The following is a 144,179-nucleotide window of genomic DNA, read 5'->3' as shown; positions in this document are numbered from 1 at the left end:
CCATCTGGATAGTTCAAATGTAATGGACTGAAAGAAAACTTGAACTAAAAGCCAGAAAATTTGTATTCCAGCCCTCTCTCTGCCACTAATATCCTCTGTGACCTTGTTAAGGTGATATAGGCTCAATGTTCTTCAGTTTTCTCATTCTTCAAATGAGAATAATAATGCCAGTCTAGCTTACCTCCAGACCATTGTGGGGATTAAATAAATGAATGTTCACGAATTTATTGTGAAAAGTACAAAGAGCTACCCAAATATTAGGGATCACAATGGGCCATAGCCCTCATCAATAATCTCTGGGACAGCCTCTAGGGAGTATGAATGCTGGCAGAAAGCATGCAAAGCGGCTGTTTCCTTTTGCAAGGTCACTGCTATGCTATAGGCATTGACAAGCCTGAAGAACACGGAGGTCGAACACTAGGAAAATCCTTCATGCAACACAAGATTGTTGTCAGCAGAACTGAGCAGAATGCCAAGTCACAGACGGCTCCCTACAAGCATGGTTAACTTCCTGATCACATTTTGAAGCAATTTAGAAAAGTCATCACAAACCATAGACTCCTGGAAGTTTAGACTTGAAGGAGAACCTCAGAGGTCATAATTCCAAATGCTTCCTTTTCCAGTTGAGGAAACTGAGGTCCAGATCCACACAGCTAATTTCAAATCCACATTTCTTTCTGCTGTGCCAAGTATTTCCTTATGATATGAATCAGGAATGAGAAATTCTCAAAATCCCAAAACACCTCATTTAAGTAGAGTTACTACTGCACAGAGGCCTTCAACCTGGACCCCAGAGCGAGTGGAACCTCCATAGGGTTTGTAAATTGGGAAGAAAAGTGGGCAGATATGGAAGCCCCGTAGACAGCATAATTTGCAAAATTAGCCTGGCACTTGAGTCACTTCAGATGAAAGTCACCACAGAAATACCCAACTTCTCATGAAATAACTAAAAGAAATAAAGCGTTTCACATTATATTATAGCTCGAAAGGTTTCGATTAAATTTCAAAGCTGCCCTGTTTAGTTAAAAGAGTTCAGGCTGTTCTAAAATGACTGACTCCAGAGTTTTAACTTTTCTGTGGTAATTTTAATATGACCCTATAAATTTTTTCCTCCAGGCTGGAAACAGGGTTTTGTCACAGAAGAGGTGCCACGAGAATGAGGGAGCCCCTAGCATATGTGTCTTGTGACTCAGTAAGGAGGTGGAGCCCTCTTTTTCTTTATTCATTAGAACACTATGATCTTGTTAGAATCTAAGAGAGTTGTGTTCACCCAAACAAATGTAGCTCACAGAGGGCATGCTCATAAACACATGTGAACACACAGCTACTGTAAGCTTGGAGCTGAGCCCCTCTTCCTGCCTGCAGAGCAAACACTTGGAACAGCTCCTCACCTGTATCAGGCCCGGTAAATAGTTAGAAATGATGCCCCAAGCTTTCATAAATGAGGTACCCTTAGATACCTTCTGTTATAGTTTGAATTGTATCCTCCAAAAAGATATGTTGAAATCCTAACCCTCAGTACCTTATAATGTAAGCTTATTTGGAAACAGGGTCTTTGCAGAGGTAATTAGTTAAGATGAGATTAAACTGGAGTAAAGTGGGCCCTTAATCCAATATGCCTGGTGTCCTAATAAGAAGAGAAGAGACGCAGACACAGAGACACATAAGGAAAACGCCATGTGACAGCAGAGGCAGAGGTTGGAGTGTTCTAACTATAAGCCGATCAACATTGAAGATCGCCAGCAACACCAGAAGCTAAGAGAAAGGATGGAACAGACGCTCCGCTAGAGCCTTCGGAGAGAGCATGGCCCTGCTGGTCCCTTGATCTCGGACTTCTAGACTGCAGGACTGTGAAGAAATAAATTCCTGTTGTTTTAAGCCACTCAGTTTGTGGTGCTTTGTTACTGCAGCCCTAGGAAACTAATACACCTTCCGACTCCAAGAAGGACAAAAGCCAGACCCGGGACAATGAAAGGCAAAGGGAAAGGAGTGCACTCAGCCAGCGTCCAGGGCCTCCCTTGCCTGGCAGGCTGGGCTCTTAAACTCAGGTTTGAAAAATGGCCTCTCCTGTCATGAGGCTGTGGAGAAAGAGCGAAGCAGGAAGGCCACCTTTATTGCTGACCTGGCATCATAAAAATAATTAGCAGATTGCCACAAGGTGCAATCCAGAAGGTGATTCAGACGTCACTGCCGTTCAGCCTGAGAGAGCAGCACAGAGCTGCGGCCAGCCTGCCAACACATCACTTTCTGAGGACACGGCTGTGTTTATGAGCAGACGTTACTCTGAATTGTTCTCCACAGCACACAACATCTTTTCTGCACCGGGTACATCCATACTTGGCTCACAGAGACACTCTCAGGTGTGGAATGAAGGTCACATTGGTTCGAGTAAGCCGATGTGACAGCTCCAATCGTGTTCCAAAGCCGAAGGGCAGCCGGGGGTGCTGCCTGGGACCAGGAAGCTTGGTCATGCAGCTTCCCAGAAACAGGCCGTCTTCCCGGAAGTTCAGTGGGCAGGACACAGGAACCTCAAAGTCAGTAACTGTAGAGCTTGCAGGCCTGTAAGTATCTAGAAAAGGAAAAGTTAAGTGCTTTGCTCTAGACGTGTTTAGTAAGATTTTCTCAAAATTGATCTCCAGCTCCTCATCAAGTTCTACTAATCGAAGGCTCTCATTCCTTAATTTAAATCCAAGTATGCTTCATTTTATGTATATATGTAAGGGATCATCTCAGGGCTATCACTTTAATTTTTGTTTTCTATTTTTCACTGAAAAGATAAACATTGACCTTGAACATGGAAACCACAGAGCCAGACGGGCAGGGTAAACGGTGGTTCTTGCCATCATTTGTTGACCTCCTTGACATTCCAGACACCATGCTGAACACTTCAGTTGTATTATGTCTTTTAATCCTTGCCCAAGCCCATGAGTCAGATCCTATGATTATTCCTGAATTACAAATGAGGAAATTGAGGCTCAAGTGATTTACATGAGTTATCTACCCAAAGTCCTACAAGTTAGAGCAAAGGTGCCATTCAGGCAGAGGTCTTGTTGCCATCAAAGTCTGTGCTACTGTGATACAGCCTCATCTTTGCATTGGAAAAAAAATCCCAAAAACTGAGTCCAATTTTTGATTCCAGCATCATGAGTGAGTCTCCATGGACCTCAGGGACATTCTCTTTCTGCTTTTCCCAGGCAGGTAAGGATTGGTAAACTGTAAAGTGCTATCCTCAAACAGTGAACAGGTTTCTCTTGCTCTGTCTCTGGCAATGCTTGACATGTGCTCAGCAGGCACTTTCTCCACTTCAGGAGGATTTTGAGCAAAGCCAGTTGTGTGGATGATCCACATAAGGCAGGCAGCATGTGCAAGCAATTGGTTTTTAAGACATGATTGGTAGCAAGGGGAGGAGGCACAGAATGAAGTGAATTCTCTACACGGTGTGGGAATAGGAGAAGAGCAAAGGAAGTCTCCAAAGTTAGTAATTAAATCAATACAGTCAGGGTACAAAACCATCCTTTTTCTCCCTTGTGAGAGTCTCTGATGCACAGGGGGAAAAATCAACTGAGCTTTGAGCAAAAAGCAATTCATCTAGGATTGTTGGAGATCTCCCCCCTCCACTTTGGGACATATAAAATGTCTTACTCACCTGCTTTTAAATAAAAAATGGGGAACTTCATCCAATAAGTTCCACAAAAGATTAAACAAATTATGGTATAGCCATATATTGAAATAGTATGACCTCAGTAAATCATATTTTCAGAAATATTTAATGCCATGAGACAATGCTAATAAGAGAAGGTTATGCATAAAAAACAGGATTCCAATGTGCCTTTACAATAGAATCCCATTTCTTTAAAAAATATGTAATTTCTGTTGATTTGAGTAGATAAGAGATTGAAAGGGAATATACTCAAATTGTTAATTGTGCTTATCTCTGGGTGAAGTAATAGTTGACTTCTATTTTTTCCTCACAGTTTTCTGTATTTTTAAACATATTTTACAAGGGCCATATAATATTTTATAGCAAGAAAAAATAATCAATATTTTTAAATACTTTTGGCAAATACTAAATAAGAATAAATCTGAAACACAAGAGCCAGGTTTCTGTTCCAACTCTACTTCAAATCTCTTCCCCAGCCTATGCTCCAGTTTCTTCATCTACAAAACACAGAGATTGCTCTTAATATCTAGGGTTCAGTGCTTCCGTTATACATTGTGGCCAATTAGTGAATGTAGGAGAGCAGGAGAAGTTTGGAAGAAATTGAAGAGAGTAGGAGATATAGAGCAGTCAGATAGAGAAGAAGATAGAATGAGGGAGAAGAAAGAGAAAGCCAAGAAGAAAGGGATACAGACAAAGGAGGTGTGAACTCAGATTTTTGAGAAGAACGTTGATTTTAAGTCATGGCCTACTGTTCATCAGGCCCTGCATTTAAAACTCGCAGTCCTTTGAAACTTTGATTATTCACAGATCTTCCTCTGCTTTAATTATTAAACCTCTAAACATCTTGCCTAACGATCTCACCACCAGGATAGAAATTAATCTCTATGCTAAAACAGGAGTGACTAGAGGAATGTGATGAAATCAAACTGAAATCTGGATCTAGTACCTCAGGCTAGAAATGACTCACCCTTGAAATAAAGCAATTATTTGTGTTATCTGCCCACTTCACCTTTAGCCTTTGGTTTATGTGGAAAACAATTCAGTTAAAGATGGTACTGATTAACTCCATTCCACCAAAACACTCACAGGTCCTTTCTCTCCAGACCCCCAGGCACTAGTGAATTGGGGACAAAACTTCCTCCTGTCTCAGGGCTACCAGGGACTCAACTTTTCCAGGAACACATTGTGGGAAACAGTCATTTTCACTCTGCTAGTAAAATTGAGATCTCCTTTTTCTGACTCTATGTTCTTCAGAGCATCCAGCTGTTCGAAACACAGAACACATTCAATAAATACCTTAACTCTAGGATGATCATAATGTTTCAAGCATAGAGAATTCATGGAAAATCAGAGGCTGTCAAAATCAGCAAACAAGGTCTGGCAGATCTTTACTTATGAGTCATAAAATGCCTGGACCATTATATTATCGAAAGAAATTCTCCAATTCCTTACAACTACACACCACTTTAGAGTCTAGAATCATTCAAAATCCTGGGGTAGGCAGGAAAGCATTGATTTTCTGAACTTACAGAGGACTCACAGATTTTAATATTATGTTCAGGGAGACTTAGGTTGAATTCCCTCCTGATAAGATTTTGCTCATTTCTGCAGGAGGCATTGAGTGAAGTGGTTGAGAAAGCAGATTCTGGAGCCAGATGGCTTGGGTTCAAATTCTGACTCTGGCACGTACTAATTACTTAACCTCTCTGTGCCTCAGTTTTCTCAACTGTTAAATAGAGGATGATTATGGTACCATATAGGGTCATCATGAAAATCAAATAATTAAGCTCCTTACCTAGTCCATGGCACAGTGCCTGAAATTGTTTTAAGGAAATGGAGTAATCACCAACCCCTATTTGATTATAGATGTGCTTATAATTTACCCCTCCACCTAATTCCTAGAAATTTGAGGCAACTCACAATAAAGACAAGAACCCTTTGCAAGCCAGACAGCATGTTTATTATGCACGCCAGAAATTATCTGAGCCCAAATACCTTTCAGCAGGAAAATGGACAAATTGCAGTATATTTATACAATAGAACACTACTCAGCAATGAAATTAAAAACAAAAAAGAACTGCTAGATGCAATAATGGGACTGAAATCACATAGACGTGGCATTGTACAAAGGAAGCCAGATGCAAAAGAGTGCATATGTCTGACTCAATTAAATGAAGTTCAAAACCAGGTAAACTTAATCAATGATGACTGAAGTCACAATTGTGGAGACTAATGTGACCAACCATCCTGGTTTACCTGGGACTTGCCCAGTTTTAGCACTGAAAGTTCCATATCCCAGAAACCCCTCAGTTCCAGGCAAACTGTGACAATTGGTCACCCTAATGATTACCACATAAGAGGAGGTTACAGACTAGGAAGAATCACAGGGGAAACAGACAGAAATGGAAAACTTGACTTGGGAGGTGGTAACTGGCCGTGTACATGTAAAAATCATCACGCTGAGCACCAAAGATCAGAGTACTTGATGCACTTTACAGTATGTTTATGCTATTTGTCATTTAAAAACAAACAAAAAAAGGATCTGGACCTAGAAACAGTGGGCAGTTGAAGAAATGACATGGCCAGGAGTGGAGGAGATGCTACCCAAAGCAGGTATTTCCCTGCCAGGCTCCCTATGGATCCCTTTATCCACTCGCTTGTCTGTCCTTCCCTCACATCTGACCCCCAGACCCCAAGCCCTGGCACCACATCTGTCCTCAAGGAAAAGAGAGTCATTAAAGGAGCCAGAATTCAGCAATCCATGGGCTTTTTATTCATGGTCCAAACTAGTTGTGCACCCCAACAGCAGCAACCCACTCACAAAATCCATGGGGCTATACCCCATCCAGTCAGGGAATCTAGAGCCACTTCCTAAACTAGTCAATACTCACTTGCTCTGCTCCTATTCTCTCAAGCCAGGTTCATCTCTGGAAATTTCTAGAAGAAATAGAACTTGATCTCCAGACCCAGTGTACCTAAACATTCCCAACACTGCCATAGTCACTACTCTTACCACTAGAGAAATTTTCTGTGGGCCTTGAGAATCCAGCCCCAATCCTTCTTCTTCCTTCAAAGAATTAGGCCAGAAGTGGTTAGTAAATATTTGGTATACACACCTCCAATCCGCCCTACCATACCCTCAACAGACATCACTAATCAATGCTGATTCTTCTCTTTAGGTATGGATGACGTCTTGGAATCCTCATTAGCCTATGGATCCATGTGTGATTCATGGATGAGAGAAAAGTAAACCTATTTGTTATCTCTATGCTGGATTCCAAGTTCACAAAGGGACTTAAAATTAGCTTTGTACTTGGCCAGAGAAGCCAAATGTATAGATGGCGCCCATACTCGGTCCAGTCTATCTGCTACTCGGAAATGGTCTGGGCCTCCCAGCTGCATTAAATGAATTTGGTCACTCCTCCAAACAATACATCTGGTTTTAGGAGGTTTGTGATCCTGAGGTCCTGACAACTCCAGGTCTGATCTGCCCCACTACCTACTGCATGATAATTTGCCACTAGGACAGTGGCAGAATATTTCTTCTTCTCCTTTTTTGCTTTTTTCATTATTTATATTATTTTATTGGTGGACTAATATCAATAAAATGCACCTATCTTGGATGTTCAATTGAAGGAGTTTTGTCAATTATACACCCCCATGTAACTACCACCCAAGACAAGACACAAACATTTTCCATCCCCTCTAAAGTTCCCTTGCTGGTAGAACATTTCTCATCATGATGAAAAGCCAGCAAAAAGTTATCCGCTTCCTTTATGTGGATGGGGTCAGATTCCTAGCTGGCTTGTTAAATTGCACTCTTGCAAGGGACTACTCCAACACCAGCTATAACCTCAAACAGCGCCTTGTAATTTTCTATCTAAAACAAAGAAAACTCCATTTCATTTCTGTCCCTGAACTATTGAGTTTTATCTCCCCAGGCTTTGTTGACCTTCTAAAGGTTTTTTATATGTTTTCTTATATCCTGGTTCCTCCACTTATCTTATTTATTGAACTACCAGTTTTTCAGAATAGACTGTGTAGGCCCTTTTATAGCATTGCACAGCAATCTTATATATTAGGTATCTGGTGTGAGGGCTGTAAACTCAGGAGATTGTGGTAGGTATAGTGCTTGGGACCTGCTGTAATATTTTTTGTGTCTCGCTCCCCATAATATCACACATTATTAGAGTCTATGACTTAAAATCCATCTGGTCTCAACCTGTGGGATGTGATATGCTCCACATCACCTTTCCATACTACTCCAAATCTTTATCAAATTCATCAATCCCGGAGAAAGGAGAAGTGTTTGTTAGAAATGCAGCAGAGTTATGAACTGGCTCCCACTATTAATAAGGCAGTCATTTTGCCAGATGATGAATGAGGTGCCAGGTTCTGTTGTTCTAGGTATTTGTCAGTCTCTGTGCCCAAGCAAGTTAAAAATAAAACATTTTCAGTTATTTCCATGTACTAGCCAGCAGTGACCTCGAAAGCATAAATGTGAAAGACATCCCACCTGATTCATCCAAAAGGAGACAGACACAGGCCAAAGTGTAAAGGAAAGAGCCATGAGGTCCTGTCCCTGTTGCTTCTCCATCCCGCTCCAGTGGCATTGATCAGACCCTCATTGCTTGTTGTCTGGATTATTTCAACAGCCTCCTAACTGGTCCCCTACCACCGGCCTCTCCTTGCCTCCATCCTCTGTACCAGTGACAATGTGATCTATCTCAATCATTCTCTGATCAAATAGCTCCCTAGGTAATTCTGCAATGGATTCCCCATGCCTGTGGAATGATGCCCTCACTCCCACATGCTGTTCAGGGATCTCCATAGAGTAGCTTACCCCTCCCCTGCCTCTTCCGTACCACTCCTGCTTATACACCCAGCTGTTCCCTTCTGCCGTTCTAAGAAGCAGGCCATGCTCAGGACAACTCACGTTCTCCAGACTCCCTTACACTTGCAGCTGCTTTTCCTTCTGCCCAAAATTTGTTTCTCTCTCTCTCCTCCTGGTTAATTCTGAGTCATCATGAATTAGCTTAGATATCATGTCCTTCAAAACTCTTCCCAAACACTTCTGAATAGATTCTGTCTCCTCTGCACCCCTGTTACCCTCTGTCATAGCCTCTTCAGTGCTTCTGCCTTCCCAACTGCAAGGGACACAACTAACATCAAACACAATAAGAGTGGGACTCCCTGGAGTTGTGCAACATGGCAGCACTAAGCCTTTTCACCTGAATCAACTGTTTACCTGTCTGTCTCCCACCCCTCTTCATATCCCCCATAACAACTTCCACTTATCGCCATGACCATAGCTCTTTATCAGGGGCTCTCTCCTCTGCCTTTGAGTCCCCAGGCTCTCTTCTGGATCTGCCCATTCTCTCAAACCTGTTGACTCCATCAAACTAACCCCTTTTGCAGATCCTGTGCTTGGGCATTCAAAAGTGCTCATTTTTCCAATAGTTCTCAAGGTTGACTTCGCCTTCGCCTGGGTCAGTATCATTGATTTCCACTGGGGCCATATCTGACAAGGATAGGCAGCACCATTCCCCACACAGCCCCAATTCCCAAAACTCCACCCTGGCCAGAGTCCCAGGCCTCCATTCACCGACGAGAAGAATTCAGCCACACAGCAAGCACTGAGGAAGAGTTTGGGACCCCTTGCCACTTTAGTCTCTTGCAGACAGGGGTCATGTCTTTGATTTCTTTAAAACTTTTCACTCTCCCCAAATTGGTTTAAATCATAAGGTGTTCATAGTAAATATTCATTTAATGCTTGTTAGGTGAATGCATTTATAAAGTAATGAATAATTTGGATCTCAGAAACATTATTTACCTTTAGTTGAGAGACGTGTTCTTAAAATAATAAACAAAAATTAAACCAAAAATCTATTTTGAACATAAAGAATCTATGGGCTATTTTGTTAATTTTATTATTAAAAATTTTCTGCAAACTTGAGAAGAGCTGCTTACCAAAAACCTGGAAGAACGAATCACATAAATGCGCATTTTGGTACTTACAATCAATAGACAAATTTTTGACAGGGAACACCCTCCACAGTGGATCAGATTGTAATTTTCCTTAGGTTGAGTGTTGCAGATTCTCAGTTTATTCCCAGAGACACAAAGAGAGTATAGTCTCCCCAAATCACATTCTAAAGCAGGTGGACCATGTGAGAGGGGAGGATGGGAACAGTGGGCTAGAAGGAGGCTTGGATTTTATTTCCCGAACGTAGAAGAACACCGTTCTCTGCTCTCGACCTTGGTCCTGCAGCAACCTTGAGACCTGCGCTTACTGGGACAGCCCAGAGCCCTAGAGAATCAATCTGCCTGACTAAATTTTTCTTCATTTAAAAAAAATCAACTTTCTTTTTTGAAACCCTTAATGGCCAAGTGAAATAATTTGTCTCTTGCTTTGGAGTTCACACTCTCCAGGTAATTATAGGTGGTGAGATGTCTGCCCGGGGATCTTTGTTTGGTCAAGTTTCAGATCATATTCCATTCTTAATCTTTTATCATAAATCAGTTCTTCTGGCCCTTTAATCACTCTTGTAGCTGTGTTCTAAACTGCTTCCAGGGCAATAAATCAATTAGGAAATGTTTGTAAAGTGCTTTAAAAGATAAAACGTGTGGATAAGTGCAGCACATTACAGAAACAGGGCAGTTCACTGAAGAGTGAATCTGGTGTTCGAAGTGTGGCCTTTGTGTACAGGGGGCTTGTTTCTAATAAATTTCACAGTAATCTTACAGAGGTAGATTGATTCATTTCCCCTTTGATATTTCTCTTATTTCTTAGAAGCAAAACCGAATCATATTTCTTTGAGATATTTGTTTGGATTGAAGGATAAGGACAGCCCTATTTAGCCCTGAGCTAACATCCATGCCAATCCTCCTCTTTTTGCTGAGGAAGACCGGCTCTGAGCTAACATCTATTGCCAGTCCTCCTCCTTTTTTCCCCCAAAGCCCCAGTAGATAGTTGTATGTCATAGTTGCACATCCTTCTAGTTGCTGTATGTGGGATGCCACCTCAGCATGGCCAGAGAAGCAGTGTGTCAGTACGCGCCCGGGATCCGAACCCAGGCCACCAGCAGCGGAGCGCACGCACTCAACCGCTAGGCCACGGGGCCGGCCCCCAGGACAGCCCTATTTTTACAGCAGGAGAGATCGCAGTTGGATACGAAAACTTTCTGATGGCTAAAGAAGAAAACAAAGACACTATCAACAAAAGGAGACTGTGGAGATTCCATCAACAGAGCTCTTTGGGAAAATAAACATACAAGCCAAAAGAGAAGATTCTTGAATTAAGACCAGGGATAGCACATACGCTTCAAGTTAAGCTGAATTCTGATCAGTAGGTAGTGGCTGCATGTAAAAATGGTTTTTAAAAAATGTGGAGACCATGACCAGGCTCAGTGGAAAGTATCATGATCAGTTACCAATGCGTTCCCTGAGTATGGGGGGGCAGATGGAGGCATGCATGTTACCTGTCTGCCATTAGACGTTAGACAACCTGAAGGCAAGACTTATAGGTGATGGTCTGACACAAGACAGGCATTCTCCTGCTCTAAAACATTCCAGATTTTGATTCAGACAACCTCACAGTATGCTCTACATTCCATAGAGACATGTGGCCTGTCGGTCAACACAAACTGCTTACCTACTCTGTATAGAAATCTATGCTGAGCTCTGAGAGGTAGTGAGAACAAGCATTCCATTTGTATCATACCATAAGTTTACAAACATTTACATCTATGCTTTCTTATTTTACATTCATTTTATTTTTCAACAAGTATGTATTTTGCCTGCTAGGTCCCAGGTAATGTACTATAAGATGGATGTAATTGGTAAATTAAAAATAAAATGTAGTCCCTGCCTCTGTGGAGTTTATATTGTCATGGAGGCTAGGAGGGAAGAAGAGGTAGATATGGACTCCATTTTGAAGATAAGAAAACTGAGGCTCAAATAACTCATCTGTGAAAAACAAAATGACACGTGGAGGGACCAGGACTCCAGCTAAAGGCTCCCAGTATAATTTCTCTCTCTGTTTCTTGCTGTTTCTCCTTCTAAATGGGCTTCTACTTCATTATTTCCCATAGGCCCTAATCACAGACCTCGCGGCCTTCTGGTTCCACTGCTCAGATGATCCTGAGAACCACTTAGCTCCTGGACAATGCTGACCTGGGGCTCCATCTGACGCCATGAGGGCTTCCCCGGTGATGCCCTCAATCCCACAAGCTCCTGATGGCTCCTTCAGAGAATGGTGCCCTGGGTCTGAAGTGGAGAAGAGGGCTTCACAAGTCAGACCTCAGACAGTAGATATGATCCCATGTGGAGAAGAAAGGAAAAGGCATTTGCCATGGATGGGGTAGAAGAGAAAGAGGAAATAGCATGAGCTACCAGTGAAGGTAGAAAATCATAAAACAACTATGTGACTTCAGGGAAAAATGAGTAGACAGGTTTGGTTAATCCAAAGAGAAAACAAAATATTTATTTAGTGCCTATGCGCCATAGGCACTGAAAAATTATTTCATTTAATCCTCACAACAATTGAATAAGAAAGGAAGGCACTTACCCTTCTCTCATTACAGGTAGGTTAACTAATATTCATCCCTGTTAAGTAATTTGCCCAGGGTCACAGGCTGGTAAGTGGTAGAGCCGTGATTTGTACCCATATCCAGAATTCCCTTTGCTCAAAGCATGCATGGTGAGGTGTTCAGGGTACTCAATGCACAGGAAGGTGAGATTTGTGAAACCAGACATGCAAATTGGGGTGGAGAGAAGAAAGATAGACTATCTTTGCCAATTTGACAATGCTCTTGCCTAATATGTGATGTGTCCTGGGGAAGAGAGGAGACAACTCTTATCAACAAAGCCAAGCCTTCTGTCTGCCACAAAAAAAGAAGCTTTGACTGTTTCCACTTTGAAGAATGTTAAAAACCTAGAGATAGATTCCCCATAGGTCCTCTATTTTCTCCTGCCTCCTTTTCTCTATGGCCATTTCTCTCCCCGCCCCTTTGCCTCTTGCTGAAGATACAGCTAGTTGGCTTCTCAATATTGACCCCCTCTCCCTCATCCTTCCTACAAAACCCTAACTTCACTCATTCACATCGACCCTCCCCTGTAAGGCAATGTGCATCAGAGGAGGCAGGATATACCCCCAACTTTAGCAGGTAACCACTGCTTAATCTAAGCCAGTAATGGTGGTCCAATTCCCCTTACCAACATGGACTGAGGCATCGGCATATGATGCAACTGGGCCAATGAGAATGAGGAGGAGTCTGCTAAGAAGATTCTGGAAGAGGATTCTTCCACTCTTAAGGTGATACAAGGAAGAAATGGCTTCTACTCTCTCCAGATATTTTTCTATCTATGTGATGCCTCGAACTGTGGCAGCCATATTGCAAATATGAGGGGACCAGGCTAAAGACAGACCATCTTTGCCAGTTTAGCGATGTTGCTCTCACCTACTCTTGTTTGGTGTTGTGTTTGGTGTATGGTGATGTGACATATTGAGAGGAAGATGGTTCACTCTGCTGATTCACTTTGCATGACGGAGAGTTTCTTTGGAGGTTTTCACAAATAAGAGATTCTGAAAATGGAGTATGGGCCTTGGGTTAATGGCACAGAAGGAAAACATTATAAGAACAATCACTTTAGTTATTAAATGGGTGTCATATAGGGTCCTTCGAGAGGAAGGAAAAAATAATGGAATTTTTAAAAATTTTTGGTTGTTGAAGTATGCTTCTTGAATATGACACCACTCAGAAACTAAACTACAATGATTATAGTTTCGGTAGCATGAAAATGTGCCTAAAGGAAATGAGTCACAACACAGGAGACAGCTGTTATTTGCACGTTTGCTGATTTTGTGCAAACTCTTCACTGTAGAAGAGGGGTCGGCAAACTGCAGCCCTGGGGCCAAATCCAGCCTGCTGCCTGTTTTTGTAAATAAAGTTTTGTTGGAACACAGCCAAATCCACTTGTTTACATATTGTCTGTGGCTGCCTTTGTGCTAAAATGTGAGAGTGGAGTAATTGCAGCAGAGACTGCATGGCTCACAAAGGTGAAAATACTTTCTATCTGGCCCTTTACTGAAAGTGTGCTACCCATGATTCAGAAGGAAGAGAACCGAACTGACAGACTGACTAAACAAATGATATTTATATATCATTTACAAGTGAGATTTGGTGGCTGACTCCCTTCTTACAGCAAGTTCAGAATAAATAGCCTTTGCTTTTCTTATTTGGTTGATCTCCGTTTATTTCCACAGAACTTGGAATCAACGGATCTGAGTCCTAATCTTGGATCTGCCACTCATTCTATATGTGGCATTGAACAATTCAACTCACCTGTTTAAAAAAAATTAAAAAGGCGGGGTCCCTGCCCATAGTAACTCACAGGCTACATATCCTTTAAGGGTGAGATTATTGCCATAGTATATATATCATATACAAATACATATACATATACGGCCAGACCACATATAAAAATGACCCACATGAACCCACATGAAAAATATGAATTTTGACCCACAATCTACAAGAAGTAACCCAAAAAGCCAGTCCACTACCTACAGTCACCAGCTCAGGAATCCAACCTGCTACAAGTCAGACTTGTAAGAAGTCAGACCACTATCTCTAGCAACCAGTCCAGGAATCCAAACAATAACTTCTATATCCATTGGCCCAAAACAGCCAGGACTTGATTAACAACTGACAGCTTTCCTAATTTTTCTCCTCATTTCCAACAAAGGACCATCTGGAGAAAGCTAAATACGCACCTGAACCAATCACATAGGATGCTACATCTAGGTATCCCACCTCCAATCCCGGCACACCTGAAGCCTCCCCTTTTTCCACAATAAAGTTTTCCCAACCCTCTGCCTGCTTTTGAGTCTCTGCAAAACAGAAGTGATGGTGACTGACTCCCTTCCTATAGCAAGGCCTGAAAAAACAGCCTTTGCTTTTCTCCTTTGATTGATCTCCATTTATTTCCACAGAACTTGGAGTGAAAGAATCTGAGTCCTAATCCTGGATCTGCCACTCATTCCATAAGAGACATTGAATAACTCACTTCACCTGTTAAAAAAAAAAATTAAAGAGGAAGGGTCTTTGCCCTCAGTAACTCACAAGCTACATGCCCTTTAAGGGTGAGATTATTGGCATACTAGAAGGATGTGAAAAGGACAGAGGCAGGTCTGAGATAGGAATGACAGATTGTATCTGGGTCATATATCTACTTATTGCTTGGTGTTGATTAATTGATAATCATTGTCATCTTTGGCCTCTATTAATATAGTCTTCAGGAAAATATCTTTCCCCTAAATTCATAAATTTCTTCCTTTCCAAGAAAAACTATAAGCCACTCATTTCAAGCAAATACGTCATTTGTTTGAAAACCCAATTTCACAAATGGCGCATCTGTTAAAGTAACATTTTCATGGATCTTGATTCAAACCTTGATTCAAACCCTCTTTTCTAAGGTTTCCATTAGTGGAATCATTTGAGTTTGTCCAAAGCACGGTCTAGCTTGCTTCACGGATGCTTATAAATTTCTGCAAATTATACACTTCTAAATATTCGGGATGTCTTTAATCTTTTGTAGAACACCTAATTTATGGTGTGCAAAACAAAACACTAATTGTACAGAACTTTCACTGAGATATCATTGAATGCCTTAAGTAGTACTGTCATAGTTTTATCATCCATGAGCATTCTACAAATGTCCTTATATAAGACCTAAAAATGTTGGTCGTTAAAATAGCCATTTAAAGCCACAGTTTCCATTAGTTAAAAAAGCAATGTATGAATATTTGTTTGGATTTTTCAGCTTTAATCCAAATGTTATGTGACGTATAAGGAAAGCCCATATGGTAAAATCCATAATATTCCAGATTCTCCTTCTACATGAAAGTTGAAAAGTACTTAGACAGTGTTAGGGGTCCTGGTTTCCAGTCTGGAATCTACCCCTGAATATCTGAGTAAACTCCACAAAGCAAGATAAGCAACATCACATCTTTGGATCCCTAATTCCTCTCTTGTAGACAATCACTAAAGTGCATTTGAAAACTAAAAAGCAATCATCAATGAGCTCCATGAATTTTAAGAAGTACTAATGGAAAATGACATTTTCCAGGTGCTCAACCTGATGGCTGCCATCCTGGAGGAGGCCTAACCTCGTGAAATTTCAACAGTTTTCATCTCAAGGAGCATTGAATTCAGAGTGGAATCTAGGAAGACTTCTATCCCAGTGGTGTTCCCAGACCATATAATACTTTGTTAGCATTGTCAGCAAAGGCTAGGATGTTTGAAAAGGTCAGTGAGGGGAAGGTCTTGACTAAGCCATTCATAAAGCAAAGGCTGAGCTAAATTCTGGGGATTTGGGGTAAGTAAGACACAGCCCCTCCAGATGCCCACAGCAAATAAAGAGAGAAATGGTTTGCAAATGAATAAAGTCCGTTCACTTGGCCTTGATCTCGTTGTATGACCCATTTGGAAAAGAAATGGGTGATTGTTGTTATTAGCAGAGGTAGTATGGTAGTTACCAGCAATAAGTCTAGAATCATGCTTCCTGGGTTCAAATCCCCACTTTGCCACTTACTAACTGTGTGATATTGAGTGTTATCTAAATGCCCTCTGCCTCAGGTTCTTGCTTATCTGTAAAGCATGGATAATAGTAATACCTAATTCATGGAGTTTTCTAAGGATTAATTAGTCAATATATTTAAAGCACTTCATGTGGTGCCTAGCAGATTGTAAGCACTCTTTAAGTATTGGTAATTATTCCCATTTTATTGAGCATTGTCTAAACAGTGTATGTGCATGATGTCATTTAATCCTCACTAAAGTAGGTCCTATTATCCCCATTTTATAAAGAAAGTGAGGCTTAAACAGCTTAGGTGAGACCATGATTCAAGCTGGTCAGTCAGACTCTAGCGTTAGCACTAAAATGTACACAGTACAATGTTTGGGGGTGATGAAGATGATGTATACCCCTGCTTTAACCATAACAGGTTAGAGTCCACAGTAACGTACATCTTTTTTTTTTTTTTTTTTTTTTTTTTAAAGATTTTATTTATTTATTTTTCCCCCAAAGCCCCAGTAGATAGTTGTATGTCGTAGTTGCACATCCATTCTAGTTGCTGTATATGGGACGCGGCCTCAGCATGGCCGGAGAAGCGGTGCGTCGGTGCTTGCCCGGGATCCGAACCCGGGCCGCCAGCAGCGGAGCGCGAGCACTCAACCGCTAAGCCACGGGGCCGGCCCAGTAACGTACATCTTAAGGTATGGTTATTAAAGAACTATAGTTTCAAAATACAAGTGTTGCAAATATTTTCATTTCCCACAAGAGGGCCAACAAACACTGTGAGGTTCATCTAATGTACAGCAATTTAAATTAATAATGATGAAACAAAGCAAGCTACCATTTATATTTAACAAGTAAGAATAGCAGCATGTGAAAAACACAACCAGCAGATCACCTGATGATACATAATAACTAATGGTCCTTCCAGAATATAGTGGGAGTACCAGCAGCCTGGATGCAGCTGTCCACAGGAGCTTTGTGAGACTGCCTGATTTCTTGCTGAGCACCAATTCCAGCCTCCACAAACTCCAGTACTGGCTAATTTCAATTTCTAAATGCTAAAATTTAATATCCCTTAATGACACACTTAAAAGGTAGAAGTACATGGCATTCAGTTGTGGAAAGGAAAGGAGGGAGGGAGGGAGGGAGGAAGGGAGGGAGGGAGGGAGGGAGGGAGGAAGAAAAGGAAGAAGGAAGGAGATTCTGAGACCATAATTCCCAACCTGCTTTAAAATTTTTCTTCCCTACAAGTCCCCAGACACATTCTGCACCTCCATTCTTCTCTCTGAGTCATATTTATTATCATCCAAAGCAATTATTTTCATGAATGTGTCTCCCTTCCCATCTGTATTAGTTTCCTAGGGCTGCCTTAACAAAGTTCCACAAACCTGGTGGCTTAAAATGACAGAAATGTATTGTTTCACAGTTCTGGGGGCTAGAAGTTCAAAATCAAGATGTCCACAAAATGGCTCCTTCTGCAGGCTCTGAGGGACAATCTGTTCCATGCCTCTCTCCTACCTTCTGGTTGCTGGCAATCTTTGGTGTTCTCTGGCTTGTAGAGGCATCACTCCAATCTCTTTCATCTTCACATAGCTGTCTTTTCCCTCTGTGTCATTCTTTGACTTCACATGGCCTTCTAAGGACACCAGTCATTGGATTTAAGACTACCCTAACTCAGTATGGCCTTATCATAACTAATTACGTCTGCAAAGATCTTATTTCCAAATACAGTCACATTCGCAGGTACTGGGGTTAAGACTTCAAGATATCTTTTGGGGGGGACACAATTCAACCCACAACACATTCATATTCACTTTAGATCCCTATGTTTTAGTCAGCTGGACTTCATAGCAAATAACCTGTTCTTCATCCTCAGGGATGGAGCCAGCCCAAGAAACCATCATTTCCTTCTTTGCTCGGGATGCCAATCACATTATTCAACCCCATCTACACAGCCAGCCTTGCCCCTCCCAAACCTGCCTCTTCATTCCAAGATCAAAATACCTATCTGTAGAAACAATGAAATCCCACCTGTGTTCTCAAGTTCTCTACCTTTCTGGAGCCCCTTCCCTGATGGTGCTGTTCTTCCACACGTAATTAGGAGAAGCTGATAGTAAGGTGCAGCAGGCCCTTGGCCACACCCCTTATAAGCCCGTCATGGAGACAGCCATGTTCCATTCGGCCATTTTGAGTGGTAAGAGTGAAGACTCTTATCAGACAGACCTGGTTATAGATAAATCCTGGCTCTGCCCTTTACCAGCTGTGTGACCATAAACAAGATACCAAACCTCTTTTTGCCTCAGATTTTACATCTGAAAAATGAAGTTACTAATAGTACTAGTCATGGAATTATTATGAACATTAAAAATGATTACAGGGGGCCAGCCTAGTGGCGTGGTGGTTAAGTTCGCACGCTCTGCTTAGTTGGCCGGGGTTCGCAGGTTCCGATCCTGGGCACGGACAGATGCACCGCTTGTCAAGCCATGCTGTAGTGGTGTCCCATATAAAGTAGAAGAAGATGGGCAGGGATGTTAGCCCAGGGCCAATCTTCCTCAGCAAAAAAGAGGAGGATTTGCAACAGATGTTAGCTCAAGGCTAATCTTCCTCACCAAAAGAAAAGACTACATAAAATGTTTAACTTGATGTCTGTTATGGGCTGAAATGTGTCCCTCCAAAATTCATATGTGGAAGCACTCTCCTCCGGTACCTCAGTATGTGACTGTATCAGGAGACGGGGTCCTTAATGAAGTGGTTAAGTTAAAATGAGCCTATTAGGGTGGGACCTAATCCAATCTGACTGGTGTCCTTATAAGAAGAAATTTGGAGACACAGAGAGACACCAAGAATGCATGCACACACAGAAGACCATGTGAGGACATAGCGAGAAGGAAGGCATCTGCAAACCAGGACCTTGATCTTGGACATATAGCCTCCAGAACTGCGAAAAACTAATTTCTGTTGTTTAAGCCACTCAGTCTACAGTATTTTGGGTTTTTTTTTGCTTCCCGCTTTATTGAGGTAAAATTGACAAATAAAAATTGTACATATTTAAAGTGTACAATATGATGTTTTGATATATGTATACATTGTGAAACGATTATCACAATCAAGCCAATTAACATATCCATCACCTCACATAGTTATCATTTTTGTGTGTGTGGTGAGAATACTTAAGATCTACTCTCTTAGCAAACTTCATGTATACAATACAGTATTATTAACTATAGTCACTATACTGTACATTAGGTCTCCAGAACTTATTCATCCTGCATAACTGAAACTTCATAATCTTTGACCAACATCTCCCCATTCCCTCTACCCCCCACCCCTGGCAACCACCATTCTACTCTTCTGCTTCTATAAGTTTGACATTTTAGATTCCACATATCAGTGAGATCATGTAATATTTGTCTTTCTGTGTCTGGCTTATATCACTTAGCATAATGTCCTCCAGATTCATCCATAATGTCACTAATGGCAATATTTTCCTCTTTTTTGAGGCTGAATAATATTCCATTGTATATATGTACATTCTCTTTATTCATTCATCCATCAACAGACACTTAGATTGTTTCCATATCTTGGCTCTTGTAAATAATACTGCAATGAACGTGAAGGGACCGATATCTCCTCAAGATACTCATTTCATTTCCTCTTGATATATACAGCTAGAAGTGAGATTGCTGGATTATATGGTAGCTCTATTTTTAATTTTTTTGAGAAACCTCCATATTTTTTTCCTTAGTGGCTGTACCAACTTACATTCCCACCAACAGTGTACAAGAGTTCCAATTTCTCCACATTCTTGCCAGCATTTATTACCTTTTGTCTTTTTGATAATGGCCATTGTAAGAAATGTGAGGTGATATCTCATTGTGGTTTTGATTTGCATTTCCCTGATGACTAGTGATGTTAACCACCTTTTCATACACATGTTGGCCATTTGTATGTCTTCTTTGGAGAAATGTCTATTCAGATCCTTCGTCCATTTTCTAATCAGGCTATTTGGTTTTTTGCTATTGAGTTGTTTGAGTTCCTTATATATTTTGGATATTAACCCCTTATCAGATGTATGGTTTGTTGTGCTAGCCTTCCTCCTCTATCTATCAAAATCCAAATGTCTCTCAAAGCTTGGCTAAAATTCTACCTCCTTGACGAAAGCTTCCACTGAGAATCATCTGCCCTTTATCTGCCACATCCCAAGACCTGGAAACAGAGTCTGGATCCCCCTCAATTTGCCTTCTCTGTGTTGTTGAGCACAGGGTCCTACAAATAAATTATTTTTGGAATGAAGCAAAGTCAATATAAAGCTGCAGCCTGGAGTAGAGATGGGTGAGTGTCAAGACATTGTCTGCTTAGGAAATAGTTTATGTTTGAAAATTTGGCAAAATACAAAACAGGAAACCCTTACAACTTGAATTCCAAATCCAATTTCATTCATAGGGATGGAATTCTACCAACCTCTCCAAGAAACATATATCTTTCAGGTACAATGAGAAAAATCCAGTACCTCAGATTCCCAGCCTCTCTTGAGTGGAGAGAAAATGAATGGGTTCTAGAGAGAATCCATAGAGGGAGTCACAGCCCCAATCATCTCTGCAAGGCTGAAGACCCAAGCCCGAAGTGGCTTTGAACAGTAATTCAAATGAAAAACTGAAGAAATTCTACATGTTGCCAGAGACAAGTTGCAAAAGTCTAAAATTCAGTGTGCACTGCCCACAATACCCACCGAGGCACTGGGGACCCAAGCGTGAGGCAGGTAGGCGATGTGCATCATGGACGAGTGATAGACCCCATAACTCTATGGCGTGCAGTTAAATCTCAGCCCCACTGTTTACTGTCAGGGTGACTTTGAACAAGTTGCTTAACCTTTCTGGGCCTCAGTTTCCCTTATCCAAAAATGGGATCATATAAGTTAACATTAATTGAGTTCCTACCATGTGCTAGACACTGTGCCAAATCCTTTCCCTACAGTTGCAACAGGATGAAATGAGTTAATGTATATAAAGCTCTTGGCTTAGAATCCAGCACAAGGTAAACATTTATAGCAATAAACTGTTGTTCTTATTGTTAAGAAAGACATTATTCCTAAAGTCTATGGTCATATGGATTAACAGATTTTTCATTTGTCAGAAAGTTCAAACTTTATCCCTCACCAGCTGTATGACCTTGGCTAAACTTCTGAAGCATATCAGCCTTCCTTTCTCTGATCTTCCAAACATGCATAACAATCTCTGTTCCACAAGGTCGTTGGGAAATCCAGGTGGGATCTTGGAGGTGAAAGGCTGAGAAATTTATTGTACTGTGTGTATGGATGAGATTACTCTGATTACTGCCCCCACCACTGGGTTATTTTTTGCCCCCATTCCCACAGTCAATGGCCATGACTTAATGTTTAAAGGAAGAGAAGAAATATACCCAGCCTCCCAATGGTCTAAGTGCAGGTGGCACGCTGTTATTCCACCTATGTCATCCCAGAGGCCTCAGCCTTGTATCCTTCGAACTCAGAGGACACGAATAAACCACACCCTAGAAAGGTCAACGGAGCAGTAAGTGAGCAAATGCATTTAGCCAATCTGTCTATCCCCTCCGGTCACTGTCACTCCACTCTGATTGCAAGGAGGGCCAGTCTAGTTAGAAGTAGTCGCAATGACAATGAGTGGCATGGTAGCCTTCACCAATGTGCAGTGAGGGGGCAGGGGGGAGTAAATAGAAAGGGAATCATGGATTTTAGAGATATACAGGAAATTTACACTTTTGGCCCCTGCTTAACTGTCATCTCCCATGAAGTCTTTCTCAACCATGCTGTCTAAAATATTCCACCTCCTCACATTACTTTCCAGCTCTGTACATCAATTTTCCTTTATAGACAGAAGCCAGCCCAGTGGCATAGTGGTTAAGTTTGCATGCTCCGCTTTGGCGGCCCAGGGTTCACAGGTTCAGATCCTGGGCACAGACCTACGCACTGCTTATCGAGCCATGCTGTGGCAGGCATCCCACACATAAATTAGAGGAAGATGCGCATGGATGTTAGCCCAGCAATTTTAGCCCAGCACCAATCTTCCTAGGCAAAAAGAGGAGGATTGGCAATTGATGTTAGCCCAGGGCTTATCATCCTCACCAAAGAAAAAAGAAAGTGAAAGATAGGGGGCTGGCCCGCGGCATAGCGGTTAAGTGCACGTGCTCTGCTGCTGGCAGCCTGAGTTCGGATCCCAGGAATGCACCAATGCACCGCTTGTCAGGCCATGCTATGGCAGCGTCCCACATAAAGTGGAGGAAGATGGGCACAGATGTTAGCTCAGGGCCGCTCTTCCTCAGCAAAAAAGAGGAGGATTGGCATGGGTGTTAGCTCAGGGCTGATCTTCCTCACAAAAAAAAAAAAAGTGAAAGATAATAATTATACCTCTTTTAGGGTGGTGATAAGGATTAAACGCATCATATGGGTAAATGTTTACAATAGGTGTGGCACATAGTAAGTATTTAATAAATGTTAGCTTTTATCAATATTATTACTACTACTGTTTTTATAATCACTATCCCATTCAAGCACAGATGACATCCTGAAAGCATTACCTTGTTTATCTAATTATTTACATAGTTGTTATCTAACTTCCTCACTAGATCTTAACCTCTAGAAGGAGCAGTTATCTCCCTACTAAGTGCTTAATAAATATCAGTTGGTTGAATGAATGAATGGTTTAACGAGTGAATGAGTGAAAAGGCAACCACCACACTCACTAGATTCATCTCTTGTATCCCAACAACATATTTGTAGGACACAATTTCTTATCTAAATATTAGGCATGAAGAAATAGTGACACTGAAAAAACTGAGTGGTTTGTCTACACAAAGGAATGTGAGTGATCAGTGGGCTAGCTTTATGCCAAGCCACACGCAAGACCCATTGATTGATTTATCCCCTTGTGGTCAGTCATTCCACCCATACATAAGTTGCTGCCCAGGACCACGGACTGAGCTCCCAGCCCCATCCACAAGGGGGAGCCGTCTTTGATCCTGGACTAAATCCCGCTTTTGTCATCTCGTGTACCCACAGGAAAGCAAGACTCAGAGCCGACCTCACAGTGAGGAGGAGGCAGGGGGCCATGGCCTCCCCCAGAGCAGGTCCTGAATTGCCTGAAGCATGGTTGAGTCTTTTCTCCCTGTGACATCTGATTTCCGCGTAGATGACTGTCATAGCCGGAATTAAATTGTCCTCAAGACAAGGACATCTGGGTTCGGTTTTGTCAGCCTGCTAGTGCAGCTTTGCAGCATTTTTGTTCCGGTGGGGAGCGGGGGTGTTGATAAGCATCACCACAATCAGGACTTGTCGTCCATGACTTACCATCCATTTCCTAATCAGTCATCACATTTTGTTCACGCTCAGAGCTGACCTGTTCTATTTAAGGCCACATTCCACAGCAAAAAGCTACTGCTGCAATTATTGGGGGAAACAAGCCAGCTCTTGTCATTGCTGCTGCAGCAAACAGAAGAAATTTAGATTTTAGGGATTTTTCCCCCCTTGTTATCTAGTTTTCATTTTGCTCAAAGATTGCCCCTCCTCTTCCCTCTTTCCCTCCATGGTGCCAAGACAACCCGAATTACTTAAAGCAGCTCTATATCTAGGCTATTACCCTGCCCTGCTCTCCCCATTCCAGTACACACACACACACACACACACACACACGCACGCGCGTGCGCGCGCAGATTATTAACCACAAAACCCTTTGCGACCTTGGGCCGGTCACGTCCCTCTAAGCCTCCATTTCATCAACTGTGAAATGAGAAGGTTGGACCAGATAATCCCTTTCTGTTCTAAAATTGCACAATTCTAATTTTCCCATGTTTCTCGAATGATGGAGTTAAAGTCATAAATTGTCTGAGATGGGAGACACATTTAGAAATAATCCACTACAACATCCCATATTTCAGTCATCTTAGTGCCACTTCATCATTTTTACCACATCTACACACCACCAATCCTATTATTTACTGAACTATTTTTCTTTAAGTGGACTTTTTTACTTAAATGCGTGTATTTAAAAGGGACACCTTATCACTACCTTAAACAGAAAACCATAATCATTTGCCATAGATAGAATTATAACTAAAAGAAAATAAAACAACCTAAGAAAATTCTAGCTGGGTACTATTGCCTGCCCAAGGACTCCAGCCTGCTGTTTGCCCCTCTCTGTTGAAACGGCAGCAGAGCAAGTGTTAAAAGGTGCTAAAGTCATGCTTGCACTGAAGGAGATTTTCTCCTCGCTCGACTTGCACTGAAAACGGCCACAGCTCTCTCCTGAAGTGCACTGACGTTATTTAACACAGAGGCTGGACACCACCCAAGATCACTCCCAGTACTTCACTTTGGGTAAACTGTCTTCACTACTGTCCTTTGTCCACTAGTGTAATTAGTCCATCCAATGCTCCAAAGTGTCCATTTCTGCATCATCACCATCACTTTCACCTGTGGGCATTGCCAGGCAGCTGGGATGAGAAACAGGGACACTCAGAAACACACACAGGCATGAAATGCTCCAAAACAACTTGGAAACAGTGCAGTGCCTTTCTGGCACCTCCCCAAGTCCACTGCTTGAGGAATCTCCAACCTTGGGCAATTCAGTGCTGCTGCCTTTTCTAAAGGAATCGCTGCCCGTATACAACAAAGACAAGCGTCACTGAACATTGGGAGCTCTTGAGGTGGCCTTCCTTCCTCCCTTTCTTCCTTTTATAGACACTGTGTGGAGTAGGGAGAGGATGGTGGACACTTGTGAGGGAGCAGGTACAGAGCCTGGGGGAGGGTGGGACAGAAACAGAGCCTGGGGGGAGGCATTGCCTTCTGCTTATTTAGCATGGTGTAGGGAAAAAATATTTAAATGTTTCAGCTTTGGATGTAGTCTGGCTTCCAATTCCAATTCTATCATTTTGCAGCAACATAAACTTGGGCAAGTTGCTCATCTCTTCTGAGCTTTCATCTCTTCCTTTGCAAAATGGCTCTGATGATACACACTTCTCCGTGTTGCTGTGAAGATGTAAGGAGTTACGGTGCCAGCCAGGCACACAGATAAACACTCACGCAACACTCAGTCTCCTCCTCTTTTAGCTCTTTTTTACGTTGACACCATTCATGGAGGTCCAAAATCCACCCTCTTTTTATTTGTTTGATTGTTTGTTTTGCTTTCCAAAGCCTGAGCCTCATTTGCAAAGTAAAAAAGAAAAAGAGAGAGAGAGCTGTGAATTTACATAATTTAAGGGGTTTTTTTTCTATGACTTGATTATGGAAAGTGACGTATGGGAGCTGAATGGAATGATAAGAAGAGGGCAGAGAGAAGAGAGAAGAAAGACTTTACACCAGCAAACACAACAATCAGCCCCTTTTGAATAATCATTAAGCAGCCTGCTGGAAACTTTAAGTGCCCAAAAGATTTTTGGGAGGAGTCACAACACGAATCCAGAAAATGTGGTGCATTTTGTGCATAGATTTGAATTAGAGAATTCTTCGTTGGTTTTGCATATGAAGTTGGGGAGGTGGAGGAAGATGCAAAGAAAAACAGAGAAACACTTCCCCCTGCTGCCTGGACGGTCAATACGCAGCAGAGACATAAAAAAATTATGATCAGATAAACGTACTCAAGCCTCAAATGTTTGCACAGGATTCACTATGTGTAGATATTTGAATTTTGTGGGATACATTTTCCATCTGAAGCTTCCTGCGAAGGTTGTAAAGATGATCATGGAACAGAGGCTTGCTCTTCAATGATTATGTTCTTCACTGGGCAATTCGTTACTTCTCTCTTTGTTTGAGCAGGAAATGCATTGATATGATTTTAAAATCAAAACAATGCAAAACTTGTAAATTGAAAAATCTCACCCCTTGTTTCTGCCCTCCTTACTCATACTTAGATGCTTTTATTAGATTTTCATGTAAATACAAGTAAATGTGACTATAATCTTTTTTCCTTTTTTCTCATACTAATGTTAGCTAATTAACATTGTTCTGCATATTGCTTTTGTCACTTAACACCATATCTCAGAGATCTTTCCATTTCAGGACGGGGTAAGCTTCCTTGTTCTTTCTTTATGAGCATTTTAAATGTGAAAGGACACATCACCAGTTAGGAAGCCATATAAGTTGGTTAAATTATTGCAAAATGTGAATGATTTAAATTTTTTGATGTAGAAATAACCTTCTTCAGCCCACATTACCCACAGACAAACACTGTCCATGACCCTTTGTCATAAACTTCTCTCCTGCCTATATTTTTATTCTGGTGTTTCTGATGATTAGAATCTCTCGCCTTGATATCAACTGCCTTCCATGCCAGAACAGAGCTTTGTCATCACTGAACTTTAGAAGCTGGTGCTCAGAATTAAAAGGGCTTAATGCCATCAAGATTTCTATTTAAAAAAACCCAAGGTGAAAGAAAAAGCCTTTTGCTTTAACTGAAATGTTCTTTTAAAGGGCAAAATGGAAAATACAAACACCACAGCCTTTTTGCTGGTTGGATACCACAGCCATCAGCACCTCCTGAAAATGGCAGGGCTGCCAGCTCTTGATGGAAGCCAGGTTTGGCTTATCGTATTTGAAAGAGGTAGAAAACAACATTTTCCAGTGCAGATAGCAAGCCAGTGAGACTGTCAAGGTCAAAGAAAAACACAATTATCCACAGCAAACACTGACTGTACAATTAAATTATACCAGTCAGGAAAACATTTGATCTTCTGCAACTGGCTTTTCCAGAAAAGTCACCCTCAAATCATTCTGAGCCATTCATTGGCATCCGCTGACCAATTTCCTTGTTGCACAGCATCCTGCAACATGTCTGTAGTAAATGCATCAGTGCCCACCCACAACCCCTTGGCTCAATCTAGAGGTCACCCGCAGCTTCAGTGGGAGTTCCCATGAACACAGCTGTCTTACCATCAAGGACCTGCTTCTCTACCTGAGGGCTTCTTCTGGCTACAGAGGTATGCCCTGGACAGTCCAGGAATGCAGGGCAGGACAGAAGTGCCAGGAAGTTAAGATCCCCAAGAGCAACCCTCAACCAGTGAGGATGGGAATTGGTGGATAAATATACAGCCCCCTTGCCCCTTGCTGGGGCAATGCTGAAGTGTGTGGCACCTGGACTCTCAGAAGGACACCAGGCAATTGAAACCCAGGTGTTCACAATAGTGACCCACTCATTAACACATTCCTTACTGGCTTTTTTCCCTTCTCTACCTTCTTACCTTTTACCTAGGATCACCTCCTATGATAGTCTTGGTCCAATCAGGAGACAGAAACCACACAATAACTTAAACAGGAAGTTTAATATAAACAATCATTATGATAAAGAGTAACTTTAAGATGTAAGGAAACTCTATAAGGCACCCTGTCTTAGGGTGAGTCCCACAGAAGGACAAACTTGGGAGGGATCCAGAATCTTTGGGAAGGTGTGGTTCCACCTACTGGATAGCAGAGAAGTCTGCTGCTTTGGCCAGGCTGGAGCTGGTCCAGAGGTGCTGCAAACCCAAAAGGCCACCGTCTAGAGTGCATGTGAGAGAGCAGACAACCAGCAACTGACCTTGAATGTGAGGTCCGGGAGCCGACAGGGATAGCAGTCCTTCGGAGAGCGTGGTCTGCGCTACATGCTCTGGTTTCCATGTTGAGGGGCCTACACAAAAGTTATCACAATGCTGAGGCTGCAGTGTTGCAGAAGGACCATGTTTTGGCCCGTGGCTGGGGCTGAATGTCCTTATACCCATAGCTGAGCCTGATCTGGCACAGAAATGGCAGGAGACCTTCTTCCTCCTGCAATATCCCTCTAGCGCCCTCTACTGAGAAAGCTAAACATCATGCTCACATTAAAGGAGAAATACTTAAAGAAATTCCTTTATCACAGAGCGTATATTGAAGGGTACATCAGAGCTGAGAGGCAATAAATTGACAACAAATAAATACTCCTCCCAAATAAACAGCTTGCACCCAAATCCTTGTCTCAGGGTCTGCTTTTGAAAGGACCCAAATCAAGAAAATGTCTATCAGACTTGTTTTCAATCTTGGCTCTGTGTGACCTAGAGGAAGGGCCTAAATAGCTCCGAGTCTCCACTTTCTCATCTGTAAAATAGGGGTAATAATAAACAATACTCGCCTCACAGGGCATTGAGAGAATGAAAAAACAGACCCTTCACAACGCACCTGGTACAAAATAAGTGCTCAAAAATGTCATCATCTCTTTTCCTTCTTTTCAAACCAAATTGCAGCCCCAAGGTTTCTTCTTAGTGTCAGAGTGCTCTGAGCTACTCAGACCAAGACATTTTGTCCTTGAATGTGGCCTAGAACAGCTTTTGGACACTTTTCCCTGGAAAGGGACTCTTTGAAGCTTTGGAAACAAAGGATAAAGATAAACTAGTGCTTCTCCGCAGAGAAAAGTTCAAACGGAAAATTTCTCCAGCAAAATGATACACATTGACACGTAAATAAATCAGCTTTAAAGGGGTGTAATAATAGCTACCGTTTACTGAGATCTCACTATGTCCCAGGAATTTATAGTCATAATCTCCCTTAATCCTCACAACAAGTCTTTAAAATAAATGCTATTCGTAATCTCAATTTTGCAAATGATGAAATAGAGGCTCAGAAAGATGAAGCAATTTGCCTAAGCTCAGAGCCAGGATTTGAACCCAAGTCTACTTGACTTGAAACCCCAGCTCCAACTGCTATGGTGGACAGAATCCCGATTTAGACTAAGGAGTCAGGAGATTGTGGCCCACGCTTAACCTCGAAATCCCCGTATGATTCAGGGGGAAGTTCTTCCTGTCATAAAATGGGGGAGTTGAGTTAGAACTGTGGTTCTCATGGGGGTGGTACCATCCCCAAGAATTTTAGAAATTTGTGGGGATGATCGCCTGTGATAAGAGGGCATTGACTGGCATTTCATGGTTAAGGATCAAGAAGAGTAAACACCCTATATGATGTTTGGGACAGTCTTGTCCAATGAAGAATATGCTTCATGCTACATATATCCCACAGAACATTCCTGTAGTTGAAAAAGTTATCTGACTCTAGACCTCAATTCCATTTTACATATAAAAAGAAAGCATTCTTATACAGTTTTAATAGACAATTAATTTTCCAGAATGAATTAAGGGAAGATTTTACTTTCTTTTATTAGAAATTTTACCAAGAGTTGGTTGCCATTTGGAAAATCGTATCACCAACAAAAATGCCACTCATGGTAGGAGTTAGCAGACCATCTCACTTCCCTCACTCTGCCCTGCATCTGTACTCAATATATGTACAGTTGCCAGTATCTGTGTATTTCATTGTCTCTTCCAACATAGCAGTCCCCAGGCATTTGTATATTGAAATACTCATTACCTTACTAAATTACTTTCTTTTTATTTTTACTTTGTAGAATAGTTAGAACACCATATTGATTACAAAGAAAATACATGTGTAGACAGATTGTATTATCTGTGAACTTCATTTCAAGATATTTAAGGAGGCATTATAAAATATTTGTTTTAAACAGGGGAGTCTGAGCACAAGGAGAGAGGTTCTGACCTCTCTGTTCACTGAAACATGACTGCCCCAATACAAAGCCAAGAACCAAGATGCACAACATGCAAATATTTTCATCTACTCAAAAATGACTCCTTAGCACTGACTTCAGCCAAGAACTGCTGTGGGTTCTGAGAATACAGTAGAGATCGAGAAGACCTGAGACCCTGGCTTTGTGCAGCTCTCACTGGAAAAAGCAAAGGCTCATATCTACTGAAGTTAAATATTCACCTATCCTACAGCCCAAGAATTCCACTATTAGGTATATGTTCAAGAGAATAAGGGTATGTACACCCAAAGGCATTATAAGAATGTTGATATGTGCTTTATTCATAACAGCCAAAAACTGCAAACAACCTAAATGTCCCTCAAGAAGAGAATTAATAAATAAATTGTGGTGTATTCATACAATGGAGTACTACACAGCAATAAAAAAGAAAACTACTAATACAACAATATGGATGAATCTCACAGACATTTTGTTGAACAAAAAAGCAAGACACAAAAGTGAAATTAGTATATAATTCCATTTATATTAAGTTGAAGAACAGTCAAAATTAATCCATGATGATAAGTACCAGAATATTAGTAATGTCTTAGTGGAGAAGTTATTGACTGGGAAAAGCACAGAAGGAAGCTTTCAGACAGATGATAAAGTTCTGTGTCCTGGTCTGACTGATGGTTACACAAGTGTGTTTAAATTACCCAGGTACAATTAAAAGTTCATCAACCTGAACACTTAAGATTAGTGCACTTTGACAAACCTTAAGGTAGCAAAATTTTACCTCAATTTTTTAAAAAATAACTCTAGGGGCTGGCCCCGTGGCCTAATGGCTAAGTTCAACATGCTCCACTTCGGTGGCCCGGGTTCACGGGTTTGGATCCTGGGTGCAGACCTACACCTCTTGTCAGCCATGCTGTGGCAGCGACCCACATACAAAATGAGGAAGATTGGCACAGATGTTAGCTCAGGGTGAATCTTCCTCAGCAAAAATATATATATATACATTTAAAAAAATAAAAAATGACTCTATTTAAACACCCCAATTAAAAGAGTTAGGGGCCGGCCCCATGGCTTAGCGGTTAAGTGCGCACACTCCGCTACTGGTGGCCCGGGTTTGGATCCCGGGCGCTTACCGATGCACCACTTCTCTGGCCGTGTCCCACACGCAGCAACTAGAAGGTGTGCAACTATGACATACAACTATCTACTGGGGCTTCGGGGGGAAAAAAAAGGAGGAGGATTGGCAATAGATGTTAGCTCAGAGCCAGTCTTCCTCAGCAAAAAAAAAGAGGATTAGCACGGATGTTAGCTCAGGGCTGATCTTCCTCACAAAAAAAAAAAAAGAGTAATTGCAAACAAAAGGCCTCTGGGATGAGACAGATCTGGTTCAAATCTCATTTCCACTACTTCCTACTTTGTAAGCCCTCGAGAAAATTACTTAGCTTGTCTGAGCCTCCATTTCCTAATTTATAAAATATGAATAATAATTCATTCCCCTCCAGTTGGCCGAGAGGATTCCAAACATAACATATGTAAAAGCACCTACCACTGTCTTTATGCTCAATAGCTACTTGTTTATTCTCCAGGAATTTCACACTCTGTTAGCTTTGACTTCCCCAAAGCAGGACTTGTGTCAATGATGGCAAATGTGGGATGTTCGTGTCCCCCACTGCCCCCTCCCGAGCCTGAGGACATGGCTAATCAACTAGATGCCCTTCCCTTCTGACCCTTAAAATCCTTCTTTACACAGTTTTCCCTGAAGCTGCACACTTCATGAGAGCTGGCACGTGAAATAAAACCTACGTGCCTTCCTGACCTATGTCATATTCATCTTTGCCTTGTCTGCAGTATCCAGTACAAAGACGTGTTGAGCTTGTGAAAATGAAAAAACAACTGATATTTAGCATCTAAAACTCGACATGCTCAGGCTAGGCTTTTATATATATATATGGTATGTCTTAAATCCTCACAAAAATTCTATGAAAGAAGCATAATTCTTGTTGAGTAATCAAAGAAAGTGAGACTCAAGCTCATTTAAGTAAGGAACACCAGCCCACAGTTCATAAGTGGCTAAACTGGATTCAAATCCAGGTCTATCTGCCCCAACACCCAAGTTCTGTCCACCATGGCATGCCATGCTTCATGAACTATGGACACCCAGTGCACGTCTAACATTAGAAAATAGACAATTATGGATGAATCACCCAGAATCCAGAGCAAGGAAAGTAGACGTGCATTATCCCATTAGGAGTGAGTTAACAAGAGAATATAGGAAATAATTTCATGCCAAGAAGTAAGTAAAAATAAGTGAGTTCTGATGGTTAAAAGGAGCAAGATAGAATCAACAGTCTGCAAGACTAACAGTTTATTGGCTGCTAATTCTGCAGATTTGCTTTTTCAAACTCAAGCACATTAGGCATTCTGCTAACGGTGGAGAGAGCGCCTTGGCTAATCGCAAATGAAATGCATATCCGCACTCTTTGCAGAGCCCTGTTTTTCTTGCTTTCATTTTGATCGCTTTCCTGCTGACTTCATGTACCATCAGAGACCAGAGGTGGGAAAACAGAGCTGCCCCTGACAAAACCAAGCTCTCTGCTGGGAGGACCGAGAGGACACAGAGAATGCAGACCCCGTGCATGTCAGGGTCGTTGTTTTGAATCTGGAACTACACATCATAATGTCTTCTTTCCTGGGGAGGGGGAGGAAACAGGAGAAAAGATGAAGAGGGGGAAGAATACTAGAATGTCAGAGCCAGGAGGGCCTGCAGAGGCCATTTTGTCCATTTTCCCAAACGTCAATCATGTTTGCCATAGTCCTATATCATACGTACCGTTGTTTGCTTATTCTCCTCCTTTAAATAAGCCCACTTATTTGACTACAGTTAGCCACATCCTAAGCAATAGATGTATGAAAACATACACTGGATGTGCTAGGTATACTTTTTCCTATGAGATATTAAAATAAATATGGTAACTATGAAAATTAAAATGTTCATCCAAAACCACAATGAGCTATCACCTCATACCTGTTAGAATGGCTGTTATCAAAAAGACAACAAATAACAAGTGTCGGCGAGGATGTGGAGAAAAGAGAATCCTTGTGCACTGTTGGTGGGAATGTAAACTGGTGCAGCCACTATGGAAAACAGTATGGAAGTTCCTCAAAAAATTAAAAATAGAACTACCATATGACCCAGCATTCCACTTCTGGGTATTTATCCAAAGGGAAGGAAAAAACTAACTTAAAAAGATATCTGCACCCCCATGTTGATTGCAGCATTATTTACAATAGCCAAGACGTGGAAACAACTTAAGTGTCCATCAAGGGATGAATGGATAAAGAAAATGTGATATACATACACAATGGAATATTATTCAGCCATAGAAAAGAATGAAATCTTACCATTTGTAAAACATGGATGGAACTTGAGGGCATTATGTTAAGTGAAATAAGTCAGACAGAGAAAGATAAATACTATATGATCTCACTTATATGTGGAATCTAAAAAAAAAAAAAAAAAAACTGAACTCACAGAGAACAGATTGGTGATTACCAAAGGTGGGGGCGGGGGGTAATGGGTTAAAGGAGGTCAAAAGGTACAAACTTCCAGTTATAAAATTAAAAAGTCCTGGGGATGTACTGTACAGCATGGTGACTATAGTTAATAATACTGTATCGTATATATGAAAGTTGCTAAGAGAATAGATCTTAAAAGTTCTCACACAAGAAAAAAAGATTGTAAATATTTGTGGTGAAAGATGTTAACTAGTCTTATCGGGGTAATCATTTCAAAATATATACATATATCAAATCATTAGGCTTTACATCTTAAACTAATATAATATTATGTATCAAGTATATCTCAATAAAAATATGTTCATCCATGTATCACATAAAATCAGCTTGTATCCCTCTAGTGAGACAAGCGTCACACATTGAGAAATGCTGATAAAGATTATTGGGTTCTAGCCCTTTTTTTCCTTAGCAGCAGAAATTTAGTGATAATAGGGGCTTTTAAGGAACTCCAATCTATTCAGTAGACAGTGCAAAGCTGCTGTGACAAAAGTTAATTAGGGCAGCCGGGAAATCTTAGCATCTGCATTGCCACCATCCTGCTCCAAGCCCCCAGAAGCCCCTTGGAGAACATCTAAAGCTCAGCAAGCAGCATTTTGAACACTACTCTGGATCTGGTCTCTCGTTGTCCAGAGGAGGAAACTAAGGCACAGAGAAGAGAATTGATGACAAAAAGTTGTACATGGAGTTATTACAGAAACAGATCTTGAACTCATGGCATCTGGTATACATCTGGAGATCTTTGCCCTATCCGGTACCCTGGGAACCTTCAACTGTGCGCCAAAGGTGTAGTACATGGTCTCCCTTCACCTCTCTTTCTCTCCACATCTTCTGGTTTGGAGCAACCTTAGAGATGAGAGAAGAAGCAATCTGTGGCCAGAAAGGAAGGCAGCAAGGTGGGATTTGGACATCTATGGCTAGGGTGCTGCTGGTCTGAAAACTCTTTGGACTGAGACTATAAGACTAATACATGGGAACCTCAGGGAAACAGACACAACTCAAATGTGCCTGGACCATTTGGACCCCCTTGTTCTTCTTTAAGGAACATTTCAGCTGGTTGAACCGCGTAGAAACACGCCCACAAACCCAAATCCTACTCCAGAAGCTTTGAAGAATAATGTGAGACAGCTTCCACAGCTCTGTCTCATTCCTCGTGCACAGCTCCTCTCCCACCCCATTCCTGTCCAGCCACGTCCCTCCAGTGTTCCTTCTCGGGATCATTCTCTCTAGGGGTGTCCAGCATCTTTTCCCATGTAGAGTACTCCAGCTTCTGCAGATCTCCTCCCCACTCATCGTGCTGCTCCACACAACACAGGCAGCACAGCCCACCCTGCTGGTGATGGAGTCTTCCTCTTCCAAAGGCTGGAGATGGGATCATAGATAATAAAATTTGAACAATTTTTTCTGCCCGCCAGATTTTAGCTTAATGTAAGAAAACATTTTCCAACAGCCAGAACTTCCCAAAGAAGGTGAGTTGGAAATGATATGCCTCCACCACCAGGAGATCTCTTGAGGAGGTATCCTTGGGAGATTCTGGCCTCAGAGAGTAATTGCCCTGGATGCCCACTAATGCCCCCTTCCAACTCTGCAGTGCTCTAGTCTTTAGAGCTCTTGTGGCCTTTGGGTGCCAGCAAGGAGGATTATGGAATTTAAGGCAGTTCTGGGGAGCATCTTTTCTTTCTTTTTTCTTTTTTTTTGTGAGGAAGATCAGCCCTGAGCTAACATCTATGCCAATCCTCCTCTTTTTGCTGAGGAAGACCCGCCCTGAGCTAACATCTATTGCCAATCCTCCTCCTTTTTTTCCCCTTTTTCTCCCCAAAGTCCCATAGATAGTTGTATGTCATAGTCTCACATTCTTCTAGTTGCTGTATGTGGGACGCCACCTCAGCACGGCTGGACAAGTGGTGCACGCCCAGGATCTGAACCCCGGGCCGCCAGTAGCGGAGCGTGCACACTTAACCACTAAGCCACGGGGCCGGCCCCTGGGGAGCATCTTTGATTGAGAAGCACCTTTGACTCTAGCGCAGGGTCAGCAAACTTTTTCTGTAAATAGTCAGTTGGTACAAATTTTAGGTTTTGTATATCATGTGTTTTCTGTTGTAATTACTCAGTTCTGCCACAGTATCATGAAAGTAGCCATAGATAATAAGTAAACAAATAAGTGTGGTAATGTTCCAATAAAACTTTATTTACAAAACAGGTGGCAATTGAGTCTTAAATTATTTCAAAATAAGAAGTTAAAAACAAAAACTGGCAGCAGGCTATATCTGACCTGCTAGCTATAGTTGGCCAATGCTTGCTCTAGAGGAAATGGTCAACCTGAATATCTCCCTCTCCCTTCCTGCTTCATCCAGTCAACCTCTGAGCCCAGTCAGCACCACCTCCTGAATATATCTCCTGGCCATCCATCAGAGAGACAAGCCAACCCCCTTAGGTAATCAAATCCACATCATCCATAGCTAGCAACCAAGAGAGGATGCCAAAACGGACCTTCCCTTTGAGGGACATGTACACATTTCTTAAAACATCAGTGTCTTAGCCTTTCAACTGTGGTAGGTTTGGGGGTGCTAATTACAAGCCTCCTCCCTTCCAGATTGCTAACTAATAGAGAGCAGACCCAAGAAGCTACATGAGAATCAAGACAGAGTACTTCACTTTCCTAAAGGGCCAGGCAAGGACCCAATGGCTCCAATATTTAGGGCTTTGGGTTGACTATGTTGGAGAACATGCTCAAACCAGACTTTCCCCGATTTTCTCCTAACCCCCTGAAGACCTTTGGATCTATCCAGAGGAAAACCAAAGAACCAACCCAAAGGCCACCTGACCAAGAGTTTTCTCTTACATTTCCCTCATAAGCAGAGTAGGAGAGAGAGACAGCAAGTAACACTGGGCCCACAGCCCTGCATTTCAGTGACCAGGCCGCATCTCTAGTTAATGTGACTTATTGGCGATACAGTGAGAACCTGGGATCACTGGGTTGTACTGGTCAGAGGTCAGGGCCACTACATTGAATACTGTATGGCAGGAAGAGGAGGGGAGATAACTTGGCCATGGGGTACTCACTGTCCAAAGGGGCAACTCTGATTAGATGTTGATTAGCATAACTAATTAGTAACAGTGACAATAATAAGACAATACAAATTGATCTTTCCACATCTTTTCTCACTTATTATTTGCAACTATCCTGGGAGGTTGCCATTCATATCAACCTCGTTTATATGAAATGAGCTGCCCAGAGGAGACTGAATCCTAAAATTGGTGGAAACTAAGAAAACTACCATCTTGGGTATTTTTTGTGGTTTCTGTGCTCATCGTAAAAACTTGAACTTAACTTTGGAGCAAGTTGTCCCTTTGCCCTGGAAATAACCATTCCATTTATCCCTTTGAGTTACATATATGCAAAGTGAGTACATTCCTACCCACTGATTTGGGGAAAGGGACTTTTTTTTTTCTTAACATAGAATTTTGGATTTTTTAAAAAATTATTTAATTAAGGTCATATTGGCTTATAACATTGCATAAATTTCAGGTGTACATTATTATATTTCAGTTTTTGTATAGTCTGCATCATGTTCACTACCAATAGTCTAGTTTTTATATTTCTCAAAAAATTAAAAATAGAAACACCATATGATCCAGCTATTCCACTACTGGGTATCTATCCAAAGAACATGAAATCAATAATTCAAAAAGATATATGCACCCCTATGTTCATCGCAGCATTATTCACAATAGCCAAGATTTGGAAGCAACTCAAGTGCCCATCAATGGATGAATGGATAAAGAAGATGTGGTATATACATATAATGGAATACTACTCCACCATTAAAAAAAGACAGAATTGGGGCTGGCCCCGTGGCTTAGTGGTTAAGTGCGTGCGCTCGGCTGCTGGCAGCCCAGATTCGGATCACGGGTACGCACTGCCGCACCGCTTGTCAAGCCATGCTGTGGCGGTGTCCCATATAAAGTGGAGGAAGATGAGCACGGATGTTAGCCCAGGGCCAGTCTTCCTCAGCAAAAAGAGGAGGATTGGCATGGATGTTAGCTCAAGGCTGATCTTCCTAACAAAAATAAAAAGACAAAATCGTACCATTTGCAACAACATGGATGGACCTTGAGGGTATTATGCTAAACAAAATAAGTCAGACAGAGAAAGATAAATACCATATGATTTTACTCATATGTGGAAGATAAACAAGCACATAGATAAGGAAAACAGATTGGTGATTACTAGAGGGGAAGTAGGTGGGAGGTCAAAAGAGTAAAGGGGCACATATGTATGGGAAAGGGATTAAGTGGAGATAAGACTTGAAAAGATCCTGGGTTTAGAAAAGCCTGATAAGTAAATTGATGATGGATCATCTCTCATACATCTTTCTACATATATGAATCTACACAGTGGGCCAAGCAGGCTTCTGGGAGAAAAGGGGCTAGTATTTATCTACTTACTACATTTATTAAAACACATCTGATGGGCAAGGGTGGACCCACCTGAGACCAAATGGTGGGAAGAAAAAGAAGAATCTCCAATTTGTCAAGAGGGAGACGTGTGGACTGGGCAACCCAGGCATAAGTTGTTGGAGCAGAGTGCTGATTCTGGGCAGTGAGCAGATGAGGCTGTAAATCATGATACTGCTCACTGGGTGCTAGGATGTGCCTTAGGAAATATAGTTGCACTTATGTGAAGTGGAAGAGCTGACCTGTGATGGCCCAGTGCCCTGGCAGTCCAGGCCCATTGGAGAGAAGAGTACCCTTAACCGAGGATAACTGAAGAGAAGGACCATCGTCCTCTGTTCTGAGGAACCACTGCACAGGCTGGCATTTCTTCTGACCACAGGGACTGCCCAGCATCAGCAGGGGGAGAAGGATCCCAGGTTTGTTCTTCTTACCTGCAGAGCACCAATGTGGGTTCTTGGGCATCCTGTGAAAGGCCCCTGGAGACAACGGGTGGGGGTTGGGGAGACTGCACTGCCTGCTAATCTGAGCAGGCGGAGGATTGCGGTAACAACGTGGCTGTTAGCAAAGGAGACTCATTTTATATTTATATGAGCTGTTGAGTCAAGAGACTTCCAGGTTATGAGCATGTTAGCCAGCTGAGGCTTAGAGAGGATTGAGAAGAGGATCTCAGCAGTTCTTAGCCCTCACTGCACATAGAATTGCCCAGGGAGCTTCTAAAACAGACTGATGCTTGGGGTAAAATCCAATCCAAGTGAATGAATCTTTTGGAGCGGAGCCAAGGAATCAACTGTTTTTGTTTTTTTGTGAGGAAAATCACCTCTGAGCTAACATTCAAGCCAATCCTCCTCTTTCTGCTGAGGAAGACTGTCCCTGGGCTAACATCCATGCCCATCTTCCTCCACTTTATATGGGACGCCGCCACAGCATGGCCTGACAAGCGTCAATGGCGTCCGGGATCTGAACTCGGGCCACCAGCAGCCAAGCACGCACACTTACCCGCTACAGCACGGAGCGGGCCCCTCAACTATTTTTGAATAAGCGCCCTAGGTGAATCTAACACGTACGTAGCCAGGTTGTGAAGTACAGGACTAACTCAAGATAGATAGATAGATAGATAGATAGATAGATAGATAGATAGATAGATAGATAGATAGATGCCCCATTTTATGGATCAGGAAGCTGAGGGCCAGAAAGTCAAATAAGCAGGGGCCGGCCCGGTGGCACAGCAGTTAAGTTCATGCGTTCTGCTTTGGTGGCCCAGGGTGCGCCGGTTCGGATCCTGGGCGCAGACATAGTCACTGCTTATCAAGCCATGCTGACGCACGTCCCACATGGAAGAACTAGAAGGACCTACAACTATGTACTGGGGGCTTTGGGGAGAAAAAAGAAAAAAAGAGGATATTGGCAACAGATTGGCTCAGGGCCAATCTTCCTCAAAAAAGAAAGAAAGAAAGAAGGAAATTCAAATGAGTAGCCCAAGGTCATTCAGCTGACAAGTAGCAGAATCATATGTCAAATCTAGGTCTGTCTGATTGCTGACCCCATATTAACTTTATCTTGTTGCCCTGAGGATTCTGGAGAATGAGGAAAAAGGAACCAAGACAGACAAAAGAGAACAGAAGAAAACCCCAAAGACTTCAGCTTCCTACCTGTTAAAAACATCCTTTCAGTGAACAAAAGGGAGATTTTGCACAAAGACAGAAAATATTCCTTCTGCGTGTCAATGAAAAGCCATCCAGGCCAAATCAACATAGTTCAAGAAAGGTTTCTTTCCCCCCACTTCTTTCTAGATGAAAAGGTTATCAAGCTCGATGCACTTGAGGTATCACTGGAGGCAAGCACTGAATGAAAGGGAGAAAGTGTGTGGCTGATGTGGCTTGAAATACAAGGGAATCATACCTGTGTGGGGGCTCCGAGCCACATGGAGCACAGGCAGAGAGACAGCACCACCTTGTGGGTGAAATGGTGCAAGCCAGGCTGGTTCCAGGGCTTAGGACATCACCACAGATGTGAGGCCTCCAGGAACTGCCATGAGTGTCTATGAATATCTAGTAAATAATAATATAATTTCAATTTCGATTAGGGCTATTATTTATTGAAAGTTTACAGTGCACCAGTTCCTAAGCAAAGCTTTTCATGGGCACCCTCCCCCGACCACACACACACACACACACACACACACACAAACTATGAGGTTGGCAATATTCTCCTCACTATAGTCATGAGAAAGCAGGCCTAGGGACGTGGATAACTGACCAGCCCAAGTCACAGAGCAAGTAGTAATGGAACCGGGATTCAACCCTAGGGGGAAAAATGATAGTGAACCTCATTTGCCACTAGGAATATGGGGTCTGTTTGACTACAGATCTCTTGCCAGAGTATGTGATGGGTAAAAATACAGGCAGGAAATGGAATGCCTGCCAAAAACCCATCCTGGCAACCGTCCCATTGTCTTTGCATGTCCTCATCTTATCCCATAACTAGGCAGAAAGATGGGTGAACCTGAGGGGCCCCACAGCAGTGTACTGCTCAGTGTCTACAAACTGGCTCAATGGGGGAAATAGACCCCGATTTTTGGCATCTGCCAATTTCCGTGGTGTAAATATTCCCACATGGCCAATTTCAAGCTACCAACTTGGCATTGACTACTTAACAAATTTCCTGAAATTTTAACATGAGCTTGTGTACATGCACATGTACATGAGGCTCCAGCACACCTGTGGAATCTATTCCGTTCTAAGAAAATAATGTTTGGTAGTGAGAAGTAGGGATTTCCCCCATCCTCCAAAATAATCCAGAGTGTTTTAGCATGCCTCAATGTTCTCACTCACGTTTTTTCTCACTACGGGTAATGGGTAATTTACTTCAGCTCGGCAGATCCACATAATCTGGTTGTGTGATTGGCATGAGTCATATACGCTAATGAATTAAAGCTCCAGGCTTGACAGACTGAAGATTCAAGTAAGTGACATCCTAGACCAGAAGAATAGATTTCATGGGCCTTGACAAACTGGAGAAAAGGTCCATCCTAGTTAGGTTTGGGTTCAATTAGTGAAAGAATAAATTAGAACTCTTAAAAATCAAAAAGCAAAGTGGGAGTGGGGATGAGCTACACATAAATATCTTGGGGGCAGAAAAGGGAGGTTATAATGAATCACAGAATACCAATCTTTCAAAATCAACATAAAATAAAGCAGATAATAATGGGATTGCAGTAGAAGAAAGAGGAGTTTGATCACTGGGAATTATGCTTTCCCTTGGTTTCAGATTTGCTTTGCTTCTTCTTGGAACACTGGGTTGGGTTTGGTCTTCCTGGGGGGAAGTACAGTGGAGTGCTTAAATGCACAGGCTTTGAGCACAAATCTGTGGCACTGATGAAGTTACTTAACATTTCTAAGCCTCAGTTTCCTTGACTGTAGACTGGTGATATTAATGATATTGTCAAAACAGTTTCTCAGATCAATTGAGTGCAAACATTTATCCCCATTTTTTTTTTTAAAGATTTTATTTATTTATTTTTCCCCCCAAAGCCCCAGTAGATAGTTGTGTGTCACAGCTGCACATCCTTCTAGTTGCTGCATGTGGGATGCGGCCTCAGCATGGCCGGAGAAGCAGCGCGCCGGTGGGAGCCCGGGATCCGAACCCGGGTCGCCAGCAGTGGAGCGCGCTCACTTAACCACCAAGCCACGGGGCCAGCCCTATCCACATTTTATTTCAAGTTTGTTGGCAAGGGAAAAGACTTCAAAAAAAAAAACTAGTTCAAAGATTTTGTTTGGGGAGGAAAGCAAACATGACTTGAACACCACTCAACTAGAGTTTTAAAAGAGGAATGTCTAGTTTAAAGATTATTAGCATAGCATAAGGCTTAAAGAGCATTGTACTTTGAATATCTGATTAAAGGTTATCGGGCACATCTAAAGAACAAGAGTTAGCAGAGGAGTCAATCAGCTTCCCAGAAGGACTCTAAACTGCATTAAAGTCCATCAGAAAAATACTCCAGTGGTTTATTAGGAATGCTAGATCCTTCTCCAAGGGGCTGAAAATCACATCAGCCCACAAATTCTGCCCCAGATCAGGTTTGGATGATTTCCTTTCATAGTACCATCACGTAGGACTGGTGTGAGGATTAAACAAAACAGTAACAGCTACTAACATACACTGAGTGTTTTATCCTGTGCCAACACCAGTAGTGAGCACTTTACATCCGTTATGAAATCATGTCTTTCACCAGTTTAAAATTCTGTGGGGGCTTTTTGTTGCACATTAGACAAAACACTTTTCCTATCCTTGTTGTCAAAGCCCCACATGATCTGATTCCATCTGCTCCTATTATACCCCTTGCCCTCTATCTCCAGCTGTAATGACCTGATTTCTGTTCCTCAAACACATCAAGCTGATTCCTGCCCCAGGACCTTAGCACTAGAGGTTCTTTCTGCCAGGGCTGCTCCTCTTCGTTTTCTCATGGCTGGATGCACCATGACATTCAGATTTGAGAAAGACATTCCCTAACCTGCAAGTTGCTACCCAGTCGCCCTCTATCATATCAATCTACTTAACCTTCTGCAGAGTACTTATCTCTGCCTGATATTTTATTCATGCATTTGTTTGTTGACCAGCTAATTCCACTAGAATGGAAGCACTGGTAGGGCAAGGGTTTTTCTCTCTTGCTCACCTGCTTTCTTTCTCATGCCTAGAACATTTCCTGGCACATAGTAGAAGCCCAAAACATATTTGTGGAATGAGTGAATTATTTCAATCTTCCCCTGAATCCTATGGTAGGTCTAGTATTCTTTCTATTTCACAAATAAGAAAACAAGGTTGTTTTATAATAAGAAAGGTTGAGCAATTTGCCCATGGTTGTAAAGCTAGAAAAGAGCAAATCTGAAATGCAAAGCCAACTGTGGCTCCAAAGCCCCCAATCTCCACCTCTTCATCATCATGCTTGTGAAGCTGGGTACCTGAGGGTTACTGTAAATATTCAATAAGAACATGATTACCTTTCAACCTTGTTCCCAACAAAGACATAGATGAAAAGAAGTTAATCTTGGCCACTTGCTGTTTTCTTGTTTAACCTGAGGGGTGACTCCAGGGTCACAAGGATTTATAAGCCTGCTTTTCAGAAGAAAAAGAATGCCTTCAAGGAAGTTATGATCACCAGATAACCAGCCCCCAGCTGCCCATTGGTGCCCAGAAGTCAGATTGCCAAAGGGCCTATCTGGAGTGAAAGAAACATGGATTTCTCCCTTCATTTCTCCAAAACTCCTCCTGCCAAGCCCCTTAACTCTATAAAACCCCCTGCTTTCTTCTCTGGTGAAGGTGCATTTGAGAGAACCTATCCTCCCGCCTTCTCATTTTAGCCAGTTCAAATAGACCTTTCTCCATCTCCAAGCACCGATATCTCAGTGATTGGCTTACTGTGCACTGGGCACACGAACTCGAGATTAAGAGGTTCGGTGTCACCTGTAAAAATAAGCTTCTTCACCTACCCTTCCTCTTTTATATATTACATTTAGTCTAGGAAATGGAAATAAATCTTTCTTTGCTTTAGACTTAATTTGTATTAGTTTCTCTGAAATTCATTAGTCAAAGGTCTATCTACAGTTTCATGTAAATCAAAATTAGGAAAAATGCCCACTTCAGGAGTGAATATGCTTATAATTGTATTGAAGGAGATCAAAATTTGTCATCCCAAAATATGCCTCTTTGGCATGAGGATTTTAGGCTGGTTATTTTTAAGAAACAGCAGACACAGGAGAAGCTCTGAAAACTGAGTAGAAGTTACTCTTTTGGAAGAGACATTTACATTTATAAGGGAAATCTCCGTTTGTAAGGGTGTCTCCCTCTCTGTACCAGGAAGAGAAGGATGACTCTAAATCTCTAGAAACTCTTCTCAATGAAGAAGGCAGAGATTTAGATCTGCATAATAACCATACCCTCCTTTCTGTGCTTTGTCTGATAACCTCCTATAACTGGTTCCCCTCCCCCCAACATCTTTGGTCTTTAGCTGGAGATGGCATTTAAGGTGATGGCTTAGGCCACTTGGATGAGTTATTCAGTTTTCCTGGGTCTCTCCCTTGTATAAAGGAGCTATACATGTTGTTGATGCAAAATAGCCAACAGCATTCCATATATAAGAGAGATAAGGTGACATTTACTTGAGCCAGGCTGGGGACTACAATCTGGGAAGGCAGTCTCCACAAAAGAAGAAAGATTCCCAAGAAGCATGGTTTTCAGTACAGTTTTATACCTTTTTAGAACAAAGAACATACATTAAACACATCCAGGATACATATTCATCAAAGTTTCAAAGAGGTATTCAGTTGCAAATTAGCAGATCAACGTGACCCTGATGTCCAGGAAAGAGAACTTATCTTCAGGAGTGCTAATACAGGCAGGCATTACAGCACTAGCGGGCATAGGAGGGGAAGTAAGCATTCTTATCTCAAAAGAGTGCATTTTTTCACTTTGAGATAATGTCTAATGCATTCTTTACTTTAACAGTTAAAGCAGATGTACAATGGATGTTTGATAGGCCATAAATCAGGTTTCTTTAGTTTAAGCCAAATCAGTTTTGAACCAGAATAGCTACCCAATGTACCTCAGTATATGAAATTCTCTTGTCAATGTTATTAAACTTTTGTTTGTTTTTCTCTTATTAATCTGTCTTTTCTTTTTTTCTTTTTTTTTGTGAGGAGGACTAGCCCTGAGCTAACATCTGATGCCAATCCTCCCCCCTTTTTTTTTCTTGAGGAAGATTGGCCCTGGGTTAACATCTGTGCCTATCTTCCTCTACTTTATATGGGACACCGCCACAGCATGGCTTAACAAACCGTGTGTCGGTGCACGCCCAGGATCCGAACCTGTGATCCCAGGGCTGCTGCAGCGGAGCGTGTGCACTTAACCACTGCGCCACAGGGCTGGCCCCTAATCTATCTTTTCTTACAGGGGGTGTCTTAGCCAAGAACCAAAAGGGTAGAGGGAAAATTATTTTTCCATCCCTACAGAATGAATATATCTTTTCTATGACTGACCTTGAAAATTAACCTACTTACAACTTACAAATACCTTCTACACCCTCGGCCCATCCAGTGCCCATCATCTCTTTCAAAACCAGGTTCAAGGCCACCTTCCTGCAGAGTGCTTTATCGGTTAACTCAGCCCATCCCAGCCAGCCTTCTGCATGTGTACACATTCATTTTCTTCCACTTTTCCCTCATTGCTACATTATATAACTACTCTTATTTTATTTCATATATGTATTGTGTGAGCATAACAAGTATGTTTTGTCTTTATGATTATCATGTTGTGTCCCTGTGACTAGGGCCCATGCCCATTGGGCTTCCTATTGTAGGCAAATCTATTTAGGACCGACAATACCTGGTACATAAGACCAATGCCTATAACAGTTGCCTAATAACAGAAAATGGGAATATATAAGTAAAAGTTCATTGTCTTCTCTCTTCCTTCTGTATTGAAAGTTCTGAATTTGGGGAACAACACAGATGTTTTCTTTATTGCAAAACTCACTGTTTAACCACCATTGTAATTTGTTCAACATATTTACCACATCAAAGTATGTATTTCTAATAACCTAAAATAGCAGAAATTCAAATTTATGTTCAATCAGAAAGAATCTTGGCTGTTACTAAGCCTTTTATTATTTTTTTAAATGGCTAACTGAATCTCATCTTTTAATTATGGTTTCTTACTATTGTCACAGAAAAAGAGTGGTGGAAAACATTTAAACACAAGCTCCTTACTTAAGTCCAGAAAAGTACAATTGTCTGTTTAGTAGTCATTGTCTAAAACAATTACCGATAAGTATTTTTATTCAACTTTCTTTGAGGAAACAAAGATATCTTCTCTTTTCGACTAACTCTGATATCTGTTGAGGCATATGGTTCAACTCCATGGAAATAATTCTTGAGTCAAATCTTTCTAGCAAGTAAGTTCTTGCTTTTAAAGAGTTGTTCCCACCCAATCCATGGCCTCCCTGGAGTAACTGAGACACTAATATGAAAAGAACAAGCCATCTGGCTAGAAGAATATCAGATTTGTATCGATGTTTTGATGTAAGCCAGCATCAATTAGTAGGAAGTGTCAAGCCAAGGTTCAGTTTGTTTACAGAGGGGTAAACATTGACAAATGTTGATATTCATTAGGCTCCTGTGCACACCCCACCATTTTTCACAATCCCTTCCCATTTTAGTACCCTCCTATCATCATAACAAGGCACATTCCATATTGAACAATAGGACTTAGGATGTTTCTTGGACTGTGTTTCACGTAATCAAACGATGGGTAGAGACAAGCAAAAGTAGGTCTCAGGAACATGTAGAACACACAGGGCTTTTGCTGTCTGTCTCTCATCTATGCTTCTCTCTATGGGTTGGCAGATTTTTTTTCTCTCTCAGACTGGCACTATCCACATGGCAGAGGATCTGATGGTTTACTACTCCCTCCAGACATCTGCTTACAGTGTAGACACCAGAGAGGGACACCAATTACCTTCAAAAATCCCAAGGACGGTTCTAATCGGTGCAACTTGGATCAGGGGCTTATCTCTAGACTATTGTTGTCAATAAACTTCTTTTTTTCACCACATTTTCTACAAGGAACTTGAGTTACCAGTGTAATCATTGCCATTTGAACTTAAAATACGGTCAATAAAATTCAGTGTTACCTGAGATAAGCCAGCTGGCCACCCAGACTGGTCTCCACAGCAATACTTCAATTTGTTCACCACAGTGTGAGGCCCTGCCTTCAGTCTCACAAGGTCAGAAGAACATCAGTACACAAAGAATGGATCTGAATCCCAAGTGGTTTCACACTTAGCCAAGTTTTTAGAGCCTTCTGCAAAAAAAAAAAGATTCATAGGAAGAGATATAACCACCAAGTGGAGAGCTTCCTATATTTGCTGAACAACACTTTTTCTTCCTATAGGCAAACCCAAATGTGAAGCCAAATATGATCCAAAGGTTGTCTAATGATCACAGATCAGAAGAGGAATGAATTAGATGATTTTAATGGCTGGCGCCTAATAGCAAATGCATGCTCTCCATAGAGACCATCCCAATTCTAGATACTTTGGATCCCTCCCTTTGGTAAATGCTATGCTAGCCATTTCCCCTCTGAAAAGATTCCCTATTCAGAGGTAGATTATTCTCATTACTTAGGTATACAATTTCTTGGTTATAATCACTATTTTCTCATCCCGCTCAGAATTTCTACCCAGAAGACTGGATTGAATTTAGGGTATTCAGACAGCACCACATCATTTCCATAGATCTTCTTTTCATTTCTACTTTTCCTAATTTCATTCTGGGAAGTGTGACTCTTAGTTTTCAGGGTACCATGTACCATCTAGAACATTCAGGAAACACACACACATTAAGGCTGTTTTTTAAATAAAAATAATGTTCTTGAAGATTAACTCTTCTAAATGCAAAGCTCCTTTTCATCTTTATAAGCCTATAAAGGAATATCTTTTATTTCCAGCCATCTGCTATGGTGCCATCCCAATTGTCAAAATAGCCAGCAACTCAGTAACATTAAGAGACACTGGCTACTTAACTTCATAATAAATCTTACTTTTGTAAATCTGATTGCTATCGCTACTAGAAGTTTAAATCTTTTTTTAAATTTTTAAAATTTTCCCCCAGTCTGATCAAGATTTTATTGATATAACATTAGTTTAAAGTGTACAACATAATGATTTTTTCCCAACTTTTTTCCAGTTTTATTGCAAAATAATTAACATACATCATTGTATAAGTTTGAGGTATAGAACATGATAGTTTGATTTACATATATTATGAAATGATTACCGCAATAGGTTCAGCTAACATCTATCTTCTCATATAGATATAATAAAAAGAAAAGAAGGAAAAAAGGGAAAAAATTTCTCCTTGTGATGAGAACTCTTAAGATTTACTCTCTTAACAACTATCCTATGTATCGTACATCAGTGTTAACTATAGTCATCATGTTGTACATTACATCCCTAGTACTCATTTACCTTATAACTGGAAGTTTGTACCTTTTTTTTTTTTTCTTTTGTGAGGGAGATCAGCCCTGAGCTAACATCCGTGCTAATCCTCCTCTTTTTGCTGAGGAAGACCGGCTCTGAGCTAACATCTATTGCCAATCCTCCTCCTTTTTTTTTCCCCAAAGCCCCAGTAGATAGTTGTATGTCATAGTTGCACATCCTGCTAGTTGCTGTATGTGGGACGCAGCCTCAACATGGCCAGAGAAGCGGTGCGTCGGGGCGCACCCGGGATCCGAACCCAGGCCGCCAGCAGCGGAGTGCGCGCACTTAACCACTAAGCCACGGGGCTGGCCCAAAGTGACAATTCTTTTAAGTTTTTTCAGGAGAAAAAGCCATCCCCCTTCTTACATTAACATTTTATCATGCTCTGCCCACCACCGTTTCCACCCTCATCAGCTATTTTATACTGCAGTAGAAATAGACGAATAGCTGTGACCATGGAGTTTGCTTTGGAAAGGCAAATAATACATCTTCTCCTCTCCCCTTCCTCTTACAGAAACTGTTAATGGGGTGCTTTGAACCTCGCCTAACAATGTGTTCTGTTATCACTGAAAAAGTGAACTTGCAAGGTTTCTACTTGGCTTTGGGAGAGAAAGTCATTTAGAAAATAACATTCACTAGTCTTTTGATTATGAAAGGCAAGGCCTAAGGCCTGGTTTGGAATGGAGATGCCCTGGAGTGGAGATGCCCTGGGGATGTGAGGGAAAGGAAACAAACAACTCTGCCTAAAAAGCCCCTGGGCTCCCTGGGGATAGGAGATCATCGTATCTAAACCGATGCTTAACTTTCACTGGATCAGCCACCAGAAACAAGGTCTGCATTGGATAGGGGTGAATAGGGGGCAGGCTGGACTGTAGAAAAGAGAGGAAATCAGGAGCCAGGTACTTGGGAGGAGTCTGGTGCCCGAGGATACAGATGGCTGCCAGTAATGACCGCCATAATACCCGACCATTGTTCCACTCATTCCTAAAGGGTTTATAAAGTTTGTTTAACCATCGCCTTAGCGTCAGACTTGGGAAACCAAATGAGAGCTCAATCATGTTCAGGGAGAAAATTTTTGATCCTTGTTGGGAGACTCTGAATTCAGACATACACACAGTGGGTAGCGGAGAACTGGCAGTTTTTTTTGAAGAGCTCATCTCATTCACACCCTCACTATTATCAAATATTATATTACTCTCTCTAAAGAAACAGTCAGAGGACATAACAAAGCAAAGAAGTCATTGGTAGGAAATGATGACTGTGTAAAACAGCTTTTTTTTTTTTTTTTTTTAAGATTTAAACGTATGCCATTATCCCCTCAGGTATTCACAATATTCATCCCCAGGACCTGTCTTCAAGTGGAAAGAAAATCACCTCAGAACAGCCAAAGCAGTAGAGATCAGTGACCCTGATTCTTTTCAATGTAACTAGAATGTTTTCCAAGGCTATACAATTGTTCAAGTTACACTGTATCCACTGTATCCAGAGTAATTTGACCCCATGGATACAAATATTGCTATTTCTTTTAGATTCCGTGTGTTATTCTTTTTTTTTTTTATGCTTGGTAAGCTTTTATTCATCATTGTAATATTATACAAAATACTAAATATATATTAATAATAACATTTACTGAAACCTAATGGAAAAAAATTCCATTCATGACTGAAGCAAATGATATATTGTGCTTTGGAAATACATTTAAGAATAAACGTGCATATCCTACTAGAAGAAAATGTCATAATAAAATATGAATAATGGGGCAAAATAAAATATCTACAGGTGACAGGAATCAGTGTTCAAAGATGGCAGGTATTACAAAATGATTCTATAATTTTTTTTAAATGTGCCTGAGTGTCCTATATTTTTTTATTTTTTTTAATTTTCAGGTGTACATCATTACACTTCTATTTCTGCATAGATTACACCATGTTCACCACCCAAATACTAATTACAATTCATCACCACACTGTTATTCAATGAGGCAGTTACTATACATTTTATAAAATCAATTGTGAATTATCTAAGTTATAAGCAATTTTCACCTTATTATATTTCAGAAAATATTTAGAATTGTCTATATGCTACCCACAAAACACAAAACTATTTTCTAGTCACTGAACCAATTCATTTTTAGCAACAAATACCTTATTGTTTCATTTTTTTTTTAATTTGATCATTATGCTTAATTAAATTTGTGGAGTTTTGCTGAATTTTTATGGATGATTCTTCTTTATTTATTCCCCAAAAACCAGATAAATTTGATACATTTGTATACACCAAAGAATTACCATGCTACACACAATAAATAACTTATAGAATTTAGCAACATATTGTATTGCATTGTTGGTAATCAGGTAAATGGAAACATGTCATAGCCTCATCTTGTGTTCATAACTAATTTTGAAAATGGATAAAACAATTATATCTTACACCATTTTAATCTTGATGGCTTTTAGTAATACGTCTTTTAAGTTTCACTCCATGACTGTCTCTCTGCAGTCTTCATTATACTCCTCAAAACGCATGACACTTTATTTGAATTGAAACAATGAAGTCAAACTGTTTCTGATGGAAAGTAAATCTGATTTGGCTAGTTTGATGGTGAAAATGGGCTCTGTTAACTAGGTTATATGACAAACATTTTCCATACTTGACAAACAGTTTCAACTTGAATGAGCTGTACCATTAGCTGAAAAGTTTTGACAAAAACGAATTGAACCACCTAATAACAACAAAAATGCATTTTATTCAAAACCATTTATGAAAATGAACAATGTTTAGATTTTTCCCAAACTATTGAGTATGTCAGGTCAAACAGGGTACATCTCATTGGAAAAAACAACAACAACAACAACAAAAAAAAACAGGTCTAATTCAGTCATTTGATGTCTTGATAAAGCCTGTTTGGTATATTTCCCAGAAACTGAAAAAATGAAAATAAAGGACTAGGTTAACAAACCCTTTGACAAGTTAGGTAGTTTTCAATCCTTTGCTCTCCACAAAATTGAAGGAGGGCCTAATTGAATAATCAGCTTACAGATCATCAAATCTAATTTTTTGAGATCAAGAATTGAGTGGCATTACTACATTAAAACTCTGTTCCCAAGTACAGCACTTGTTTATAAGAACACAATTACTCAGGGCATAGTTATAAAAACTAGAAACAGGAATAGAATTGATGCTCAACTCTTCTTGTTCTAGCAATAAGACATATTCATTCAGAGACATATGAATTTTAAAAAGCAATAATATCCATTCCACCAAGAGATGCATTTTCCAGTAAGTTCTACATTCTATTTAATAATTATGAAAATTTGTAATATTTATTTTGCTTTGATCGTGTACTAGTGACATTTTAAAGATAACTCAGTCCAGAATCAGGTGATTTGCTATGTAACCTTCAGCAATATCTTTAATCTCTCTGGGCCTCAGTTTCCTGCTTTGCAAATCGGGGACAGTAGTAGGCCCTAGGTGCAGTGTTGTTCCAATGACTGAATGCGTTAATGCACGTAAAAGCTCTTAACGCCACGCCTGGCACATAGTGTGCGCTGTATGTGTGACCTGTTATTATTGTGGGAGATCAAGATTTGGCCACCCTGAAATATATCTCTTTACCTTGATTGTTTTCTCTGAGGGACATTTGACCTCCCCCAGTAACTGCCTAAAGAATTTGACATAATAACTCCTTCCTGGAACAGATTTTCTATCTGACGGCTGTAATATAATGTAAAATAGATGTTACAATAGAAAAGGCACCAACAAGCCCATCTTATCAGAAGTTCTGTCTCTCTGGCCACATTCTCTGGATGGCCCTGTGAGGAGTTGCCAGACAAACATTTACATTTATAAGGGAAATCTCCATTTGTAAAGGTATCTCCCTCTCTGTATTGGGAAGAGAGGGGATGACCTCATTTCTAGAAACTTATCAATGTGGAAGCTGAGGCCTTAAATCTGCATGATAACCTTACTCTTGTTTACTGTGCTTTAGTGGTCATCTCCTGTAACTGACTCCCCCGGCCCCCAAAATCCTCTTTTGTCTTTAGCAGAAGATGGTATTTAAGATGAGAATTTCTGCTATTGTGTTGAGAAACGCAGTGTCCCTGGTTTCTCCCATGTTTACATGTTATTAAAATTGGTATTATTTTCTCCTGCTAACCTGTCTTGTTAATTATTTGGCCAGCCATAAGCACCTAAGGGAAAGGGCAGATGGGGATTCTCCCTCTTCCCCCAACATTATCAAATAGAAAAACCCTTACAACTAAAAACCCATGGGTTTGTGTTCACCGGCAGGAAGAAGGTGCTGGAGGGATGGGGTTCTAGTCAGCAGGCACACTTGGAGAGTAATAACAGATGCCTAAGGAAAAACAGGATGGGGCTGGGAGAAGAGATACAGGAAGCCCCCGAAGCTCCCTGCTTGGAAGAAATCTGGGCAGGATCATAGCCTGAGAACCAAAAGGGTTGGGAGAGCTTAGGATAAGCAGTTCCACGCACGGTTCGCATTCTCAAATCTATGGGTCTCGACTGCTGGGGGAAACAGGAGAGAGCGCGTCAGGCCTAAATGCCACCGTGGATGGAACGGGGCCAGCGCCTCCCTCCCCCGCCGGGGCCTGCTCCGAGCAGGCGCCCAGTCGGCCCTCCCGCCAGGGCAGTCGCGCGGGTCGAACGCCCCACCGCCTTGGACTCCAGGCCCCCGCCCCGGCCCAGACCCCGCGGCCCACGGCGCGCTCCGCCTCCTCCCCGTCGCTTCCGACGCAGCCCGGCCGCGCGAGGGCGCCCGCGCCCGGCGGCGGCCGGAAATGGCCCCTCGCGGCTCCCGTCGCCGGACCTTCGTTGCTATTGTCACCTCCTTTTCCTCCCTTCCCCCAGTTCCCTTTCACTTCCGGGGTTGCTCTGGATCCGCTGGTTCCGTAACAACATCCCGTTGGCTTCCCTCAGGCGGCGGGACCTGTGCAGCCGCCGCCTCCCAGGAGCGCCCGCCCGCGCCCTCCCCGGCCCAGGCCGCCATGGCCACCAACCCGCAGCCGCAGCCGCCTCCTCCGGCGCCGCCGCCCCCCCCGCCGCAGCCGCAGCCGCCGCCGCCACCACCGGGCCCCGGGGCTGGTCCCGGCGCGGGCGGGGCAGGCGGCGCGGGGGCCGGCGGCGGGGACCCGCAGCTCGTGGCCATGATCGTGAACCACCTCAAGAGCCAGGGGCTCTTCGACCAGTTCCGCAGGGACTGCCTGGCCGACGTGGACACCAAGGTTCGGGCGCGCGGGGCTGCGGGTGTGCGGGGGAAGGGGAGGACCCCTAGGGCCGCCTGCTCGGGCGGTCTCCCGCGCCCGTCGATGGGCCGGCTGCGCCTCGACTTCCCGGCCGGGGCCCCTCTCCAGCGCGCCTCTCCCCGAGTCCCCCGTGCAGCCGCTTCCTCTTCGCGCTGCTGCTCTGTGCCCGGCGCTGTGCAAGGCGCGGTGCGTTCATTCATTCGCCTGTGCGGCCGTTCGCTTAACCGACTAGTGGTGAGCACCTACTACGCTGCCGAGGCGCTGGGAACCTACCGCTGAGCAGGACCAAGTCGTTGTTCCCATGGAGACTCGTTTGGAAACACCAACGCTAACGGTGCTTTCATCTCTGATTAGTTTTCTTCCCGGTTTAGTTTGTATCCAAGTTATTTTTGCCTCCTCTCTTGAAGATTTCTGGGCGGTAAGGGTCATGTCTTTATTCTTTGGAGGAATTATTAAGTGATAATTGAGTCAGATTTGCAATGTGCATTTCTGGACATTGTGGGGGTGCAAAGGTAGGGAGGCAGAGCTGGACAGTGGCAAGATGGGTTGGGGAGATCCGGGACTTTTGTTTCTACCAATGACCGCTTGGTTTAGGTAGCTTAGGCCAAGTCACTCCTCTAAAGTGAGAAGGGAGGGAGAGGTGAGGAGTAGAGACAACTGAGCCTTGCCGTGGGGGAAAGGATGGAGGAGAGGTGATAGCAGATATTGAAGTGGAGAAAGGACAGGACATGAAATGGAAGAAGAGTGAGTTGAGAGAGTAAGGGAGAGAGGGGAAAGGTCAGCAAAGTGGTTCCCTTCACAAAACGAGTTAGGGACTGGGAAGGGAAAGGGACTTTGTACCAAATGTCAGAGTGAGAGGGATGTTGGCAGAAACAGGTAAACTTAGCTGGTTTGGCAAAGAATGAGCAGAGGACACCAGGAAGGAGCCATCAGGTGAATTGGATGGAAAACCAGTAGGGTCTGGAATTCTGGAAGCAAGTGAAGCAGGAAGCTTCAGGTGGAAACAGTTGGAAAATTGGGGGTGTTTTTGGTTTAGATCTGGTTGGATCCATGGAATTGGAGTTTTGATGGGGTGAGAGTTTCCTTGTAGCATGTTCGGCTGTTCTGAGGAGACTTGTTTCTTTGGGAAAGGGTTGTTTGCAACATGCGCCGATTCTTCCCTGTGACTGTGTTCACCAGGCTTTGAGGTGAACTGCACAAAATCCCGCTGTCTCCTCTGGGAAAGCCCTCCTGACAATCTGGGGACATCTTCCCTTTTAAGGACTCTAGCCCACCATGTAGAACAGAAGTAAAATTTGCCTTTTCAGCATGTTGGAGTTTTTGCACACGGAGAATTCATTTTACATGGGGATGTTGATCTATGTAGGAAGTATATAGTTTTCTCACTTTGCTTTAGAGAATATGCACAGCTACCTTTTTGAAAATAACTTTTTGAAAATAAAGAGGCTTGTTGCCTCTTTCTTTTTTTTTTAATGGAAGATTAGATTAGATGTGGCCAGGTAAATATTACCCAGATACACCTGCTTATTTGTATCGGGCAAGTAAAGATTTCATTTTGCTGTTCTCAGAAACCTACAGATCTCTGTTATCACTGTATATGCAAATTGAAAATTTAAATATACTGATGGGGGTGCTGCAGTATCTAAGGCTCAACTTTTTCTTCATCCCCATCCCCACTATATGTTGTTGTTGTGTGCCAGATCCTCTCAAGGTGGAGCCTTCGAACCTTTCTTGGGGGGAAGGAGGGAAGCACAATTGCTTTGACAATCTGATGAAAGCTAGGACCTTCTCCCAAGAAGAATGCACATATACACGTTAAAATGCTGTTTTTATAATTCAAAAATGGTCAACTATAGGCAATTTCATGTGATTCAACCTTATAGTTTCAGGGAATTCAGGGACCGCAGAATAAAGATTCCTTGTTTTAATGTTTGAGGCTAGAGAAGAACAGAACTGAAAGGATACTCCCACCCTGACAGAAGGGGGTGCCTGGGTATGGTTGAGGTTGAAGTTCTCTCCTCACTCTTCATGTGTGCTCGCTCGCTCGCTCGCTCTCTCTCTCTCTCTCTGTCTCTCTGTCTCCGTCTCTCTCTCTGTCTCTCTGTCTCTCTCTCGTCTTTCTACCTCTGCACCTGTTGTTTCTGATTTTCTTGCTTCTTTCCCCGTTGACTATCTCCTTTTTCCTCCCCCTTCTCCTCCTGCTTTTCTTCCTCTTAGCTAGCAATTATGTAGATTTCAGTTTAAAATATTTGCTTTTGTTGAGTAGTGTTTTATACTCCTTTTCCTTATCTAAAAAAAAAGAGTAAGTTTGAGAGTCTCAAGAAACATAGAAAAACCAAAGTTTTTTTTCATATAAGCTTAACATTCCTATCATTGTGATGAGTGGGCCAGAGTAGAAATAAGATTTCCTATTCGTGCACAGGAGCATCACTTTAATGGAATCCTTGGGTGTCAGCTCTTAAGAACACCTTACAGTTTAGACCTTTTGTGGTATGGTGCTTTTGATAATTGAACCCTGAAGACTGACTTGCTTTATGTCAAACTCTGACCTGTAGTATATAGTATACAGGGTTGTGGCAGTAACTGGATTGTCAGTTATGTGCATATTTAAGAAATGAGACATTTAATACCTATCAGGTGCTTTCCAAGAACAAAACTATCATCCAGTCCAGTGTGTTTAAAGCAAGATGAGACGCACCAAAGTCTTCCACCACTCCAGGAGACATAGAACCCCCGAACTGTTATGGGGTCATTGATGGTCCATAACCAACCAAGAGAGATCCTATGGTAGCAGACCAATTCAGCCTTTCTACCCAAAGAGTTGGAACCTTGGGCAGCCCCAAGATCCACCTAATGCTGAGGCTCCTTTGCTCTAGACTACCAGTTCCCAGATGCGTGGAGCAAGCCGAGAGGTTACAAAGCTATTCTGATGCCTTTGCACTGATTAGCAACCGGAGAGTGAGGAGGGAAGATGAAGAGAGGCCCATTATTCTGTCCTAGGCAGGGAGCTCACCTTCCAAGTAAATATGGCACCTCTCTCCTCATGTAATAAAGGCCAATTTTTGGATACTTTCTCAGTTAAAAATGGCTCCTAGTCACTGTAATTATTGTCCTTTTTTCTCATTTTAGATTCAAAAGGAATATCAAAGACAGAGGTATATAACTTTATTCACCCAACAAATATGTATTCTGTACCAGGCACTGTTTTAGGTGCCAGGGAAACAGCAGTGAACAAAAAGTCCCTGGTGTTGTGGCACTTGCATCCCAGCAGAGAAAAAGAGACAATAAATAATGTGTGATACGACCCTTGGAAGAAATAAAGCAGGATGAGGGTGGAAAGGATTGCTGACTTGTTTTGAGTAAGTTGTTCAGGAAAGATTTCAATAAGATGATATTTGAGGCATCACTGAAGGAACTGAAGGAGCCAGGCAACTCTCTGGGGCTGAGCATTCCCAGTAGAGACCACAGCAAGTGCAGAAGGCCTAAAACAGAGCCAGCTAAGGGACAAAGTGATAGAAGGTGAGATAGGAGTGCCCCTCCTTCCCTCCCTTCACAGATCTGGCAGGCCTTGGAAGCCGTTTAAGAGTTTGGCTTTTACTTGAGCTGAGAAGCCATTGGCAGGTGTTGAGCGTAAGAAGGACATGATCTGACTTCCATTTTAGATGCATTGACCATGTGTAATTATTAGTAGTGTCCCCTTCTCGCTCAGTCATGATCTGGTTTGGACAATAAAATTATCTGATTACTCTAATTTTAGAAGCGTTACACTTGCTGCTCTATGGAAAATAGACTTCAAGTGGGCAAGGGTAGGAACGTGGAGATCAGATACTGAATCTAGACAGGAGAGGAGAATGCCTTGGACCTGAGTGGTAGCAGTAAAGGTGATGGGAAGTAGTCAGATTCTGGATGTATTTTGATGCTGGTGCTGGCAGAATTTGATAATGGTTTGGATATGGGGTGGAAGAGAAAGGGAGAGTCAAGGATGATTCCAAGGCTTTTGACCAGAGCACTAGAAAAGGAAGAAGAGATATGTAGATAGCTAACGGAATCCAAAATATTTCTCTAGTCACTAGGCTTTTTACTGAAAGGAGAACTTGGAAACAAGGAAAATTATCTGTTGTGGTTCAAATTGGAGCTTGTTGTGGGTTGACTAGAGTGCTAAATGCATTGTGGTGTTTAAGCCTAATGTTTCTGAGATTTGGGAATCCTGGAAAGAAGGATTATGTTTTAGAATCATTGGGGAGAAAGAATTAGTTTTCGTTCACATTGATTTTGGATAAATGGAGAGGAACATGAGAAATGATCGTGAGACTGATTCTTACAGGATAGAAAATAGGGATCAGCAAAAGTCTGGACGTTGGAAGAAATGAGCAGGCATCACACGCTGTGTTGGAGATAGTTACCCAGTCATCTTATCTAACGACTACTTTTTAATTGTTTATCTGCCAAGCAGTGTGATAAGCTTTGTGAAAAGAAAGATTAAGGGAGTGAGAGGAGCAGGTTTACACTTCAGTGGGGAGATAAATATTCCCCCCTCCCCAAAATACAATACAATCTAAGAATTGCTTGAATGATACTATGTATAGAAGACAGTAGGCACATGGGAGAAGGGCTACGTAAGCCTACCTGTGGTGTCCGGATGACATCACAGATGAGAGTGAGCTCTGAAATGAGAAGTTTGCCAAATGCACAAATAGAGGGAATGGTAGGTGCAGAAGATAAAGGCGTGAGAACTTACCACTGGAGTATAAGCTTTGAAGGGTAGAGGGAGCAAATGGCAAAACATGAGGCTGTACAGTTTTGCTTAAAATCATTCAGGGACACTCAAACTCATCTAGGTTAAAAACCATGTAAAAGAAAGATATAAAGAATGTGAGTGGTGGAGGACAACCTCTAGGAATGGAGCGTGCAGTCCTGATTAGGTAGTCAAACATTCCTTCAAGGCAGTGTCCTTTTAAGTAGAGATGACATAATATGTGTCCTCTCTCCTCGTCCTTTTCCTCAAGGGTTCTCAGCCTTAGCACAGTTGACATTTTGGGCTGGATAGTTCTTTGTTGTAGCGGGGTGCCCTGTGCATTATAGAATAGGATGTTCAGCAGCATCCCTGCCCTCTACCCACTAGACGCCTGTAGCAACTCCTCTCAGTTGTAACAACCAAAAATTTCTCCAGACGGTGCCAGATGTCTCCTGGGGTGGAGGGGCAAAATGCTCCCAGTTGAGAACCACTGTTTTACATCAAATTTAATGCTGAGTTCCAGTGGTTGTCCCTTCATAATTTCTCTTAAATCCATGGCTTTCAGCCCGTTTCTCCACCCAAGGCAGAGCTTCCTCACGCTAGTTATAGGATACTTTCCTAAGTATATTTTGTGTCTCTTTCCTTTTTCACTATAGGAAGAGTAATCATCAGAAAGCTCAGCTATCACATATCACTCTGCTCATATGTACAGTGGGTTCCCATTTTCCCCGCCCCCACAATTCCAGACTTCTTATACAGGTACCCAGATCCTTCCAGACCCTGGCCCCAAGCTATGTCTCTAACCTTATTTCCCTGCTTTTTTGTATTCTCTTGAACCAAGTTGGACTTAACAATTTGGGGGCCCCCAAATGCTGCTGACCCCACATTTTCTCATCTACTTGTTCTTTGCTTATGTTGTTGGCTATACCTGCAAGGCCTGCCTTTCCAAATCCCAGCTGCATTGTGAAACCTTGAAGGTCCAAATCAAATGCTGCATTCTCAGTGCAGGGTACTTCCTCTGCTGATTTCCCTTTCTGTGCTCCAAATCATCTAACAGTAACATTTATTGGTGTCTTATTTTTTTAGTCATTTGTCTACAAATAAGAGGTGTGTCTCTCTCCTTTGCGTTCTTCACATTCTCCAAACATCCTGTCTTAGCCAAAATCAGCAGTGTTTGAATGACTAAATTATCCAGTAGCAGGATTGTCATAAACTGTGAAACTTTGTTGCCACATTGATACTATAATCTAAGAAATGTTAACACTGTTAAAAATACTCAAATTCCTGAGACTATCAATATTGATACTGTATAACATTGAAGATTTTTAGCATTTATGTCTCTTTTTTTCTTTCTAGCCTGCCTATCAGAATTTGAGACAACGTGTTGACAACTTTGTTGCAAACCACTTAGCAACTCATACATGGAGTCCCCACCTCAATAAGAACCAGCTAAGAAACAATATTAGACAGCAAGTGCTCAAGTAAGTCTCAGAATTACAGAGTTCCTAGATGTGCTTGAAAATGTCATGGCCTTCTTTGCCTGAAAGCAGAGATATTATGCAGATCTTGATTCACCTAATGATAATTTGTCAAGTTTGGTATGGCTACTTCATATTAGGATGCAGTGTAATTTTAGACTAGGCTCTAATTGCTTCACATTTCCTCCATAAATTTTATCAATTTGATTTCTCCTGAACACCTTTGAAAATATTGAAGGAATGACAATGTGACTTAAAAAAAACTCTAGGTAAAATATTAATAGATGGTAAATGCCAGAATAGTCCATACTGTTACATTCATAACTATCTTAGCCATAAAAGAGCAGGCTTTATTCTTCTTATTTTAAAAATAAAGACATTAAAGATTACTGAAATTGAAATATTTTCCCCTGATTTGAGGTCGTGGCTTCTAACTTCTAATACAGTCCCCCACCCCTCCTCTTTCTTTTGCATTTTACTCTGACTTGAATTCTGCTTTTTAGTGAAGATATAGCCAAGAAAAAAAAGAAAAAAAGTGTGTTTGGACCTGTCAGAGCTGTTTTTGGGTGAACATAAGATAAAGAGAATGAGAAGAACTGAAATGTTTAGTGGGACCTAAAAAAATTCATATTTATTCCAAAAAAAAGGAGATTTACAATATTGTCTTGTTCTTGAATATAAATATTTGCCAAGACAAGAAGACTCAGACCTTCTATCCCTGTTTCACCCCCCAAAAAAGGTGACTGAGTTATTTAAATAGCGTCTAGTCTTCCTGCTTTGACAAATATTTACGTTCAAGCACATTTTTTAGAATGAAATGTGGCTTTTAAACAGTTAAACAAATCTATTTTATACCTGCTGCCTCTGAATTCCCTCTTGTCCCATGGGAACCTTGAGCAAGCCTGCTTAGTGTGCTACTCCATTGATAGTCTGACCCACAGGAAGCCCCACAAATAAAACTTCACACCCTGACTCAAAGACCCATTTAGCCACAGGTAATAGTAGAAACCAGGAGCCTGGGGGCTCAGACTGTGTCTCCTTGTGAATAAGAGGAGAGGGAAATTTAACAATAGCCTTGTTGTCTACATTTTAAAGGATGTTTGAGGAACTTTTAAAGAGTCCAGGTGAGATCAAAAGATGCCATTAGTGGACTACATAATAATACTGGTAGGGACAAGTCAAAGCCTTTCCTGAAAAAGAAGACACTGCAAAGGTCTGTTGGGTGACAGGCCTGGAGGGTTACCCATTTCCAGGCCTTCAGGAGAACAATAACCAAAATAGTAGGGGGTTGAGGGGATAGGGTGTGGGAGGCAAGTTTACTGACACTATCACCAAGTGGGCCCTGCACACTTATACAGAGCTCTACTGATTACAGCATGCTTTTCACTCAATAATTTGCATAGCTCACCTCCCTTTTCACAAATGATTACAGTGCTTGAAAAGCATGTTTGGGGTTTGAGAGGTCTTGCATGCTTTTTCTTCATATGTTGAGAGACTAAGTGGAAGGCAAATTTCCTGGAATTGCATTTGCTCCTTAGCATACAAGACGTGTAAAGTAGGGAAACAGTCATTTATTCTCTTCTTTGAAGGGAACTAAACTCAATCTTGCGTGTGTAAAATCAAGCACTTAAAATTCTTGTTGTACCGATATAAGACATTGTTTTCTCAGAATCATGTTTGGTGAGGGGTTGCTGTACACATCAGTAACAGGATCTTGTGACTGTCAGCGATTAATACTGGAGCAGGAGTCAGCCCGGTATTGTAATGGTTAAGTTCACATGCTCCGCTTCAGTGGCCCAGGGTTCGCGGGTTCGGATCCCAGGCGTGGACCTGCACACCGCTCATTAAGCCATGCTGTGACGCCATCTCACATACAAAACAGAGGAGGATTGGCACAGGTGTTAGCTCAGCCACAGTCTTCCTCAGCAAAAAGAGGAAGATTGGCAACAGCTGTTAGCTCAGGGCCACTCTTCCTCAACAACAACAACAAAATACTGGAGCAGTCTGTCTGTAGATGATGAGGAGTCTCCTCTAGAGACATTTTGTAACAGGGGAAACAGCTGTCTATTGGATAATTTAGTCATTGATCTCCCTGGGACATTTGTAAATTTTCTTCTAGCTCTGTTATTTATTTTTAAATGAACTATTTTCTTTTTTTATTTATTTATTTATTTATTTTTTCCCCCCAAAGTCCCAGTAGATAGCTGTATGTCATAGTTGCATAGCCTTCTAGTTGCTGTATGTGGGACACGGCCTCAGCATGGCCAGAGAAGCGGTGCGTCAGTGTGCGCCCGGGATCCGAACCCGGGCTGCCAGCAGCGGAGCGCACGCACTTAACCACTAAGCCACGGGGCCGGCCCTAAATGAACTATTTTCTTATTGAAATTCCATTAGTAAAGTTATATGTTACCAATAACAACATTTTAAAGCTACCTTAAAGAAGGACGCTATTTAGTTGTGTCTAAATAGTGGTATAGAGATGGACTAGCCCCTATAAATAGAATTTCAAAGTTTTTCTTACATATACTTTGAGAAATACTGAATTGACTCTGTTAGGTTGAACCATCTACAATTGCCGTTTTGAGTCTGCTGACTCAATAGGGGAAAAAAATCTTATTCTATTTATGCTCATTTGTACAACAGAATCTAAAAATGCCAGATAGCTCAGAAATAATGATCTTAACTGAACAGGATTTAAAAGGAAGACAAAGAAGTAGCTTTAACCAGGACAGTGCCAGCTGCTGGCACTTTGGCTTTGCCCTTCAACCTAGAGCAGTGGTTTCTCCCTATGGTGAGGCACCAGTGGCCACACTCACTAGAGTGCACCCACTAAGGGCAGGGTGGTCGTTAGCATTGGCCTCCATTTTTATTTAAGATCAGAGCTGACCTCTGTGTGAGAGAGGCCTGGAGTAGACAAGGGTCCAGAATATAGGCAAACAGAGAGAGACAGAAGCCGTAATTTGGGGTGGATGGGGTTTATTTTTTATTTTATGCCTTTGTGCTTGTGCCTTAAATCAAAACATTTTTCCAATTGCTTGTCCTTGTTTCCTTTCCACCTGCTATATTTTAAAGACACCTCTAAGAGTAACAATGTTTTCAGAATTAGTATTGTTTTTTATCTTAGAACTTTAAAAAGCAGGTTACCTACTTCATGCACTGTTGACTCATTTTTCTCTATGGCCCACATAAGTAGAATTGTAGTATCACAAGGCTGCAAGGTGCCTCGGGAAATGAAAATCAAAGCCATCCTCCACTCCAGGCAGAGCCGCACTCAAAAATAGCCTTGTCAGTGTAGAAGAGACCCCTCCCCCATTCTACAGAAAGAGCCTGAAGCTAGAAGCTGGAAAGGACTAGCACCCACTCTTCCAACACTGTCCAGGGAACTTTGACCCCTAAAGTTCTTTCTTAGGAAGAAACAAGGTCTAAGTACATTTCTTAAAATAAGTGCATGTCCTCTTGTTTTGCTCAGACACCTTTGTGATTTTCTGCACATTTCTGACTTTGTTGCCCTCTTTGCTTATCTGTCTCTTATATATGATATTTCTGTAAGCTCTTTCTTCCCCTTCTCTTCTATGGAAGGAAGACTCAGCTCAAATGTCTTCTTTGTGAAGCATTCTCAGGTTACCTTGGACATACCTAATAATTCCTGTGCTCCTCTTCCTGTGGTATCTGGTGTGTCCTGGTGCCCGTCCTCTTGTGTTTCTGTTGTTTGTGTCTATCTCTCCACCACAACAGGGACCCCATCTGATTGTAGCTGCCTAGAGGCCAGCATGGTGCCTATTCTGTAGAAGACACTCATAACATAATTGTGGAATGAGTAAATCATCTAGTTTTTATAGCAGGAAGATAATAAAAAGAAAACCAGAAGTCTTAAGTTTTATTTTTGTTTTCCTGAAGTTTTCTTTCTTTCTTTTTTCGTGTGTGTAAGTTTGATGAAATTATGCTTTGTGTATGTTCTTTGGGTTTGCTGGAGACTCTAGTACTTTTAAAAGGCTTACATTTTTCTGTTCTAGAAAAAAAAAGTTGCAGAATCCATAGATTTATTTGATACCCAGAACTCGGTTCTAGTGATCATTTATTCCTCTTGGCCACAAGCAGGGGTAGGCTGAGATAAGCCTCTTCGATAAGCCTGGGCTCTAGCTAGTGGACTCTGTCTATTTCTAAGGGTGTGTCATATTGTTTTTTGTTTTCTGCTTTAGTATTTCCACTAGGGACCCAGTGTTGGGAAGTTTACAGACTTTTTTGCATTGTGGTATATCTAAAGCCACTATAGTGTGAAACTTATTTTCCATTATTTATTCATTGTACATATCCAGATGCATGGATTGGGGCAATTTAAGGTTGAACATATATATAATAGATACAGTTTTACTTAAAAGTGATTAATGCAAATAATATGAAATTATTTTTTTAACTTTCTGTAAATCATCCTATGTTTCAGATCAGGAATGTTGGAGTCTGGTATCGACCGAATCATTTCTCAGGTTGTAGATCCAAAGATAAACCACACGTTCAGACCTCAGGTGGAGAAAGCTGTGCATGAGTTTTTAGCCACGCTGAATCACAAAGAGGAAGCAAGTGGCAGCATAGCTCCAGATGATGAGAAACCAGACTCTTCCGTCATTATACAAGGTGCTTTGCTTTTACTCTTGGTCAGTTCTGTTGCTTTTCTTCTTGAACTGAGTGTTAAGTTAGGGGTATTTGGTCCTTTAAAATATTTCTCTATTTGGTTACTCTAGTGAAATTGTGTTTATTTTAAATATCACCCAGATTCCTCATCTGGCATAAGATTCCTTTTTTTTTTTACAATAATACAAAATAATAGGCATTTTAGTAGTGTATTAAGGGTGTGTGTGTGTTTTAACAGAGGAAATAATTAAAATAATTAGAGAATATTTTCTTTTTCTGGGAACTAGACTATTCTCATATTTGTATGGTGCCTTTCCTAAGATACCGTATTAGATAGGTAGAGAATTTAGAGTGTGCTAGGTACGAGCACTGGTACCTGAGAAGTCTAAAGGAGTATAAATGATCGGCACAGCACATGCATCCATACAGACAGCAGTGGCATATAGTATTGATTCATCCAAGGGGTTTACCTTCTGCATAAATTTGTTCTAAAATTTGTCTTTCCCTCAAAGGTGTCCCTACTCCTGGGCCCAGTGCTAATGTAGCCAATGATGCCATGTCAATCCTAGAAACCATAACTTCTCTTAACCAAGAAGCTAGTGCTGCCAGGGCTTCGACAGAAACGTCAAATGCCAAGACCAGTGAGAGAGTATCCAAAAAACTCCCATCTCAGCCAAGCACTGACACCAGTACTGAGAAAGAGAGAACTTCAGAGGACATGGCTGATAAAGAAAAATCTACATCTGACTCTGCAGGGGACGGACAGGAAATGGCCCCGAAGTCCGAAGAATTTAATGATCTCCCTTGTCCAGTGGAAGAAATTAAAAATCACATGAAAGAGAGTAGTAGTTCAATTCTGCTAAATAAGGATGTTCAACAGGAAAACAGTGACCAAAAAAATAAATCAACAGACAAAGGTGAAAAGAAACCAGACAGCAACGAAAAAGGAGAAAGAAAGAAAGAAAAGAAGGAAAAGACTGAAAAGAAATTTGATCACTCAAAAAGGAGTGAAGATACACAAAAAGTAAAAGATGAAAAACAACCAAAGGAAAAAGAAGTAGAGTGTTCAAAACTTCCTTCAGAAAAGAACAGTAGTAAAGCTAAAACCATCGAAGGGGCAAAAGAAGGTACATAAAAACTTGCAGAAATCTCCAATGATTTAAAGAACAAAAAGTGTCCATTGGTGGGGGAGGAGGGTATCAAATTTGCTTCAGATTTTCATGAATTTGATACCTATATTTCAAAAGCCTGACAACATATATCCCCTTTGCTGAAAAATGAGGAATAAACATTTGTATATTTCTTTTCTATACTAATGGACCAATTCACGAAAATGAACAGAGAAACTCTAAACCTTATTGAAGTTTTGTAATTTATTCATATAAATTATTTCAACAACTTAATTCATAGTTGTGTATCTTAATCTTTAAAATAAAATATTAGATAGGAGATAGTTACTTGCTTAAAATTTTCTTTTGTTTATGTCATTTACATCATAAATTAATCGTTTAGTTATTTTTACAGTATACTAGTTGGTCTTTACATTTTCTGGAAACAGCTCTACCTTATTTGACATTGCTTATTAATGATGAGAGATTTTTCTTTCGAAAGTTGAAGTTTTTTGACGCGTATTTAAATCAGAAAATTTTAAATGTAATTTAGGAATTGAGTGCTGAGTACGTTCTTGTAACAAGATGATTTATCTTCTGTGTTTCATTTTCTTCTTGGAGATTGCTCTTTGATAGATTCTGATGTGGATGGACTAACAGACATCACAGTTAGCTCTGTCCATACCAGTGACCTTTCATCTTTTGAAGAAGACACTGAGGAAGAAGTTGTAATGTCTGATAGCATGGAAGAAGGAGAGATTACATCAGATGGTAAAGCATTTTACTTAATAATGCCTCTGTGAAGCTTCCCATCGAGCATTATTTGTGTATTCAGATGGCTGTATCGTGAAAGACAGTTTGGTATAGTGGCAAGAGCATGGGACTTTGTAGTTGGAAGATTTGTATCTGAGTCCCAGCTCCGAGGTTGTCTGTCTGAACAAGCTTGGTAAGTTACTAAACTTCAGCAAGCATTGGTTATCTCTTAACTCCATCCCCTTGGATTATAATATTTAGATGAGTTAATGTGTATGAAGATGGTGTGGATGTGTGTGGGTGACGTTTGGGGGAGCACAGTCCACAAGACTGCCTTCACTTCTGATATCATTTGCGAGTTCGGGGTCCCCAAACTTAACCTTAGGTTTGGTAATTTGCTAGAAAGACTCACAGAACTCAGTGAAAGCTGTTAAACTCGTGGTTATAGTTTATTACAGCTAAGGGACACAGATTAAAATCAGCCAAGGGAAGAGGCACATAAGCCAGAATCCAAGAAAGTTCCAAACATGGAGCTTCCAGTTGTCCTTTCCTGGTGGAGTCCAGTGGACTGCATTACTTTCCCAGCATCAACATCTGACAACACATATTGCCAACCAGGGAAGCTCACCAGAGCCTTGATGTCCGAAGCTTTCACTGGGGTTCCATCACGTAGACATATTTGACTGCCTGTGTGTCTGGTCTCAGTCTCCAGCCCCTCTGAAGGTCAAGCAGATACCCCATGACCTTACGCCCCCTATGACCCACTCTAAATCACAGGCAATTTGGCTTGACCCAAGACCCTTAGGCAAACAAAAACACTCCTGTCAGCTATGGCATTCCAAAGGCTTAGAGATTCCCTCCCAGAAGCCAAGGGTAAGGACTAGCCCTCTCTTTACTATACACTTTGTTTTTCAGCTAACCTTTATTAAGCACTTACTATGTTCCAGGCTCTATGCTAAGTTAGTACACTATTCTGTGTAATACTTCTGTTATCCTCACAGCAACCCTGAGAAGTGGGTCCAGGTGAAGAAACAAAGTCACCAAGAGAAGGTGTCCTGTCCTAGGTCAAGTAGCTAGTGAGCTCAGGTGTCAATTTCAGACCTGAGTCTGGGCTTCTAACCAGCACCTCATACTGTTCTTTACCATATGATTAAATTCTGTTTATGACCTTTTTTAAAATTCAAAATGTTGAATATTATTTGCAATTGCCTGTGGGTAGCATCTTCTGAATTGGCCACTGGCTTTTGGATAGAATACCTAGAGAGAAAATCATAGAGGAGAAAAAGTAGAAGCTTTTAATACCACAAGTGTATTTTTCAGTCTTTCATTTTTCATTTTCTTAGTACACATTAAAAAACTAAACTACCAACCCAAAAAAGCAACAGCATCTCTTGCCACTTTTCCTATCTATCCTCGTGAGGTCAGTTCTGTATTCTGTAGGAAGAATGCTCCTCATCCTGTGAACACTCCACTTTCTCTAGCCTAACTAAAATTCTAATTCTAGATGCTTCTGGGGGTCTTTTCAAGTTTTTTCCTGGACAAGGCTAGATTTTATATGTATGGGATCCAAAAAGTAAGAAGATGGCTATTTTGAGAGTACTAAATGGTAGGAAATGAAAACCTTGTTTACCAAGTTTTCTTCTTTACTTCTTGCTGTGTCATGGGGAAACATACCCGCCTTCCTAAGGTAGAGAGGTTTTAGTGTATACTTGGTGTAGGGCCAGTTATTGATTCTTGCCTCTTCCATAAATGAGAGACTCACAGGTGGTCCTAAAAATCTCAAGTTTAGTTTAAAGTATGGCTTCAAGTGAATTTCTTCAATTTAACAGTAGTAAAGCATTCATACCAAGTCCACTGACGTACAAATGAGAATCAACTATTTGTCAAGAAAACATAAATAACTCTACAGTCTAATTTTTCTCTGCTTTCCTTATGTGTGAGAAGCTAATTGTTGAGAAATGTAAATCAAGATACAGATTATAGCCTTTAGAAATATCAATTATTGAATTTTCATATACTAGTATTTCCCCTGTTGAACCTTCAGATACACTTGAACTACATTGATACTACTTTTGCTGCTTGATATTGATTAAGCATAATGTTTATTTTATTGCTAATTCACAGAAGCACTCCTCTATTGACTTTCTTCCAGATGAAGAGAACAAGCAGAACAAAACAAAAACTCAAACCAGTGATCCCAGTGAAGGAAAAGCAAAAAGTGTACGGCATTCTTATGTTCACAAACCATATCTTTACTCGAAGTATTACAGTGATTCTGATGACGAACTTACTGTGGAACAACGGCGTCAGTCTATTGTAAGTCAGATTTGACAAGGTTGACAAACTTGACTAGTCTGTGTGCAAGGTACTGGGGAGCATATGAAACAGGGACGTACAGGTTCTGCCTTCAGGAACCTTGTCATTTAACTAGGCAGAATAGACATACATGGGTGACAGGGATGTTCATGTCATCATTATTAACTGTAGTGAAAAACAGGTAACAACCTAAGTGTTTCACAGTGTGGAATTGCTTGAATCAAATATGGATCAAGCCATAGAAAGATAGGATGTGAAACATAATATGTGAAACATAATACTAAGAGGGAAGTGCAGTCCATGTATTTCCTGGATTTGAAAATACTTCTAATTATAAGATGTGTCATTGAATTATTAACAGCTTTTTAGAGAAAAAAAATTGCTACCTCGTGGTATGTGTACATCGGTTTTCAGATGATTTACAATTTCAGTGTCATTTAAAATATGAAAAGTTATGCATTTTAGAATGAGGAAATATCATTACATAGAAAAAATGATTTGAAGGAAGTACACCAATGCTAATAGTGGCACATCTCTTGAAAAGTTTACTTGATCAGGAGTTACGCCTATGCTTAGGATTTTTGGCACTTTGAGACTTTGAGTTCTGGGCCGGAAGGGGGTGGTGTGAGTAACACACAATGACTGGATTCTCCCTGGCTTCACAATAGGGCAGGAAAAAGTCCCATATCCAAAACCTGGGTCCTAAGAGTATAACCAGCAGGTCACATTTATTATAGGACTAGCCTGTCACTTGAATCTGCATTTCAACTTCCTCCTAAAAGAATAATCGAAAAATTATGGAGAACCTACCTGTGTACACTTGATGCTCACAGATATTTTCATAGCTATCCTTGTAATTGAAGTAACCAATTTATTAAGCCACTATTTCCCAAAATGATACATTTCCCGTTCTTTATAGCATTCTGAAAGAGTAATGAAAAATTTTCATGTCTGTCTCTTTTTTCTCCTAGTAGCTTCCAGATTATGTAGTGTATGTGCACTTTTGCAGAGCCCATTAAATTGTAAGAGCATTTGAAGGGAAAACATTTTTTTTTTCAGGATGTTTTTGCTTTTGCCTGGTAATCTGTCAGGATAATTGTGAATATTTTGTGGTTTTAGGCTAAAGAAAAAGAAGAGAGGCTTTTAAGAAGGCAAATTAATAGAGAGAAACTTGAAGAAAAACGAAAACAGAAAGCGGAAAAGACAAAGTCTTCAAAAGATAAGATTCAAGGTATAGGAGATGTTAATTTGAATCTATTAAACGATCTTATATATTCCATTATTTTCTAGATATTCATATTACTTATGAGATGTGATTATGAAACAAAATGATCTAAGTTACATCTTGGGAAAGCTGTTATATTAAAAAAAAATTATTTTCCAGTGTGGAAGATTTCCTTACTTTTTAATCTGATGTGTTTCGTCACTTTTTTTATTATATTGCTGTATCTAAATTAAATATTCTATTGGGTACCAGCTTACACATCTCACATGTTAGTAATTTATTTACTAGTGATTGTGGAATGAATTATCACTGGAAAATGGATTGCTAACATGTGAGTAATCATGCCTTGCTGGTGATATTAATGGAGTTAATCTATGCTTTATGTTAACTAAAATCTCAAACGTTTATCTAGAGTATTTCATTGAACAAAATTAAACTTCCTCTAGGTACTGATCCTGTGTAATATACAAATACATACACAAATATAAGTATTTGAAATTAAAAAGGATAGGATTTCTTCATCTAAAATATTATTTTTATTCCAGCACAACTTCAGAATATTAAAACTATTTTGCATTTTTACAGTGATTAGAAAATCTTAATGAAAAATAAATAAATATTATGTTGTTTATAAAACTCTGTTCTGAAACACAGTTTATTGATTGTTTCCTTCCTAGGCAAAAATAGTGTGGACTTGGAAGAATCATCAACAAAGGCTTTGGAACCTAAAGCCCCCAGAATTAAAGAAGTCCTTAAAGAACGGAAGGTTTTAGAGAAAAAAGTAGCCTTAAGCAAAAAAAGAAAAAAAGATTCAAGGTACATATTTCATCTGGCCACATTCCCATTGTAACATTCTCCGGGCACGTTTTCAGAAGAAAGGCATTGAAAATGACAGTTGGGGCTGGCCCGGTGGCTTAGCAGTTAATTGTGCACGCTCCACTACTGGCGGCCCGGGTTCGGATCCCGGGTGCACACCGATGCATCGCTTCTCCGGCCATGCTGAGGCCGCGTCCCACATACAGCAACTAGAAGGATGTGCAACTATGACATACAACTATCTACTGGGGCTTTGGGGGAAAAAAGGAGGAGGACTGGCAATAGATATTAGCTCAGAGCTGGTCTTCCTCAGCAAAAAGAGGAGGATTAGCATGGATGTTAGCTCAGGGCTGATCTTCCTCACAAAAAAAAAAAAGAAAGAAAGAAAATGACAGTAAAGAGCCATACCTTGAATATGTATGTTATTGCATGTTTATGAAAGACCTTAGAGTTGCGTTGTTGATATCATAATTCATTGTGTTAATATCTATAATATTTCAAAGTAGTGGATTGTAATCTTTTTTGGGGGGGCATCCCAGACCTTTTTGATAATCTGATGGAAACTTTGGACTCTCTCTCCAGAAAAATACACATATATAAACACGCAGTTGTCCTAGAGTTTCAGAGAGTTTATGGACCCTCTAGAAGTACTCAGGAAGTATCCCCATCTGGACATTCAAAAACCACCTATCTACAGTGATTGCATCCATTTTCTAGTCTTTCCAGGCAATTCTCTTCACCAGTATTCCAAGCTTCTCCCCTTAAACCAGAGATCTGAACCAAATTCTTTTTTAACACTTCATTATCATAGTTAATTCTACAAGAATTAGAAAACTGAAGAGAGTGAGAGTGGCTATGAAGTCATATGAGCCGTGGGCTACAATTTCGCTATTCCATGAAGATGCAGTTATGTACATTTATCACAGACTTCAAGATAGCTAAATCGATAATTTGGAGAACTCAGTGAGAGGAATTAGCTCTCAGTTTTCTTATTTTAACTCATTTCTATTGATCTGAATAAATAAGACTGCCCTGTTTACTCAAAAGATGGTGAGACTTTCAAAATGTAATCATAGCCCGTTAAATATTTATCTTCAAGCAACAAATCAGGAATTTTTGTTTCAAGTATACTTCCTTTAGCACTGAGAATAGTCCATGTCACATTTGGAATTGTGAGCTCCTCTGTTGACTAGGAATAGGATTTAAATTGAAATGAAACAAGTCTCCATTTGTAGATCAAGTGTTTATAGTAAAGGAAAGCTGAGCTTTTTTTTTTTAACCTTCCTGAGAAATTTTTACATTTGATTCAAACAAAGTTCATATTTGACTTTTTCTCTCACTTAGGAATGTTGAAGAGAATTCTAAAAAGAAACAGCTATCTGAAGAAGATTCCAAAGAAACCCTCAAAACAAGTGAGGTGTGTCCTAATTCATAAACCCCATTTTAAATGCTCTTTTGTCAGATATAGGCCATTCAGGCCTTTGGAGTAAAACTTGGAATGCAGTTTCATCTTCTCCATGTTAAGTAAAAAATCCTTACCTTACATTCTTGAACCCCCATCCTGTTATGGCCTGAATTCCTCATTTTGATGAGTTGATGCGTGTGATCATTTTATCCAGATAATAGCTACTATTCTACTTTTCCTCTCTCCCCATCCCACCCACCCCATTTCTTATATTGGCAATAACAAAATTGCCAGTAGTAATAATGAAACAGAAAAGGGAGAGAAAACCTAAAATCCTTTTGCCATAGAAATCACCAGTTTCATTCTCTTTTGTTTCTCATCCATACATGTAGGTAATTTTGTAGAGTGGATGTAATCTTGCAAAATGTTTTTAACATTCCCTCTTACTCATTTCATGTTACTTTGTAAGCTTCCTAATTATTATATTTAATGATTTCCTGGTATTATATTGAATAGATGTACTATAATTTAAGCATTTCCTTATAGTTGAGCACTTAGATTGTTTCCAAGATTTGATCAATTTAAATAGTAAAAATATGTGCAATGAGTACATTTTTTCCCCTTTTTGGATTATTTTCTTGGGATAAACTTTTGCTTTCATTTGGTTTAAATCCTTATTTCTACTGCCATATTTATAATTCTATAGCTGAAACTTCCAAAGGAAAACTAATAATTAATTGATTATTTATTCATACCCAGTGAATATTCTTGATTTCTTTATTCATAAATTATAGGCATATTTATAAGTATATCCAGATATTTTAATGGCATATTTTTAAATATTTTTTATTTTGTGATAAATTTCTTTGAAAAATCATCTCAAAATTTTATTCACATTAATTGGTTAGAACTTACTGTAAAATTAGGTTGATGAAATCTCTGTTAGTTCTTTGTTTGAGGAATATAGTTTTAAAGTATTTTTTAAGACATTGCTATATCTTGGTTCCTATGTTAGTAGAAGTATGTTAATCTGTGTGTTAAATTGGAAGGAGATGCAGTGGTAAGCTGACTAGAGACTTAGAGGTCTTTTTGAGAAATTCAGCCCATTATTTGAATAAGAATAATTATAGCTAATAGTCCATGAGTCTTTACTAAAGTGTGTTTAGTCAGCATCCACTCATTAACATTAATAACCTGCCAAGTGCCATACTGTGGGGTAGGGAGGAAAGTTGACATGCTTTGGTCTGTCAGTACCTTCCTTTGAATACACAAACATATACGTACATTATATGTGCTGTGGTTACTGTTACTGTGAGTTATTGTGTGCATTTGAAACTTCCTAAGTAGAATGCCCTACAAGTAACCTAAATTCATGAGGTTTCTATAAATAATTTGGTTTTCAAAATTAAAATATAGGAAAAGTTTATTTCAATATAAAATTTTTAAGTTGTCTGTATCATTATTATGCTTTTGGACTGAAAAGAACATTGGATTGTCATTCATTCAGTTTATATTTATTAATGACTACTGAGCATTTGTGTGCTTTAGCAATTTAGAGTTAAAGAGGGCCTCCTAAATGCATGGACAAATCTCAGGAGAAATAACTAGTCTCTATAAAGATGCCTGTAGTGTAGTAGGAAGAGGACTAGACTCAGAATGAGATCATCTGAACTCATTGCCTAGGTGTCAAGTTACTGACTCATGCTAAGCTTCAGTTTCCTCCTGCGTAAAATAAGATTAATAATACCTACCACAGGCTGCTGGCAAAGATTGACTATGGTGTAACATATATGACAGCACTCGACATATTGAATGCACCCAAATGTTAAATTTGAAGATAAAAATTGATTCTTTATTTTGTAACTTTTGTTTCTTACAGCATTGTGAAAAGGAAAAGGTGTCTTCTTCAAAGGATTTGAAGCATGTTCATGCAAAAAGTGAACCAAGTAAACCTGCCCGGAGACTTTCAGAGTCTTTGCATTCAGCTGAAGAGAACAAAAATGAGCCCAAAATAGAAAGAGAACATAGAAGACGGACCTCTACCCCTGTTGTGGTGGAAGGGACACAAGAAGAGACTGACATGCGAGATGGAAAAAGACAAGTAGAACGCTCAGAAGGTGGCACAGAAGAACCCCAGAAACAGAAAAGCACACTTAAAAATGAAAAGCATCTAAAGAAAGATGATTCTGAAGCACCACATGTGAAAAACCTACCTAAGAAAGAGGCGAAATCCTCCAAGGAGAAGCCTGAAAAAGAGAAAACTCTGTCAGAAGACAAATTGTCTATGAAACATAAATATAAAGGAGACAGTATGCATAAAACAGGTGATGAAACTGAACTTCACCCTTCTGAGAAAGGTTTAAGGGTAGATGAAAGTATTCAAAAGCAAAGTCAACAAACAAAGCTTTCTTCAGATGATAAAGCTGAACGGAAAAGTAAACATAGGAATGAAAGGAAATTATCAATTTTAGGCAAAGATGGAAAGCCAGTTTCTGAATATATTATAAAAACAGATGAGAATGTTCGTAAAGAAAACAACAAAAAAGAGAGACACATGTCAGCTGAAAAAACTAAGGCAGAGCACAAGTCAAGAAGATCGAGTGATTCTAAAATTCAGAAAGATTCTCTGAGTTCCAAGCAACATGGTATCACATTACAGAGGAGAAGTGAAAGTTATTCAGAGGATAAGTGTGATACTGACTCGACTAATTTCGATGGTAATTCAAAACCAGAAGAGGTCTTTCACAAGGAGAGGCGAAGAACAAAGAGCTTGTTAGAAGAGAAACTTATGTTAAAGTCAAAGTCAAAAAGTCAAGGCAAACAGTTAAAAGTAGTTGAAACAGAATTACAAGAAAGTGTCACAAAACAGGTGACCACTCCAAAACCAGATAAGGAGAAGAACACAGAAGAAAGTGACCCAGATAGACAGCGAAAGTCTAAAGCTGAGGACAAACCTGAGGAAACTGGTCTTGAGCCTGTATTAGAGGGTGCTGCTTCGGCACATAGTACCCAGAAGGATTCTAGTCACAGAGCTAAGTTACCATTAGCAAAGGAGAAATATAAGAGTGATAAAGATTCAAGCTCCTCCAGACTTGAGAGAAAGTTATCAGATGGGCACAAAAGCAGAAGCTTAAAGCATAGTAGTAAGGATGTGAAAAAGAAGGAAGAAAACAAATCAGATGACAAGGATGGTAAAGAAGTTGATAGTAATCATGAAAAGGCCAGAGGGAATAGTTCGGTCCTGGAAAAGAAATTAAGTAGAAGGTTGTGTGAAAATCGAAGAGGAAGCTTATCCCAAGAAATGACCAAAGGAGAAGAAAAATTAGCAGCGAACACCTTGGGCACTCCCAGTAGCTCCTCCCTTCAGAGACCAAAAAAAAGTGATGATGCCACCTTGATCCCTGAACAAGAGCCAATGGAAATTGATTCTGAGCCAGCTGTTGAAAATTTGTTTGAAGTATCTAAAACCCAGGACAGCAGCAATAATAGTTCTCAGCAAGACATTGACTCTGAAAATGTTATGAAACAAAAAACTACTGCCACAGTTCTAAAGGATGAGTTAAGAACTTCCACAGTAGAATCAAAAACAGCAACTCAAGCCTGTAAATTGGGACATGGAACAGGAGTCATTAGTAATTCTGAAAAGCACACTGACCATAAAACCGCACTGACTAAGAAAGTGCAGATCCAAAGTGCTGTGTCCAAACCGAATCCCGGGGAGAAAGAACCCACTCAAGTAACTTGTGAAATGAATGTAGACTCTGAAACTAGTCATAGAATGTTAACTCATGCCCTTTCAGAAAATGACAAGGCACAAAAGAATTTGAGAAACACAACCAAACCCACTGAAGAACATATTGCTCGAGGAGATGCTGCTCTTAAACATTCCACGGATTTAGACCCCTCACCACCCTTAAGTTCAGTGACTGTTGTGCCTGAGAAACAATCTCATGATTCAGATGTAATTCCTTTAGTTGACAAAAGAACTGTTTTAGAAGGTGGCACAGCTAGCACGTCACCTGTGAACCACTCTGATAACCCTAATCAAAGGTTGACTGTTAGGGAATCAGAAATCCCTGGGACAAGTAACAGCGAAGAAGGTGGTACAGTTTCCACAGTAGATACACCAGCAAAAGCAAGCATAGATAGCAAAAGACACATTCCAGAAGGCTACCAGGCTGCGGTACAGCAGAGTAAACAAGGGAAAGTAAACATGCCTCTTGGTAGCAAGTTCATGGACATGGTTCTGGAAAATGAGAATGTTAACAAAGAAGGTGGCTTGACAGACTTGGCCAAGAAAGAAAGTGACTTAAGTACAGAGCCCAGTTCAAAGCAGACGTTTAGAGCTGCAGTAGAAAATGGCAAAAATGATGGCACTGCTGTTGACCATGTGGTAGATATGAGTACAGAAAAAGATGCTGAAACTGTTGAACTTAGCCATAGTAGAGGCCCAGGTAAAATAGAAAACATGTCAATTGATGTTGAAAGAAGGAATGAAAACAGTGAGGTAGACACCAGTGCTGGAAGTAATGCTGCATCGTCTATTTTACACCAAAGGAATGGAAAAACTGAGAATGTGACAGCTGGGTCTGATAAAGCAGAAAAGAATTCTATTGCCACTAGCACTGAAGAGAAGGACAATGATGTTATCTTAAACCCAGTAAAGGCAGGGGATGCCACAACCACTTCCTCAGAAACAGGAGAGGGTGAGGTGGCTGTGCCTTGCACAAGCATTGAGGCAGATGAAGGCTTCATAACAGGTGCCTGCTCCAGGAACAATCCTCTTCACATTGGGGCAGGAGCTAGCGAATGCACTGTTTTTGCTGCAGCTGAAGAAGGTGGGGGCGTTGTCACAGAGGGATTTGCTGAAAGTGAAACTTTCCTTACAAGCACCAAGGAAGGAGAAAGTGGAGAGTGTACTATGGCTGAATCTGAAGAAACAGCAGCAGACCTAGTGACCGCTCACACTGTTAAAGTTGAAGACAATGTCAATAGTGTTGTGACAGAAGAGAAAGATGATGCTGTAACCAGTGCAGGCTCTGAAGAAAAATATGATGATGGTTCTTCACATAGAGACTCAGAAATAGTTGAAGGAACTGTTACTTTTATGGGTGAAGTTGAAAGTGATGGAGCAGTAACGAGTGCTGGGACAGAAATAAGAGAGGGATCCTTAAGCAGTGAAGAGGCAGATGGATTCCAGAGAAATATGATGAGAATGGGCCCCATAAAAGAAACCGAGGGGACTGTGACATGTACAGGAGCAGAAGAGAGAAGGGATAACTTTGTTATGTGCTCAGTAACTGGTGCAGGGCCACAGGTGGAGCACATGGTTACAGGTGCAGCTGTGGTCCTGGTAGATAATAACACACCACCTGGAACAAGTGCTGCGCAAGAAGGAGATGGTTCCGTGAACGATGGTACAGAAGGTGAAAGTGCAGTCACCAGCACAGGGATAACAGAAGAAGTTGGAGAGGGGCCAGCAAGTTGCACAGGTTCAGAAGTGAGCAGCGAAGGCTTTGCTATAAGTTCGGAATCAGAAGAAAATGGAGAGAGTGCAATGGACAGCACAGTAGCCAAAGAAGTCACTAATGTACCATTAGTCGCTGCTGGTCCATGTGATGATGAAGGCATTGTAACCAGCACAGGTGCAAAAGAGGAGGATGACGAAGGTGAGGGTGTTGTGACTAGTACTGGAAGAGGAAATGAAGTTGGGCACGCTTCAACTTGCACAGGGATAGAAGAAGAAAGTGAAGGGGTATCAGTCTGTGAAAGTGCAGAAGAAGGGGACAGTCAGATTGGTACTGCAGTAGGGCATGTGGAAGCTGAGGTCGGAGTGGCCATCACAAATGCAAATGAAAGTAATGTTGATAGCATGAGTGGTGTGGAGAAGGAAATTAAAGATACGGAGATCTGCTCCAGTGCAAAAGGGATTGTAGAAAGCAGTGTGACCAGTGCAGTGTCAGGAAAGGGTGAAGCGGCACCAGTGCCTGAAGGTTGCAAGGGTCCCATGACTAGTGTGGCTTCAGATCAAAGTGACAGTCAGCCCACCAGAAAAGAAAAAGTTGAAGATACTATTTCCACTGGCCTTGTGGGGGGCAGTTATGAGGTACTTGTATCTGGTGCAGTCCCAGAATATGAAGTTCATCACACATCACCGAGTGAGAAAGAGGATGAAGGTATCATCACCTCCGTGGAAAATGAAGAATGTGATGGCCTCATGGCTACTACAGCCAGTGACAGTATTACCAACCAAACTTGTTTAGCTGGGGGCAAAAGTCAAGGCAAAGGCTTGCTGATTTCCACCAGTACAACAAATGATTACACCACTCAGTTAAACACGATTGTAGACGTGGAAGAAGGTCATTCAAGTGCTCTGAGAACTGAAGAAAATATGGAAGACACCAGAGTAAACATGGAAGAATTCGAGGCCCCCATGCCTAGTGCAGTTTCAAGAGATGAGAACCAGCTCTCTGCTACAAGAACTGAAGAGAAAGATGAGTGTGCCATGATTTCCACAAGCATAGGGGAAGAATTTGAAGTGCCTATTTCCAGTGCAACAACCATCAAATGTGCTGAAAGTCAGCAGCCAATTGCAACAGTTGAAGAAAGAGCTAAAGGTCCAATCTTGGTAAGCACTGACGACTTCGAGGGGCCCATGCCCAGTGCGCCCACAGAAGTTGAAAGTCCTCTTGCCTCAACCAGCAAGGAGGAGAAAGATGAATGTGCTCTCATTTCCACCAGCATAGCAGAAGAATGCGAGGCCTCTATTTCTGGTGTAGCTGTGGAGAGTGAAAATGAGCGATCTGTTACAGTCATGGAAGAAAAAGACGGGAGTGCTATCATCTCAACAAGCTCAGTAGAAGACTGTGAGGGCCCAGTGTCCAGTGCCATCCCTCAGGAGGAAATCCATCCCTCAGTCACACCAGCAGAAGAGATAAGTGACACCACCATGATTTCCACAAGCACTTCTGAAGGATGGGAAGCAGTCATGATGGGTGCTGTCCCACCCGATGAAGATCAGCCCACTGTTGCAAGAATGGAGGACTTGGGTGATGCTGCCATCATCTCCACCAGCACGGCTGAATGTGTGCTAATTGTCACTGGCCTAGAGAGACATGAAGAGAATGAGCTGACTGCAAACAACCCAGAAGGAAAAGATGACCTGTCAGCCACAAAGGCGAGCAAGTGTGAGGTCCCTATGCCCAGCCGAATTGCTGAGAACAACTGTCAGCGTCCTGGGCCATTCACAGAAGAAAAAGAAGTAGGCCCTGTCATGGCTGTGAGCTCCCAGGAAGCACGAGACAGTGCGTCAGTCAGCGTGCTCTCTGCTGGGGTAGGCCAGCCAGGTGCTGTGTGTGCACAAGAGAAAGAGAGGCATGGCAATGACTGTCCTGGCAAAGTGCCTCTTGCAGGAAGAGGACAAAATGAGAGCACCTTGCACCTCATAAATGCAGAAGGGAAGAGTGTATGGTTGAGCTCTGCTGAGAGGGGAGATAAAAGCCCTGAGGCAGGGACAGCAGGGAACAGTACCCCGGGGAGCTGTTCAGCAGAGAGGGTCGTGGAGAGAAGTGCTGACTCACCTGTCCATCTGAGAGGACCTGAGCAAACATCTGGACAGACGGCTGAGGACTCCTCCATCAGTATTCACTGTTTGACAGCAGTAAATACCGATGCTATAGAAGCTGATGATATGCCACAAGTCAGAGACGCTGCAGCGGAGCAGTCCGCTCTTCCTCCTGACCAGGGGGGAACTGAGGGCAACTTTAAAACCACCGCCACTGACTGTATTAATGGCCAAGAATCAGAAATTGCTCCTTCTCACACAACAGTCCTTCCAGCTGCATTTTCGGCTCCTAAATGTGAGCAGGACTTGACGGTGAAGATTGATCACAGAGGCAAATGGACTGTTCAAGCATCCGCTGAGAAAACGGGAGATGGTAATGGCATGACAAAATCCTTCCAGGAGGAAGGAGACCTGGAGGTCACTGTTTCTTCCGAAGAAAATTTGTGTAACAAAGGTGAGAATCTCTCTAATTGCAAATTTTAGCATTTTACAAAGGTGATTGTATGTAGAGTACATTTAAGATAATCTCAAATGATGGTTTTGGTTCCAGAATGTCACAAAATAACTCTCATCAAACTTGAAGGTCGAGCTTCTCTAAAAGAAACTTGTGTTTAAAAGCTTAAAACCTTAGACCCATTTCTCCTGTGCAATGAGAGAAGAGGCAGGAGGCCAAGGGACGGAAAGTCAGCTAGCCACGTGTCATCTGCACGACTGTTGCAAATTACTAAACCTCTGACCTTAAATTTTCTTGTCAATCAAATTGAAGAATACCTTGCAACAACTCTGAAATGAGTATTTTTTTTTATCACCGTCATTTTACAAATGAGGAAATAGATTCAGAGAGTTTAAATAACTTACATAGTACTTGGGTGCCTCTTAGAAAAAAATTATTTCTGAGGCTCAGTTTTCTGTTGTATAAAATGAGAGTAATAGTACAAAAACAAACATCATTCCAACCTACCTCTGACTTAGTATAGATTTGCAGTATGTGTCACTTCGGTCCAACTGGCTACTGCTAATCAAGGGAGCACACTATTATTTTTTTTAACTGAGTTTATTGTTCAGGTAAAACGGGTTAGTTTCTGGTTAAGAATTTGTTTGAAAGAGAAAAGAAATGTGTTCCCTCCTGACAGATTGCAGAGAGTGCTAGTCTTTTTAGAAATAGTTGGTAACTTTCAAAGGTATAAGCTTTGAGCTCAGTCATTCCTTAAACCTTCCAATTTTGGACACTTCATACCAGCTACTACTATGCTAGACTCTGGGGATACAAAGATAAACAGTCAAGATGGGAAGATAATGTGGATCCAGCCATGCGTTATGAGTAGGCAGTGACACTGTAGTGTGACAGGTGCTTGGTGTGGGGTTAAGCACAGGATGCCGTGAGAACTCAAAGGGAGCACCTGGGCTAGGCTTGAGGGCGTCAGGGACGGTGACTTCTTTCCCACTCCGGCTGTATAAAATGTAGCATCCTGGACTTTAAACCAGAACAGACCTTAGATATCATCTAATGTAGCCTCAGGAAGCTGAGACTAGTAGATTTAGTCTTGTATGTCATGGGGACTTAAATAGGAGACATTTAAGAAATGTTCCAAGGGTTGAAATAAGTAACTTTAAAATTTTTCATTGAATTTAGCCTGGGGTAAATTGAGTGCTCCAGAAGTTTTTATGACTTAATCATTGCTACAATCTGTTACTCCTTCCTCCGCCTTTTTTCTTCTGAAGGTGCAAAAATAGAAGGGCTGTTAGCGAGGGAAAGCCTGCAGCCTCTTGAAAGGAAGGATTTTCTTTGGAGGTTTATGTGTGGGCAGGTGAGGGAAGCTGGAAGACACAAGTCACAGAAGGACAAGGGAGAGAGAAAGAAAGGACCAAAACAAGGGATGGAATTAAGTCTCCACCAGAGAAAATTCCTTTTTCTTTTTGTCTGCCTCACAGTTCTTTAACTTTTTGTTCAACTTTGCTGTGTCAACGTGAAGCAAGTAAAGTGAGTCTGTTCATAAACCACCGTCTTTATTGAGAATATACCTCAGTGGCCCAGAATATTTTCTATTAGGGACAAACAATGCAGATCACTGTAGAAAAATACTTGGAAATGTCACCATAAATAATATTTTATTATTCTTTTTGGGCAGCCATCTTAACAGCAAGAAACAGCTTCACTCCCCCAAAAATGAGTAAATGACCACTGCCTTTCATCCCAGATATTTCATACATATTCCTTTTTATTATTTTCTACTGACGGCAAAATGAAACAGCAGAGGAAGGGGGCATGGCGTACTAGATGACAGCATTCTGTTACCTTGTGATTCAGGATGTATTTTGCAAGCAAATTCTTAAATTGGTTTCATGGTTTGAATTTCATTAGGCAATGAAGAGTCTTCATCGAGTGTTTTGGGAGCATTGGAACTGAAAGCCAACTTGAAAACTGAGGTATGGCTGATAATTCAGTTATGCTGAACTGTAAGTGGTACCATTAAGTACCATTTTACCATATATATACTCTTAAGCAGTATATAGCTCCTGTTCTCCTACTTAAGGCAGTTAAGTATTGTTAGTGTCACACGCTTTGGGGGGAAAAGCTAAGAACCTCCTTAATCTCAATTAATAGTGCCATCCTCAATTCCGTTTACTCAAACCAGAAACCTGAGTCATCCTCAGTTTCTCCCTGTCACCCCACGTTTAATCCATTGCCAATTCTTATGGTTTCCATTTCCAAAATGTAACACAAATCCACCTATTTTTGTTTCTACAGCTGCCATCCTAGTCTAAACCACTACTTCAGTAGTGTCCCCATTGGACTTCCTTCCTCTCCAGCCCCTCCCTTCTCCAGTCTGTGACTCACACAGCTCAAGAGTTATCTTTAAAAACATAAATTAGGTCATGTCGTTACTCTGTCTGAAATTTCCGATGGCATACCATCATACTTAGAAGAAAATCTAATTTGTTTTTATCATGGCCTTTGTGCTTTACACAATTTAGTCTCCATGCCCCCTTTCCAGCCTGATCTCGTGGCACCCTTCAAATCTTCGTAACAAGATAGCAGTCAACATGTGGGCTATGAGTAGTGCAGAGGAGCCTCAAGTCACCAGCAGGAGCAATGGGTGGGCACCCGAGAGGGCTTGCAAGGAGAACATTTGAGTGGAATTTTGCAAGTAGAAGTTTACCAGAGGAACAAGAAAAGAAAGAGCCTTCCAGGCAAAGAAGTGTATTCTAGACACAGAGCTCAGGGTTGATGGTGAGTCCCGGGCACTGTAGTGGTTCAAGGTGAGCTATGGTGAGACTTCAGCATGGTGAGGGAGTGGGACCTGGTCAGGAAGGGCCTTGTGTGTTGTGCTAAGTTTGGGTTTTCCTGTAGAGCAGTAGGAGAGCTACTGATGGATGAAATACGAGATTAGATAGATTTTTCATTTTTTTGTTTTTAAAAGTTGACGTATTCATTTTTAAGTTTTGCACAGACTTGAAAGTAGACTTTTATATTGTTATAAGATGCTGGGTGTTTTTGTTTAATTCATTTGAGTTTAGTCTTGCCTCTTTCTTGTAAAAACCTCAGTTAACTCGCTTTTTATTGGTGCTTTGGACTTTTTAGACATTTGTACCAACAGAGGAAGAGAAAAACCATGAAATTGTAGCACCATGTGGTCCATGTGGGAGAAAGCCAAGTGGACTAGGTAAGTTCCTTCTAACAGTTGTTCACATTATTTTTTCCTTGCATGTGGTTTTACCTTTCATTGCAGCTTAAAATCAGTAGCTGATTAATAATAAAACAGTGACAGGCAATATGAATTTGCTTCTCACTTTTTAAATAGGTTAGGGAGAACTCTTTACTATTTCATTTTTAACATATACTTTTTGTTATGAAGTGTCAATCAATTTCATGTAAGGTAATTATTTAAATCTATTATCTCCAAATAATTGTATCATAAAGAAAGTTGCTTTAGAGCAAATGCTTGTTCTGTCCCAAAAATGTGTCTCTGTGCACCTTCCTGCCCTTTCAGGTGCTATCGAAGCTCATTTCCAAAAGGCTAGTCTGCAGCCCATGCGCCCACTTCTTTAAACCTCTTCCGCTCTTGGCCCTGGGACTCTGGCTGTTGCCCAGTGATTGCGCTGAAGCTGCTCCCAGCGTGCAGAGCTTCTTCTCAGTGTCTCTGTGCAGCAGTTTTCAGACCGCTGCAGATTTTTTAAGGGAGAGCCTCAGTATCAGAAAGGATTAGGGCAGCAGCTCTCAAACGCTTTGGTTTGAGGACCACTTTATGCTCTTAAAAATTATTGAGGATCCCAAAGAGCTTTTGTTATAGGGGTTGTACCTGTTGACATTTACGAAATTAGAAATTAAAACTGAGAAAGTTATAAAATATGTATTAATTCAATATAGTTAACTCACTTTAGTATAAGTGACATTTTTTTATGAAAAATAGCTAGATTTTCCAAAGCAACAAAATTTAGTAAGAAAAGTGACACTATTTTACATTTTTGCAAATCTCTTTGTCTAGCTTAATAGAGGAAACAGCTGGTTTCTCATATCTGTTTCTATTTTCAGTCTGTTGCTATTTGTTGTCTTGGTTGAAATATATGAAGAAAATCCAACATCCCACATACATGGTTGGATTTTAATAGCCTTTTCAGGTAATTGTGGGTACATCATATGACTCTGGAAAACTCCATTGTGTACTCAAGAGTTTAAAAGGTGAATAATATCTTAGTATTATTATAACAGTAGTTTCGACCTTGTGGACCTCTTAATGGGAGGGCTCAGGAACTCCCAGGGGGTCCCTAGACCACACTTTGAGAACCACTGGGTTAGGAAAGTGGAAATGAGAATTGTGACAATAGAAAATTATTTCTGGTTTGTATTCCAGTCACTATTGTATGTTTTCTTCTGATGCGCACATTAACTAGGAAAAAAAGCAGTAGGAACTTTAGAGTATGTGACCAAATTTAAGCCAGTTCTTTTTTTGACAACGTTGAAATGTCTGTGCAAGTCAGGTGGATTTTTGGTTGCAAGTAACAGAAAACCCTTCAAATATTTGCCTAAAGGGAATTTATTAGCTCACTGATTTATCAGTTCAGGCTGCTATAACAGAATACTATAGACTGAGTGGCTTAAACAACAAGTATTTATTTCTCACGGTTCAAGAGACTAGAAGTCCGAGTTCAGGGTGCCAGCCTTGTCGGGTTCTTGGTGACGGCTCTCTTCCTGGTTATGGCCTCACGTGGTCTTCCTTCGTGCATGTGTGCACAGAGAGAGAGATCTCACGTCTCCTCTTTTTATAAGGACACTAATCCCATCACAGGGACTCCACCCACGTGACCTCATCTAAACCTGATCACCTCCCAAAGGCCTCATGTCCAAATACCATCTCACTGGGGGTTAGGGTTTCAATATATGGTGGGACAGTATATTAAATTTTGGGGGGATACAAACATCCAGTCCATAGCATTCACAAAACTGAAAAGTTCGAACAAAGCATGATCCACGAGCATGATGATGTCCTCAAAAACACATCTTGCAAAGGCCCAGTTTCTTATCTTCTCCCTCATCTCCTAACAGAGGTAAGTGCTTTCTCGTTCGTGGCCTCTAAAAGAATATCTTTGTCCTGTCATTCCCGGCCAAAATCCTGAGATTTATTCTGTTTCAGTTTAGGTAGCTGTGTTCACCTTAGACTAATTACTGTGACCAGATGAATATAACTTGCTGGTTGACTTAAATTAAGTCACGTGCTCTGTTTGGCAGGCAAGAGTAGAATTGGTGTCTCTGGAACCACGTTGTGCCACAGACCACAATCTGGGCTCTGCAGAAGGTGCTAGGAGAGCAGTCTGCTGTAGTCAACTCGTCTCTTAAATTATTCCCCTGACAAATGTTAGTAAGCCAGGTACTGGTGAGCAGTAGGGAAATGAAGATGGAGCATGCAGTCCCTGCCCTCAGGGAGTTCGCTGAGATGGACATACAAATGAGGAAGGTGCTACCTGTAATAAAAATACATTCATGTCTGTTGGGGTCAGCTTTGCTGGGCCCTTGGGCCTTGGGGAAGGCCTGTGTTTAAGCTGAACCAATTTCTCTCCTTTAACTGTAGAAAGTAAGATATATAGAAGTGCATAATAAAGTTTCCCACTCCTCATGAGTGCCTACCTTAAATACAGTTAGGTATGTAAACAAAAATGAAATCATAATATTTATCTTGTTCTGTAATTCCGTTTTTTACTCAGCCATATATTGTGGGCATCCTTCATTGTCAATGTATATAGATCAACTTCATTTTTGTTTTAATAGCTCAATAGTAGCTATAATCCATTCTCCCGTTTGTTAGATCTTCTAGTGGTCTCCAGTTTTTGTAGTTTTTACTATTATAAGGCTGCAGTGAACTTCCATATGCATGTAACTACGTGTTTCCCCAAGTATTTCCATAAAAGTGAATTGAAAGATCAAAGAATATATGTTTTGAATTTTGATAAGCACTTATCACTCCCCTAATTTGGAGCCAGATATTGAAGGTTGTGCATTAGGTGGACAAGGCAAAGAGAAAGGCAGTGTGTAAGGAGCAGTGTATATAAATCCTTAGCTAGGACTATCTGGAGCATTCAGGGCAGGGACCTTCCCAGGCAAAACCATCTGAAAGGGCAATCTTCAAAGTGTGTGACCTCACGAGCCTTATAAGCAGAAGAAGGCAATCCTGGAAGACCACCCCAAGACCTGGCAAGCCATTCATGCTGACATGTTAAAACCCTAACGCTGACTAATCTGTCCAGAACTTGAACACACGTGTTAGTTAAAATCTGTATGTATGTGTTATAGTACAAATAATTAGCATCTGATTTGTTAATTTTGTCAAGAAGGTAACATTTTTGGATTCTAAAGTCCTTTGTTCCCACAGTTATATTTCAGATTACTTTACTGTGTTTAGGTGTGGTTCAATAAGAGATCTACTTACGTAAAAGGAAGTTGTTTAAAAGAAAAATGTGTGCTCTGTCATTGTTGAGTAGAAACAGTAGACCTTGTACTTCAAGTTTCCAAAGAATATAAATACACCATCGCTGTTTGAGGGGATAGGATCTAACTTTTCATTTGATGGCATTATTTTTAAATGAACCAGCGTTACACTGCAGCTCAATAGTTACAGTACAGATCACCAACATAGTTAAACCACTTTAGTGATTTAATGTACCACTGCCATTATTGTAAAAATGCAGGCAATATTAATTTCTGTTGTTTTTCTGGTAGTATGACAGACCATAGATTGCAGAAAATAACTGGTCAGAATTTTATAATTCACAGAGGCTGCTAGGCCAACATTTGTCCTACTTAACAACCCTAAAAATCTCTAAATTTGTTTCTCTGTGGTTCAGAAACAATATTCAATTTCCCTATTTCTCATTTTTGTTTTTGAACAGCTGAGCTACAGAGGGAGCCTTCATTAGTGAATGAATCACTAAATGTACGTCACTGTGATGGTTTGGGTTTTGTCATTGTGTTGGGGTTGTTTTGGTTTGGTGTTTGGAGAGCGGTTGGGGAGGGGACAGTTGGGGGAGCCATCTGTTCGTTTCTCTGGGAGGCAGGAGGCAGTTTATAGCATGCTCTCCACTTGAATTCAGCATACTGACCAGAGCTTTTACTTGTTCTTTTCCACATTCAACTATATCCACTCATGTCATAAAATTTAGTTGTTTTCCTCAGAAAAAAGAATCTCTGAATTCAGCAGCACTGTATTCTAGTGGCCCTTTAGGCCAATGTCATGAAACAAAACTAAGGAAATAGAAGGCAGCCCAGATCCTTCAGACTAGGAAATTCAACTTGGTCATGCTAATGAAATCCTTCAAAGAACTATGAGCTTTCTGTTTTTATGTCTTAACTTATCATGGTGCTGTAGACAAAACAGATTTTATTTTGAGAACTAAAGTTCACTTGATGTTTTTGGAAAGCTTTTCTGACGATCCTAAACTATAACTGCCATATATACATTTTTTTTTCACATGTGACTTTCATAATCCCTTTTGTACTTGAAAGAAATTTTTTTTTTTTAATTTCTGAATGCATTTGTAAGAGACCTAATATCATACCAGGAGTGAGCATTTTGTAAAATACTTGCAAATTGCAGACAGCCACATTCTTTCTAGTGTCCCTAGACGACTCAAGAGTGCTTTGCTTACTACCAGACAGCTGGCATCAGAGGGCTCACCTCACCGTGTTGAAACCTCCATTTTGTAGCTAGAAACTCACACAGTTTGAAGAGTAAGAAGGAAGAGAAAAGCCCACTTGGTTTGGTCCAGGTTTACCCTCCAGAAGTTAAAAGGATTCTAAATGAGGCTGAAACCTCCAGTGCCAGCCGAGGCGATTGCACGGTCCCCCGGCACATGCTCCATCCTACCTCAGTTCCTCAAATCCCCAGCAGCTGCCTTTTCTCCATCCGAGCATAACCGTCCTTCCCAAATATGCATGAAATTCTGTACCTAGAATTTAGAATGTTGTAGGATATTCTGAGACTTCCCCTCAGTAAAAAAAAAAAAAAAAAGTACAATTAAGAAGATTTGCCAAAGGGAAATCTTATGACAGAATCCTTCAGCATTTTTAAGTAAAGAAAAAAGAAAATCATGAGGGATTATTGCATGGGAAGAGAATTCACAGAATTCAGAAAATTTTTCTCTCATTTCTTGCTCTTTTGCCATAACCATTTTAAAGATAAGGGGAATAAACACAGTGGGATGCTAATTTATTAAACCAAAACTTCGAAAGGAAGATGCTCTATGCACTTGACCTTCCAGGTGAAATTAAAAAGAACAGGTATTCTAGTTCCTTTCAGCATTCTCAGAACCAGATTATGTAAATTGCCACCTTTATTTTTTTTCTGCCTTCAAGTCTTTGATTATCCATAAATCACCTTTTCTATTGTATGTTTAGGCCGAAAATTCAGGCTCAAGAACAAATGAAGAAATTCATAGCAGATCTCATGACAAAGAAGGTAAGTTAATGAATTTCATAGTAGTAATTTGAATATTAATTATAATTATATTTGTTGAATACCTTCTATGTGCCAGGCCCTATGCTAATTACTTGGCAGATTTTTTTCTCATTTAATCCATATAATCCAGTCAGGTAAGTGTTAACAGCATCACATCTGTAGTTGAGGAACTGAGACTTAGAGAGATCCAGTGGCTTGTTCAAGGCCACGCAGCTTATAAGTGGTGCTTCGCTTTAAATAGCTACTAGAACTTGGCCAATAACCTCACAGTGGACTCAATTCAATGTGAATAGAAAATGTATAGTCCCCTGTGGTTTGTGCCATAGGAGAAGTTCTGTGCTAAGTACTTAACTGTGTTAACTTCTGACAGGCAATCGCAATTTGGTAACAGATCAGAGATGTCACATTTATGTGGGTCTTCTTCCAGAGGTCAGACCTTATTCCACACAACGTGGAGGCTGCAAACTCCAGAAGGACAACTCTCTTCTCAAACAGAACATAGAATTTTGTTGGTTTCTACTGAGTTTGTTGATTCCCTATTCCAAGAATGGGGAAAGAGGTCTTAATCCCCTATACAGTTATTTTTATAATGTGTTATACCATATTTCAAACCAAAGTAAAGCAGCAATCATAATAAACACCCATGTACCCATCACCTAGTTTTGTTATATCTTAATTGTAGTGTATATGCTGCATATGCTTTTTTTAAAATGTTACAGATATAGTTGAATCCACATTATATTCCTCCCCAATCCCAATCTCTGTCCCTTTTATCCCACTCCAAAGGGAACCACTATTCTGCATTTACTATATGTCCATAAACAATATGTAGTATTATGTTGCATGCTTTAGGGAAAGGCTGTCACATTATAGAACTGTCTCCACCTTATTTGTTCATTCAGCATTGTGTTCTGAAATTTTGTCATGTTGATATGTATAACTCTAGTTTCTTTATTTCAATTGCTGTTTATATTTTTATATTCCATTGTGTAACTATACCAGTTATTTTCTTTGCTTCTTTTGTTGGTGGACTTTTAGGTTTTTTGCAAATTTTTCCAATTACAAAGAGTGCTACCATGCGTGATCTTATATCTATTTCCCAGTGCATGTGTAGTATACCTAGAACTCTAGGTGTGGAATTGCTGGGTTGATAGGCACCTCTTCAACTTTACTTGCATTTCATTAAGCTTTTTTATGATGGCTATTTTGAATTCTCTGTCATTGAGGTGATACATTTCTGTGCTTTCCGGGTTGACTTCTGGGTGCTTGTTATTTTCCTTTTGGTCTGGAGATTTAATATATTTTTGCATAACACCTGTCGGTGTTGGCTTACTTTTCCTCATAGTGAAAATATATGGTCGTGGTTTCCTCATGCTGCCTCTGGGTGGGGGTCAAGGACTGTGTATTCTGGCCTGCCTCAATCCGTGGGCACTCTCATCAGCCCCTGGCTGATCCGAGGGGCAGCTGAGTGGAGGCTGCTGGGTAAAGCGTGGGAACAGCTGAGACCGGAGTGCAGCTAGGCCGAAGCAGCTGGGGCTCCAGTGCAGGTGGGTTGAAGCAGCTGCAGCTGAAGTGCCGCTGGGCCAAAGAAGCAGAAGCTGGAGCTCCGCTGAGTTAAAGAAGCTGGAACTGGTGTGTGCTGGGCCAAAGAAGCTGGAACTGGTGTGTGCTGGGCCAAAGAAGCTGGAACTGGAGTGCGGTGGGCCGAAGAAGGAGGAGGTAGAGTGCTGCTGGGCCAAAGAAGCTGGAACTGGAGCGCTGCTGGGCCGAAGAAGGAGGAGCTGGAGCACCGCTGGGCAGAAGAAGGAGGAGCTGGAGCACTGCTGGGCCAAAGAAGCTGGAGCTTGGAGTGCTGCTGGGCCAAAGAAGCTGGAATTGGAGTGCGCTGGGCTGAAGAAGGAGGAGCTGGAGTGCCACTGGGCAGAAGAAGCTGGAAATGGAGTGCAATGGGCCAAAGTTGCTGGCACCAAGTCAGCTGGAGCCTGAGCACAAGCCAAACCGAAGCAGCTGGAGCTGGGGTAGGGGGAGTGTGGTCGAGCCGAAGGAGCTTTGCCCGGGGCACAGTCGAGCCAAAGGAGCTGGGGCCGTGGCTTGGTCCAGCCGGAGCGGCTGGGGCTGTGGTGTGGTGGGGCCTGAGCTGCCGCTGCCTCATGTAGGGGCGCAGGCTCACCCCACTGCAGGTCAGGACCAGGCACCTGGGGGCTGCTGCCTGTGGGGGTGGGGCACAGTCACGCTGCCCCTGCTGGTGGGGCCCTGGCGCCTGGGGGCCGCTGCCTCTGGGGACGGGAGTGAGCTGGAGCACCGCTGTGCTGAAGCGCTGGTCGGGCAGGCAGGGTCAGGGAGGGGCGCTTACTTTCACCTCCTCTGTCTCAGAGGTTTCTCACCTCGCTGTCGCTCTCTGCTCTCCTGAGGGGCTAACTTGTTGAAAGTACCCTCGCAGCAGTTCCGTTCCCTCCATAGGGGGATCCCCACGGGAGAGGTCTTGGAGAGTGCCCATTTTCACACAGTGAGCCCCCCCCAACCCCAAGAGCCGAGTGGTCTCAGTCTCTGGGTCGCAGTCCTTGGGGAAGGAAGGGAGCTCCTCTTACCTCCTTCCACTTCCTCTGGGGATTCCAGCACCTCAGTCCTTGGGTGTACAGCTGCCTGGGTGCTTCAGACATCCCCTGTGTAGTAGGATTAGCTTCTGTTGGATGTGAATGTCCTTTTTTGTTGTGTCTTAGAGGGGGAGAGTTCAATGGGGGAAGCTCACTCTGCCATGATGCTCTTCAACTTTACTGAATGTGCCAAATTGTCCCCAAGTGGCATACCAATTGTCGCTCCATGCCTTCTCCCATTATTTGGTATTGTTGGACTTTTGGTATTGAATGTTTGCTAATCTGGTGACTATGAAACGATATCTACTTGTTTTCCTTGGACACTTCTTCATACTGTACTGCTGCATGACTGGGGGAGATGGCTTTGAAGTCTGCTGTGTAAAGTCCGGTGATCATCCCCCTCCTTGAGTCCCATTTACTCACATCTAGAAATGGAAATCATGGAACTTACCTAACATAGCTGTGAAGATGCTGTCACAATCATTAGTGAAGCGTTCTTCCCTCTTTTCCTTCTCCCTGCCACACATACCCCTAAAATAAGTATTAGAATGAATACATACTTAAAGGATTTTTTTCTTTTTTCTGTTTATTACTCAGAGATATCCAATGGTAGAAAAGACAACACAGAAGCCATAAGAGGTTATAGTGTTGAAGCAAATCTTAAAGAGGTGAGTTTTCCTAAGAAACTCCTCAGGTATTTCATGTTTTATACCTAGTGCTTTCACCTGTGCACAAAAGCTTTACTTCTTTGTATATATTAAAAATTAAAGGGATGTATTAAGAGTTCTCCATATCACTTTTATCTGTTTGTGCTCTTGTAACATTTAGGTAATTTGGCAGGTCCTAGGATTATTTGTACATGTCCTTGTACAGTGAAGAATACTTTTCATATACTGCATTTAATGGCACTTTAATGGGCCACTAAGAGAGGAGGAAAACACTACTAATTAATTTTAACGTGCCATTGATTGTAAGACATAGCTTGACTTCAGAGATGGTAAAAGGAGAAATATTTTTTTTATGTATTTTAGAATTGTGGAAATACAGTAGGTAACCAGAAACAGATTTGGGTATTCTGTATGGATTTATATTCAATCCAAAAAAAAGAACTCACGCTTACAAAAGGAGTCTAATCCAAATCTGAATGCCAAAAGTGTTATTCTAGATTTCTTCTTCTTTTTTTTTTTTTGTGAGGAAGATCAGCCTTGAGCTAACACCCATGCCAGTCCTCTTTTTTGCTGAGGAAGACTGGCCCTGGGCTAACATCTGTGTCCATCTTCCTCCACTTTATATGGGATATGCCACCACAGCATGGCCTTACAAGTAGTACATCGGTGAGCGCCCAGGATCCGAACCCGGGCCGCCAGCAGCGGAGTGCGTGCACTTAACTGCTACGCCATGGGGCCAGCCCCTAGATTTCTTCTAATTTATATAAAAACTTATTCCAAAGACTAGAAGCTAATATAACATGCCCTCATTCCAGTTGACTTGCATCCAAATTCTATTGCTTTTAACATAGTCATTCTTAATTCCAGGTTGAAGAGGAAGAAAGGCACATGCCTAAAAGAAAAAGAAAGAAGCATTACCCCTCTTCAGAAGATGAACTGGGTATTTAGAATATATGTGTTCCTGTTTTAGACATCTTTGAAAATCGTATTATTTTCACATCCAAAATAGTGGGCCAATAACATAGAAAATTCTTGAGGGTAGTATTTGTTTACTTTACAACTCTTGAGTCTAGTTTGTTTCCAGACTGGCTTAACATCTTCAGCATCTTTTCTGGACTTGATCTAGAAATTAGATTGTTCCTTGGGGAAGACCCAACCCCTGGAACTCACACAAACCCAGGCTCTCTCTGTAACCTGGGCCTGGGACCTAGCCAGGTACCACAAATTTCCTTATTTTATATCGTGAACAGATGCCCTGCAGAGCTAGCAAAGCACTATAGTAAAGGTACATGTAATAGCCCCTTTGTGCTTCATATTGTGGATTTTCTCATGATCTATACTAGTGCCGTCCAGTAGAATTTGCTGTCGTGATGGAAATGTTTTGTCTAGTATAGTAGCAACCAGCCGTGTGTGACTGTTGAGCACTTGAATGTGGTCAGTGTGAATGAAAGACTGAATTTTTAATTGTATTTAATTTTAATTAATTTAAATTTTGATAGCCTCATGTGGGTAGTGGCTACCATATTGGACAGTGCAGAGACTTTTATACTTTACTACCTGATACAAAGTACAAATTCAATAAATATGTGAGAAAGAATGGAGAGTTAAATACTTTCCTTTTATGGTTAAGAACGTGATTATTTTATAATTATTGAGTTCATACTCTAGGCACTATGCATGGTACTTTATACACATTCACAATAACTGTGTGAGTTGGGTATTATTGCCATTTTATAAATAAAGAGATTAAGATTCTGATAGACTGTGGCTTTATCTCCACCAGGTAAATCTGATTCCCAAGCCCACGATCCTAATCGTTAAGCTATATCTCTTAGCTGGTGACCCATTCAGTAACTTTTTTGTGTGTGTGTGAGGAAGATCAGCCCTGAGCTAACATCCATGCCAATCCTCCTCTTTTTGCTGAGGAAGACCGGCTCTGAGCTAACATCTATTGCCAATCCTCCTCGTTTTTTTTTTCCCCAAAGCCCCAGTAGATAGTTGTATGTCATAGTTGCACATCCTTCTAGTTGCTATACGTGAGATGTGGCCTCAGCATGGCCGGAGAAGCAGTGTGTCGGTGCGCGCCCAGGATCCGAACCCCAGGCCACCAGTAGCGGAGTGCGCACACTTAACCGCTAAGCCATGGGGCTGGCCCCTCAGTAACTTAAAAGTATCTGTGGGAACTCTGTATGCCCTGAGCCCTTTCCCTGGAACCTGCTGCTTTGTTGTTGTCATTTGGGCATTTGTGGATTCTTTATTTTATTTTTTATTTTTTGGCTTTGTAGGGCCAAGGCCCGTGTTCCATGCTCAAATCACATGACATTATAAATACTTTTAGAATAACTTTGACTTCACTGTGTCACAAGCCTAAGAGAGAAGTCTTAAACTGTCTTAAAATAGAACTATGCATTTCATTTTTCATTTAGCTTTTATTCCTTTATGATTCTGTCCAAACTGATTTACAGATGATAATCCAGATGTCCTCGATTCCAAAATAGAAACAGCACCAAGGCTGTGTTCTGAAACTGAACTGCAAGACACAAAGGTATTTTTTCCACATATTAATTTTAAGTTGTAGGGGTAACCTAATTACATCACTGTGAATACTTGTATATTTTTTGTTCCAGTATCCCTTTTACTTTATTTATCTCTAATAATAATCACTTTATTATAAAAGGTGTATATTTTTTAGACTTTCTCAAAAAAACACAGATGTTGCACTTTATAATCTTAAACTATAAGCTTATATTAATAGTACAGTTTAGATATGATCATTGCTTAGGTTTTTGTTCAGTCATATTATTGACTTCTTTAGGTTTCTAGGTGCTTTCTTCCAGAGTGTAATATGCTTTATTACAGGTATACTTGCACCAAAACAGTGAAATATAGTGATACATACTATTTTAAAATTTTAGTATTCTGCCATCTCTCTGTCTTACCTCCTGCCCCTAAAATATAGGTAGTCCAAGGATGGGCCTCACTCATTGCCTTTTTCCCCTATGGTCTTGTTTTCGTCTTATGACTCAGGGAAGCAGTTCACAAATTTTTATTTCAACCCCTGCCCTCTCTTTTGTTCTAGGCCCAGATTTCTCCATTTCCTGGTAGATAACTCTTCTTGGGTATTCTTCCATTTCTGAGACTCAGTACTTCTCATTGTCTGTTCCAAACTAGCTCCATTTCCTCATTCTGTCTCTTTCCCTAATTTATTTTTTTCCACCTTGTTCCAAGTGTATTTAAGTCAGCTTATAAAAGTATATGCAGCTGACTTCCAGCTCACTAAAACCAGTTTAAAGTCTCTTTTCTCCCCCAATAACTGATGAACTAAATAAAAAGGAGTAAAAGAATTTTAACAACCAAAGAGGTAAAGTCACATATCGTCATGAATTTCAATTGGTCATGGCCAAGGAAAGAAACAGGTTTTTAAGCCCATCCCTCCCCCTGCTAGGTTCAGAACAAGAATGCTGAGACAGTACTCCTAAATTCAGAGAGAAGCAGATTGAAGGGTATCTTTAATGTTAAATTTAAGTAAACTCTAAATGTAACCATTTTTATTTAAAAATCGCATATATAGATTTTCAGTATTATAAAGCAGTACTCTAATTTTAAGTTTAATTTATATATTTTTGTTTATATATTACGTTAGTATTATAGTATAAACATTTTGGTACTTTGTCCTCAAAACTTTTTTGCAACTAAGGATGAATAATGTAACCACTGAGAGATCATTGCTCTAAATCAGCCCAGCTGGGTACCCAGAATTCTCTTTGGCACCTTCTACTTTATCCCTTCCCCCCAATCGCTCCCCTCCACCACCCAACAAAAAATCTGTTGCAAATTCCTATCCATTCTTTCTTTGGAGTTTGTCTCAAAAAGATAAAGTCCAGGATGAGGGAGGAGAAGAGTGATTTTGCTTTTGCAGGGAAGAAAGTAATGGCTTTGTTGCTTTATAGTTGAACCTTATCTCATGCTTTTCTGCCTTGAGAATTTGTATCTTTTTGTATAGTCTCACTAGCAGCAAAAATAGTTACTTTTTAAAATGTTCCCAATAAACTGCTAAAAGATCGCTAGGAAATTGTGTTTGAAATGGAAAGGAAAACTTTGAGGAGGATAAATGGAGGCAGGGTTAAGTTTGAAAAAGAAGCTTCTTGACTTGTTCAACTTCTCTATAGGAAGAGAACTCTGGCGATTTGGAACAATTATCTAAAACAAGTTCTAAGACAAACAGCACTGCTTCAAGGGCCATAGAAGAAAAAGGTGAGTAATACATCTACTTAGATGAATTGTTTTGAGAGGAGACCAGTCCTTCAAAGCAGTTAGCATCTCTCACCAGGCCTCGCCAGCTGAAACTGCAGCCTGCTCCTTTGCCTCCCTTTATAATACAGTACACTCACACTGGATATTAATAGGACTTCGAGTCGTGTTTAATTTGGATCCGCTTCTACCCAAAGCGTGCCTCTTGTCAGTTAACCAGACTCCAGCTTATTGACAGGTGGCATAGGCTGAGAATGGAATGTGTGTGCACGTGTGACTGGGACTGTGTAGGCTACCTTGATAGGTGTCATGGTGATGAGGAGTGAACTCAGCTCTGCCATTTCTGCAGATGAATATAGCAGCAGTGAAGCTACTGGCGAAAAGACAGAGCAGAATGATGATGACAACGTAAAATCCCAGGAGGTGAGAAATGTTTTCCGTATTTATTTGTTCAGATTTATTTAAGTACTAAAAACAAATAAAATGTGTTAAGTGCTGTTACCTAAAGTTTTTCTTAAGTATTTTTGAAGTAGTTCTTTTTTTCTGGTTCAGTGGGACACCATTTCATACAGTGCATTTTATCAGTGTCATTTTGATTAATTTTGTTCTCTTCATCTTTGTTTTATCCAAACATTTGTATGAGACCTACTTCTGTCATGGCCACATAGGCTCTGCCCAGAGTTGTCCCACAGCGTCAATGTCAGGTTCCTGACCTGGCAGCTTAGCCCAGCCAAGCCAGGCCCCAGTCCAGATCAGAGAATGGGGCTGCTGACCTGGAGTCTGGACAGGGCGGAATGGGAGCGGCAGCCGCAGGCTGTGCAGCAGGCCTGCAGCGAGTGCCACATGGGGCCTGGTTTGATGAGGCAGAGGCAGGGATTCCTGGGAGGCTGCAGGAGCAGGCAGACTTCCAGCCCTGCCTGCTCCAGGCCCATTCAGATTTGCACAGAGCCCAATGGGGCACAGAATGGCAGTGGCCTGAGACAGAGGCCCATAAATCAAGGGAAGCAGCCAGTATACCAGCCAGATGTTAACCATTGCCAAGTCTGCCAGTCTTGATACAACTTTTTAGTAGTTCTTTTCCTTTTCTCATACTTCTATATGAGAAATTCAGTGGCCTTTTTTTTTTTAATAACATTTGGTCACAAGTGACTTGGACTAAAGCCAAATTTAAATGGACACACATATTTATTACAGAAGTAAAAGCTAACACTTACTAAGCACTCACTTCCATTACCTCATTATCTCATAATCCTCACGACTCCGTGAATTCCTACTACAGTTATAAATATTTATCAGGTGAGGGAACTGCCCTGAGAGAAATGAAGCACTAAGCCCAAGGTCATGTATTTTTTTAAGTGACAAAGCTGGGATTTGAGACCTCTTAGGAGAGAACTCTAAATCTCACTTTTGAGAAAATGAACTATTTATATGATAGAGAATAAAATTATTTTTTATTACTTATTTTTCCCTTTCCTCCTTAGGAAGATCATCCAGTAGTTATTAAAAGGAAAAGAGGAAGACCTCGTAAACACCCTGTAGAAACAGCATTAAAAACAAGTAGGTATTTGGTGTGTTTTCAGTTCACACACAAGAAATTTTCAAGCTAATTTTCTAAGTGACATTTATTTTTGCATTTTTTAGAAGAAGACTGCAGAACGGATACTGGCATTATCACTGTAAGTAATTGCAAAAAATGAGAACTCTTCAGATATTTGCTCTTGACCTGGAAAGGGTATGCTGCAGTATCTAGTATTTTGAACTACTTTATTTTTTAAAAGCATTTGAAAAGCTTTAAAAGACTTTCTTAAATAAACCATTGAATAACCATTTAAATAATATCTTGACTACTAATATCTTCATATAAACATAATTATATTAGTTGTTCTTCAGGCTGATTCCATCCTCACTTGTGAGTTTGATTATATAAAAATTATCTAGGGACTTACCCTCCTGTGGTCATCCTTGATTAAAATGTAGAAATTATCTGTTTTATATGAATTTAGATCATGGCTTCTTTATGAAAATCTCCAGTGTGTCTCACCATCTTACTACTTTCTATGGAATTCCTTTTGTAATAAAATGTACACTGATTTCAATGCAGGAAAATCCTCATTAATGCTTTCTCTGTTACCCCAAAGTATATACCCAATGAAATCATTGTAGCAAGATTTCATTGCATGAATTTCAGTGACAGCATTATTAGGAAGACAAACATGTCCACTGACCTAATAAGAGCAAATGGGATTCACGCCTCAGCTCTGCCACTTACTCCCAGATCTCTGACACTGGGCCAATCCTGTGACCCTCTTGAGACTCAGTTTCCTTGGATATAAAGTACTATGACAATGCTTGCAGTGCTTATATCATAGAATTATTATAAGACAACAAAACCAAAAAGCCACATTTGAGTGCAGTTACCAACATGTAAGATGGTAAGAGCCACATGTGAGTGCAGTTACCAACATGTAAGATGGTTTGCCAGGGTTGGCGAATATTAACAGTGGGCTGTGCCATGTCACCTCCAGTGCTTGTCTCCCAGTGTGGCAGCAGGTGGGCGGGGAAGAGTCTTGTGGCAGCCCCAGTTCTCCTTAGGGAAAGACAGTGTGTTCAGAAGCATGGGCATCCCTATTTACTTGCTATACTTAGTCACCTGCAGAAAATAGGTTCCTAATATTCTGCCTACGTAATAGAAGTCCTAAACCTTCTTTACATTATTGATTGACTTTCTATGTGATGAGGACAAATTGCTGACTTCAGTTTTTTGTTGGTTTTAATTTAGGTGGAACAATCTCCACCTGGTGGCAAACTGAAAGTAATGCAAGCAGGTGTGTACCTAGAGCATTGCTCTGTGTATGACCTAAGGAAGGGGCACGGGAGACTGGCTGTTGGGAAAGGTTTTAGAGTTTCATTGTTTCTCAATAAGTGAGTAGCCTCCTTGGTAAAAACAGTTGTCCTTATAGCTACGAGAGACTATGCTATTGGCTTTTCCTGTAATCTGAGCCATTCTTAGTTTTAAAGTCTGGGAAGCCTTCAGAGGGGAGGGTGTAGGCAGCCAAAAGCAAAATAGGGAAGGCCCTGGCTGTCCAAACCATAATTTACTGGATATGTCTAAGGAAAAAATAGATCAGCCTGGGGACTGGGCACTCTTATCAGCAAGACAGGAATTCAACTTAGGAGCCTATTGTTCTCAAAAGAAGAATTTTGAAAGCAGCCTGTGCCGCTTACAGAGCCGGGATGCAAGAGAGAAAACTGTTTCAAGTATTTTTGTCCTCATTCCAAGGAGAAAAAAATATTCCAAAATGTTGATAATGGTTAGTTCTGAGTGGTAGGATGATGAGAACATTCCATGTTATTTGTTACTATTACCAGTAATTTCTAGAAATTGTACAATGTGTATATATTGATTTCATGGTTTAAAATTTTTTACATAAAAGCAGGAAGAGCCATTGCTGGGTTTTAAAGGGTTGATGTAGGCAAAAAACATGAATGTTAATAGCTATTTTGGATCAAATAAATAGTATGGTCAGATCAGGAAAGTCCATATACTGATAGCAAGGTAAAGCAAATATGTAATTTAAATTTTTTTCAACATTTAACTATATGTGATCTTGTGATTATACTTGACTTTTTCTTGTCTCTTGAAAAATTAAGGTTTGTGTTTTTTTTTAAAAGGGGAGGAGATTCTGCTTGTTTGTTTTTAACCAGTTTTTATTCATAATTTTATAATATTTTAAATCCAAACAAGAAATCTTTATAACCTGAATGCCCTTTAAAGACTCTAATTTAAGCTATGTGATTATGTTTGGGTGTTGTTGTTTGGCAGTAGTTTTCTGAATCTGGGTAATGATGACCAGTTTAAGACAGGAATTATTGTCGGCCTTTTTCTTAGTTTAACTCTTCCATCTCCCTGAGTATATTAAACTTGCAGAAAAGGGCAACTACACAGTCGTCATCACTAATAAGAAGTACCTTTGGGTTGTTGAGTATCTAACAAGCATCCCAGAATTTTAGCTTCAAATAGTGCATTGAACTAAACTTCATTCTTCTTACCAAGATACATTCTCAGAAAATTGTAACATCTACATAAAGCAGATTCATAAAGAATAGGCTTACACAGCCTAACACAGACTTATAATGTGTACTTTTTTAATTACCATCATGTCAGTATTTGGGGTCAAAAGAATTCCAGCTATCACCCTACTTGTTAGTTATGTGACTCTGAACAAATTACTTAAATCAAGTTACTCAAGCCTCGTTTTCCTAACTATAAAATGAGATTGTAGTATTTATAGAGCTACACTGATATTTCAATAAAGTCTGTAATCCTGACTTGCAGTCCCTGTGCATCTTGGGGTGTCCCCTTTGTCTTCCCTCTCTGGGTTCAGAGCATTTGAGCTGAAAAGGACCATATAGGTGGTCTAACCCAACTCCTTATCTTACAGATGAAAAACCTGAGGCTCAGGGAATTTAAGTAATTTCCCCAGGTCACATAGCTTATTAGTGACAAAGCCAAAATGCAAACTTCATTGTCCTGATTTGCATTCTGATGTGCTCTTTGCTAGGTATTCCAACTGGAGCTTTGCTTGGCTAATACAAAATAATGATAAATTATGTAACAGTGCATTAATTACCACTGGTACAGTCCTAGATAGTAAGCCAGACCGTTGAAATTTAATTTTACACTAATAAAGTATTAATGCAGAGATTTCCCTTTTCTTAAAGATGAGTCCAATAAAGAAACAGCTAACCTGCAAGAGAAAAGTATGAGCAATGTAAGTGTTAATTTTCTTATTAGGATATGTCCTTTAGAAATAAACTTATTAAATGCTTGATTGACTGCCCTTTCCACTTTAATTTTATTGCTTCTAGGATGATAGTGACGAAAAAACAGTAGCGAGTGTGCGTCGGAGAGGAAGGAAGCCCAAGCGTTCACTCACTTTATCAGATGATGCTGGTATGTTCCTAGCAGATTCTTAATTGCAGAGTCTCATTTCAGAATCACCTTTTTAAGAGTTTTTCTTTGGATGAGGAAAAATGGGGTAGAGCTAGTATTAATATTACATAAATATGTGTGAAATGGTTCTAATCCTGTGTCAGAAATGGTACATCCCAGATGCTTTTCTGAGTACATGTGAATTTTTCATGAATGCTGGCTGTGAACTGCCTAAGTAAACTCTCCCAAATGTGTTTGAGATTAAGTTAAACAGTTGTGAATTGCAAGTGCTGAAACAAAAAGGAAGTGGAAAACTACTTCTTCTGCCTCCAAATCCCTAATATCCTATGTTCTAAACTCCATGCCTCTGTCCTTCTGAAATGTCTTTGGGAATTGTACAATCCAGATGTTACCCTTCTATTTGAACAGAATCCTCAGAGCCAGAAAGAAAACGCCAGAAATCAGTTTCTGAAGCAACTGAGGACAAGAAGGATCAGGAGTCTGATGAGGAAGAGGAAGAGGAGGAAGAGGATGAGCCCTCAGGAGCCACCACAAGGTCCACCACTAGATCAGAGGCTCAGAGGTAATGGGGGGCAACAGAGAGCTTCCAAAGACCTTCACCAGCTTCTGCACCAGAAAACAACATTGAGTTCCACGGGGTTCTCTTTTCATTGACTCACTCCTGCCACACTGCAAGCTGTCTCCTTTCATTTTATCTTCAGAGAGCACATGCTCTCGGCCCTCTGACATTTTGGTTCTTCTTGGAGAACCCGGTTTCCTTCTAAAACCATTTTTGAGGATCACTTCAGCATCTTTGCCAGGTTTTAGATACCTGTTTGGTGGAACCCATTCAATGCCTTTGCAAATATTTAGTCAGCCTCAGTAGATGTCTCGAATATTGTGCTGAGCACCATGGGACAAAACAGACATGCATATAACACAGTCCCTACGTGTAGCATGCTTAACTCTGCTGAGAGACAGGAAGCAGGTGCACCCAGCCCTGTTGTCAGATGCAGCTAACCAATGCTGTGTAATCGATTGATCACATGAAATTGCCCATGTGTGACCATTTTTGAATTACATAACTGGTAATTTTCATATGTTTCCCAAAGTATGTTCTCTCAAACCCTGGTATAGCTAGAAGTCTCTGGAAAAGGGTATGATGGTCAAATGAGTTTTGGGGGTACCAGTGAATTCTCTCCCCTTTGTAAGTCACAGTGTACATTAAAATATTAGGGGCTTGGCATAGTTCTAACAGCAAGAAACCTGTTTAACTTTGTCTAAACAAACATTATTTGCTGATTATACGCCCCCACCCTCTCACCTGTGTCATTACACCTGTTGATATAAATCAGTATTCCCCATAACACATTTTGAGAAATGTTGCGTCACTGTACAGTTTAATAATAACTTTTTCTAAAGCAAGAATATTTTCCATTTTTAATGTGATTTGCAAGCTATTAATCTTGATATCCTCTTCTATAATTTCATCACGCAAGATTAATCACAAAGTTCAGGAACATCTGTTTCAAGTGTATCACTTATTAACACCTTTTACCGTAGTATAGTAGTAATAGTGTCTGGTGTTTATATAAAGACTTAAAATCAACCTGTTTCTAATTCCTCCAAACTTGCACATTATTAGCCATTTCATGCCCTGGTTTGATTTCTCGAAGTAGCAGATTTTAGAGCCAAAAGACTTTAGGAAGTCACATGGCTAAAGGTAAGGTGGTGGTCTCATATTTGTTTTTTAGGTGGGGCAGCTCAGATAAATAGAAGAGAAGTCACAGAATCAAGATTCCTGCTGAGAGGAGAGGGTAAGGGTGCTGGAGCCCAGCACCCCTGCATTCGGGTACAGAACACCCTACCAGCACCACCGCCTCCCTCTTAAACAGTCATGGAAAGATCATCCAGTACAGTAGGGCCCACCTCAGAGAAAGTTCCATAGGCCTTCTAGCCGTTTTCGAGTGAGTGTCTAAAAGTAGCTATCAGATTTGCCTTTTAAAATTCGTTCTTCAAAAATAAATCTTATTTGACTCATAGTTCTATAATCACCTGGATTATCAATGCTCTTCCTTAATGTACTTTAGGAAATATGGATTTACAATGGATTCTTTTCTCTTTAGTTTAGATTCCTTGGCATTGGTTAATTGGTTTCAGGATTCTGACATCTTCATAATTTCACAGGTTCTCAGGGTGGGATGGCTTCTCAGTGGGTTGGTACTGCTAACCCATCAGTGCCTCAGTCACTGTGCCAGCGGCTCCTCTGACATGGTCTTGCTGCTTTTGCGTGTACATGAGTGACAGGGCCACCTCCTTGGCATTCTCTTCCTTCTGTTCAGTAGAAGCTGGCTTCCCTGTCGTTTCTCCTCTTGGTTCTAGTTCCGCTCCTGGAGCCTCTGTACAACTTTCCCTTAAACATTCGAGGGCAGCTTCCAGGTCTTCTCTTGTGTTGAGCACCCTCATCATCCCTGTTTTCTCCTCAATTTATCCATCTCCTCTTTAAGAAGCAAATGTTCTATACCTAGTGTAGGCTAATGAATCCGGACAAGGACTGTCCCACCTTATATTGTAGACAGTGGCTTCAACATGCATCCACATCGCTGAGTTCCCTCCCCTTGACCTGCACCCCAGCTCAGCAAAGCCTTCTTAGTGTTTTTGCTGGTGAGTCAGATCTTTCCTCACCTAATACTTGTGCATTTGACTATCCGGACCCAGTTATAAGGCCTTAACATTTAGCTCTGTGAATTGTACTTTCATTAATCTTGGCCCCTTATTCTCTGCTGAGCTCTTTTGGGATCTTTATCTTGTCGGCCAATATAGTTTCTATTTTTCACAGATTCATCTTTCCCTAAATCAAAATAAAATATCCCGCACAGTAAGAGCAAGGCTAGAGTCATGCAAAGAATTAGCCGTGGATGACATCAAGATCGACCTATTAGCAATGGTCCAGAAAACCAACCATTTTCCTGCTTTTGGTCCCCATTCTCTGACTTGCCTGTGAGGAGCCTCGTCCTTTCTGAAGAGTCCCAGGGACTGGAGTGTTCAGTGCTACCACTGCCCAGTGTTTCTATAATCTGTTTCAGAAAGCATCATAGCGAGCCATCTACACGTGCAACATCCAAACCTGGCAGCCCAGAAACAGTTTCTCCTAGAAATCGCCAAAAATTAGCAAAAGAGAAGTTATCTACCAGCGAGAAAGTTAGTAAATCTCCCCCATTAGGAAGGTAAGTCCCTACTTACAATTCAAACCATTTTTAACCCCCAGAGACCATTTTTGGTATAGTAATGCTTTCTTCCCAAGTTCCTTTAAGATTTTTGTCATGCCAAATAACTGTCTTTGGGGATCATTGGTTTCCCAAATGGAAACCTACCCCACAAGGAAGAGGAAAGGCTGCAAAAGGAGTCTCGGTGGCCTTGCCTGTCTGGCCTCACCCCATGGCCCTCCTGCACACCCGGGAGCCTTACATGCTGACTCCCATCCACCAGGACTGAAGGCAAGGCGTGTTTCTTCTTGAGTGTCACAGATCTGAATGCTTGGTTAAACAGAGTGGCACGGTCGAGCTACTCTGGGTAACAGCCCAGAGTCGTGTCTGTTTTAGCCAGAGCATGGAGAGGCGATGATGTAACAGAGTAGAGCACCCCCTTCAGGCACAGCCACTCCCAGCTCGCACCATCACGCAGCCTGGTTCACCCTACTGCTCCCACAGGTGGTGCTGAGCACCACTCCCTTGCCTTTGCTTGTGCTGGTTCTTTCTGGAAGAGTGCCCTCGCCACCAGCCCCCCAGTAAGCCAGGTCCTTGTGTCCTTCACACCCACCTTCTTCAGGATGCCTCCCTGCCTGCTTCAGCCCATTCTCACCTCTCCTTCCTGTTGCTCTTGCAGTCAGGGCTGTGCAGTTGTGAGTGGCATATGCCATTGCTTTAGATGTATTATTTTTTTCTCTCCCTTTGAGCTATAAGCTTCTTCCTTGAAATCAGGGACTTGTCTTACTTTCTGTACAGTAAGGCATCGAAAGATAAAGGACTCTTCACAGTAGACAGAAGCTGTTTTAACCTCACATCACATTTGATCTTCACAGCACACTTGTAATGTACGTATGCATTATTGTCCCAGTGTTATAGAAAGGGAACAAGCTAAAGTGCCAGACACCTTTCACGTAGTTTCTCCCATTTAATCCTCGTTAAGTGAAATATTTATTCTTATTTTATATGTGAGGGGAAGAATCTCAGAAAGGTCTGACCATAGTTCTCAGAACTGAATGCGCAGACCAATCACTTAACTCTTGTTAAGATGCAGGCTCTGATTCAGCGTCTGGGACGGGGCCTGAGAGTCTGCACTTCTCAGATGATGCCGATGCCACTGGTCACAGACCGTGCTCTGGGTGGAAAGAAAGGGCCTGGGTGACCAACCAAGCTCACACAGCTAGGGGGAAGCACTCTGACTCAAAGCTTCTGTTCTCTGCTACGTGGCTTCTAGCATAGTGCTGGCACACACCAAGTGTTCAGTGAATAGGCATTCATTCACTGGCTGATGATTTCGCTGGACACGGTTTGAAATGAGTTATTAACACTGCTTTTTAGCCATTCTCAACACATGTGTACGTAATATTATGCTGAAACTACATCATATACAACATTTGACTCAATTTGAGTTTGCTTACTTTTGCTGTCAAAGGAACAATAAGCACAACATGTCTTCATATCAGTCAAGTGCCATTTCTCCATCTCTTGCAATTTTAGTTTTCCAAGTCTTTTCCTTCATTGATATAACATTTACTGCTTGCTTACATGTGTCACGCTTTGTACCAGGCACTGGAGGTAGGAAAAAGAATAAAACTCAGCAGCCGCCTTGGAAAAACATCCTGTCTAATGGGGGAGACATATGTGTATATGACTTTGAAACTTTTTTGACAGCAACCCACGATAGGAATATATCTTGCATATAACCAGTGCTCACATTCCCATTCCTATAACTGAAACAAAATTTTCATGAGCTGAACATAATAGATGTGATACCAGTGATATTTTCTGTTGTGTTCTATTACTACTTTGTTTTAAAATGTGACTGTAACCTGCAGGTTGAAAACACAGCAGATAAATTACCATGGTAAGTGCTATGGGATTTCGGAAGAGCAGCCCACTCTGTGATGAGAAAGGAAGGCTTCTCAAAAGGAGTTGCTTTTGAACTGGGGCTTAAAAATGAGGCGGTTTGCCAGATCGGAGGTGTGGAGTGATTTCAAAAAAAAAATCACATGCCAAAGCATGAAAATGTGAGAGAATGTCATATGTTCACGAGGGGCAGGACTGGAGCCAGGATGGGGCAGAAGTCGAGGGCAGATTATAAAGGGCTTTGTATATTATGCTCTGGATGACTTTATTCTGAAAGCATCAGAGAGCCAAGAGATAGAGATATGTATATAATATGTATTGGTTAGAATGCTCTTCTAAAAGTCCTGTGCCTTTTCTGACGTTGCCAGCTCTTTGCTATACTATTGTGCTGTGAAACGTGATGGTGCACTTGCTCAAACTTAGGATGCAATCTTGCTGTGTTCCTGCCAGTTGTTTCTACTTGGGACAATGTGTGGGGGCCTGGCTGTTGATTATTTCACAGATAGAAGAGCAGGGGCCCAGAGAAGAAAGTTGATTTGATCAGGTCAACACCTAGAGTGTGAGAGAGCCGGAACCCAAGCACGGGCTTCCAAACTCCCTCTCCAGCACCCTGTTCGTGTGTGAGGCTGTCAGCAGATAACCAGTTATCGCAAGCTCTTCTAGAGTCTCCTTTTCCTATATAAACGTGACTAGGGTCTTTTCTTCTTGCCTCTCAGGTTCAAAAATCTTCCATTTTTTAAAGAACTCCCAGATTATTTGAAGCAGCTTCTTTTAACTCTCACCACTGCCTTGACTTTTGTTTACTGCAGATCCAAGGCACAGCTCTCCCCTCCAACCAAGCGCAAGAGAGAAGTCAGCCCTCCTGGGGCACGCACGAGAGGCCAGCAGAGAGTGGAGGAAGCGCCTGTGAAGAAGGCAAAGCGATAATCCTAACCGCAGCTGCCCCTGGCTTGTCCGAGAACACAGTGGAGAGAAGATGGACTAGCCTTGGGGGCCATAGGCTTTTTTTTTTAACCAGGGAAAGGACATGCATGTGCTCTAAGTTCCTAGGTGCAAGCTTTTTCTTGTTATGTTTTAAACAGCTTTATAAACTATTGTTCATAGAAGATGTTATGTACATTTATTTCAGATAAAGGAAAATAAGTTTACTTTGTATCTGAACTCAAACAAAGTAGTTGTATATTTTAACATTCAAAATTGGGATTTCCCAATGTGACACATCACTAATGCAAACCCCTCCGGCCCATCAGACGCCAGGCTGCCCACTGGGAATCTGTGTACAGTATATAAACATGTAAAAATAGGTTGTATTTTACTCTATGTATGATGCTAATCAATGAACACTTTATTTATTTTACAGAGAAAACTTATCTGTGAACTTTACTATATATCTGTTTATTTTATTTTATTATTTTTTTTAAATAAAAAAAAGGGTTTTAAATGCTATGCAGTCATTAGTAGAAATGTTTTAGGACTCTTCCTGCCCTGTAACTATCTGAATATGATCTGGCAGGAAATGCAGAATCTTCTCGCATGTATCCAAGTAAAGTAGTTTAGCTCAAGAGAGGATCTCCATTGCTTTTCTGTTCACAGGTGTGACTCTTTTTTAAGAATGGACTTGTTTTTAGATTATACTCGCATCTATGACTTTACTACCAGCCCCGCTGGCGTAAGAGGTTCTGGTTCAGGAAAGTCCCATTCCGTCACTGCAGCAGAAGCCCGCCCCCCCCCCCCGCCCCCCGTGTTCATGCCTCTCGTCTGTGCTATTCAAGGCTTCTACCCTATTCTTTCCATATTGTCTTTTTCAGCAAAGAGAAATGCATTGAGATTAGTTCAGTTCTATCAAGCTTCAGGATTTTATGTTGTTTTATACACAGTTATTTCAGGATAGAAACTGGCTTTACTGCCAGATTCTTTTTTAAACATATTTTAACTCCCATATGAGCAAACTGTCCAACCTAAGTTTTTCATAAGATTAAACTTTTCTCAAGATCAAATTTGTCTCTAGCAATGATGTGATGAGTTGCCAAATAATTGAGATTATTTTAAAATGTTTTGTTCATATTCTTGTTTTGTAATTAAAATTTACATTCAGTGTGTGTGAATTTTTTTTCTTTTTGGACTCTTAATGTAAGGTGGATATTTCTGTCATTTTACATGGTTTCTTACTGAGATTTTATATATAAATTATAAAATGTTTCCCAAAACTTGAGTGGTAAGAATTTTTTTTTCTAAACTTTAAAATTTCTCCCTGTGAAAACCATTTCTTCTCTTTAAATAGATGGTCTTAGATATACAGGCATACCTTGGAGATATTGCGGGTTCAGTTACAGACCACTACAATAAAGCAAATACTACAATAAAGCAAGTCACATGAATTTTTTGGTTTCCCAGTTCATATGAAAGTTATGTTTACGCTATACTGTAGTCTATTAAGTGTGCAGTAGCATTACGTCTAAAAAAACAATGTTGTACATACCTTAATTTAAAAATACTTTATTGCTAAAAATTGCTAACCATCATCTGAGCCTTCAGTGAGTTGTAATGTTTTTGCCTCAATGTTGATGGCTGCCTACTGTTCAAGGTGGTGGTTGCTGAAGGTTCGAGTGGCTGTGGCACTTTCTTAAAATAAGACAACAGTGAAGTTTGCCGCATTGACTGACCCTTTCGGGAATGATTTCTCTGTAGCATGCGATGCTGTTGATAGCATTTTACCCACAGTAGAACTTCTTTCAGAATTGGAGTTAGTCCTCTCAAACCCTGCTGTTGCTTTGTCAACTAAGTTTATGTAACATTCTAAATCCTTTGTTGTCATTTCAGTAATCTTCACAGCATCTTCACCAGGAGTAGATTCCATCTCAAGAAACCACTTTCTTTTCTCATCCATAAGAAGCAACTCATCTGTTGAAGTATTATCATGAGATTGCAGCAATTCAGTCACATCTTCAGGCTCCACTTCTAATTCTCTTGCTATTTCCACCACATCTGCAGTCACTTCGTCCACTAAAGTCTTGAACCCCTGAAAGTCATCCGTGAGGGTTGGAGTCAACTTCTTCCAAACTCCTGTTAATGTTGATATTTTGACTTCTTCCCATGAATCACGAATGTTCTTAATGGCATCTAGAATGGTGAATTCTTTCCAGTAGTTTTTCAATTTACTTTGCCCAGATCTATTACAGAAATCTCTTATCTATGGCAGCTATAGCCTTACAAAACATATTTCTTAAATTAAGACTTGAAAGTCAAAATTACTACGTGATCTGTGGACTGCAGAATGGATGTTGTGTTAGCAGTCATGATAACAACATTAATCTTGTTACACATCCCCATCAGAGCTCTTGGGTGACTGGGAGCATTGTCAATGAGCAGTAATATTTTGGAAGGAATCTTATTTTCTAAGCAATAGGTCTCAATAGTGGGCTTAAAATATTCAGTAAACATGTTGTAAACAGATGTGCTGTCATCCAGGCTTTGTTCCATTTATACAGCGTAGGCAGAGTAGATTTAGCACAATTTTTAAGGGCCCTAGGAATTTTGGAATGGTAAATTATAATTGGCTTCAACTTAAAGTCACCAGCTGCATTAGCCTCTAATGAGAGTTGGCTTGTTTGAAGCTTTGAAGCCAAGCATTGACTTCTCTAACTGTAAAAGTCCTAGGTGACATCTTCTTTCAGTATAAGACTGATCTATCTACACTGTTTAGTGTAGCCACCTTCATTAGTTATCCTAGCTAGATCTTCTGGAGAACTTGCTGCAGCTTCTCCATCAGCACTTGCTGCTTCCCCTTGCACTTTCCTGTTATGGAGACGGCTTCTTTCCTTAAGCTTCATGAACGAGCCTCTGCTAGCTTCAAACTCTTCTTCTGCAGCTTCCTCACCTCTCAGCCTTCATAGAATTGAAGAGAGTTAGGGCCTTGCTCTGGATTAGGCTTTGGCTTAAGGGAATGTCCTGGCTGGTTTGATCTTCTCTCAAGACAACTAAAACTTTCTCCATTTCAGTAATGAGGCTGTTTCGCTTTCTTATCATTCATGTGTTCACTGGAGTAGCACTTCTAATTTCCTTCAAGAACTCTTCCTTTGCACTCACAACTTGGCTGTTTGGTGCAAGAAGCCTAGCTATTCTTGGCCTATCTTGGCTTTCAACCTGCCTTCCTCACTAAGCTTAACTGTTTCTAGCTTTTGATTTAAACAGAGAGGTGTGACTCTTCCTTTCACTTGAACACTTAGAGGCCATTGTAGGGTTATTAATTAGCCTAATTTGAATATTGTTTTTTCTCGGGGCATAGGGAGGCCCAGGATTGGGACAGAGACGGGAATGGCCAGTTGGTGGAGCAATCAGAACACACAATATTTATCAATTAAATTCGCCATCTTATATGGGCATGGTTCGTGGCACCCCAAAACAATTATAATAGTAATGTCAAAGACCACTGATCACCCTAACAAATGTAATAATAATGAAAAAGTTTTTCATTATTATTTGCGAGAATTAATTCATTATTAATATTGCGAGAATTACCAAAATGTGACACACAGACACGAAGTGAGCAAATGCTGTTGGAAAAATGGCGCCTATAGACTTGCTCAACACAGGGTTGCCACAAACCTCCAATTTGTAAAAAACAATATCTGGGAAGCACAATAAAGTGAGGCAAAATAATATGAGGTATGCCTGATTTGTTCCATTTTCACATTCAAATATGAGTCAATGATGGTCTCTCTCTCCATAGAATTGAACGTTAGATCTGGAGGGGACCTTGGAGAAAAGGAACATGCGAGTTCCTCATTTGCATTTATATGTATGAGTTTAACCAAAGCTCAAAAATCTAAAGTGATTTGTCTTCAAGTTAGTCAAGTGATTTGTCTTCAAGGGTAGAAGCCAGACTAGGTTCCAAGGCTCCAAGTTTCTTGACTAACGATCTTTACACTGACAGTTTTAGATTGGCTCAGGAGAAGTGCATACCTGAAAATGTCTTCTCCACGGGAAACCAATGTTATTCGGGTTAGTAATTCCTGCTCTGGGCACAACCTTATAGGGACTAAGTAGTTGGGTTGTGAGGAAATGCTGCCTCTTAATAAAGTTGGAACTAAATACTAAACTGCATAAGGAATTTCCTGGTGGGGAAGTCAGCTGGACCTCTTGACTTTTAGGGATTCTGAAACCCAGGTAGGGAGGAGATGTCACCCCATGGGGCCCTGGAAATGCATGGGAGCAGTTCTTGGTCATCACGATGATTTGGTACTACTAGTATTTAGTAGAAGGAAAGAGGGCGGGAATGCTAAACGTCCTACAATGCACAGGGCAGTCCCTGACTCCGCAGAAATGTCTAGCCTGAAATGCTAGTAGCTTCCCTCTATGAACCCACTGAGAAACACTTGCAGACCATCTCCAAATATGCCATTTCCCTGGTCTCGGCCTAGTTACCACTGCCACCACCTCACTGCTCCTCGATGAACAATCTGAACAATGGCGCATCTGCTTTCCCCATTGTGGAGCTGAGACGAGGTTAGGACAACCCAGCAAGACTTCCTCAAGGAGCAGAGTGTCCCTTGACTGAAAGTGATGTGGCAAATTCTTCTTCAGTTGAAGCTGGTAATCCGTGACAACAGTCCTTCTCTCTCCACTGCAGGCCTCTTTCCTCAGGGTTCTGCCACTTGACCCCCACCACCTAGACTTCTTAAAGACTAGAACCTACCTATGATGGCTTCCCATAACCACCCCAATTAGGAATGGCCATTAGGTGGCACTCCTCTTCCCCGACAAGATCTCACAGTGTTTGTTGGTAGCAAAGTTAAGACTCAATTGTCTTCTAACCCCCAGGGCAGGGTTCTGTCTGCTGAACCCCATGGGAGGGAGGCATTGATATTTCTACCTCAACAGCAGGCTCACTGACCTCAGGACCACAATATAGCGGAGGTTTTCCTCAAACATCTCTGCAACCGATCAAAAATAACTGATTTGAAATCAGGGGAGACAATTCAAACTTGAAGAAATGCTGAAAAAGGTTGCTTTCTTATTTTTTGTTTTGTTTTGATTTTCATTTGTTTTTTATTCATTGTTCGTCCTATGTCCAAAAGCACCTTACATTTCCTGAAATTACTGCTTAGCTATCTTTGTGTGACTAAATGAAGAACAAGATGTTTTTCATGACACATTGACAGAGACATTGTTCTCAGGGGAAGAAAATAGTTTCACAGCCAGCATGTTCCACTGAAGCTGCTGTGCTGGGAAAACACAACTTCATGCCCAACAACAGGGATGCAAGTATGAACCCAGGTCTCAAGGGGTGACAACACATGAAGCAAATAGCTGTGCTGCACTGAGATTGGTGTCCAGTTGCAGGACACAGCAGGGGGAGAAAATTACCATCCTGAGAGAAGCCGGACCAAGGACTAACTCCTGGCAGACAAGAGAAAGAGTTTATGTTTAAAAAGTGTAAAATGGAGTTTCAAGCAAGGTTAGAACCTAGAGAAGAGAGCATTTTGGAGGCTCAGGATCAGGGAGGACTTCAGGCAATGATGTATGCCATTACCACCACCAAGGCAACCTTTCAGAAACTTCCTGGAGGACTCCCTACAAATAACAATAACTATTTATTATTATTATAGCTCTACACCACATGAAACACTCACCATTTCCAAGAGATGCTTCCTCACACTGCAGCCCTTCTTGGAAATTCACTGGGCACATTAGCACACATGAATTTCCAAAAAATCCTGGAAGAAAATCTGCTTAACTCTGTTTAACCCAGAATTTTCCAAGCTTATTAAACCTTAGAATCCCTGCTTCCTCCCCCCCAACACACACACATATGTGCACACACAGAAACTTAATCTAACATCCATGGAAACTGATGGTGCACAAAACTTTGAAAACTATTCACTCAGTTTCCTAACAGCCCTGTGAAGGAGTACTAGACTCTCCATTTTACCGTTGGGAGAACTGAAGCTCAGAGTGGTGACATAATTCACTTAGGAACACACGTATTTCACATTGCTAGGACTGGAACCAAGATCTCATGAGTCCTGTTTAGGGGTTTTCTCCATTTCAACACCGAGGTTCCCAAGGGTGGCCTTGCTAGTGTTGCAGTGGCAGGATCCATGTGCCCTGTGCTTATAAGTGGGCTCAGTCGCTCTCCATGTTCTCTTAGTTGTAGGCTTCCTTTTTTTAACAAATGTTATAAAATCTCAATTTTTCTCATTTTATTCATTTATTTTTTGTGAGGAAGATCAGCCCTGAGCTAACATCCATGCTAATCCTCCTCTTTTTGCTGAGGAAGGCCGGCTCTGAGCTAACATCTATTGCCAATCCTCCTCCTTTTTTTTTTCCCCAAAGCCCCAGTAGATAGTTTGTGTCATAGTTGCACATCCTTCTAGTTGCTGTATGTGGGACACGGCCTCAGCATGGCCAGAGAAGCAGTGCGTTGGTGCGCACCCGGGATCCGAACCCAGGCCGCCAGTAGTGGAGCGCGCACACTTAACCACTAAGCCACGGGGCTGGCCCTCAATTTTTCTAAGTAATAATATTTTTGTTCTACAAGTAATATCTTGATTTTAGAAAAATAGCAGGTAAGCAAAGAGAAAAAAAATCACATGTAATCCCACAAGTCAAATATATTATCACTTTGATGCATAATTCTTCCGAACTTTTTTCTATTTAAATATATGCAAAACTCAGTATTACATTTCACCAAATCTAAGACGCTATAGACTATAAAAAGCGTCATCATTACTTATATGTACTATTAAGAAAAAAAATAAAATTATGAATAAAATTAATGATAGTCTTACCAGGAGCATGAATCCGTCATAATCATCTTGTTGTTTTGAAAGGTCTGTCCTCAATTCCAAGGGATTTGATGACTCTGCTCACCTTTAGCTGTGAGACTGGGCACGTATTAGATAATCGTTTGCACACACCTCAGGAACAGAATGCAACAGTGTTACCTACTTGTGGATAACTTCCTTTCTTAGGTCTCAGCACTGGGTTGCAGCTGTGCAAGAAAATATAAAATCACAGGTATTTCTCCAACACTGAATATCTGCCCCACTGATATAAAATGTATTTCTTGCTGCCAGGTTTCTGTGACTTTCTGAGTACACAGTAACTCTGTTTTGATGCCAAATCATAGTGCAATCTTTTAAAAGATATTTTAAATAGTGTTTAAAATCAAAGCACATAGAACCACTGCTGCACATCATTAGGTTAAGTGACAACAATACGAATAGTTATGAACAAGTTCACCCATGACAAAGACTACTATAGTATAATGCTACTTGTTCAGTAGCAATTTTAAGATACTTGCAAATTTCAGAGATATTAAAATGTGAGGGGAAAAAGTGTGCCTTTGACTTAATGAAATATGTAGATAGATTTTTTATAAAAATGAGATTTTACATATCTGCCTTTTTATGCCCTTTTAAAAAGCATTATGTGACTTTATGGAATATTTCTTATAATAAAAGAGATAGAGAGTATATGTGTATATATATATATAATATATGTACATACATATGATATAAAGAATTGTTTTTAAAAATCCCATTTACCCACCGTTCAGCTTGAGACATAGAATAATACTAACACCTTTGAAGCTTCCAGCATGCCCCCAAGGTTACCACCATTCTAAATACAAGTTTATTTGACTATATATGTATACATCCCTAAGCAATAAGTTTTGAATGTTTTGCACTTTATATCAATAGAAGCATATTTTAAGAATCATCTGAAACTTGCTTTCTTCTTCTACACCGTGTTTTGAAATTCATCTATAGTGATGTATGTAGCTCCAGTTAGTTCATTTTTGCTGCTGTATAGTATTCCATTGAAAGACTATATCACAATACACTAAGCCATTTATTTGCCTGTTACTGGTCTTTGTGCTCTTCCCAGGTTAAACAATGATGCTGTGAATATTCTATGGACATTCTGTGGATAGACCTTCCCAAACTTATTAATACAATTGTACATGTAGAAAATTATATTTGTAGGCATATTGAGATAAGTGGAAGGACAAGGCTGGTTGCTGCCTGAGGCAATCATTAGCTTGTGAACCAGAAGACAAAGCCACTCAGACACTTTGAAGGCTTGGGGTTAATATAATCCCATTCCCCACACCAAGACACATTCTGCTCCAGGGTACAACTGCTAATTCATAGGGTAAGCATATTTTCAGCTTTGCAAGATAATGTCAAATTGTTTCCCAAATGGTTTTACTACATTGTAAAGTAGTAAAGTACCAGCACTGTACTTCTCTTCCTGGACATTTAGTAGCATAGGACTTCTTGATTTTTGCCTATCTAGTGGGTGTAAAGTATCTCAGTGTGGTCTTTATCTGCATCAGTTACAACAAGGTTGATATCTTTTCGTGTGTTTATTTTCCATCCTTATTCCCTCTTCTGTGAAATGTCTGTTCATGTCTTTTGTTCATTTTCCCATTTGGTTCATTGTGTTTTTCTTATCGATTTGTAGGAGTTCTTTATATATTTATATATTTTTATATCTAAGCCTTTGTGTTTATGTGTTGCAAATACCTACTCCTCCAAACACACACCCGTGTGATTTATCTTTTCACTTTCTTATGGTATTTTTTGGTGAATAGTTTTTAATTTTAAGGTAATTGAATACAAACATTTTGTAGTTAGTTCTCATTGTGTCTTAAGACTCATGATCAAATAGATATTCTCATAAAAGTTTTGATGTTTTGCTTCTCACATTTAGGGTGTGGTGAGGAAAACAAGAGCTGTATTAGTGTATGACCCAGGCAAGCCAAGGACACAAAAGAATCTCAGTCAAACTCTCCCAGGCACCGCTAGATTTTAAAAGATGGTCCAAGGCCAGAAGGCATCTTGCTGAAAACAGCCCTCAACCTATCCATTTCTTGAGTCACACTGCTCCAATCTGGACTGGCAGCCATCTCCTCTTGGGGTCTCTCCTAACCATTGTCCTGGGGGTGTCCGTCATTTCTCTCATCTTTTGGATCCCCTAAAACCTGTGTCCTACATCTTCTCCTTGCTTGTTTGCCCCCATATTTGGATGAAGCACCAGGAGCCTTCTGAGAAATGGCCTCCACAATAACAAAAAAGACCAGTTGTCAAATTGGACTCATGTGAATCAAAGATCTTACCCAGCATCAAGTTTTACAATTAATTTCAAGAATACAAGTAGTTGCAAAGCACAAGTGAAGCACAGGGGTTCGGGACAGTTCATCTACTTCTCTGGCCCTTTCTCATCAGGACATACATGTGCCTAGATTAACACACGAGGTCTCTAAAAAATACCTGCAGCTCCATTACTTCCACAAGAGGAACCATTGCAGTCATGGCACAGCTCTACTCGGATGGTTACATGGCTGTGTGTGACATGTTCCGGGGAGCCATGCCCCTTAAATCAATAGATTCTAAGGGGTTTTGTTTGTTTGTTGTGTTGTTGCCATAAGCAATCCTGGAGAGACCAGCTACATCCTGCTAAAAGCATTCCATAAGTCCCAACTCTCCCACTAGCAAACACCATTAGTTGTTTGCCTGGAGGCCAATCATTAGCAAGTTTACAAGAATTTTTAACTATAGGTCACCTTCTTCTCTCCCAGAGGCACCTCTCAGTATAGGATTGAAGGCCTCATGCTAACCATATTCTTCCTACCACATTATAGGAAATCATTTTAAACCTTGTTTCAGTCATGGTCCAGCCAGCTACTAGAAACCACATTAGTTATTTAAATAAACAATTTAATATTGGGAATTAGCTTCAACAGCTATTAGAGGACTAAAAAGCCAACTTTAGAAAGCAACCATCACCCCTGCTCAATTGGAGAACAAAAAGAAAAGATTGAGGTTGGTAGGAGATGGAAGGAGAAGCTCTGCAGAGCTGGGACTCAGACTCAGAGAAGGGGTACTGCCCCTTGGCGCTGCGACCTCTGAGACAGAACAATGCAGCTTGTCCTAGGAGAGTGGGGAACCAGCTGCAACTGCACCAGGTGCCACTACAGGGGTGAAGAGCCATCGCTCCGTGACACTAATAACAGAGTGACCAAATAGGATGCAGCAAGTCCCTTTTCCACTTTAGTCTTCTGGTCTCTTGTCAGTGCCCCTACTTGAAAGAACTTGGAAAGCCAGCTGGCTAAGGAGAAATCAGGTTTGCAAAGTCCCAGACCTGGCATGACAAAGCAGAATATAGAAGGGTGGATTTGGAGTTGAGAGACAATAACGTAATAATTGGCACAAGGCACACTTCTGGCCACTCACATCCACCCCACGCTTCTGCACATACTGAAATTTCCATACAAGAACAACCTGTGGCTTGTAGATTTCCCTTATTCTCTAGTGAGCTCAGAATGCACTCTAAGTATGCAAATCAAGGATGTAACTAATTGAGCATCCAGGTGTTTCCTGCAGTAGGGCCTGGACAAATACCTAATGTGCCATGCTTTCTAAAGGAGAAACTCCAAGTACATTTTTGAAATCCTCTACAGAAATCATTCGTGTCCTCGTTCACTCAGTTTCTATCTCCTGAAGAATCAATCTCTCCGTTAGCTTTTAATAAATGTGCCCCCTGTGACCACTAGCAGAATCTGTTCCAGCTTTTTTTAAAATGTCACCTTCTCAAAATGAATTTATTATCAAAGCTCAGAGTTGTTTTTATTTGCAGAAACCAATTTGTCAGTTTTCAGCAAGTCTTACATGAAATAGTCAAACTAATATTTTCTCCTTAGAAAAGAAGTATTCAACAAGAACTTGTCTTTTCCTATTTTTGGCTTGTCTGTCCCTGCTTACCTTCAAACATTGTGGTTAATTTCACCCCTGTCATTTTGGGGTCCTCTGGTCTTCAAAAAGAGATTTTTTCCCCAGTAAACATTCTTGGAGTGTAAAAGGATGTAGTTGGTCATTTCGGATTCTTAAAATTAAAAAGTGAATCTGACCTTTAAGTGAAATCCATGTCTCAATAAATTTGTCCATCCTCTGCCCCCTGGACCCCCACTTCCTTCTGACCTGAGTATGGATGGATTCTAGAGCGATGGCTTGGACAGAAGTGCCTTGCTTTTCCTTTTGATACATCACTAACCCCTTTTGAATCTACAGGAAGCACATGTCCTCAGCCCCAGGTCACCTGCAGTGTGTAGAGATTTCTCCAAAGCCCCCTCAAGCTTCTCCCTGTGACAGTTCCCAGGACAGCTCGGTCCCATCTGTTCATTTGACATTCCATTAAGTCTGTGTGCTACCATGATATCCTGTTTTCCCCTTCCTGTTTCTAGCCACACTTACTCAGACAGAATGACAGAGTTTGCTATAATTCCTTGACATAAATCTCTCCAGCCAGCTTTCTCCCCCTGTCCTAAGCCCCTTTCTCTGAAAGCACAGCCTTCTGGCCTTTTCTCTTTCAAAACCCAGTCCAAAACATCCCATAATGGAAATAAACATCGCCAAGTTAGGCCTCAGAAGATGATTTAACAACAACAAAAGAAACTGAAATATGTTATTTGTGCTAAAAGGCTGAGGGAACGGCTAAGTAACAGAGGGGAACAGTGAGCTAACCCGTTTCACAGAGCAGCCTTTTGAGCAGGCATCCTAACGTAGTGGCCATGTTCTGCCGGACCTTGAATAAATCACTTGGCCTCTCTACCTCTCAGGTTCCTCAACTGTAAATAGAAATTCTGATACCTGTCCCACTGACCTCATAGGGTTGCATGAGGATAAAATGAGACTATTCATTCAGTTAATACTTGCTAAGAGCCTACCATGTGCCAGGCCCATTCTAGGCACTGGGGACACAACAGTGAGTGATTTAAAACATTGTGCCTGTGAGATTCACCCATATGGCTGCACGTAGCTGTAGGCCAGCCGTTCTCACTGCTGGATAGTATCCTATTCTCTGAATATATCACACTTGATTTATCCATCCTACTCTTAGTGAGTATTTAAGTCCTTTCCGGATTTTTGGAAACTGGAAAATGAGGCTATGAACATTCTGGCATATGTCTTTTGGTGAACTTATCGTATACACTTCCTTTGGGTCAATTCCCTTCAGTCTTTCTAATCATGTCAGAGAGAAAGTCTCAGGCTGGTGCTAGCATGCTGTGACATCTCTCTAGCTCTTGTAAATCTGTCCTTATAACAGAGAGCCAACCTCAGGCCCAGAGCCTTCAGCATCCTATTATAACTAGCTAGTTTACTAACATTGTTTTATCCATATTATATATACATTTTTTTAAAGATTTTATTTGGTAAGAGGTTACTTGTGCTCCATTTATTCCTATATAAGTATATTTATATTATTTATATGTTGTTTATACAAGGGTTTTTTTTTTTAAATAAGTTTTTTTCAAGTTTAAAAAGTCATCATTTAAATAAAGGTATTAAGTAAATAGTGATTATGGTAGATACAGATGGCAAAAATGTGAAAAGGGGTATGCGAATGACTATAATCCAGGAAGTGCTACTCTGAAAATGCCAGGCTTTTGAGTTATGCATCTTTGCTTATCATCACTGGGCAGCATCTTGCCCAGATGAGTCAGTTTAATTAAAGACTAAGTGTTCAGGTTGGGAGCACCAGCGAATCACTCTAACCCACTGAGTTTCCTTGTTTCCAGGAGGAAAAGGTCACAGCAGGTAGGGTGGGAGGCTCCCGGAAAGACTCACAACTAAAGTATTATGTGAGCTGAACCTGGCAGGTGGAGAACACCATCTTTTAAAAAAATAGTACATTCTCCTATTTCCGTGTTCTTGACCAGACCTTGTGGGTCAGCGGGATCTCCACAGTGAGGAGTGGGGCAGAGGGCATGTCGGTGCGAGAAACAGAAACAAACGTTTTGAGAGAAGGTCTGGGGGTCACAGGCTGCGCTAGGAATTGGTAGAAATAGGCAAGAGAGCACCTCCAGTAATCAGTGCCCTGCCCATCACCGTCATGATTGATCTTTGTGTCACTGATAACTGAGCACCCCTGAAATCCTGACTGAGTCCCCAAATCTCCACCCACTCTTCTTTCCAGCTCATATCCCTCATACTCATCCTTGCATTCCAGCAAGTGTTTACTCCTCCAGGACTTCTACCCCACTGGTTCTAAATCCATCAGTCACTCTCCTCCTGTCATTGCTTTTGCCCTGATCCAGTTTAGGTTCTAAGGCTCCATGATTATAAACCCTCCCTTGAAAATTTCCTGAACTCCCTGGCTGCTCTTGTGAATGGCCCAGCAATGCTTTAACTTTGGGTCACCCAACTCTCTACCCACTCTATGCCAGGTTTTTTGTGTTTGCTTTTTTTTTTTAACTCTGAGCAGGGGAATGTTGCTGGAGAAAAGCACACACTTCTGTTAACTGGTCACACTCTAAGTTCATAGATGGGAATATCAAATACACCCTCAATACTGCTCAGCTCTTCTATCTTACTGCCCTGAAGTTTTTGTCCACAATGGCTCTTTCTCACCTTCTCACTACTCCACAGTCCTCCTTCCCCCACTCTCCATGCTCAGCTTGCCTCATACTAGTTGAGAGAATTAAATAAAATAATAAGCATAAAGCACTTGAACAGTACCTGGTTCATAGCATGTGCTCAGTAAATGGCAGCCACGATTATTACTACTTCATTGTCAGTCACCTCGATAACCAGCGTATAAGCATCTACATCATTCTCCCTACCAGAGACCAACCCCTCTCACTGTCTCAAGGACTCCGCTTCTGCAGTTTTCTCTTCTCTCCTGCATTATCAACCATCTCTCTCTCTCTAGTGGATTATATACACCAGTACATAAACATATTCTAGTATCTTCTATCTAAAAATAAATCTCTGTGAGAGAAATGGTGGCTACCAGGACATGGCGGCTGGGGAGATAGAACAGATGTTGTTTAAGTGTACAAATTTACAGTGAATAGTAAATAAGTCCTAGAGATCTAATTCACAGTATAATGAACACACAACAATATTGTATTATAATCATCAAGCTTGCTAAGAGACTCAATCTTAATTATTCCAACCACTAAAAAGAAGTGATAAATATGTGACATGATTGAGGTGTTAATTATCACTACAAGGGCAGTCATATTACAATATATAAATGTATCAAGTCAACATGTTGTACACCTTAAAGTTATACAGTGTTATATGTCAAATATATTTCCAAAAAAATTAAAAAATAAAAAACAAAAATAAATCTTTGGATGCAAGATCCCCTCCGTCTTCCACCTCACTGCTCTGCTCCCCTTCATGGCTAACCTTCTTTAAAAAGCTATCTGTATCGACTATCTCCACTTCTTCTCCTGCCATGCTCTCCTCAACTCATTCCAATCTGGTCTCCCTTCTAACTCATTCCCATCATCCTGTAAGACAGTTCCTGTCAAGGTGACCAACGACTTCCATGTTGCCTATCCCAAAAGTCATATCTCTAGCTCATATTACTTGACCTCAGCACACTACACAGTCAATCACTCCCTCACTGTGGCAACATTTTCTTCTCTTGGCTTCCTCAAGTACCAAACTCTCCTGGTTCTTTCTCCTGAACTCCTTCTCAGTGTCTTTTGGTGGGTCTCCCTCTGCTGCTGAAGCTGTAAGTGCTAGAGGAGCCAGGTTGCTTCTCTCTTGTCAGTCAGTCCGCAATCATTTCCTAGGCGACCTCATCCAGTTCTATCAATACACTTATTGTCTGATAATTCCCAAACTTGTATTTCTAGTCCTGACCACTTCTTGAAATGTTATATTCACTTGCTTACTTCACACCTCCACGTGGATGTCTACCAAGCATCTCTGACATAATACATCCAAAACTGAACACCTTTCTCATACTCTTTCTCTCAAGTTTTCTCAAGTTTTCCCCTCCTAGGTAAAACGTACCATTAGTCACCCAAGCCCAGATCCACGAGGTACCTTGGATTACTCCCTTTCCATTGCTTCTCCATCCAATCCATCGAGTCCTTCAAGAATACTGCCAAACAATCCACAGAATGGTAGCAATATTTGCAAATTATATATTTGATAAGAGATTAATATCCAAAGCATATAAAGAACTAAAACTTAAAAAAAACAACAACAAAACAAACAACCAATTCAAAAATGGGCAAAGGATATGAATAGACATATCTCCAAAGAAGATATACAAATGGTTAAGAAGCATATGAAAAGATGCTCAACATCACTAATCATTAGGGACATGAAAATGAAAACCACAATGAGATATCACTTCACTTCCTTTAGGATGGCGACTATAAAAAGAAAGAAAAGGAAGGAAGGAAGGGAGGGAGGGAGGGAGGAAGGGAGGGAGGAAGGAAGGAAGGAAGGAAGGAAGGAAGGAAGGAAGGAAGGAAGGAAGGAAGGAAGGAGGAGGAGAAAGGGGAGAGTGAGAGAGAGAGGGAGGGGGAGAGAGAGGGAGAGAGGGAGAGAGAAAGAGATAGAGAAAGAAAGAGAGACAGAGAGAGAGAGAAAGAAAGAAAGAATGAAAGAGAGAGAGAGAGAGAAAGAAAGAAAGAGAGAGAGAAAGAAAGAAAACAAGTGTTGGTGAGGATGTGGAACCCTTGTGCAACTGTAGATGAGAGTGCAAAATGGTCAGGCCTTTATGGAAAACAGTATTGAGATTCCTTAAAAAATTAAATATAGAATTACTATATGATCCATCAATTTCATTTCTGGGTATATACCCAAAAGTCTTGAAAGCAGGGTCTTGAAGAGATGTTTGTATACCCATGTGCATAGCAGCATTATTCACGATAGTGAAAATATATAAGCAACACAAGTCTCCATTGACGGATGAATGGATAAACAAAATGTGGTATACACATACAATGGAATATTATTCAGCTTTAAAAGGAACAAAATTCTGACACATACTACAATGTGGATGAAACTTGAGGACACTATGCTAAGTGAAACAAGCCAGTCACAAAAGGACAAATACTGAATGATTCTGCTAATACGAGGTACTTAGAGTAGTCAAATGCATAGAGACAGAAAGTAGAATGGAGGCTGCCAGGGAATGGGGAGTTGTTTCAGGGGTACATTTTAATAAGTTTAATAAGTTTAAGTTTTGCAAGATGAAAAAGTTCTGCAGACGAATGGTGGTGATGGTTGCACAACCATGTGAATGTACTTAATGCCACTGAACTGTACACTTAAAAATGGTTCAAGTGGTAAATTTTATGTATATTTTACTGCAATTTTAAAAAATAAAAATAATTTTTTTTAAAAAGAATACTACTCAAATAGATGCCAAATCTGGCCATTCTCTCTCTCTCCAGCACCACCTAGCCCAAGCCACCACCACCTCTGGCTTGGACTCACTAGCTTCTAGCTGATCTCCCTGATTCTCCTTTGACACCCCCAGAATCTTTTTGTCATAGAACAGCCAGAGTAATCTTTTTAAGATGTAAATCATGTTCAGTCACCTCTTTGCTTAAAATCTTCCTATGGCTTCCCATCATACTTAGAATAAAGTTCACGCTCTTACTGTGCCATAGAAAGCCCTGCACAGTCTCGTTCCTGGTGACTTCTTAACTCTTACCAACCTGCCCCTCCCCACCATACTCTGGCCACAGGAGCAAACTGTCAACTCCTTGAGCACGCTGTGATGTTCCCACCACACATAGGAAGGCAATCATAGTGCCTTCTGCACTAGCTTTTCCCCTGTCTGAAAATCTCTTCATATCTCTTTCTGCTTTGAATCTCACTCCATCTAAAGAAGCCCCAAATCACCTTCTGTCACATCACTCCATCCTAATTTTCTCCATAGCACTTACATCATCTGATGTTTTCTCCATTGCTTTATTTAGGCATTTGTTTCTCCACGGTATTCCTCCACCGGAATGTTAACCTTTTGGGAATAGCACCTTATGTGACTCTGAAGCCCAGAGCATAGAATAGTACTTGAGACATAGTTTGTTGAATATTAATGAATGAAAGGCAGAGACTAGAGACAGGGAAATTAGTTACAAAACTCTGCAAGGATAACCTGGCATAAGACTCTGAGGGCCCCCAGAATAGTTCCTTAGAAACAGAAATATAATAAATTCAGAAAACTTTCTTTGTATTTTACAAGCATCTCAAACTCAGCACAAGCAACAGCACAGAACATCTTCCTCTTTATCCACTCAAACCTGCTCCTCCTCCTGACCTCCCCCTCAAAAAACTGCACCATCTACTGCACCCACTGTCTAACAGACCACCCAAACGAGGGAAAAAAACTGGAGAGACAAGATAGGTTTGTTTGTAATGCCTGAACTTCCTGATGTCTAGGGTGAAATACCCCAACTAGTCTCAGGAAGAAATGAGCTTCTGAAGAACTGAGAAAGCTTCCTATGGCTCCTAAATCACCCTCCAGCGGGATCCTGGGTCGAGCACCCACAAGAGGCAGCCTGTGGAGCCAGCACAGAGGAATTATGGAGGTCTTGGGTCAGGAAGTCTCTGGGCTCTCCCCACTGCACCCTCCTCCATCCTAAGTCGGATCTCTACATCTCCCGCCCAGCCTCCATCTTTTCCCCTGCCCTTGAGTGAGGTGAGTCTTCACTGCGTCTGGGTGAGTTTTTAAAATGGAACACCTCCACTGTTAGATCACTGACAACGTGAGACTATGGAAACATAAAGCGAGGAGCAAACATATTGCGTTTTGTGAAACCAACACTTTCCTTTCGGCTCTACTCATCACAGCGCTTCTCTACAGCGGTGCGCCACACAGCCCGCAGAGGTGCCCGCTAGGTGGCGCTCGTCCTCCACTGTACCCAGGCGGGACCCGGAGTCCATACAGTTCTTTTTAAACTGGAGAGGCGATAGCCAACCCTCGCTTTTACAGGTAAGAAAACTAAGCTCCAAAGGGAAAGTGTCTTCTCCGAGGTCGTATCGCTGCAGCTTCGAGCAAAACCCATGTCCCTATATTTCTGAACACAACGATCTTCCATCATCTGGCTGTCTCCCTCTATACACGGTTTAGTTCATTGATTATAAAAATAACGGTGTGTTTCTTTCTGCACAACATGGTTTAGGTTCAGATCCGCAGGCCTTAGCGTCCTTTATTTTCAAATGCACCGAACAGAAAAAACCGTTAGACTTGCCTGCCTGAATTCTTTCTTTGATTTCCTTAAGTTCCCAGCTCCTTTTCTGATGAATGCGTAGCACAGAAATTAGTAAGGAAGACAATGGAAAACATTTAATGAGAATAAACGTAAAGGTTAATGAGAAAAACCGATTAGAGCCGAAAATCCAACTGAGTTGGCATTAGACAAAGTCAGATTTAAATCCTGATTTACCGGCTTACTGATGGTCAAGTCATTTAAACTCCGTGAGTCTCGGTTTCTCATCTGTAAAATGGGGATAATAATGTCTTCTGCCCACCCCACCCTCAAGATTGTGTAGATTAAATAAAACAATAGTCTGCGGCTCCTGGCACATTTGGTGAGCAACGTTTGTTTAACTATAAAACTACCTTGGCCCAAAATAATGCTTCTCTGCGCAGTCTGATATACCTGGACCATGTGCGTGAAAAATCCTGGTGGAACGGATAACTTAGGATCCCAGGAGCTGTGGTCTGCTCGCGAGAAAGTGGCGTGTCGCTTGACGCTTGGGATGCTTGGAGCACCGTCGGGAGCCTGCGGATGGTGGCGGCCAGCCCCGGGAGCGGCCTCTGCCTAGACCTGGCTCCGGCGAGCCTGCACTGGCGCCCCCTCCCCGACCGCCAGCTCGCGCAGTTCAGCAGCGGCCTCGGAGGGCACCGAGTACAAACCCTGGTTTTAAAGGACTGGAAACTGTGGCCCAGAGAAGGCAGGTGATTTCGGTCAAGGTCACAGGCGTCTGAGAGACGAGTCCCGCGTGGCCTCCAGTTGAACAGCAGCCTCTGGCGCGCGCCCTCAGGTCGCTCCGGGCACAGAAGGCGGTCTCCTCCCAGCAAGACAGGACTGCCGAGGGCGCAGGTGGAGAGCGGCAGGGGCGCGGCGCTCGGTGGCCGCACCGGAAAATCTCGGCGGATTTGGGTCCCCTGGAGCGCGGGCGCGTGCACAGCAGCTTCAGGCTCGCGCCCGAGAGCCGGGGTTTCCCCGTCTCCGGACCCCTCGGCTCTCCCACTCTCACCCCACGCTCCGCTTGTGGCCCGCGGAAGCCTCACCGCCCAGCAGCGCCTCGGACCCGGGCTGTACCGGGGGCGGGAGGGCGCGGCACGTAGGGGGCGCGCAGGAACCAAACTGCGGATGAGAAAGAAGAGACGGGGGAGGAAGAAACAGGGGAGGAGAGGACGACTAGGCAAGGGCAGGGCGAGGGGCTGGGGAAGAAGGCACGCGCGGAGCGAGGCCGGCGCCGGGGCTCCCCGGCTGCGCTGATTCCCGGGGACCGGCCCAGGCCGGAGCGCGGCGCCGACTGAATGTCAGGCGCCGTCAGGCAGTCTCGCGGTTCCAGGAGCTCGCGACCACACCAGGAGCAATTACCGTCAATGGGCTGGAAGCGGGGCCCCGGCACGTCCGCGCGGACGCCCCCTGTCCCAGACGATCTCCGGCCTTGCGATACGCGCTGACCTGCTGAGCACTAGCCGCACACGCTCACTCACTGGCCTTGACTCTGCGCGTACCCAGGGAAATCTCTATGCATCCGACCACCTCCACTCACGGTCCCCTAAAGCCTTTTCGTCCCCACCCAACCCCTATTAGGAGCAGCTTCTAGTTGTAGCTCTAGCCCGGTGTGTTTATCCTCCGCCAACACCCAGCTCCCGGCCCTGCCTGCAGCCGTTCACCAGACCTAAAGATCCACCAACCGCCACTGTTGCCCGAGATGACACCCGCCTCCTGAGGACTCGGTATGCGGCCACTTTCCTACACCCCAGGCACGCAAAGAAACGGACAACTCAAGATCACCATCACCGAACCGCATCTTTCCATGCTTTAAAATCCTCTGCCCAAGCCTGTGGCAAAGGGCATATCTTGCTGTTTGAAAGGGCAACTAAATGGTGGTTATTATTTTCAAGTAAGTCTTTGTACAGCCCCCAAACTTACTCCAATAAACATTCAACCTGCAAATATCTCTGCCTGCCTAGGTGTCCGAAACTCACTCTACTAGTTGTCCACACCAAGCCCTAACCCCACAAATGGATAGCTGTCTGTGACACACGTTCACACCTGCCCATCTCTCACCTTCTGGGCGATCTGTGTCTATCTCCTCCTGGACTCGCCCCCAGAGAATAAGGACAAATTGTCTAAAGTGGTGGGGTAGGAGGTAATTTGAAGAATAAATAAAGGTCAGCGGGAGGAAGGAAAGAACACGCTTTCTTTTGAAACCTCGTAAGCATTCTGTTCTGTTGCCCTCCCGGCCCGAAGAGCGTCTCGTTCCTTACACTTGCCGGGTACTAACGCCAAATTTAAACACCTTTCCCTGAAAACTGATGTAACCTTAGATAGCTATAAAGGGCAATGACCTCTTCAAGTGTGAGTAGTGCATTGGGGATGCAAAAAAGCATCATGTGGCTGAAATACTGGAAAGTATAGATACTGGAAAGTATGAATAGTGCGTGTATTTCAGTGTGCCGTGCAGAATGAGAACCACCAAAAGGAAAGAAACAAGGGGAAATGTTATTTATTTTAGTGACATCAAAAACACCAACCCCAGCAATTTACTAAATTAAAATCACAGTTCTTTAAACTTATTTAATTGTTAAAGTTGTGTATTTGTTGCTAGGTTAAACCTCTGGTAAAATTTATGGACGATAGTAAAGAATGTCACTTGAGCAAATTTTTTATTTAAAAATAAATAACATAAATAAGTAACAAATGTTTTGATATCCCCATAATATTTGTGTTTTTTTATTTTGGTTCCTTCTATTACATAAAACAATGCATTTCTTATTTTTCTAAAAGTATTTAATGTCGTCAGTTCGGGATCATTACCATGGTAATTCCCAGATATCCTTTTAAACAAGCTCACAGCTTTTTCTAATCTTATTCAACTCACAAGTAACAGAATATTTAAGGAACAAATTGAAAGGGCTTTTGCTTTCTTCCTGGTGTAAAGTTTAACAAACTCCAATTAAATTCTGTATTGGCCACCCAGGGAAAGGACCATGCAATTTCCAGAAACTCTCCCAAAGATGCCTTCCAATTTCTCGCCTGACTTTGGTTCTAACTCTACCATCTTTTCCTTTTTCAGTCCTCTATAGAACTCGAATCAAATCAAACAATGAGGAAAGAAAAATATTCCTAGAGTACTTTTAGGTAACTGATTATTTCAGCGAATAGACGTGCGGAAGCCGCGAAATTGTAAGGGGGATAAAAGATGCATTTTGTTCTTCGCATCAATGAACCTTCCTAGAGAACAGAAACTGCGCGCGCGATTTATGGAACAGCGTTATCTTGGACTTTCCCGGCAGTTTCTGACGCAACGAAATATCGTGTTCCATAAAAGCAGTGGAATACGTTGATAACGTCTGCAGATAAGAAACGTGGTTTCTCGGGCAGCGTGTCTGGATAGGTGAATCTCCCTGTTGCTGGAGGATGCTTCGACGACCAGGCATGGGAGGGAAGGGGTTAAGTCAGACCCCGACTTTCTCAGCTCAAAGTGCAGACTTCTGTCTGTTAGAGTCAACGTCGCCCAGCTGGAGCCAGCCAATGGGCTGCCGGGAGCGCCCGGGACAGCCCAGTGAGGGGGCGTGGCCTGCGGCTGTCACTCAGTGGTGAGGAATGACACCCGAGCGGGAGGGGGGTACGGTGGAACGCTGGGGAAGGAAAGAGAGAAGAAACAGATAAAACCAGGGCAGGGGGTAAAAAGGTGCCCCGCGCCTCTCGGAATCCAGCGGCCGCTGTCGCCGCCGCCGCTGCGACCGGGGGTGGGCTCCGGAAGAGCCGGCCCGGCAGGGGAGAGGACAAGCCAGAAGCGAAATCCTGCAGGCGAGGAAGAGAGAGAGGCGCAAAGAAAAAGTGACTCCGGCCGTGCGCCCCGGAGGCGCTCAGGAGGGGACTGCAGCCGCGAAGGGGCCCCTGCCGATCCTCCCCCTACGTCCTCGGAGGGGGCAGACCCCGGCCCGCCCCTAGGGGCGCGAGGCGATGAGATAATCCAGCTGAGCTGAGAAAGGAGAGCGTCTGGCGCTGGATTGGGGGGAGGAGGGTCTCCGGGTGGGGTGGGCCTCGGAAGTGGGGGTGAGGGTCGGCGCTGATCCCCGGCCAGAGGGGGGCGGGGGCTGCTGGGCCGCGCCGGAGTGGGCTGCAGGGACCTCGCGCGCGGGGCTCACTCGCGCTGCGGCGGCCCGCGCGCTCCGTCCAGCTCGGAGCTGCCCCGCGCCCCAGCCGCCTGCCCAGCCAGTCGCTCCGGCCCGCGGCGCAGATGGCTGTGCGCGGCGCCAACACCTTGACGCCCTTCTCCATCCAGGCGATCCTCAACAAGAAAGAGGAGCGCGGCGGGCTGCCCGCGCCGGAGGGGCGCCCGGTCCCCGGGGGCACAGCGGTGGCAGTGGCTGCTGCGCCCGCTGTCTGCTGCTGGCGGCTCTTTGGGGAAACAGACGCCGGCGCGCTGGGGGGCACCGAGGACTCTCTGCTGGCGTCGGCTGCCGGGACCAGAACGACTGCGGGGCGGACCGCGGAAAGCCTGGGCGGCTGGGACTCGGACTCCGCGCTGAGCGAGGAGAACGAGGGCGGGCGGCGCTCCGCGGACGCGCCGGGGGCCAGCGGGACAGGCCGTGCGGGGGGGACCCTGGGCCTCGGCCAGCCGGTCTGCGAGCTGCCCGCCGCCAAGGACCTGGAAGAGGAAGCCGCCGGCCGGAGCGACAGCGAGATGTCGGCCAGCGTCTCAGGTCTGCTGAGTCTTCTCAGGGAAGGGGGCCGGGCTGAGGGGCTCGGCAACTTCGCCGAGTGGGGTGGGTCTGCTGTGAGCACCCTGCACCCTGGGGTCCGGGGGCTGGCCGAGACCCGAAGCTCTGCGCGCTAGCGCAGGCTGCTCTAACCCTCCGGAAACTCAGCCCGAGAGAGGACCGAGAAAGTCCTCAGAGCCCTGCGTCCCGGGGCGAGGCCTGAGACGTCCTGGGACAATGTACTCTAAGACCCGGCTGGGAGAGAACCATTGCACCCTGGCTTTGAGTCCATCGCCAGTACCTTCTGTCGTGTCTGTCTCCAAATCCCCAAAACCAGCCAAGAGACCTCGTGTAGTCGGTACCCCGGCCCTGGCTCAGAGAGCAGAGGCGCTCCCGGCTCCAGGTCCCAGGGCCCGGCGCTCGGCTCAAGGATAGGTATCGAGGAATACCTCCGAATGGGCCGGAGGCCGAGGATCTGCCCAGCCCGGGCTTTGGGAGCAGGGCTTGTTTAGCTTTCCCAGATCCCAGGGCCGGGAGAGCTGCACTGGGCTGAGGACCCAAGAACTGGAGGTAAACACAGCAGCCAGCTGAAGGCAGAAGGGCTTGAATTAGGTCAGCCCAGATGCAGCGGAGAAAGGGACCTCCTCCACCGCAGGCTAGCACGTCATTTGGTCAGAAAGACGCCCGTGCCTGCCCCGGTGGGGTGGACGCTGCAGTAGGCCTCACGCTGGCCCCAAGGAAATAGTATCTGCCAGAGGCCAGCGCGCTGGACCTCTCTGCTAGGGTGCTGCGTGGAGAGCGGCGAAGAGGCCTAGGAGCTGGCGTCAGTTTAGGGTCCAAGGACTGGAGGCAGGGACACCGCCCCTCTCTTTACCCCCAATCCCCAGCCCTCCTCTCATTTCCTTGCGAAGAGAGAGGGAGAAGCCCACCCAAGGCCTTCGCACAGCCTGTTGCCACAGCCTTCACATTAATTCCGGGTGGTTGGGGGCGGAAGACTCGGAATACTTCTTTCCCAGGATCCGTCCCCCCACCTTCACTTTACGTGAGGCCGACGCGTGTGTGCTGAGAATGTGTGTGTGTGTGTGTGTGTGTGTGTGTGTGTAAGCATGAGTGCGGGGAGGGGGTGAACCCAAGGAGGGAAACCGAAACGCAATCTAGACCTCAAGGGTTCAGCACCGAGAGCCGAGAAGGCTTTCGAGGATGCTCAGGTCCAGTGTCCCACGCTACTAAGGCGAGCCTGGGGCCCAGAGAGGGCAGGGAGCTGCATCTCGGCCGCACAGCATTGATACAGAGGCTGAGTCCGTTGCCGGTACGGAACAGGCCTGGATGCGGGGAGCGAGTGGGACAGGGTTGTCAGACTTGTTTCCAGGACCCGCGGCCTCTAGGCCCTCCCCACCGCTCCTGTGGGATCGAAGTATTTCCGCCCCCCACCCCCCCCGCAATTGAGGCCGGACCTCATTCCTCTGCGGCGCTGACAGTCTCTTATTTCTGTTCCCACTGGACTCCTCAGGCGACCGCAGCCCGAGGGCCGAGGACGACGGTGTTGGCCCCGGAAGCGCACGCGTGTCCGCGCTGTGCAGCGGTGCCGGCGGCGGCGGCGGCGGCGGCGCGCCGGCGGGCGGCGCGGAGGAGGAGGAGGAGCCCGCGGCGCCCAAGCCGCGCAAGAAGCGCTCGCGGGCCGCCTTCTCCCACGCGCAAGTCTTCGAGCTGGAGCGCCGCTTCAACCACCAGCGCTACCTGTCCGGGCCGGAGCGCGCAGACCTGGCCGCGTCGCTGAAGCTCACAGAGACGCAGGTGAAGATCTGGTTCCAGAACCGTCGCTACAAGACCAAGCGTCGGCAGATGGCCGCCGACCTGCTGGCCTCGGCGCCCGCCGCCAAGAAGGTGGCGGTGAAAGTGCTGGTACGCGACGACCAGAGACAGTACCTGCCCGGAGAGGTGCTGCGGCCACCCTCGCTGCTGCCACTGCAGCCCTCCTACTATTACCCTTACTACTGCCTCCCTGGCTGGGCCCTCTCGACGTGCGCGGCCGCCGCGGGCACCCAGTGAGCCGCACTGGGGCGAGGCAGCGAATGATCCCCGCGCCCCAGCTCCGGATGGCCGCTGACGGCTGTGCAGGTTGTGCCCGGTACAGAGGCGCCCCGCCGAGGGGGCAAGTGAAGGATGAAATCCAGCCCTGGCTCTGCTCTCCAGGATGTGCGCCCTGGCAGCGGGACTGAGTCTGCCCAGAGGGGGCGCCTTTTTCTAATTTGAACAGAGGCACCCTTATGGCCTCGGGGCCCTGCTCCCCGCTCACCGGCCTGGAAGCCCTTGGACATTATTTATTACCACGACAATGTTGGATTTGGATTGTATCTGCCTGGGGATGGCGTTTCCCCGGAGCAGAAAGAACTCCTGGAAACCACATAGCCTGAATCCCCAGAATTTCAGGCCTGCCGGGAGCTTCGTGCGCTAGGCCACACTAGTTCATGGTATCCATGCTACCAATCTATGTGTATCTACATATCTATTATTTTTGGAAATTGCATTAGTAACAAAGGGGTGCAGAACCCTGGCAGCCCCAAGGAACCCCAGGCCAGGGAGTGATTTGAACCGTGAAGGGTTTAGTTTTTGGCTCTCCGTCCCACCCTTCCCGGTGTGAGAGCTCCTGCGGGGGCACCCGATTGGGTGCTGAATGTAAGGAAGGGGGTCTCCGAGCACAGGGCAGGGCAGGGGCCCGGCATCTTGCCTCTCAGAGGTCCAGGACCCGGACCAACTGGAGGCCTGGGAACTCCCAACCATGAGAGCAAACCCAGGCAGCCCTTCGCAGAAATTTTCCTTTATTTCTTTTTATTTTTTTAAAGGAGGTTAAAACTTGTAGCACTTTTCAGTTGTTTGTATTCAAATGACGGTTATTTTTGTATTCAATGTGAATACCCCTGACCAGCCTTTCCGTGGCGTCCTCCGCAGTTCTGCCGGGCCCTCTGTCTCTACCGTCCACTCTCCGCGACTCCTGCGTCCTGACCAGGAAATCTCCCATCCCTGTCCCTGCCCCTAAGACAGGTGTGTCAACCTCGCCGCTTTTCGCCTCCTTAAGGGCACTGTGCACTCACTAGAGTATTAACTTTTAAAAAAAAAATTTGTGAAGTTTGGAAGCTCTATTCGCTGTATTTTTTCCTTTAATTTATAAACTTTTAGTTTAACATGCCCTCCTGGACGCAGCGTTTTCTCTGAGCCTCTCTCCGTCTTGCTTTGGGGAAACCATTACCGTGGAACTATCTGGGCTCATTTTCCCAACCTCTTTTCAGTCCTGAGCCGAGGACGCCTCACCCCTCCCCGGAGTGGCCCTGCTGCCCACCCAGCAGGAAGGGTTTAAACCTGCGTGGCTCAGGGAATCGCGATTTCGGGGGCTTTGCAGGAGTTACAGATGAATCCCACTCACTCAGGAGCAAATTCCTAGGATTCCCTTTTTTCTCGTGGGCATTGGTTTCAGAGTCTGGGAAGCGCCCATAACTGAACCCGCAGCCAATTTCTATCCTCCACCCTAACCTGCTGACCCCTCCACCTGCCCCAATCCTTTCTGTTTTCGACTTCCCGAGCGATTCTCTAAGAGATCCTGTCTTTATTTCGTTTGGAGAATAGGCTAGCAAAAACTCTCGCTGACATTCTAAAGCGATTAGGGGGAAGGAGGCGATAATAAAGTGTCTCCCGGGGAGGGTCACCTGCGCTTTAACCTCTGCCAGGTGCAAATGGCGCTCTACCTTGTTCCAAAGCGCTTCCACTCCCTCGATGACATGGCGTCATTTGATCCTCACAAAAGCCCACTCTGGGAACAGAGAAGGGCAGAGAGAGGGTTATTCATTACCCCATTTTACAGACGAACACGCTCCGCTGGCGTTCCAAGACTCCTCCGAATGCCACGGATTCACCAGAGCAAAATGCTCACCACTACCCTCCCCTCACGCCGGTCCGGGGCGAGCAAGGAAGAGTTAATGCCACATCGCTGGCGCTGAGGCCTCCAGGCCGCGGCCGAGCCGGGAAACGCAGAAACCCGGGTCCCGGCTACTTTCAATTTCACCCGGAGCAGACGGACCGACTGGCCCTCCTCCCCGGCCTGCGACCTTTCCCAGCCTCGGGACCCCCAGGCCTCGGTGCCCCGAAGATCTCGGCCAGGCGTCTGCAGCCCTCGGGCCGGGCGGGGACGGAGAGTCGCAACAAGCTTTACAAAACAATTTCCGCTTCTGGAAACAGTGAACCGCGAAGGGAAAGGCAAAGGCCCCCGGGATATGAACGCCTCCCCAAATCCAACTACCCTCCAAATGGTTCCTGCAATCATTTTGTTTCTTTACGACATGTTTAAAATTTTCCTTTTAATTTCATAATTAATCATGAATGAATTTTCCTTGTAGAAATTTAGAACATTTTCAATAATGCTAGAACTCTTCTCTCCCTCTCTCCAGAGATCGCCGCTACTGAGGGGTTTTTTGGCTGGGCGGGGTCGATTTTTTCCCCTCTGCTGAAAATGCCAGTTATTTGCGACTGCGTCCTAAGAGGGTAGTTTGTTCTCCATCCTTGCAGATTTGGAGTCGAGAGAACTGGGGAGTTTCTTTCGAGTAGGCGGGACGGCGCCTCTTCGCTTCCTCGCCCCCTCTCCGTCTGCCCGCCTGGACCAGTTCTGCTGGGCTGGCTCGAGGCGCCCGGGAAAAATGACTCAAACGAATTCAGTTTGACCCGGTTTGTTGCAGTTTCGCTGTGAGCTGCCCCGAGGCTGGCGTCGGCACGAGCGTCTTGAGATCTGATTCCGGGAGCCAGAGGCCGCCTGCGGGTCCAGCCCAGCCTCGGAGGATTTTCCACCGCATTTCGCGACCCACGACGGGTGTCTTCACGGGGGGCCTGGGCCGCAGACGCGGCTCCTTTTGGAAATTTGCGGTATTACTTTCTTCATTTCCTTTTCCTTCTCCACTTCCACCCCCGCCCTTTTTTTAAAAGATGAGAAACAGTCAGTCCTGCTCCCTGTCCGCTGCTTCCTGGGGGAGTGGATCTTGGTCCACCCACTCCCTGCGCCCTGGGCTGCGCCATCCCTACCGATCTCCTCCGGGCCTGGTCGCCCGGAGCAGCTGCCACCCGATCCGAGTGGACTTTTGACCTCTTCATCTTTCTTAGTCCCTTTTGGTACCTAGTGAATTTCAGAGCTGGCCTTGGGGTTCGTTGGGTCCGACCCACACACTTAGATGGGCAAACTACCGTGGGAGGAATGTCTGGGAAAGGGGGCGGAACACGCTGTGACCCGCACTGAAACCAGTCCTGAGGATTCAGGCTCAGCCCACGAATCTTGCTCTGGGCAGCAAATTTGGGATCGATCGGCTGCCAAATGTCGCTGGTGTGTGTGTGTGTGTGTGTGTGTAAGAGAGAGAGAAACTCAAACCCCCAGCCTGTTGGTCTTGGCGATCCCAAGCTGCATCTCACTCCAAGCAACTAGTTTTGAGGGGCTCATGGACCCCCAGAGAGTATCTCTGAAGAGCTAGGCCAAGCAGCGGGAGTTTAGGTGTAGTTCGATTTCAGAAAATAAATGGCTTCCGGGCCGCAACTAATTCCCGCGCGCTCACCGCTCCTCCCAGCTAGCAAAGCGGAGAGGGTGACCGCGGATTTGCCTTCATCCGAGGAGGCCGGAGGAGGGCTCAACCTCGACGTCCCCGCGCCTATGAGAGGCGGTTTAGTGGGAGTCGTGTCCCGAATCCCGACAGGCTGGGCCCTGGGAGGGGTTGCGTCTGGGGGAGCGGGAAACTGGCAGGGCATGGCAGCGCCACACCGAGCATCCCACAGAGGCAGGACCTCGTTTACGGCCTACAGACGTCCGGCGGGGCGTGGGTCCCACGACTGCAACTCCCCAACTGGCCTCCGGAGCTCCTTCCCCGCCAGGCAGACACTCCACCCACGTGTTCGCCAGGAAAAGTAGAATCCGGCCTCCCTAAGTCCACGGAGCTCATCTCGCTTTACCGAAAGGCTCCTGCCTTGGGGGAAAGCTGCCGCCGACGGAGCTGAGCGGCGGGGAGAATTAGACTTTTCCCTAAAACCCGAAAACTGGCGGAAGAGCTCCTGGGTCGAAATGACGAAGAGCCGAGCGAGGCAGACCCGCACCGGGGCCCAGGCCGCTGCTGAAGGGGCTCCAAGGCTTCAGTCTGCAGGCCACCAACCTCACCCTGCTAACAATCTTAATTGGGACCCACACCGAGCTGCGTAGGAACTGCAGGACACAGCAAATGCTTGACAGCGCTTTGTAAGTCGGAAAGCGCTGAGGGCAGGTAGGGGCGCGTAGTTACACAAGTTAGTGGCCGTGGCTACTGCAGAAGCCACCGCTGCCGATCAAGGCCAGGCCTAGGGCCGCGAAGGAAGCAGGAGCAGAGGCTCCTAATCTGAGGGAGGCCCGGAGGAGCATCCAAACAATACATAACAACAACAATAATAATAACTGTAACTCCATTTGTTTGTCTGGGGTGTTACACGTGAAAAAGTGCTTCTGCGTCCTGTCCCATAAAGGTTTGCTGAGGCTGCCTTAGCCGTGTGGACACGACCTCCATTTTACAGATGGGGAAACTGAGGCTCAAAGGGGCATGTGACATGCCTGAAGTCACAGGCCACTAAGAGGTCACTTCAGGGTCTTTCAAAGCTCAGAAGCATATTTTAGGATTTGAGGGGCAGGGTACATGGTCCTTTAGAGCTGGCATCCCCCACATGTGGCTTTGGGATGGTTGGATCACAAAAGTGTGGGCGTGCTTTGAAAACCATTAAGCACTGTGCAACTGGTATGGACTACTGTTACTGTTGCCATGGTTATTATTATGAACTCCTGGGCAATGCTGAATCCGCTGATCTGAAATAGTCTTCCTCCAACTCCTGCATCTTGCAGGGGTTGCCAAGTGCCCTTGGAAGTGATGTGCTCAGTGAAGGGTCCCTCAGAAGTGTTGAGACCGTGGACCTTGGGCCAGGCTGTTTTCGAGTCTCCTGATAAATATGTTTTAAAAATGAAGAAATGCCAAAGCAGGGTTGTAAAAAAATTGTGTTATATTGCAAATGGCATCATGTAATAAATTAAGGTTTTTTTTTCTGTAGTTAAACATAGAAGTTATTCAACATAAATTGGGTTGTTCACATCATTAAAGCATTTATAAAAGATTGATTCCCAGGGCCCTGCAAGCAGGGGTGGGCCGCTGTGGGGTCCCTGTTAAGTTGAACGCTGAACTTCTTTCAGACCTGTTGGGTGTATATTAGGCTGTGCCTCCTCTGAAGGAAACGTCAAAGTTACTGCTGCAGCTTTTTGCTTTGAGGCGGGCAGGGAGAGGCAGGAGCGTGTCTTCTGGTGGACCCGGAGCTGACCCCGAATCCATGCACAGGCGAATAGCATCTCTCTGTTCCCGTTGGAATGTCAAGTTCAAAGGGAATACAAGGTAGTTGCAGGAGCGGGGCATCACCTTCCCTGGAGCCTCCATCGAGGCAAGCTCACTCCTGGGCTCAAACTTTTCCTCCATGCTTTCGTGTGTGAGCATGACACGCTCCCCCCGCCCAAGGCCCAGGCTCTCATCTGCTCTCCCTTCCTCAAGCACTCCTGTGTTCTCCCTCCGTGCCCCCGCCCACAGTCCTGGGTATGGCCCTGCTGCCCTGCTGTTAGTGCGCTGGCGGAACCAAGGGCGCGTCGCCTCTGCCCAGGCGGCACCGTCTTCAGCGAGCACCTGCATCACTCCTTACTGTTTCTGCAATTGCAACTTGAGCCTCTGGCGTGAGGATTCAGCGCAGGGGCTGCGCAGGCCTGGGGGCTTCTCGGTGAGTCCTTCCTGTCCCAGGCCCGGCCCCCTCCAGTCGTCACACTCAGGCCTCAGGGCTGGGCAGCGCTCGCTACGACTCGGTCGTGCGCCCCAGCGCTTAGCGGCTTAGCGGAATCCCGGCTCCGGAAATCTGGGATGCACCAGATGAGAGCTTCTCTCTCCAGCCTGGCACAACCAAGGGTGGGATGTGGTCAAATCGGGCTCAATGTCCCCGTAGATCCATAAAGTGAGTCTGCCTCGGGCCTGGAGTCCACGGGCAGGAAGCAGCTCTGCCACTGACTTGATGAATCTTAAGCAATTAACTTTTCTCTGGATCTCTATTAAAAAATGAAGAAAGGGAGGGAGGCAGGGATGAAGGGAGGAAGGAAAGGAGGAATGAAGGAACAGAGGAAGGAAGGGAGGGAGGGAGGAAGGAAGGAAGGAAGGAAGGAAGGAAGGAAGGAAGGAAGGAAGGAAAAAGTTGTGGGATGCTCCTTAAGGCTCCTAATAATGTTTAGAGTCCACACTCACCTCTAGCTTGGAGTGGAGGTAAAGGACAAAGTCTTTCTACTTTAAATAATGAGGCATGCCCTTCGTGAGCAGTTTTTTGGGGAGGTAGGGGTTGTTTTATTTTAAAAGTCTACCAAATTGCCGCCCGCAGGCCTCCCCATGGTCATTATCTCTGGGCCTCTTCCATCCGCTTCCCGGGCCTGGGTGGTCAGCTGTTTTGGAAAGTTCAGCTTTTCCTTAGCGACGACTTCTCCCCACCCACCGCGCGCAAGAGGGAGGAGACCCGAGGCTATTCCGCCTCTGTGGCCGCTCTGAGCTTCAGAGTCGCCTGTCCTTGGATGGAAAACGCGTTAAGGAAAAAAAAAAATGCCACAAGTGATTTCTCATCCGTGGTCCACCAGAAAGCAAGGGTGGGCGGCACGCTGTAAAACAAGGGCCAGTAAAGCCGCTTATTTTAATAAGCTCATTAACATTTTTGAATGGCTCTCCTTGTGCGCGTCAAGGCCTCCCTCGGTGGCAGAGCTGTGCGGTGGGGATTTTTACGCACCGACAAGCACACACTTGCGCGCCGATGCCGCGCTCTCCCCACAGGTGGCCTGGCGGGGCGGGGCAGCCCGGCAGCGCCCACAGTGCCATCTCAGGACCTCACGTCCGCAGGTGGTCCACGCCGTGCTGCGCGCAGCCCGCCAGACTTCAGGCATCGGAGGATACAGGGCTGCGTGGGGTCAGAGGTGGCGGAGGAGCTTGCGTGACAGTAGATGTGGCTCCCAATTGTTCCCACAGCTTCAAGGGACCCGCGGGTTTGGGGGTTTGTCCCACACTACCACATTTTTGCTTGTGTTTTTGCAATGGGAGTCACTGGATTTGACACTCCTTCCTGAGAATTCAAAAACAGTCGTGAACGCTCCGCTCCTGCGCAGGTGTCGCGCGTATTCCTGCCAACGTGAACCAAGCATTCGGGCTTGGTCTGCGCGCATCCTGGACCCGGTGCAGGGGTGTCACCAGCGTGACTGACTTCCGGGAATCTCTCCTCCCTAAGGAGGCCCGGGACACTGCCCCTCCTTCTCTTTCCGGGGGAAGTTGAGCCTTGCGCCCTTGCCCCCCCCCCCCCCCCCCCCGCGACTGTGGGAGAGGAAGCTAGACACACACACATACAAGGTGGTGAGAAAGAGTAAAGGAGACCTGGAGGACACAGGACAGGTGAGAGAAAAAGCGGGCTAAAGGGAAGACCTCGCTTTGGCTAAGTCCTCGGTTTTCTTCAGGTCTCGTCTTACATGTCTCAGGCCTTCCCTGGGTCAACCCTCCTCCCAAGTTTCGATCAAAAGTCCCTCCGGAGGCCTTCCCACTGTCCCGGTCCTTATCACTTGGTCCTTATCACTTGCTGCAGTGATAAGTGGTATTGGGTTCAGGGTCCTGTTCTGGCACCCTCTGGCCTAGTGACCTCTGGGAAGACAGGGCCTGTGGTGCTTGTCCCCGCGGTGGCTCTAGCGCCTAGCGCAGAGCCTGTCTCTCTGACATCCAGTACGTACTGGAAGGACTTGAGAATAAGGACCAGGATCCTTCAAGTTTGTCCTTGTCTGTCCGAGTCCCGTCGTCCCCCCATCCCAGCCTCGGGCTCTGAGTGCGTGGCCCCTGACAGTCGAGAAGCTAGCTCGAGGGTAGCAGGACCAGCAGAGCTCTCTTGAGCCTCTCCAAGTTCATGTTCTCCCCTCTGGTGGGACGTGGGTCCTGGGGGAAAGGCCCAGCGCAGGGCGGGGTGTGTCCCGGGGTCAAGTTCTCAGGCCTCAGGCTCAGGAATCTTCTTAGCGCTGTGCAGCCAGCTTAGCTGTGAGCAAACTCCATAAAGTGTTCACCATCTCATACTTGATCATATTAAAAGGCACATAGTACTTGACCAGCTAAGGGCTGAAAAAACCATGGCCTTCAATAAACATTCCATTTCAGGTTTATATAGGGGGGACATGGTCCAATTTCAAAATTGGACAGACACTGTGGTGTGGAAAGGGCCAGGTGGTCCGCAGAGACTGGGGCGGGGTGGGTGGGGACACCCTCCAAGAGGGGTTGGCTGTTGTTCAGGTGGCAGGACTGCGCTTAGGGGGAGCTGGGTCTCAGTGGTCCTGGGCATAGCGGATTCACCCAGAGCCTTGGGTGAGCCTGGGCTCAGGCTGCAGTGAGGGGCTGAGATCGACAGCTAAAGACAGTGCCGCCAGTTGGGACAGCTGCTTTCCAGTGGCCGCCCTAGCTCTCTGGATTCCCAGCTCAGGGCCTGGCACATAGTCAGCACTCAAATGTTTTTAGAGGAAAGTTTCCTACTTTAGAGCATTTCATGTTTCAAGATGGGGTTCCTCAGGCCACTGGGTTGAATCTCAGGGCAGGTAGTTCTGGTTCCATGGGAGGCCACAGGAGCGAGAGAAGCTTGTGGTTCCTTCACGAGTGCTCAGCTGAGCAAGCTGAACCTAGGCATTCCCGGGCCAGAGGTTTTTTTGATTCTCTAGGAGGGAAGGCAGTAAGAGCTCCCTCCTGAAAAACCCCATGGGAACAGAGCATGGATTTGAAACCAGGCCACTGAAGACCTGGCTGGAGCTGCTCTGCTGAAAATAAAGATAATTACCCCCAGCAAAGATGGGATACTCTAAGAACCTCGTGCATCCTGAGCAGTAGGCACCATGAAATGCTCATAACCTAACTGATAAGTTTTGCAAAGTCGAACAAGAACATTTATCGTTTAAAAAAAATGTCTATGGAGATGGTAAGAGGCAGATAGGGAGTGATGAATGATTGTAAAAACAACCAAAACAGTGAAAACAGTCAACCCCCCCCCGGAAACTGCAGCAACAGGTTCTGTGCACCCTTTGCAACTGCAGTTATGGTTTTAAAATAAATTCAATATATAGACTTTTAAGGTTTAGAAAAGAAATGCATTAAGTGGGGGACCTCACCTTCCAGTGGATTCCTTCTGTGCACAAGAACCTGCAGAAGAATTTCTTTAAAATAATTATTTCCTAAGATGTCTATTATTTATTTGACTTACAATAATTGTTCTCCACACAATGCTGCCTGAGGTGAGGCTCTCCCCACTTGGCTTGCCCTCCTGTTTGTAGAAGGCTGGTGTCCTGCCTTGGAGTTCAGTCTTGAAGAGAACACACTTGGGAAGACAGCCACAGGATATACAGGGAGGAGAACCAGGGTCCTACTCTTTACACGTGCTGGGCAGAGGAAGACCTCAAGAGAGAGCTCAGAGGGGAATCCTAAACATAGAAGTTTTTTATTTAAAGAGAAAAATCTTTGTTGTAGAACTGCTGTCTGACTTGCTCTCTTTCCTGGTTCATTCATTTATTTATTCAAATATTCAGCAATATTTGTTAGGTGCCAACTCTGTGCCAGGTATGAAGAAGAGAAAGGCCCCACTCTGTGGAGTTTACCGTCTAGTGGGAGACAGGGATGAAAGTACCAAAAGGAAAATAAAGCAGGCTATAGGTTAGCGCCGACGGTCGCGGGGCATTATTTGAGGGGTTAGTCAAGGAAGGTCACTGGAATGTCAAATATTTGTAAGATTGGTTTCGCTAGGGCTGGTCGTTACCTCTCTGACTCCATCAGAGGGTCTCTATATTCCGGGCTGTCTCTCTCCGCCAGTGTCCCTTCGTTTCAGTCTCTCTCCGAGACTTCCCTGCTCTGCGTGTGCATGCGTGCGGAGACCAGGCCCGGAGCTCTGAGTGCGGGCCGCTCCTGCCCATCCTTCCTTTTAGCAATCCCTCCACCTCCGGGAAGCCTGCGAAAGGATCTAGGAAGCGCAGTCCCAGGACCCAGTCGCCCTCGGGAGGTGGCGTCTGAGGTCTCGATCACTAGCTCTGGGAGCTGCTGGAAACGCCGAGAAGTTTCCAGAGGGGGTTGGGGACAGCCTCTCGTTCTCCCACTGCGGCAGCCCTCCAAGCCTGCGCGGGCCAATCTCCATCCTGGTAACCAGCGCTTTATTTAGCGCCTAATCCGTTTCGCTAAGTGCTTTATGTGAATTATTTCATTCATTCCTCCCGGCAGCTTGATTACTATTACCCCACTTTGGGGATCGACCCTACGCTGCGGCTATTGCTGGCTGAGCTGGGGTTCGAACCAGACTGTCTGGCTCCAAACTACTCAGCGCTGGCCACATTTCCGTTCGGTTCCCCACCGCAGAGCCGCGGCGATGAGGATCCCATTTACAAAGGAGAAAAATGAGGTCCGGAGAGAGTAAGCTCTGTCAGGCACCAGGCTAAATGGTTTACGTTCCTCAGCTCATTTCATTTTCACAACCTCTCTGAGAGGCGGAACTCGCCGGCCAGTAGGGAAGGAGGAAAGAGGACCAGATAAGAGAGGGTGGGTGGGCCGTGGCTGTGCAGGTCGAAATGGCAGCGTGATGGAGGCAGGGCCAGGCTTGGCTCCCACTGCTGCATCTTCCCAGCTTCGTGGCCTTTGGGTGAGTTCCTTAACCTCTAGGCCTCAATTTCCCCGTGGGAACCATGGAGACACAGGCTTGCTGGGAGATAAAAGGAGATAAGGTAGGCAAAGCCCTCTGGAGTTGGTGGCTGGCACCCAGCGAGCTCAGAGCTGATAAGGGTACATGGCTGAAGAGGATCCAGCCTTCCAACCCCCTCACTTGGTCTTTCCCTCTCTTTCCCATCTGCAGATGGGGGAGAATTTTCCCCCAAACTCCCCACTGAGGAGACATTAGGGGATAGTATATTGCCTTTTTGCCTTCAGGGGGTGGAGGACTGGAGCAGAAGCCGGTAAAATTTATCCAGACTCCATTTACCATTTACCTCTCATCGGTGACAGCGTGCTTCCTGGTGACATTGTGGGCCGGTGGCTGGGACAGGCCCTGGGAGGCAGGGTGGAGGACTCAGTGCACTTTTCCTACCTACGGTGATAGGGAGGGGGCTACAAGGTCTGGTCAGGGCACATGGGTTGCTCTGAGTTCACCCCTCCCATCTTTTCAGAGATTCTGGCTTCCTATCTCAGGACCCAACTGACAAGAGCTTCTCAGCTCTGGCCACTCAACTGCAATCTCCACCTTCTCCCACAAACACACATTGCAGCCCCCATCACCAGGGTCCCCAGTGCAGAGATGAGCTCCAGGAATGGAAAAGGGGTCTCATAGGTTCCAAGGGCCTCTAGTGCTCTGCACTGACCATATTTGATTCTCATTAAATCCTCAAGAGAACCATGAAGTGGGTGGGATTATCTCTCCTTTACAGATGAGGGAGCAAAGTTCAGGAGGGTCAAGTGACTAGGGCAGGGTCATATAGCTTGCAAGTGGTGAGCAGGGAACTCACCCCTGGGACCTGTAGGACTTCAAAGCTTCCAGCTACTGCCTGCGACACCTCCGTGCCCCACTCTCACACCTTGGGTGGGGTCTTGATGGCAGCATGATGAGGAGGAATACTAGGGGGGCGAGGAAGGGGGTATTAATTCTCTGGGCAGTTTCCTATTAAAACACTTGGCTCTGGCCCACCTCCTCCCCAGCTGCCACCCGGCCTCCTGAAGGCGAGGCCTGTATATTTGTAGTTCGATTCCGCCCGTCAAGGCTAATTTCTTCCTACAACTTAATGGACTTGGCTTGACATGCGTAATGATTCCTAATCACGAACATTATTTTCGCTAGCTTGGAGACATGTTCCAGTTGTTGTGACAGATCGCATTTCAGCCATAATGACGGAAAATTACCATTTCTAATTCTCCGGTTTTTGACACCTAAATCCACAGACCATATGTGGCAGCGGGAACTCTGCACCCCCGCCCCTGCCCCAGCAAAGCGATCTTGTGGCGTGGTCCTTCCACCCCACCCCCTCAGCCGTGCCCAAAGGGGTGGAGCGGGAAGGACCCTAGGGATAGACCCTACTTTGTTGGCTCCTCAGCCTTTCGGCCCTTCCCTCCAACATGAGGTCCCCCAACCACCAACGACAAAAACCAGAGCTTGGAATGGGCCTCAGAGACTGATGCATTTTCAGGGATCCATTTTACAGATGGGGACACAGAGGGGCAGAGAAGGGAGTGCAGCTCGTTTAAGATCTCACGGCTGTTACTTGGAGGGTAAGTTTTTCTCAAAACCATTCCTGGAGTTGGGAGCAGTGAGGCTGTTGTGTCCCTCAGCCCTGGAAAGGGAGACTTGGCTTGTTCCTTTATTGATAAGCCTCAAAACCATCAGCGAGGCAAAGCTTTCTAGAGAACATCGACAGGAGTGCAGAGGTGAGAAGTTGAGGCACAGAGAGGTTAAGTAGTTTGCGCAAGATCACAGCACTGGTAGAGATGGAGCTGGGCCCAGACCCAGTGCTCTTAACCACTGTCTAAGGTGAGGCCATTCACCTTGACCCCTCACATTCAGCGCTTACACCAGCCAAGTGTGGATTATTATCCCCACTGTAGGTGAGAGGAAATTGAGGTTAATAGGTGGAAAGTTGAAACCAAGACTCCCATGTCCATGTCCCTGGTCTTGCTCACTTTAGAGGCCCCGGGGGGACCCAGTGAACCCCCACTATTGGCCAACACTCTC

The 144,179-nt window shown here is 43.0% G+C and overlaps 2 protein-coding genes across 6 annotated transcripts; both read left to right on the top strand.

The window, feature by feature from the left end:
• Nucleotides 1–52,740: 52,740 nt before the first annotated feature.
• On the top strand, nucleotides 52,741–107,851 carry BOD1L1 (biorientation of chromosomes in cell division 1 like 1). 5 transcript variants are annotated; one of them, XR_015552861.1, is made up of 27 exons: nucleotides 52,741–53,088; nucleotides 59,201–59,325; nucleotides 63,764–63,954; nucleotides 64,464–65,078; nucleotides 65,682–65,831; nucleotides 67,966–68,129; nucleotides 69,249–69,360; nucleotides 70,032–70,170; nucleotides 71,515–71,587; nucleotides 73,455–79,593; nucleotides 81,502–81,566; nucleotides 82,723–82,804; nucleotides 86,523–86,566; nucleotides 88,027–88,087; nucleotides 91,279–91,349; nucleotides 92,217–92,289; nucleotides 93,815–93,894; nucleotides 95,519–95,603; nucleotides 95,950–96,023; nucleotides 97,082–97,157; nucleotides 97,242–97,276; nucleotides 98,380–98,425; nucleotides 100,323–100,372; nucleotides 100,470–100,554; nucleotides 100,963–101,116; nucleotides 102,288–102,500; nucleotides 103,620–103,678. XR_015552861.1 is itself a non-coding variant. In XM_014788878.2 (27 exons), exons 1-27 carry the CDS (start codon nucleotides 52,852–52,854, stop codon nucleotides 106,569–106,571), a joined length of 9,285 nt encoding a protein of 3,094 aa, XP_014644364.2. In that variant the 5' UTR covers nucleotides 52,741–52,851; the 3' UTR covers nucleotides 106,572–107,851. The 5 variants fall into 5 exon arrangements, 3 of the variants coding, with proteins under 3 accessions (XP_014644364.2, XP_087290225.1, XP_087290226.1); XM_014788878.2 differs by lacking the exon at nucleotides 102,288–102,500 and adding an exon at nucleotides 106,454–107,851 and having other exon boundaries at nucleotides 103,620–103,760; XM_087434100.1 differs by lacking the exons at nucleotides 52,741–53,088; nucleotides 102,288–102,500 and adding exons at nucleotides 53,191–53,527; nucleotides 106,454–107,851 and having other exon boundaries at nucleotides 103,620–103,760.
• A 21,054-nt stretch (nucleotides 107,852–128,905) lies between these two features.
• Nucleotides 128,906–131,417, top strand: NKX3-2 (NK3 homeobox 2). The gene is made up of 2 exons (XM_004432279.3): nucleotides 128,906–129,371; nucleotides 130,879–131,417. Exons 1-2 carry the CDS (start codon nucleotides 128,906–128,908, stop codon nucleotides 131,415–131,417), a joined length of 1,005 nt encoding a protein of 334 aa, XP_004432336.2.
• The last annotated feature ends 12,762 nt before the right edge of the window (nucleotides 131,418–144,179 follow it).

Source organism: Ceratotherium simum, chromosome 8, assembly GCF_057802395.1.
Source record: "Ceratotherium simum simum isolate JZ-2026a chromosome 8, ASM5780239v1, whole genome shotgun sequence".
Taxonomy (NCBI): Eukaryota; Metazoa; Chordata; class Mammalia; order Perissodactyla; family Rhinocerotidae; genus Ceratotherium; species Ceratotherium simum.
The sequence above is the reverse complement of the archived record's forward strand: the minus strand, read 5'-3'. Positions and strand labels throughout refer to the sequence as shown.

Coding starts and splice junctions, on each gene's coding strand:
- NKX3-2 (XM_004432279.3), top strand. CDS start 128,906: ATGGCTGTGCGCGGCGCCAACACCTTGACGCCCTTCTCCATCCAGGCG. Junction 129,372..130,878: donor GATGTCGGCCAGCGTCTCAG/GTCTGCTGAGTC, acceptor TGGACTCCTCAG/GCGACCGCAGCCCGAGGGCC.
- BOD1L1 (XM_014788878.2), top strand. CDS start 52,852: ATGGCCACCAACCCGCAGCCGCAGCCGCCTCCTCCGGCGCCGCCGCCC. Junction 82,805..86,522: donor GAGAAAGCCAAGTGGACTAG/GTAAGTTCCTTC, acceptor GTTTTTGAACAG/CTGAGCTACAGAGGGAGCCT. Junction 88,088..91,278: donor CAGATCTCATGACAAAGAAG/GTAAGTTAATGA, acceptor TTTATTACTCAG/AGATATCCAATGGTAGAAAA.